General features: G+C 40.1%; 3 protein-coding genes, 5 non-coding genes and 1 pseudogene across 18 annotated transcripts; 3 read left to right on the top strand and 6 right to left on the bottom strand.

Annotated features, from left to right (window-relative positions):
* Positions 1–24581: 24581 nt before the first annotated feature.
* On the bottom strand, positions 24582–24688 carry LOC123797645 (U6 spliceosomal RNA). Its single transcript, XR_006781006.1, has one exon. It is a non-coding gene; the product is annotated as a U6 spliceosomal RNA (small nuclear RNA).
* Positions 24689–29533: 4845 nt separating this feature from the next.
* Positions 29534–32368, bottom strand: RPS12 (ribosomal protein S12). Of its 2 annotated transcripts, none has more exons than XM_045805523.2 (6): positions 32221–32368; positions 32048–32098; positions 31760–31876; positions 30606–30708; positions 30049–30150; positions 29534–29623 (listed from the first exon to the last, which is right to left on the bottom strand). In XM_045805523.2, the coding sequence occupies exons 2-6, from the start codon at positions 32059–32061 to the stop codon at positions 29561–29563; spliced, it is 399 nt and encodes a 132-aa protein (XP_045661479.1). In that variant the 5' UTR covers positions 32062–32098; positions 32221–32368; the 3' UTR covers positions 29534–29560. The 2 variants fall into 2 exon arrangements, with proteins under 2 accessions (XP_045661479.1, XP_045661480.1); XM_045805524.2 differs by having other exon boundaries at positions 32207–32292.
* LOC123797649 (small nucleolar RNA SNORA33) lies at positions 29749–29878 on the bottom strand. The gene has a single exon (XR_006781009.1). It is a non-coding gene; the product is annotated as a small nucleolar RNA SNORA33 (small nucleolar RNA).
* On the bottom strand, positions 30241–30317 carry LOC123797650 (small nucleolar RNA SNORD100). The gene has a single exon (XR_006781010.1). It is a non-coding gene; the product is annotated as a small nucleolar RNA SNORD100 (small nucleolar RNA).
* Positions 31462–31534, bottom strand: LOC123797648 (small nucleolar RNA SNORD101). Its single transcript, XR_006781008.1, has one exon. It is a non-coding gene; the product is annotated as a small nucleolar RNA SNORD101 (small nucleolar RNA).
* A 15017-nt stretch (positions 32369–47385) lies between the features above and the next one.
* SLC18B1 (solute carrier family 18 member B1) lies at positions 47386–71042 on the top strand. Of its 7 annotated transcripts, XM_045805529.2 has the most exons (16): positions 47386–47617; positions 47994–48089; positions 48799–48938; positions 51986–52057; positions 52671–52766; positions 53436–53509; positions 54830–54977; positions 57749–57905; positions 62068–62204; positions 64412–64513; positions 65793–65884; positions 67029–67124; positions 68797–68871; positions 69578–69671; positions 69765–69814; positions 70034–71042. In XM_045805529.2, the coding sequence occupies exons 5-16, from the start codon at positions 52707–52709 to the stop codon at positions 70098–70100; spliced, it is 1152 nt and encodes a 383-aa protein (XP_045661485.2). In that variant the 5' UTR covers positions 47386–47617; positions 47994–48089; positions 48799–48938; positions 51986–52057; positions 52671–52706; the 3' UTR covers positions 70101–71042. The 7 variants fall into 7 exon arrangements, with proteins under 7 accessions (XP_045661485.2, XP_045661482.2, XP_087721626.1 ...); XM_045805526.2 differs by lacking the exon at positions 51986–52057; XM_087865500.1 differs by lacking the exons at positions 47994–48089; positions 51986–52057 and adding an exon at positions 47803–47918.
* A 2906-nt stretch (positions 71043–73948) lies between these two features.
* Positions 73949–81221, bottom strand: LOC123797626 (splicing regulator RBM11 pseudogene; annotated as a pseudogene).
* Positions 81222–89860: 8639 nt separating this feature from the next.
* On the top strand, positions 89861–136170 carry VNN1 (vanin 1). Of its 4 annotated transcripts, XM_045805531.2 has the most exons (10): positions 89861–89949; positions 99133–99860; positions 105398–105536; positions 114478–114708; positions 115988–116118; positions 122999–123191; positions 123873–124164; positions 124613–124971; positions 132109–132279; positions 133237–136170. In XM_045805531.2, the coding sequence occupies exons 4-10, from the start codon at positions 114496–114498 to the stop codon at positions 133417–133419; spliced, it is 1542 nt and encodes a 513-aa protein (XP_045661487.1). In that variant the 5' UTR covers positions 89861–89949; positions 99133–99860; positions 105398–105536; positions 114478–114495; the 3' UTR covers positions 133420–136170. The 4 variants fall into 4 exon arrangements, with proteins under 4 accessions (XP_045661487.1, XP_045661488.1, XP_087721624.1 ...); XM_045805532.2 differs by lacking the exon at positions 105398–105536; XM_087865498.1 differs by lacking the exons at positions 89861–89949; positions 99133–99860; positions 105398–105536 and adding an exon at positions 89992–90015.
* Positions 119379–119483, top strand: LOC123797654 (U6 spliceosomal RNA). The gene has a single exon (XR_006781015.1). It is a non-coding gene; the product is annotated as a U6 spliceosomal RNA (small nuclear RNA).
* Positions 136171–144179: the final 8009 nt, after the last annotated feature.

Raw genomic sequence — 144179 nt, 5'->3', positions numbered from 1 at the left:
ACTGGCACTGTCCCAGGGTGGAGAAACAAGTAGGGAGAGGAGAGGTTTGCGGAAATAAAAGTTAGAGAATGCATGTTCCTGGCTTCACTGTGATCTACCAGCTTCTGGCTAGCCCCTGTCAGCACCTCCATCACCCAGCACCAGGTACCCATCTCCATTCCCACCATTTGCTTGCACCGAGCTTTGAGGTCTGTGCTGCCCAGAACTGAGGTCAAAGGCAGTGATGGGAAGGAGCACAGTTCATCTATATAGAGATCTAGAGACAAACCAAAAACCAGACTGGTAACTACAGAGAACAAACCGGTGGTTGCCACAGAGGAGGTGGGGCGGGGGTGGCGATGGGTGAAACAGGTGAAGGGGATTAAAAGCACACTTACCATCATGAGTACTGAGTAATGAATAGAATTGTTGAATCAATGTATTGTACACTTGAAATTAAAATAACACTGTATGCTAACTATACAGGAATTAAAATAAAATTTAAAAATGTTTTAATTTAAAAAGAAGAAATAAATAGAGATTCAGAATACTGGGAATAATAAAATTCGTGAATTAAACTGGCATAAGCAAATACCAAATTTATAGAAGTTTTTTTGTTTGTTTTGTGTTTGTTTTTAAGAAGGGGTTGTAGTGCTTTCAGAACTAAGAGAGAAAGTATAGAGTTCCATGAATGAAAAAACTAGGGAAGACTTTTAACTAGCTATCTGGAGAGGGCCACTTAGAGAGTTACCAGATTTTTAGCCTGATTCTAAAACACCCATTTCCATTATAATCCTGTTCACTGTTTTTAATCAGTTGGCTGTTCACAGAGAAAACAAAGATGAGCTGAAATGTAGCCATGTTTAAATTACCGCAGATTTTCTATCTCTGCTCTAAATCAAAAACTTTCACTGTTATCCAATGAGACAGAGAAGCTAAAAGCTGGTTGGAAGGACAGTCAATGCTAATCCCAAATGTCACTTTGGCTTTCTGGTGATTGGCCATTCCTGTAATGTCCTCTATTAACTGGAGTCGATGTCTCAAAATTTTCCCTGGCCCACACTTCAGTATTTGGTTATATCCCTTTTCAGAAGACAATTCTACTTCACATACATTTAATATGAATATGCCTTTTAAAAAGCAAATTATTATAATGAAAAACATATACATTCAAGGGGTGCTTACGTGACTTAAGTTTCATCCAGCCAGAGTGTTGTTGACGTTGACAAACCATTCAACTTCTGCCTTTCTAGTTTACAAGGTCATTAGGGAAGTTTGTCTGTCTGTGCAGGGGGGCCCAGTTGAAGACTTAACGATTTGTCAATAATTACACTCCTCCAATGAAATATTTTACATTTATTAATGAATTGACTCCCCAAAGACATTCCGATTATATTACCCACTATAAGAATAAAGTCTGGGCAGTTTATCGTTGTCAATAGTTTTTTTTTTTTCCCCTAAGAGAATAATTTTTATGGAAAATATTATCACACATTTATGCTAGTAACTTGGTTCTAGTAAGATAACAAATGAATCAGAATTTCTAATTTGTAAGTTATCCATGTTGGATAGAGGTGCAATTAAAATTTTTGTCAATGTGAAAACTCTAGAATGAGGAAAGACGTTGAAATAAAAGACAAAATGTAAGACCGCCTAAAATCTAAAATAAGTGCTTAGCTAATTCATGAAAATATATGCAATATTCATTTTTAAGTATCCAGTGTGAAAACTTAAATGGCAGTTTTTCAAGGCTATTATTTTCTATATTTTTGCTTGTGTGTTATTGTCTACTTCACTCCCTATAATCAGGAAATCAGTTATAACATTTAAAAGGATCCTACATAATACATTTAAAAGCTTACTATCTTGAAAATACAATTCCCTTTGGGAAGTTTAGTATGGTGCTCTTGGATTCTTGCCTTTATTTATATTTTACAAGGGTTACATCCATGAGTGAGGTCTTGGAAATCTGGTAACCAACCAATTTTTCATGACACAGTGTAACTCCCTTAGCAATACGATGCTAAAACCAGGAAAGTGAAATTTCCTCCATTGTCTTTGGCTATAGCTATGAGTTTCCTTTCAAAGAGACCACAAAGCAGGACTCCACCAGTTTAATAATCCTGATAGAACTGGAGCGAGTGAGAGTAATAAGCACAGACAGGGAAGCTGGGGAAAAGTAAAACAGTAAGGAAGTCGACTCATGGAGGCAAAGACAATCAGTCAACAGCATCAATTTTATGCTGGTTTATAAACCAGGATATTGGGGAGAGTGGGGGTTGGGAGTAGGAGTGGGAAGGAGGATTGTTTTTAATATAGTGATTTTCCTTTCGGTTTTCTCTTTTAATCCCGTGGTGTTGAAAGCACAGCTTTCTCAAAGACAATCTGACCTATAGTCAACATTATAAATCACTCCCCTAACCTCATAAGCTGAAGGTCTGCAATGAAGATCTGTAATCAACACTGTAACTCATTCTTGTAACCACGAAAGTAAAAAAAAAAAAAAGAAAGAAGAAAGAAAGAAAGAAAGAAAGAAAGAAAGAAAGAAAGAAAGAAAGAAAGAAAGAAGAAAGAAAAAATAAGAACCTCTAACATCCTTATGGTCAATTCTAGAATATAAATTCTAAGATAAAGTGCGTGTGTTTGTTTGTTTCTCCACAAACTTTATATTCACCAACACTACTCGAGGTATTACTTGTTACTTGAGGGTTCCATATCTTGAACATGAATCCCCCCCGATATTTTCTGAAATCAGTAAAGGTAAGGCACAAAGCCATGAGAATATGGTTAACAGTAGGATTAACAATTGGCTTATCCCTCAAAATTCAAACCAAAATGAAAGCTCTGCTTTTAAAACTCCAATTAGCGTAATCAGAGTTTTTCTAGTAATCCGAGACTATTCCCATGTGTAGCCTTCACCTTGACCTATCAATGTACTAGTAAATAGGCTGTTTCTGGGTATCACTTACACAACCAACCATGAGCAAAGGACCATCTGTAAAAATCTAAGATCCAGAGTCACCCTAGCAAAGTGCCAGAGACAACAGAAAAGTGACAGCAGCTCTGAGTTAGAAAAAAGACCAGAAAATATATGAGAGAATTGCAAAGTAACAGTATGGTTCCAGATTTAGGCAACTTTATTGTCGTTATATTCTCTATCGGTCAGAACACTGCTAGATCACTGTGACTCTATCTGGGTGTTACATTTTTAAATGGACGATACAAAATAAGACAGTGTCTGCTGGAGACCATTTCATTTAGAATCCATGAACTATGAAGGAATTTGCCAGAACTGACTGTTGTAACAACTTGGGAAAGAAAAGACACAAGGAGACTTGGATAGTATATGTCAAAGATCGGGAGAGGAGACGAGTCTCTATAATTTCACAGAACACAATCAGCGCTTGCTAATATTTTACTCCACATTGAGCAAAAACGAAGCCGTAAAAAGAAATAGAGGTGGCTGAGGATAACCGCGCCTGTGGACAGAGACCGTGTGATCGTCTGCCAACAGGGCTGATGGAATGACTCTTAACTTTTCACCCAACACTGATTTTGTAGATCTCAATGTATGATTCTTTGCCAAACATAACTTCTTATTGAAGAATTTTGGAGATCAAAAGGCCAGAATTCACTTAAAAATGTAAATCCAGCATATGTCAAGATGCATATCCAGTCTTTGATATTCATTAAGTTTATTCTGGGCTTATGACACAGTTCAGTGCACACTAAATATTGTTACAAATTATACACTTAAGAAAAAATAATAAGGCAATAAAGTCAGACAACAGAGTCAGACACCACTTATATTTTTCAAACATGTCGATAACAGCCTAGCAATAATATTCCTAGCAGGTGAAGACTATATTACATAACAGGAGAAAAAATGTAAACATCAACAGTGGCACAATTTGAAGTTGACAAGACTGACACTATCGCTAAGATTGCATAGAAAATTTCCATATGCCATTCCTGCATGTATGAAAAGGCCATAAATCTGCTTATGTTGAACCACACACACATACACACAGAGGAAATCATTCAAATTCCCTTGCTCTTCCATCTCTCTTTGCATGTCACCAACTAATCCATTTAGTCATTATTTTCTAAACATATATTTGTGTCCTTATTATAGAAGAGCATGATTTAAATCCAGCTCCTTGGACTCTTCACGCTTTAAGAGCATTAATGACCTCCTACATCAGGCCGTAATCTTAGTAAGATTTTATAATTGACTTAATGTTTAATAATTTAATATAGTTCAGGAATTGCTTGGTGAGAACTGATGAGAAGTTTATAAATTATGATTTTTGCGTGATTTATTTGCACTAGTACCTCTATCTTCTCCTGGTGATTATATTTCTTTATCCCCACATGTTAGTGACCGCTCGCAGAGTTGGACACATGCTGAGAAGAACCACGGCAATCATCAGGGTTTAGAATCGACGTAGCATTTTCCATTTTCTCTATCCTCTTACCTTGGAGAGCTTTTTTCTCATAGCATCTTAGCAATCCTTGTTACAAGTCTGCAACCCTATCCAAAACCCTTAGGACTAGCTGTGTTTTAGAATACAACTTATAAAAACATTTTTATAAAGCCTTTTTGTTTTCATGTTTACAAAGACATTATGGCTTACTCCCATTAGGGTCAGTGACAGCTCCCCGGAATCAAACATTAGTATTTCTTCAATGCCGTGCATGGGGATCCATGCGAGGAACCATAAACAAAGATACAAATAGCTTCACCTTTCTCCAGGTCAGGTTTTGCTGCCAGTTCAGTTCAAGTCAGGTCAGGTTTTTGCTGCCAGCTGAGTTAGAAAACACCTTTCAGTTCAAAGAGCTTTGTGAATTTCAGAACCACAGATAAGAGACTGTGGACCTATAAGTAAGTATTCCTCGTCTATTTTCTCTCCATCCTCCCAACTAGGATTTAAGAGCCATGGATATCTAAATATTTTACCTTGTTCACTGTGCCCCTAAAGCCTAGAATAATAAAAGACCTAAAGGCCCAATACATGGCTGTTGAGTGAATGAGATGGGGGGGTGGGGGGTGTTAGAGTCCTGCCTAGCAGCAGAACTCCATATTTTCTACCAGATCTTCCCTCTTGGGGACTTCATCTAGCAAGACACAGAGTGGGATACAAGCTGTGGATGGGTGCAGAGAGTGAAAAACAAGATAAAACAAAACTGCTAATGGAGAGGAAAGGCACTAAGTAAAAGCAAGGAGGCTATAAAAAGGTGTAAGCAAGCAGAAGCCATGACAGAGAAGGAGAGAAGAGAAGGTCATTTGTCAGAAGTATCGGAAATAAGAGAAATAGTGAAAGAGAGACGCCTGAGTCCACGTACTAATAGAGTCTAAGACCCAGTATCCATGATACCCTACAAATCCCTGTAATAACTTTCCACAAACTAAATGGTCATTGTTTGACTTTGCTCTTGCAGCCTGGAACAAACTAACACCCCAGTTGAATCGTGGAACTTCTCTGAGCCTCAAATCTTTGTGTTTTATGTGATGAGGTCAGAGAGACGATACCAAAATTTCCTTCCAACTAAAATAATTTTGTACAGCGGCGCTTCTCAAACATGAGTGCACAGAATCGTCTGGAGGGATTATTTAAACCCAGATTGCTGGACCCCACCCCCAGAGGTTTTGATTTAAGATCGGGGTGGGGATTGAGAATTTGCCTCCCTTAGATGAAGGTGACGCGGCCGCTCTGGGGAGCACAGTTTGAGAACCACTCGTCTACTACAGAAACAGTGTTTATTTTAAAAGGCACATGCAAGCCATTATCCACATGCCAGCGGCCTCTGCAAATTATTTGCGTTTGTCTAACTATAAAGGCATATCGAAGGTTCCCATCCACTCTTGATGTTCAATTTGATTTCCAATCCTGAAATACAGACCTTCTAGCAAAAACCAAGGAAAGACTCTCTTCTGATCAAGAAGCTGATTTCACCATAAAGCCAACTTTTTTTTTTTTTAAGATTTTATTTATTTATTCGACAGAGATAGAGACAGCCAGCGAGAGAGGGAACACAAGCAGGGGGAGTGGGAGAGGAAGAAGCAGGCTCCTAGCAGAGGAGCCTGATGTGGGGCTCGATCTCATAACGCCGGGATCACGCCCTGAGCCGAAGGCAAACGCTTAACCGCTGTGCCACCCAGGCGCCCCAAAGCCAACTTTTTTGAAGTGAAATGAAACTCACGTTTAATATTGTTTCACAGACACCAGAGACAGCCTCAGATCAGAGGAGTTTCAGTATGTGTCCTCTTTGGACCTAGTCCTGGGAGCTGCTTCTTTCCCGGCTGCCAGACAGCTTTCATTACAAACAACACCACACAGTCAATTGACGTCCCATTGAGTTGCAGGCTCTACCAAACTTGCTCACTTCCCTGGCAGCAAGTTTTTACAAACTGAAAGCTTCACAGAATAATTTTGATTGTTTTTACCATGGCAAAAGGGAAGCTACATGGATTGTTTTTGTTTTGTTTTGTTTCACATTCAGATCAAAATAATCATTACCAAAAACCAGTTCCACTGTGGCGGGTTCGAAAGTAAAACCTTGGAAAACCTAGAACCACTAAATAAATACAGTGACTTTTTTGGACATAATTATACTTCGAAGCAAGTAAATGCCATTATTCATGCGCAAAGACAAGAAAATAGGTGTAAATCTCTGTTAAGTGCTTCATAGCTCACTAGAAAACTTCTTGGAGAAATATTTTATGACCATGACACGTTGGCAAAGCGGCTTTCCTGATGGAAGAAGATTACGGTGGGGTCAGAGATAGCCTGGGGCACTATTTCAGGTGATTGATCCTTGGGTGATTAATTATCACATACAAATACGGGTGTGACAAAACATATAAAAGGCACTCGAAGTACACATCTGGGTCACTCAAGGCTCTTTTAGAAATGAACAAGGGATCCCTGAAGACTGAACTATGCATGATACCAGAGTCAGGAAAAAGAAGATGGAAAACGAAGGATTAAAAGGTTGACAGTGATTTTTTTTTTTTTTCTGAAGTCAATTTATTTTTCTTTGAGCTAAAAGGTCTTTGCCTCAAGGCTGGTGTAAAGCAGCCTTTTCAGGAAGCCGCATTCATCACACCAAGGAAAAGCGCCGCCACAGAGGAGACAGTATGATAAATACCTGGTTTCGGGATCCCGTGATAGCATGTCCAGAAATGCGCATCAGAATTTATTTATCTCCTTGAAGTCTGGGCTCTGGCTCAAATAATATTCTCAGCAAAGTTTGCTTCAAAACACCCACTGTAGTCATTGGCTGAAGACATTAGATATATTGATTACATGATGCTTTGTCCTACTCTAAAAAGGTTTATAGACTTGTCCTCTAATCTAGGACACACATGCAACTTATTTGTTATGGTGATTGCTTGCTTTGCAGAGTGTCTGCCCTTGACCCAGTCCCATAGATCAATGTCAGGCCAAGTGAGGTCTCCGGCAAGGGACAGCATGAACCCTCTCGTCAAGGTTCGGCTTTCGAAGCTAAAAGTTGGTTCCAGATTCTTCCATCAGACTGACTTCAGTTTGAGTTTTATCTCCAAACTTAACGTTGTGTGACCTCAACTGACTTCACCTCGGGAAGCTTCAAAGCCCTCACGCGTAAAATGAAGCTAATTATAAATCATGCCTCAAAGGATGCTTGTGAATCAGATGAGAGGTACCGTGCAGAGAGTGGCTTCGGCTGGCACATAGTCAGTGTTCAGTAAACATCGGTTACTATTACTACTGTTACATTATGTTTCATTGTAGAGCATCTCTTAATGACCTTCCATTAACTGATTTGCCAGATGAATTCACCATGCTGCCCATTCCTTCCGTTAAGCAGATAGACGGATGCCCGTGGCATTCTAAATGTTGTCAACAGCAGACGATGCCTGAGAAGGCCTGCTCCAGCCGGCTGAGGTTTATGCTTAACGTAAGTCCAATTGGTTTATTCCCAAACCCGTAAGAGCAAAAACACAGAGTTGTTATCTCTGTGGAAACTCAGTTAAATGCTTCAGGACAATAGATGGAAAAATAATGTCTGCCAAATGAAGTGACAACCCTGCAGGAGGTTATGAACAAAATCACAATAAGCTGGACAGCACTGCACAGAGTTTGCCTCATAGACGTATTTAAGATTGTTCTACATTTTATAGAAATGGAGTGAAAATTGTAACGGAGGCATTTTAGATCTTGTTTACGGGGAAAAAGATACTAGACCACTCTAATCCGCAGACCAGTATATCAAGAAAACACTCTGGTCCTACATCAAAAGATTGATATTGGAGTGTGTGCATATGTTTCTCCAGTCCAAATAAAATGTTTGATATATGAACAGATCATTCCCCCTCCTCTTTAAATGGTGTTTTAAGGGGCGCATGGGTGGTTCAGTCGTTAAGCATCTGCCTTCAGCTCAGGTCATGATCCCAGGGTCCTGGGATCGAGCCCTGCGTCGGGCTCCCTGGTGGGCGGGAAGCCTGTTTCTCCCTCTCCCACTCCCCCTGCTGGTGTTCCTTCTCTTTCTGTGTCTCTCTCTATCCAATAAATAAATAAAATCTTTAAAATAAATAAATAAATAAATAAATAAATAAATAAATAAATAAATAAATGGCGTTTTAAAAAGTAAACAATACAACACCAAAAGTTAACCCTAAAGTAAACTGTGCACCTGGATTATGATGTTGTGTGCAATGTGATCAGTAATCAGTTGTAACAAAGGTCCCACTCTAGGGAGGATGCTGATAGCAGGGAGGCTATGTGTGTGTGGAGGCACGTACGGGGAAATCTCTGTGCTTGCCTCTTAATTCTGTTGTGAACCTAAAACTACTCTTTAAAAAAAAAAAGTCTAAAAAGAAAAGTAAACGACCAGGGGCGCCTGGGTGGCTCAGTTGTTAAGCATCTGCCTTCGGCTCAGGGCGTGATCCCGGCGTTCTGGGATCAAGCCCCACATCAGGCTCCTCCACTAGGAGCCTGCTTCTTCCTCTCCCACTCTCCCTGCTTGTATTCCCTCTCTCGCTGGCTGTCTCTATCTCTGTCAAATAAATAAATAAAATCTTAAAAAAAAAAAAAAAAGAAAAGAAAAGTAAATGACCATTGCTGGTCCCATCTGAATCAGATGAAAGAGTTTCTATAGCATTATGCAAACACCCTTACTCATTAAGCCCCTTCATGGAGGGTTCTAAATAGACAGGTTAAGGGAAGCAGGTAGGGACTTGTTTGGTGACTTACCCACAACCATAGCCAGTCACATAAAAGCACACTCCTTGTAGTACAAGAGACCCAGGACCGAAAAGTGTGGCACATGGAATAGAAGTTCTCAAATGTTGCTTTACTAACCGGCAGCCTCAAAATTATCAGGAGAGTTGTCCAAGAGCACAGATTCCTGCGACCCATGTCCAGTATGCAGATTTAGTTAAGTCTGGGATAAGACCCAAGAAACTGTGGGGATCTTTAAGGTTTTCTAGATGCTTTGGATGGGCAACCACATTTGGGAAGGATTGATGATGATGCACTGTCTAATCTCTACATAACGCATGACACAAATGTGAGTCACATTTTCTGGTGGCCACATTTTATTTTCTTTTGAAGATTTTTATTCATTTGAGAAAAAGAGAGAAGGAGAGAGAGAGCATGAGCAAAGGGAAGGGCAGAGGCAGAGGGAGAGGCAGACCCCCTACTGAGCAGGGAGCCTGATCCCAGATCCAAGGCTCGATCCCAGGACTCTGGAATCATGACCTGAGCTGAAGGCAGATGCTTTAACCGACTGAGCCACCCAGGCGCCACGGTAGTCACATTTTAAAATGAATTTTCTAGTAACCTCATTCAAAAAAGAAAAAAAAAATCTTAACAATACTTTTAAATCTCTCAAAAGATTTAAACACTTAAAGCATTTTATTTAAATCAAAAAGCCCCAGATATTACCATTCCAACATGTAATCAATATAAAAATTATTAACAAGATGTCTTACGTCCTTTTTCTTTCTACGAAGTGAAGTCCAGTGTGTGTTCTATACTCAGAGCACAACTGCATTTGGACTGGCCCCAGTGCGAGTGCTCCACGGCCACACATGGCTCCCGGACGCCATGTCAGGAAAAGCAGATATAGAGCGCAAAGGGGGAAGCTGTCTTAGTGGTGTGGGCCATCTCGAAGATGGTACTCTACTTTGATGGCTCACAATTACAGAGTGCTTGAGGAAAAGAGGTGATTAGGAAGGTCAAAAAAAGAAAATGAAACAGCATGAAAAATATAGGATGGGGCACTTGGATCGGTTGGTTGAGCGTCTGACTTCGTCTCAGCTCAGGTCATGACTTCACCGTTGTGGGATCGAGCCCTGTGCGGGCTCCTGCTTATTGGGGAGTTGACTTGATATTCTCTCTCTCCTCTCCCTTTGCCGCTCCCCCGATCTCTCTCCCTCTCTCTGTCTCAAATAAGTAAATAAATAATCTTAAAAAAAGAAAGAAAGAAAGAAAGAAAGAAAGAAAGAAAGAAAGAAAGAGAGAAAGAAAGAAAATAAAACACGGGACGAATATGACACCTAATTCTGGTTCTTGGAAGCTTTATGTCCTGTAAATCAAGGGAGGGCACATAAATATTCAAAGGGAAATAAGTGAAACTGATGTCCATATACACAAGAAGGAAGAAAGGAGAAGGCGCTCAACAGACAAGAGTGAAAACTGTCTATCGTGCAACTCAGTATTTTTTTAAGTCCAAAAATAGAATTCCCACAGAATCCATGTTCACATTTCAGAAACCTGTGGGACCATAGAGTATGGAATAGAGATGCCTTTATAGAAAAAGTAAACTGCCCAGTATAAAACAACTTGTAGAAGCATTTCCAAATGTTTTAAGCTGTGCACACACTTTTTGCATTTATCATGCTATTATGTTAGTGAAAACACATTTTGGAGGCTGAAATAATAAGTCCGAACAAAGAGCTTAACATAGAACTGATGCACATTATCCTTTGGGAAGTCAACTAATAGTTTTTTGTTTAAGCACTTCAACAGTAAAGTACTCTAACCAGGAATATCACAGCCCCAAACGCTGTAAATCAAACAAAACTTTTGTGAAGGAAAGCTCCTTAATTCCTCACCGAACACTTGTATCAATGAAAACACAATCAGAATAGAACAAATTCAATGTCAGAGGTTAACGGAGATGTGTGAGGTGTCAGGTTACAGACTTTTATTATACAATATGTAAAAAAATTCTACAGGAGCCCAGTGTTTCAACTCAAGCCTAAAGCTGCACCAAAATTTAAATGTATTTAAATCTAACATATGAAATACACTTTCTCATTGTCCTCTTACCTAATGACTCAGATGGCACAAAATTAGCTTTTGAGGCAAGTATAGAGCATTGATAAAATTGTAATAATTCCATTTAAAAACTTGAATTCTTTAATATGCAGATTGATCAATACATGAAGCTGATGGGAGTGGTGCCCCATCCGAGGACTCATCTTTGATACATTCGTCCAGGACGCGCGCTGGGTTTTCGCTGCTCTGTCAGATTGACGATACTTTCGCTCAGGTTAAAAGTGCCGTTTTAAAAAGGCAACTCAGGATCGAAATTAGAAACAAGTAGCAATTTGACAACATGAATTTAGTTTCCATATTCACTCACACAAGTCACAATGGCCGTATGTTAATAATTTAAAAATTAATAGATTTTTCTGTAACTCCTTTAGGGAATGATCCAAAAGGTGTTCGAAATCACAGCAATTACCTTTTGGCCAAGTGAACAGATATTCCATGTATTTATTTCTTTGATAGGTTTCATAACTGGCTGTTAATTGGCAAGAGTCAATTAATGAGTTCCAATCAAAATAATAATCAATTCAATGAGCAAACAGCACTAAGAAGAAGAGTGTTAATGTATTAATACGCTGGTGGTTTGTGCTTTATTTCTCAGTAGATTAACGTTTATTTAGTCATTTAACGAATGATTGCATTTTCAATATACAAAGCCCTCTATTAGGTGCTGCACTGAGTTAAGATAATAATAAAAACAGTAATCTGTTCTTTATGTTCAATTTATGAGCACTGTGCATACTCACAAATAGAACTGCAGATCAGTGCACACACACAGGAAAAATTATGCCTAGTGATCCCCTGAGAGCCCAGCTGCTGCTGTCTCCGAGGCAGACGAACATCAGATTTTCTCCTGAAAGTCCCTCTACCACTGTAGCATTGGTATATAAATAGTTTCCCAAATTCTGCATCATCTCGGGTTTATTTTTTTCCTTCTGTTTATTTTGGGTTCCTCTGGCCGCCTAAGTGCCCTCTCACTTATCCCCCACAGATGTCTTTCCCTTTAGAGCTGTTTTGACACAGGTGAACTGGTAATGGCCTGTTTGTTAATCTTATTTTACAAATCAATATCATGCAAGAATTACAGGACATGTTAAATCAATGTAACAATGGAGGAGACATTAAGGCTAGAGGGTGTAGATGTCAAGGAAATAGAAAAAGTGCGCTATTATCGTCACCTCTCTGTGAACTTTTGCCTGGCTAGAGCTTAATATTGAGGAAAGGGCTTCATTAGTCTGTAAACTTCTTCAGAACGTATCCTAATTCATTTTCCTACCTTTGTGATGATGGGCATGGACCTTGACCATTTGACATCAGTCTACTTTATCGTCTGTTTGCAAATGTCTACGGTCAGTCAGTTTAAGTGTTCTCTCTGGGTGTTTTGCATAGAAACTCAGTCTCCTCAGCTGTTCTGTTCCACAGAACAGTCTGTAATCTCCCCAGTCCTCTTTGGCTCCCTAAAATTATTGTTAGAATATCCAGTGTCCTTATATCAGTCCAGGTCCCAGTGAGAAATAAATGGCATACTCAGATTGTTTGAGCAGAGTGTAATAAAGAGATTATTTATTTAAAAAGTAAGTACATTTGGAGAAACAGTAAGGAATGAGATAGCATCCTAGGACTCGGGAAAGCAGAAAGCTGTCACTACCCCTGGAGAGAGTAGGGACAAACCTATTGTCCTATAGGACGGGGGTGAACCAACATGGAGCTCCAATATGAACACTCCAGTCTCACCCCCTTCTCACCCTCCTGGCGCCTTTCCTGGGTGTGGCTAAAGCAAAGTGAATGAAAGAAAAAAAAGGGGAGAGGGGAGAGATCATAGAGATAGCAGAGTCAGACAATGTAGAGCCTTGTATGCTTTTAAGGACTGGCTTTTACTCTGAATGAGATGAAAATCCATGAGGGAATTCAAGCAGAGAAGGGAAATGATCTAATTTAAGTTTTCAAAAGCTCGCTTTGCCTGCTGTTAGGGAGAATAGACTGTTGGGGTCAAGGGTGGAAACAGGGACCCTGGTTAGAAGGCTTCTGCAGCTATCCAGGTGGGACATAATACTGACACGGACCAGAATGGACGCAATGAAGGTGGTAAGAGATCACCTCATGTTGACTATATCTTGAAGGTAAAAACAACAGGAGTGGCTGACAGAAGTGAATGTAGAGTATAAGAGAAAGAGAGAAGGCAAGGGTAACCTCCCCCGCAAGTTTTTGGCCTGAGCAATTAAGAGGGTAGAGTTGTGATTTACTACAATGGAGAGGAATCAGTGGAGTGAGTTTTTTGAGGAAAGCCGAGAAGCTTGGTTAGAGAAGCCTGATAGACATCCGAGCAGAGAGATCAAGTGAGCAGTCAGGCATATGCTATTTGGACTTCAGGGGAAAGGTCTGTTAAAAAGACATAAATGTGAAGCCCTCCACAAAAATATGGATGAGATCACCAAGAGAGTGAGTGTGGATAGAGAAGAGATCCACGGAATGAAACCTCTGTTCTCCAATATTTAAGTCAAAGACAGAATGAAGAATTGGTAATGTAGTCCAAGAGGGAGAAGTCAATGAAGCAACCAAAAACAGAAGACAAGTGAGAAGTGTTTCACAGAGGAGGGAGTGATCCACTCTCGGATGTTCCTGAAAAGTCAAGAAAAGTAAGGACTGAGAAGTGAACATTAAATTTAACAACATTTAATTCCCTGGTGACCCTGAGAAGAAAGGTTTCAGGAGAATTTTTAGTGGATACTGATTGGAGTGGTTTCGAGATGAACTGGAAAGATAACTGAAAACAGGGAGGATAGACAACTCCTTTGGATAGTTTGCTCTGCATGAGAATTGAGAAATGGGGACAGTAGCTAAAGGGGATGTGAGATCATATACTTTGCCCATTCATTCTGTCTCTCTCCTGGATGTCTCCTCTCACCTCAGATTTCCATCACCTCCTCCCTCACCTTGATTCTGGGTGGTGAACTTGCTTCTTTGTTTCACTGAGAGAAAACATAAATAATCAGAGAGGAACGTCAACTTGCCACCACAATTTCTCACCTCCAGCCTACAACATGAACCCAGTTTTGGTTGCGTGCTTTTCTGCGATGGTGTTCAGCTCTGTAGGTGTAGGAATGGACCAGGTTCACTTGTATTGTATTAACCAGTATTGAATGAACAGTATTGTAATAACCAGGGGTGGGGTTTTGCTATGTGAGGATGATGAAGAGTGTGGGGACAAGGACAAAATATGAGCACTGGGTGATACACGCAGCTAATGAATCATTGAACGCTAACTGAACTTAATAATAAAATAAAAAAGCAAAAAAGAAAATTAAAAAAAAATCATAATTATTATAAAATTATAACTGTGATACATTCCATTCTTTATGGCTCCTGAGAGCGTAAGAACTGTGCTACTGTCAAAGCCTGGACCCTGCTAGTTCAATAGAACTGCTTGGTCTTGGCAGAAATATACAAAGATGGCCGCAGCTCACCTTAGTTCTGAAGTTCAGAGATTTGCTCACAACATGCAGTCTCCTTTATTCATTTTACACTTGGCTCTACACTTCTTCAAATTTACTCTTTTCAGCCCACGTCACCCTTGAAGTAACATAGTATCTACTCAATATGTAAGGTGACTTTCTGTTTTATGCAACTCTTTCATAGATTAGCCTGAATTATAATGGCGAAAAGAGTGTGTTTGTTTAGGGGCGCCTGGGTGGCTCAGTCAGTTAAGCATCTGCCTTCGGCTCAGGTCATGATCCCAGAGTTCTGGGATCAAGTCCCACATGAGGGTCCTTGCTCAGTGGGGGGTCTGCTTCTTCTTCTCCTACCGCTGCTTCTCCCTTCTTGTGCTCTCTCTCTCTCTCTGACAAACAAATAAATACATTCCTTAGGAAAAAAAAAAAGTGTGTTTGTTCAGTCTGTACCACACATGACTCCTGTCATGTAATTCGATTGTCATCTTTCTAGAATGAAGAGCCTCCATTTTAGCCTAATCATGTTTGCCAGTGCTATAACCCCAATACACAAAAATATGACTGCAGTTCATATTCATGTCCTCATTTTTCAAGTACTTGTTAAACAAAACATCACATTAGGTATTAGGGAAAGGATGTGAGAAGAATGCTTCCTACTTTCAAGAAGCTTCCTACTTTTTAATCAAGTATGTGGTATATAAACTAGTGTGGGTTGTGTAAATGAGGGTTTAGAGAAGGTAAGAGAGGACAGGGGGAGAAGAAGGTAGGATAAGGGACAAGATTGTCTGACCTCATTGTTCAAAAACCTAAACTGTCATTGAAAGAAAACACAAAAGACCCAACGTCGAACACCTTTCAAGGCAGAAGACTTAGATTTTAGAAATATGTAAATTTGTTTTGTTCCCTAGGTAACAACAACCAAAAAATCTACACCAATGAAGAGTAACACATTGTGTTAAACATCCAGTACGTTAAGTAGTATGCAGGAATGGATGTCCTGTTTGACAAATGCTGTTCAGAGTAATGGCTCATCCATTAAGCCACAACCAATGTTCTTAACATGCATGCTATCTGCGGAGGCACAAAACTAGAGTGGAGAGCTGAAGTCAAGAGCAGGAACCTGAACAGACATAAACTCCCATTGGGCCAAACAGTTTTCTATAATCTTTCTAAATAATCTCTAGACCAGCCTCTATGAACCCCTTAGGACTGGGACCAAAATAAAGTCCATGGCCTTCGAAAGCTATTTATAAAACTTTTCTGAGAAGGTTACACAAATATATTGTCTCAAGCGCTGTGTAACTAAAAGTTATAAACCTATTCCTTAAGGGATATCCAAGTTTTTAACAGATTTTAAAATTATCTTTATATAGTCTAGGATTTTGCAAAGAAAAACGTAATCTAATTGTGTGTGTGTATATATATATATATATATATATATATATATATATATATATATATATATATAATTTGCTGTGACAATTCTGTATCATCATAAGACTAACCACCACCATTTATGGTCTGAACACTGGGCTAAGAACTTTACCCATATTATCTCAGTTAATTTTCATTTTAAAAAAGCTGTAAGACATTATTAGTATTCCTCATTTAGAGAAAAGGAATTGGGGTTTATATAAGCTAAAGGACTTCTCTAGGGTCTCACAATGACTAATAGGCAAAGCCAGGATTCACACCCAAGCCAGTGTGGGCTGAAATAACTAGTACGCAAACACACACACACACACACACACACACACACACACTTGAAGTCATTGTGTTCCCTTGAGTTCTCATTTTCAAATGAATTGGCTATGAATACTGTATCAACTTCTACTATTCAGTCTGATGCCCAGTGGTTGGTCCTATAAACACACCAAAAACCTCCGTCGAATCTCATTTTAAAGTCCTTAGTATGTCAAAAGAGATGAAAATTAGCAGTATCTCTGTTCACAGTTATTTAATGAGGAGACCCAAGACATTGCAGAAGAAAAGTGGCACAGGTTTTAAGGTTAGCTATTCCCTTCCCACTACATATGGAGGTAGGATAAACCTCTTACTGAGTCATGATTAAACATCTATGGTTTTCATTTATTCAAACTCACACTCAAGCCATTATTTCTGATATAGTAACCCTGTCAGTGAGATAAGCTGCCAAGTGGTAGACTCAATTTCAAGGTCACCTCTGAGTCTCTGGTCAACCTATAAAAGATATATTTATGTACTTGTTAACCTCCAATTTTAATGGAAAGATAGTTAGCATATTAATAAAATGTTCTGTTTAGTACACACAAGTCCAGTTTATGCCATTGTGGAAGGGTTGCTTTCTAGAAAAACAAACAAACAAACAAACAAAAACCAAGCATTGGCCAAAGCAGACTCTAGCAGACATGAGGAGATTAAAGCTTACTGGTTAGTGAAAATGAGCAATAGAAATCCATATTAAAGGCAGAGTTTTTGAAAATATCTCCTAAGACTCCTAAGTATATAGAATTTCATTTTCTATTTTTTTAGAGAGGGAGCACAGGAGAGCACTAGCAGGGGGAGGGGCAGAAGGAGAGGCAGAAAGAGAATCCCAAGCAGGCTCCCTGCTCAGCATGGACCCAGTGCGGGGCTGGATCTCAGGATCCTGAGATCATGACCAGAGCCAAAATTAAGGGTCAGGCGCTCAACTGATTGAGCCACCCAGGTGCCCTAAGTATATAGAATTTTAAAATGAAGGTTAATGGGGGCATGCAACTCTCCAATTTCAAATGATCAGTGATCCTTTGAATCTTTTCTTTCCTAACCAAAGACCTACCAAAGGCAGCAAAAACCCTTTTCTACTGAGGCCTTCATTTTCTTTTCTTTTTTCATAAAGCCAATAAATTTTGATTCTCCAAGTACTCTTCCAATAGCTGGTTAAAATTCCTGAAGGGAAGCGAAGAAAGAACATTCCAAATATTGTTACACAAAGAATGAATGTGAATATATTTACAAATACGTATCATTTTAAGTATGTCGGTAAAATATGTCCACGTTCCACATTACATGTTTGTATCCCTTGAAGTTGCCTCCTCCAAGAAAGGTACCAAACTTAACACTGAAAAGAAGCTGAGGTCTTGAGACCTGGAGGCCCCTGGGTTTACCAATCTAATTGCTTTTCTCCCACATTAACATTGTAACAAAACAGATAGTAGTAGTTCCAGTTCTAACGTATTTATGTGTTTTTATTGATGTGAGATCCAGGTTCCTTGTCCATTATTATTAAAGTCTGTTTAGAAATTTGAGAAGAAATAAGGAAGATAAGTGTTTAGTGTTCTTAGAAAATTACTTCTCCATTAAAAACAAAACAAAACAAAACAAAACAAAAAAAAAAAAAACAGAGATTAAAAAGCCCACAGCTGTAGAGTCAAGTTCTTTGTTAGGCTTGTACGGCTTTCTAAATCCCATAAAAATCTCAACATCTGACCCATTTCATTTTTACAAAGGAAGGGACTATTACCCTGGAAAATATGCGTAAAAATCTGCAGCATTCAGAGGCATTAAACAGTTTTATTTCACATTTGTTTGCTATGTATCCTGTTTGATAGACACACTGTAGCACCTGCTGCTATAAGTCTACTCTCCATGGCTCCCAACCTTCTTTTCAGAAGGGATTAGCAGAAGCCTCTTCTCTAACGTCTGAAGTCATGCTGCCATCTCCTGTTCACTGCGCAGAATGTAATGAACTCACCCTCTAAAGGAAAGGCACGCAAAAGGACAAAACTGCCCAACTAGAGAATGCTGGCTCCTTCACACATTTCCTCAACCAGTGGATGAAGACCACTTTTATTCCAAGTGGCAATGCCATAATAATCTTGTTTTAAATGTGGTATGTTTTAGATAGATGTTACTGTATAGAGAAGCTTGGGAGTTCTCATCTAAACATTAAATTGGTACTTCTGATTTTACTAACTCTCCCTTCCACATGACCTAAATTTCGATTATTTTTTCAATGTAAACATGAATACAGCATTTTAAAACATTAAAAATAAGTCATATATGTTGAATTTTAATATTAGCTAAAGTGGTCTCAAGAAATCGATTTCTCTTCAATGATTCCACATTTGGAAACAGTCACAGAGAAGAGAGTAGGTGGAAGACAAGTTAACATTAACAAAAATATGTTTTATCTTGGAATTTTACCAAACTACAGAGACAAGTAAGTAAACAAACTTGTCAAATTTTCTTTTCTTTTTTAAGTTTTTTAAAAAGATTTTATTTATTTATTTGTCAGAGAGAGAAAGAGAGCACAAGCAGGGGGAGTGGTAGGCAGAGGGAGAAGCAGACTCTCCGCTGAGCAGGGAGACCAGTACAGGACTCGATCCCATGACCCTAGGATCACGACCTGAGCCAAAGGCAGATGCTTAACCAACTGAGCCACCCAGGAGTCCTGCAAATTTTCTTTTCATCGCTAATTTTTAGAATCTGAAAACATACCCACCAGAGAGTTCCATATTTTCAAAAATCATTTTTTTCTTTTGCTCTTGTTATTACCAGAAACCATTGATGTGTTAATGCAATTGTCTCCCCAGATTTGTGGAGATAGGAACTGCGTTCTGGGCTAGGATAAGAATCCAAGTCTCATGATCATAACTGAAAGAGATAGTTAAGAGGTAGGCTCTTCTCTACAAACGTTAGCAACATTCCGCCAACAGTGTATCAGAAGAATGGACACCTAATCCAGGACCATTTTTAAAACGAGAAGTCCAATTCTCCCACCAATCAGTTAGAGACAGCAATGCTCCACCTTTCAAATGATTTATAACTGCTTCTGAAAATTAAGACTAATTTATTTACTTTATTTAATAGCAAGGCAAAGCCTCTGGCTGTAACCTTCTGTAAAATACATCGTCAGTATCCACTTTGAGACAGGTTTTCTTCAAATCGCTGCGTTCTGGAAAATAGCTCTCCTTTTCTCCTCTCTCTCTCTCTCTCTCTCTCTCTCTCTCTCTAAGGACACATCTTTGAACCTATTAGTTCAAGGGCCCCACAAAGGTCTTTGAGGGCCCCACAAAGGTCTCTGTTTAGATTTCTAGTTCGGGAGACATCACTACTCTGCATCCTGTTGCTGGCCTGGATAATATGGAAGTGCAGATCAAGAAAATACTGCACAGCCCAACTCCAAGTGCTGAGCCCTGCAGAAAGATGGCCTGTGGAAGCTTATGCAAGTACATTTTCGTTTGTATAAACACTCTTCCACATCTGTACATTCCTCTTGTGGGAGCCAACTAAATTGCCCTCGTTAACTTTTTTTTCAGGCTCTAAAAAGTGTTTATGGACTCATAGTATGCTTGTGGTTCTCATCACTGATAGTTTTCACTTACACACGTCAATTTACAAATATAATCCCTCTACACACATTAAGTACAGAATATTTTCATCTTCAATAAACAGACGAATCCTATAATCTCTCAGTTTATTCACATATCCGAAGGCTTCTTGGGGCATGTCCTGGGATTTGGGACTCTGTCTTCTCAGCTGGAAAATGAGGGATTCAAACAAGACCATTTCTCAGGTCCTTCCATCTTAAAAATGTGGATTCTAACTGCAAGTAGAGTCTGCAGTGGGAATGATCTCGTTACTTCAGGCCTGAGCTCCAGACCCAGTTCTTTCTGGGCAAGAGAGAACAACTACTCTAGAAATACAGGGAGAAAGTAGCAAGGTCACATTTTGGTCAGCCCATAGTTACTTCAAAAACATAACACAACCAGTAGTGGTAATAGAGGCAAGAGAGCTACTGATTGTCAGAAAATAATTTACCACAATTGCTATGATTACTTGAGATGACAGTATTAAAGAATATCACTTGTGTCATTGTGTAGAATACTAAAATTCCCTAGATCTTGTGTCATTTAGCCATGAGCTCACTTTGGGAGGTGATCATGATAGGTATAATAGAAAAAAAAATTTTTTTCACTAAATGATTAGTCTTAAATAGAGCTTAGAATTACATAAGAGCCCTTCCTGGTAGACCCTCTTCAAAGGACTGAAATCAGACATGAAGCAATTTGGGAATTGCCTACAATGACAGAACGATAGAATAAAAGAAAGGTCTGTTATTTCTTTGCACAGTTGTTTGACTCTCGTTGTCAAGGTATCAAGGCAATAATCAAAGAGGCAGAACTAGAAGGCTAAAAGGAGCAGTTGACATACCCATGCGCTCAACCCTACATGTTTCATGTTATTTTTATGTTGGGAGGATTTTGCTTGGTTATTTGTGTTCTAGTTTAGTTAAAGCGATATAAATGTTATTTAATGTACTTTTTCCTTAAATAAGAATTTGCATCTTTCATCCAAACTGGCTGTTAACCTCCAAATTTCAATGCCTTATGAGGAAGATAGAGTTAACCTGTGGAGGTGGGATATAATTTTTTGTTTTGCTGCTCAGAGAAAAATTTTGAGTTCACGAGCACTAGTCTGGGGACCGGCCATGATTACGAGCACTTTCATTTCAATAAAACACCATTGCAGCTGAGACTGTGATCACCAGGGAAAACAACTACCCAAGTTCTAGCCCATGCAAGGAAAGTGGAACCGGTCAGCTGATCTGCAACTCATTTATACTCAGTTTCAACTAATGATTTATAATGTTAAGTGATTGCTGACCTTCCAAAATCAAAGGCAAATGTTGACCTTCTCTCATTTTTTTAACTGAAGAAAATAACGTGTGGAGTAAATCAATAAAATAAATGCTTTCTACTACTTTATAATAACATAAACATACACTTCTCTCCCTCTCCCTCCCTTCTTCTCCAGCTTCCTTTCTCCCCTCCCCCTTCCTCCTCCTCCCCTTCCTCCTCCTTCCCCTCCCCCTTCTTCCTCTTCCTCTTCTTCTCCTTCATCTTCTCCTTCTTCCCCTTCTTCTCTTTCTTCTTCTCTCTCTCTCTCTCTCTCTCGTTCCCTCTGTCTAGGAGGAAGAATTTCATCTGCCCTTCAAGGTCCTTTTAGCTGGACTAAGAATCAAATTAAACAAAATCAGATTAACAAGAGAAAATAAAACTTCATTTCCTATGTGCAGGGAATCCACACAGACATAGAAATTCCAAAGGCAGGCAAAATGAGGTATATATGTCATTCTGAACTAAGGAGAAGGGGATAGGGGTCTGGGACTTCAAAATGAAGGAATGCAATCCACAGGAAGATGAAAAAAAGTGAAGGCTTGGTAAACGAATGTTTGTTGGGCCACTCAGAAACAGTGGGACACCAAGGACCCTGATCAAACAGGCCTTGCTAGGTTCCTCCCTGTCTACCACACCTAGTTCCCATTATAATGTAGTTATCTGTGATGATAGCTCTCTTTCTGGAGCAAGTCCTCCATCTAAATTCTTCTTAGGGACACCCAGGTGGCTCAGTAGGTTGCCTGTCAGACTCTTGATTTTGGCTCAGGTCACGCTCTAGGAGTCGTGGGATCAAACCCTGTATGGGACACGTGCTCAGTGCGGAGTCTGCTTCAGATTCTTTGTCCCTCTCCCTCCCACTCTGCCCATCCCTGCTCATGCTCTCTCTTTATCCCCACCCCCTCTCTAAAATGAATAAAATCTTTTTTTAAAAATGAGTAAATTATTTTTGGACAGTTGTGGAGGAAGTAGAGCTTTTCCTAAATCTCCTAGGTTTTGGTTGCCTTTAACTCAAAATAATCTTCATGCCAAAGTGTCCCATGTTCGGGCAGTCTGCCCTTGGCCCCTACAACTCCCTCTCCCATTTTCTGTATCTTTTCTCCCATCCCTCCCCTCCTTCCTCTTCTTTAACACCCAGCCCCCCAGAAATACAGCTTGCTTTTAAAACATCGCCTTCATTGGCCACAAATGAACTGAATACTTACTTTCAAATTGTCACGACTAGAAAGTCCTGGGACTCATTGTTCGGGCAGGTTTCTGCTTCATTAAAGGAACCGTGGCCCTTGTTCTCAAGCTATGATAGGAGAAATACACTCAGCGATTTTACTAGAAGACCAACTCATTTCTTACCTGTTTGATTTTTACTGCCACCCAACACGATAGTTTCAGGCTGTCACTGAATGTTAGCCACAACTACATCTGTCCTGCATTCTATTACCCAGGGCTGCAGATGGTAGCCATGCTCCCTGGAATGCTTTGAATGAGCCGGCTTCACAGGACAACAATGGCCACAATCAAGGTCATGACAAGGATGACCTTTATGCCTTGATCATAGTTACTTAAAAATCTGGAAGACTTAATATACGTTGATTCCTCTCCATAAAAGGCTCGTAATTCTGCTTCTGCACTTTAGCATGGCTCCCATTATGCGTGTTACCATTTCCATGTTTTAGAGTAAAGTTTCTAGATTCTTTACATGACAGAAATGTAGAATATAAAATTGTGAACTGGACGACATTAAAATGCAGCTGATGGCGTGGTGTTGGTGGTACAGTGAGCATAGCTGCCTTCCAAAATGTAGCTTGTGGGTGGGGTAGAAGAGGTTCTAATTTCTTCTTAAAAATTATACACGTGGTCCCTCCTGAAATAACGGGATAACTGTATCGCTTTATAAACCACGTGTGGATAAGTACCCCCCAGCAAGACACAGCATGCACCCACTTAGCAAAACATCTGCTGACCCCTGGAACTCACCAAGTAGAACTGAGCTTCAAATCCAAGAGCGAAGACGGGGCTTTTAATTTGTAGCCTTTTGTAGGTTAATATTTTATTTTCCCCTTATGAATCTCATATTTATTTTTCTTTACGTGAGTTTTGTTCCTTTTAATCTGGTGGCAGCACTGTGAAATATCACAGGCCTTTCCCTCAGTATTTCTCTAACAAGCCAACCAGGTACAAACAGGATTTTTATATCCATTTGTAAATTTTTAGTTGGGGGCAGTTGAGTTGAGAGGAGGAAAAATAAAAAGACAAACACTACATTTGTGTAAGGTTTAATTCACATCACTTGTACAATACTGTGCTGTTGGCATGTGTCTTAATAAATAGGCTTCAAAAAGAAATTATTGCAATGTAAAAATAGTTTCACTGAATTCACGTGCTTTTTACTGTTCCCAGGTTCCAAAGTGGCTTTTAAAATGATTTTTCAGACTCTTAGCGCTCTGTACCCCATATTGTGATAGGATACATTTCTCTGCCCTGCTCCCTGGAGTGGAGCTGGAGTGAAGGGTGGCTGAGACAGCTTGGCACCGTTCTAGTCTAAAAGGGGCCCAGCCTGAGAGATTCACTGTTGTTGCCAGAAAAAAAGGAACATGAGAAATTGAAGTGTCAAAAGAGGCTGGGGAGTTTAAGCCTGAGAAGAAAACCCACAAATTAACTAACTTACTAGATAGGTAGGCAGGCAGGTCAAACCTGTTTATCCAACAGAAAATCTCTGAGTGCCTACCACACCAAGCACTATTCAAGACCCCGGAAACACTGCACTGAACAAAGTCAATGCTTCTACCGAGTTACTGTGTGGACTGTAATCTACAAAATACATCGGTTGCCTTGATACTCTCCATATTGTGCCCATTCTCCAAAATCGGCCTGCTCAGAAACCTTCTGGCCTTCAGGGAGCTCTAGACAAATCTCAGTGTAATGGAAGAGGAGTCTAACAGCAGCAGACAATTACAGACCCAAACATTTTCCTCTAGGAATGTGTTGCAGAGTTTCAGTATCTTAGTTGTAATAAAATAACCACAATCGCCTCTACCGAGAGCCTCCGGCACATAATGAAACGACCTCACTAGCCTGGGATCCTGGATTTGGCAATATTAGGGCAAAAAGAAAATGCAATCAGAAGTCGTAAACTAGAGCCCAATACTATTACTTCGGGGGGTGGGGGTGAGCAGCTTTTCCTATGGGGAGCCTGCTGTAGTTAGTGCTGCTTCTCGAATTTGCGTGTCATCCCTACGCAGGGGCCACGCTAATCTCCTCTTCGTTGTTCCAATTTTAGTGTATGTGCTGTGGGAGGGAGAACTGTACTTGGGCTGGTCTGCCTTGTTTTCGGATAGATCCCTCACCAGGTACCAGCTTCTTGCTGCCCTCTGCTGGTTAAGTCTGAGACCAGCCTTTTTAAGCTTGTGTTTTACCTGACTGCTATTTTACTAGACAAGGAAATTAATGCACTTGTTCACAACGCATTATTTTTTTTGACTTTTATATTACTGGTACTTAATATTAACCCCAAGAGAGCCCTATACCATTATCTTGTTTCTTTAAATATGTTTTCTTACTACAAAAGCACATGTTGAAGAAAAAGTAAGCAAAAATACCCACCTTTTCAGAACCCACTAAAACCTTGATGTATATCCTTATATTCCTTTTTTTTCTTTTGCTTTTTGTTTGTTTACAAAATGTGGTCCTATTGTACATTTTGAATATTGCTTTAAAAGTATATTAACAAATGTCCTGGGGCGCCAGGGTGGCTCAGTCATTAAGCGCTGCCTTTGGCTCAGGTCCTGATAGGGCGGTCCTGGGATTGAGCCCCACGTCAGGCTCCAGCCCCACATCAGGCTCCAGCCCCACATCAGGCTCCAGCCCCACATCGGGCTCCCTGCTCAGTGGGAAGCCTGCTTTTCCCTCTCTGGCTTCCCCTGCTTGTGTTCCCTCTCTCGCTGCCTGTCAAATAAATAAGTAAAATCTTAAAAAAAAAAAAAAAAAGTTCAAACTGCCCATTTTTTAGGCACCATAATATCCCATTATGTAATTGTACATTTAACTTAATCCTTCTACTTAACCCCTCCACAAAAAGTATATTCTAATAGCCCTGTGATAAATATGCTAATAGCTATAATCATGCTTCCCTTTGTAATTGGTCAATAAATGCATGCTCTTAACTAAGGGCATTCTGAATCGATGCTGTACAATTTTTTTCATCATCAAAAACAGAAGTTAACAGAACCTCCTGGACTGGCAGTGCCATGGGATGATCCCGTGTCTCCACCTTTATGTATTTCACAACCCAGTTTAGTTCATAAAGGACTTGAAAGAGTTTGAGTTTCTACCTATAAAAGTACTTCTCTCTCCCCTCTCTGGCACTTTCCTTGTCCAAAGCCAATTTGCTGTGGAAATCAATTTAGGAATGCAGTGATGACGGTGACTATGGAGTCAAAGAAAAGCAGAGGAATACTCTTAAAGGATGCTTCATGCAAACCAGGAAAGAGCTGAGAAAATTGCCCCTTTTGTGTAGATAAAGAATCCTCAGGATCACCTTCCCCCCTCATTTCTAAGCCTTCCCAAGCAAAACCCAGATTGTAAGCAACTTCAATCAGCAGACTGTGGTTAGGTAGTGCAGGGCTTAGATAAAATTTGACCGAAACACCTTGCTGATGATAAAGCAGGTTGAATTTAGGTGTGCTTGTGCTATTTGAAGCATAAGCCATGTTGTGTGTGTGTGTGTGTGTGTGTGTGTGTGTGTGTGTGTGTGTGTGTTTTAAAAAGACTCAAAAATTCCCCCCCTGGGGGGCAAGCACCAGTCTGAATCCTTCTGAACACTGATGCATTAAGATGTAGCCCAAGTCCCAAATGCCTGACCACTCTCTGAAAGATTAATCTTCAACTTTGACCTCTAGGACCCCTCTGCCCCCAGCACCTGGCCACCAGCAATGAGTCACACTTCACCCAATACGTTCTCTGAGAGAGCCTGGTGGCCTCCATCTCAGACCCTCCTTAGCCAGGCCATGATGCCCCCATTGCTCTTGCTGGAACTTACTGCCTTGAAGTTCTGACTTGTGGATTGAGCTGAGGACCCACTGGGAAGACGATGCCTTACCCCCCTCAGCCTGTCCCATCATCCACCCGGAGTGATGAAAGCTGTGATCTTCTTTCCCTTCGTAGCTAAATATCCTCACCTTCCTTCTCTATGGGTCTCAGGAGGGCATCAAGAGGTATTAAAAGCTTGTTTGAGGGGCGCCTGGGTGGCTCAGCCAGTTAATCCTCTGCCTTTGGCTCAGGTTATGACCCCAGGCTCCTGGGATCAAGCCCTGCATGAAGCCCCACATCAGGCTCCTTGCTCAGTGGGAAGCCTGCTTCTCCTTCTGCCTGCTGCTCCCCGTGCTTGTGCTGTCTGTCTCTCTCAAATAAAATCTTTAAAAAAAAAAAAAAAGTTTGTTGGAACATATCCCTTGAACCATCTAAAACTCTGCCTACATAATGGTTCTGTTGCCTCTATAATCCAGTTGAAAATGAACAAATTCCTGTTTTTAACAGATACCAACTTCATACAGCCCTGTTATAATTCCACTATTGACACCCTGGGTTTGCTTTTTTTAAAGCATTAAAAGTGGCCAAAAACACATGTAATACCAATGTTAATAAAATCAGAACCAAGCAAAAATAAAAAAAAAAGTAAAAACTGAGTTAAGGACAAAGAAAATGGAGTATTTGGCTTGGAGGTTTCTTACAGCTGAAGTGAACAGGAATGCCCAAGTCTCACTGACCACAAAAGCAAGAAAACACTATAAAGCTCTTGGCTCACGTGTTTGGGTCCATGAGGCAAGTCCTCAAGATTCTGAGTGCACACAGCAACTGGTTTCCCCAGTTAAAAATGAAGACACCTGCTTCGGCCTTGGCACGTTAACATGGATGAGCTCTCTTGTGAATCCCATACAGCTGTACAGACAAATCACAACCCTAAGGTTGAAGTTACATTTGGACTGGGGTTTTGAAGGATGAGTAGACTGCCAGGTAGAGAAAATAGCACTTCAAGCAGAACGAGCTCATAGATGAACAACTCTGAGAGCAGCGTGAATGAGTCAATCGAAGTGAGCAGCTACCGCAATCGGTGAAGAGTCTGGGATGGCTACACTGAGGTAGAGGCAGGAACGGAGGAAGCCTGAGGCCTCTGCCTTGAAAACGGGTAGATGTAACTGCTTGGTGCAAAGCCCGACAATGCTAGATATTAACTACCTTCCTCTAACTGAAAACATTTTAAGATATCAAGTTCACTTTGAGATATACAAAACTTGAGGTACAGGTGGGTATTCACGGGGTGCTCCCTAGTGCACACCATTTGTCTAGAGCCGACCAAAACTAAAACAGGAACTCAGATCTCGAAATAAAAGGAATCTAGAGCAGAAGCTACAGGAATGTCCCTAGAAAGGCTGCATGGCAGTAAACAGGGCCATAGCCGAACTCTGGTTCTAACGGAAAGGGAGAAAGAGAAAGGACCAAAGAGGAAGAGTGTGGCAAAGTGCTAAGTATGGACAGAAGTTATACTAGAAAATGCTAGCTAGAGGTGAAGAGGAATACGCTGTGAAGCTATTGAATTTGACCATAAAGAGGTCTTGGTGACCACACTGACATTTTAGCAGAGGACAAAAGCCAAATAAGCAAATGAGGGGATGGAAACCATCTTGGGTAGTTATTTTGAGAAGCTACAGCAAGGTGGTAGAGATGTAATTAAGGGCACAGAGTATTCCTTGAAGAGACTGGAGTCGGCTTTCTACCTGAGGGGTCAGTGGATATGCAAACATCAAAAAAATACCCAATGCTGATTATCTGAGTCAGTGGTGGAAAGTTAACATTCAGCAGTTCAGCTTTTCACAACACACTGATCTCAAAAATAAGCCTAAGTGAAAAAAATGGAAATGCAGAATGCTGTACTCAGCCAGACTCCCTAGCGTAAGCTACAGAACTCCCACAAACCATCAAACGTAATACTGGAGACAGCTGTTGCTACTGCATCAACAGCTCAACAGTGCCAGAGAGAGTAAATAACAACTGTTTGCTTTAAAGGTTGATATATGCCAGAATTCAAAGCAAATAGCAAGCCCTTTCCTTAGAAATGCCAGATAGCTTGGATTGACATTTAATGGTAGATGGGCCCCAGGGTACAATATCTAAGAAAACAATCCATAAGGCTTTATGGTTAGTTCTAGAGCTTTTGAGGCCATTCACTCCACCACAGTAGATAGCATGCAGAGAAAAAGCACCCTTTAGAGACACTAGAGGTTGCCACGGTATCGAAGGATGGCTTTAACGAAGGGCTTAAGCCTGTAAATCCCTAACATGCGAAGAAAAATAGTCACCATACAAATGAGCATTCAAAACCAGATCTGGCTCCAGCTCGGCTTCTTGTGCTCCCATAACTACACAGCAGTACTAGAAACTTGAGTAGGTAAACTCAAAGCATCCTCCGGCAGCAATTTTGCAGGGATTTGGATTACATTTCCATGAATCCTACCTAATTCATGCTTGCACCGACTTGGTCCAGGCCTGAAATACATGGGTCATCACTGCCTCTCCCTGTGAAGATTGAGACTTGAGTATATATATATATATATATATATATATATATATAGAAGCATAACCTGCTTCCACGCTTAACACTTAAGTAACACCGGAGGTTAATAAATGCCATGGACACGCTGACCTTTTCTAATGGGCATGTCCATAAGCACTCCCGGACATCCTATACTTTGTACCCCACAGCCTAAATCCAATCCTGACCACCTTTGTACTTTTCTATCGACTTGTTCAGCTTTTTCAATCGGCTGTCAAGTTCCGAGACTGCAAAGTGACATTCACACTTAACTGACCTCGGGCCATTTCTTCAGGTCCCAAGCTGTCTAGTCTTGGTTGTGACGAACGGCACCTAAGAAACCCTGGCTGTCACAATCACTGTAAGGCTATCTTTACCTAGGTCATACTGTTTTCAGTTGCCAACACTGATTACTGAGTGGTTAGAGTAGGCTTTCATTTAGAAACCAGGAGGAGACAAACAGCATGTTTCCAGTTATTCTGCTAATTCTGTAACGATCATCTTTTGTCTACTGCTAACAGATCTTATTCTACTGCCCCCCTCCCCAAAAAAAACCAGAGGTGAGGAACAAGAACCAAGTTTATTTGTTCATTTCTTGCATTTGAAGTATTCCTCGATGACATCCTTCGCCTGAGACTCTTTGCCATAGTCCTAAAAAAACAATAAAAACCATTTTTTTAATTAACATTTAGAAACTCTACCAAGTTGTTAGCACTAGTTATGGTGAAGCTTTACAGAATTACTTGTCTTATGAAACTGCTTCCATCATTAAAATCTCTTATAGCCATTTTCAGGGACCTTAAGGACTTCAATGTCTTTAAGGCTCGTAACATGGCATTACTATTGCCAGCGTTTCTGAAATTTCTGCAGAAACACATTCAGGTAAGCAGATTAACTGGCTGGCTTCATTACAGCCTATCTTCCTTTTCTCAAAGACAGAAAAGGGGATTTTAAAATGTTGAAAATCACACATTTCTTCTTTAGGACATTCCTGACTTTCTTAACAATTAAAATCCTGCACAGAATTCTGCAGTTTCCCCGCACAACCTTCATCCCAGAGATAAACACTGACTTACCTTAACCACCACACAACTGCAACCAACCACTTTACGGGGCTTCCCCTCTCTGTCAATTTTACAGAGGCCTACCCATTCCCCTAGTTTCTTGTTGTCATCAACCTATTGAAAAGAATTAAAAAAAATAAAATAAACACAACACCATATTAGCAGACATTAATGCTACGGACAACATATCAGACTCGAAAGGTAGCTGTAGTCAGATAGGGTGACATGGCAGTTTCCTCATGGCAGTTCAGTAGAGGGAGCCAGTTGTCATCATGTACAGCACCAAGATAACCTGAAAGCACTCTACCTCATTTCTGTTCTGTACCAACACCAAAATTAACAATTAATTCTGCAGGAACAGAACATTTCCGCAACTAGCTTTAGCACAAACCAAGATACCAAATCTATGTGATGTTTTTCACAGCACCAGAAAGCAAGAACACTTTCTTTATAAAATCTACTAATAGGATACAACAGCATTATCCAGACATAACCCTAACTGGCTCAATTTTCATTAAGCTCAGGTATCTCTTAACAATTCAGATAATCAAATTAAATGGGTAACCTACCTTGATTAGGTTGATTTGGTGCTCAGCACAAAGGGCCTCCACCAACTTGACATACATAGGCTCATCACAGTTGGATGCAAGCACACAAAGATGGGCTTGGCGCCTGAAATGCAAAATGCAATATAAACCAAAACTCAGGTCTGAATCTACTACTCTTGTCACTTTACAAAGGAGTTATCTTTGCAACGACTACACTGGCAAAACACAAGCAACACCCCCCTGGGGAATACAACTACTTCAGTTTGAGGAACCTGTTAAGAGCATGGATTCGTTCATCTACAAAATCAAGCCTCCAGTTAACTCCCCAAAATACTAAGTTTATATAAAATTAGTTTACCAATTTGTGGCCAAAGCAGTACCATCCTTCCTTGCAAGCCACACACGTTCAAAAGCTGTTGTGTGAAACACAAACGACCACTATTAGAGTTGTTACCAGTTACTGGCCCAGAAAATTAGTTATGTGCAGCACTGCCATTGTACATAGTGCATTGTACAGTCACACCAGGACCTGAACGGCGTCCAACAAGAGTGCTATCTCCGATGGACTGAAGTGGCCAATCTACACCAAAGTTGAGTTGAACGAACTTAAATTTTCTGGTTATGAAATTCTTAAACAGTTAACGCACGTAGCTGTTTTGCCAATACAACCGGCCCAGAAACTAAATGAATGTATTTACGAATATTCCATATTTTTATTTCTACAGCTACCACTTTCTCAATTCATTTCAAAGTCCAGGTGTTTCTGCAGCATTAGCTTGCAATCCCCTAGGTTTAACTTGACAGTTCAATTTCTGCAAGCTGACAAAGGAGGATTCCTATCTGTCCTTTTCAGTAAAATTAGCCCCACAACCTACAGGTTTGTCAGACTGTTATGTTTCACTCATTAAAAGAGTGAAGGGGTATCCGACAATTTAAGTCATCATTCAAACACTGTAGTCTTTAAAAAAATCAAATACTCATCCCATTCCAAACAGAAACCCACAGAGTTTGTGGGCTATATAGATCTGAATCTGATACCTTTTCCTAGGTTTCCTGTAGGACGGATGCCATTCAGAACTTTTGAGCTAACACCATGAACTTCACGCTTTCTTCCCTCGGCTGTAGTTTTGTTCCGGTTCCAACAACCCACAGTATTGAGACTGATAAACACGTACTTGTCTAAGGCTTTGGCAGCTTCGCGAATTCCACGTGCTAGGCCATCGTGGATGAGGGCGGTCTTCAGCACCTCTTGCAAAGCAGTATTAACGTCCATTACACCTCCAGCAGCAATGCTAAAATAAAAGTCAAAACTATCGGTAAATCCCCCCACACAACACTTAACGACTTAGACTCAATAATCATTAAATTACATCAGATGCCCTTAGGGCGCCGCGGCCTACCCTGAGCCCGCACCGCCCGCTGCTCACGACCTCCCCGCACCATAACCCCGACCCTGAGCTCACCCTTCCTCGGCCATGGCGGTGGATTACAAGTGTAGTCGAATCTTGACTGCACTGTAATACAAAACCAAATAAAAAAAAAAAAAGAAATCAGTTGACTAAATAGCTCAGCCAAAGACCAAACCCCGCCAAACACGGCAAAAGCACAACTATCAGTCCCACCTTGCTCAACTCACCCCAAGCCTCCGCCTCCGCACGACTCGGCGGCGGCAGGGAAAGAGATCGTACGCGCCCGCATGACGGTATTTAAGGGCTTCCCAGGACCCCTATGCGCATGTGCACTCCCTTTCATGAAAGAGACGGCTCTGATAGTGCCGGGCCTCGAGAATTTCTGTTTCCGGATTGAGGCGGTTCTGAGACAAGAGTATTCCTAGTCTTCTAACTCTGAGAGGCCGTTCATTGACACGCGCAACAGGCACCAACGCGGGCAGCCTCATGCCGTCCTTCCCCGCCGGAGGCGTGGTCTACGGAGGCCCAGAGAGCTGGTTCTACGGAGCGCGAGGGGGGCCAAGCGCGCCTCTGTGCTGTGTTGTGAGCTCGCTGAAGCTTTCGCTTCTTCGCTAACTCCGTTTTAACCTTTGTCACACTGCCTTGTAATTTGTTGTCGATCCCACTAACTGGGTCTTCCTGAGCGGTACGCTTTCTCTTCACTTCTGAGTCACTCTAAATGTCTAAGAATGTGTCGTTTTGTCGGTGATCCTCATTTGTTGTGAAACGAAAGCCAGCACGTTTTCAATACCAAGCACGTGGTAAATTCACTTTACCGGCGGTGTGTTAGTAGAGTGGAACCTTAGGTGGTTGGTTACGGTTTCCAAATGTAGTTGGTTCTAAATGAAGTTGGTTTTTGTTTTTGTTCTGTTTGTTTGTTTGTAGCACTAGATTGTCTCCTAAATTTGTAATCCCGCACGGATCGGGATTCAGTAGGTGCGTTTATAACGCCAGCAATGTGCCAGGCACAGGAACTGGATCCGGAATGTAATGATGAGAACGTGGTCTTTGAGAAATCCGGCATTAATTTTGCTATGCAGGACTGGCGAAGTTAGAAGTGGAATCTGAGGACCCTAGAACTCTGACTTTTACTAGAAGCAACATTTTGAATTTTGTATTTATTGGCATTCTCCTACCCCCATTTCAAAACGCAAATATATGAAATACGGCAGCGTATTCTCGGTAAAGTCTATTCTTTCTTTCTCTCTTTCTCTCTCTTTCCCTTCCTTCCTTCCTTCCTTCCTTCCTTCCTTCCTTCCTTCCGTCCTTCCTTCCTTCCTTCCTTCCTTCCTTCCTTCCTTCCTTCCTTCCTTCCTTCCTTCCGTCCTTCCTTTTTAACTTCCTCTCCTGACAAGTCTCCAAGCCAGTCAGCAGCAATTAGGCATTTGATAAGTGCCGGTACCGTGGATACAGTGAGACGAGTGCTGTGAAGAAAACAAAAATGGATAACATGAGTGTGGAATTAACCAGAACAACAGAGATATACTGGAACTTAAATTTATATAGCCCATTTTTACCTTTTTGAATGCCCACAGATTTTCATTTAAAAGTGTTGAGCTGTTTCTTTCTATTCATAACTCATCCTAAAAGGCTGCTCACTTATTTGTTGATTTAATAACCTATTGAACTTTTGTTTAAAAAAAAAAGCTGCAGAGTTTATAAGAATAAGATTTATTTCTGCCGCTCTCACGGTTGTGGTAGGAGTAAGATTTGAACTAAATATTAGAATACCTAAATGCCACAGGGTAGATACAAAGTGGCAGGGGGGTTAGAGAGTGGGGATGATGTGGAAAGATAAAGATGGATTTGAGTCTGTGGCAACGTTTGAAATGGGAAAAGAACAACAACAAATGAAAGGGTTCCAAACAGGGAGCGTGAGAGAAAAGGAGAGGGTATTCTAAGGGGAGGAGAGAGTAGGGTAAAGGCACAGATGCCTCCTTGGCTTTTTTGAAAGTTATCATACCACACTTGTATTCTCAAAAAAGAATGTGGTAGTTTCAACAATTTCTAATTATCTAAAGTTAATTAAAGTTAATGTGCTAAGCATTACGTTTCATATTAGATTTCTCTCCACCCCCCCCAAGAAAAACCCCAAATCTTAGAGAGAAGGCAGAGAATTTGGTAAAAACTCAAGAAACCTTTTAAAAGGGGAAAATAATCATTTCCAAACAATGTATTTATACAGGGGGAAAACAATTAAGTACCTTTTTGCTTATGTTGCTGATTTCTGTTTTCTAGCAGTTGGTAGTCTTTTATGTAGACTCAAATATCATGGGCCTATACTTTAATATTTCACCTTATAAATACCTGTTCTATCAGTTATAAACCTCTTTCCTTAGAACCAGACTCTCTCTCTCTCTCTCTCTCTCTATATATATATATATATATATTTTTTTTTTTTTTGAAGTCTAGTATATAGCTGTTTCTAATCCTAGGAATGAACTTAAAGGACACAGTGGTGATTCAAGGATTCTTTAATATAAATTTTCTTAGTTCACTTGTTTAAGCTTACCTCCTCTCCATTTTAGAGATTGCTAAAGGTGGAAGACAATAGAGACTAACGGCCAGAGTCACTCTTGTACCAGCAGATTATAATACTTACAGAAAGTACACAAATGTGCCTCTGAAATACCCATGAAAGGTAAATTCTAAAGTTTGTTTTAGGAAAATTAAATAATAAGAAGTAATGTTGTTTAGCACTTTCTATGTGCCAACTAATATGCTAAACTATGATGTTTTCTCCCTTGATTGTCCTTGAGACCCTGTGTGGTAGTGGTGGTATTAGCCTCCCTTAACAAAGTAAGGAAATAAGCTTAGAGGGTTGCTCAAGAGCTAGTAAATGCAGAAACTGGTTATTTGAGCCCAGTGGACTTCAAAGCTCATGCTTCCAACCCTTCATCCATTGAATGATTGCCCAAATGTGGATGATCACAGAATTCAATGATAACTCTTCACATCTGAAATTGGGAACAGTGCAACTGGTTCCACCTCATTGTGCTATAAAAAGTTGGATAGATGGGACAGGGAATATTGCAGTGTTAGGCAGAAAAAGAGAGCAGTAGAAATTCCGGATCTACGTTTAGATATTTTAGTAGTTTGCTACAGCTGCCATAACAAAGTATCAAAACCTGGGTGACTTAAAACAACAGGAAGGTATTGTCGTGCGGTTCTGAAGGCAAGTAGTCTGAAATCATGGCGTCTGCAGGGTTGGTTCTTTCTAAGCTGTGAGGGGGAATCTGCTCATTCCTTCCTCCTAAATTCTGGAGGTTTGCCAGAAATCTTGGTGTTCCTTGGCTGTGGCAGCATAATTCCATCTTCACATTCCATGTTCTCCCTGTCTGTGTCCAAATTTTTCTTTTTTTATAGGGATACTAGCTAACTTTTTTAAAAAGATTTTATTTATTTGAGAGAGAGAGAGAGCACAAGCGGTGTGGGGGGGGGGCAGAGGAAGAGGGAGAAATAGACTCCTGGCTGAGCAGGGAGGCTGCCGACAGGATCTGAGATCATGGCCAGAGCAGAAGGCAGATGTTTAACTGACTGAGCGCCCCAGGCGCCCCAAGGATACTAGTTACCTTGTATTAAGGGCCCACCCTACTCTGGTATGACCTCATCTTAACTAATTACATCAGAACAACCCTCCAGATAGGGTTTTGATATGAGGTGCAGGGGGTTAGGACTCGAACATATGTATTTTGGGGGAACACAATTCAGCCTATGATAGATGTCAGAAGAAGAGATGTAGGACAGATTAAATGATAGAAAAGATCTTTGAGTTAAACCACCACAAGCTTACTTGGAAGACCAGAGCTGGGAAGAGAAGCTGGCCCAGGGCCCATTAAAGATTTTATGTCTTGAAGTGATGGGGACCAGCTGAGCTGAGTTCAAATTTCAGCTCACTTTGTGGCCTTGGACAAATTACTTACTTTTCTGAGCCAGCAAAATCATGATAATACTATAAAACTTTGTGAGGATTAAATAGGATGTTTATTTAAAGTGTTTACCACTGTGCCTGTGGATGTAGTTATTTATCTTATAGAGAACTTCATATGAAAATATATGGAGGGGCGCCTGGGTGGCTCAGTCAGTTAAGTGTCTGCCTTCGGCTCAGGTCATGATCCCAGGGTTCTGGGATCGAGCCCCAGGTCTGCTCCTTGCTCAGTGGGGAGGCTGCTACTCCCTCTCCATCTCCCTCTGCCTACTGCTCCTTGCTTGTGCACTCTCTCTCTCATCAAATAAATAAATAAAATCTTTAAAAAATATATATAGGTAGGTAGATAGATAGATAGATAGATAGATTCTTAAGTATTACTTTCTCTTGCCCTAAACCGCCCAGCATTTAGTACAGTAACTTGCGTATTGGAATCACTAAACTAATGTGTACTGAGTGAACACATTGAATAAATAAGTTTAAAGAAACAACTGGGTAGATAGCAAACCTAAGAGAAAGCCATGTTGAAAACTACAGTAACTACAGAACTAGAGCAAGATAAATTAACATCTCTTGGCAGTTAGTGGGAGGTTTGGGGCATCCTAGAAAACCGTGTTTAAAAGAAAACTGCATTTAATTTGAAAACTTTTTAAATGTCCCTACCTTTGGGGATAGAAAAGAAATCCAATGAATGGAAATGGGAGGTAAGAAATAGGAGAAAACTCAGGAAATCTGCTGCAGCTCAGGATCATATAGGTCTAGTCTTGGCTTATGTAACATTTGGTTTTAAACATACTGCAGAAAATTAGTTGTAGCTGAAGAGAGGTTTAGGCCAAAGAAGATAGAATCCTATTATATCAAGGGAAGAATCAAAGGAGAAAGAAAAGTTGGTAAGAGGGAAGAAAATGAAAAAGAAAATAAGAAACAAGATGAATAAGAATGCAATAATTAATAAAGACATCTGGTCATAGCTTGTAAAGTTAATATGTAAAGCCTTTCATTGGAAACCTAGTTTATTAAGGGGGGAGATGGTTATAGGAGAGAATGGGGCTAGATGATTGAAAAGCAGAGTATGAAGCCTACATTAATAGCTGACGTATTTTGAGGGTTTGGTGTGATTCTCATCTAACTTTTTAAAGTTTTTTTTAAAGATTTTATTTATTATTTATTGGACAGGAGAGAGAGCACAAGCAGGGGGAGCAGCAGGCAGAGGGAGAAGCAGGCTCCCCACTGAGCAAGGAGCCCAATGTGGGGCTCAATCGCAGGACTCTGGGATCATGACCTGAGCCGAAGGCAGCCACCTAACCGACTGAGCCACTCAGGTGCCCCAAAGTTTTCATAAGTCTTACTAAGAATGTTTTCTCGGTCCTTGTTATTGCTACCAGATGCTCCCCAGAGCTCTTTGGGTGCTGTAGCTGCTTGCTACAGTGCAAATTCAGAATTTGTGGGAACTAAACATACTGAGGAAGATAATTGGAGATAATACTTAAGATTTATGAATAAACTAATTATAAACTAGCAACACGGGTAATTTATAAATGAAAAAAAAAAAAAGTAGTGGCCAATAGAGCAAACCCTAAATTCACATCAAATGTATTCACTTGTGATACAAGGGGGACCTGAGTGTGTAGGACTCCAGACCCCAATGCTGCTTTCTCTAGACTACTTCTGCTGTTACCTGTGTAACATTTCTTTGAAAAATGGGTCCTGATGCTATAAAATGTGTTTGATAACTGCAGTTTTCTTAGAGACACCTTGGAGTAAAACTAGGACCACTCCTGTCCTTAGAATAGAACTACATTGAAGACAGAAAAAAGTCCTAGTCACCTAACCAGTTCTAACCCCGCCGATGAAGTTAGAGGGCAGACTGACGATTCAAGAAGTCTTTATGTCAACTCTCCTCTCTATCATTTTCTGACTCTATAGCCTTGGTCAAAATACTTCTAGTCTCTCATCCTCAAGTGCTTCATCTACAAAATGTAGTGGGGAATTGAATGAGATGCTTTTAAAGACTCTTTTGGTTTGGACATTCTATGCTATTATTTTGCAACAATAATTTTAACTTCTAGTAAATGCTGAACACTTGTGGGGTCTGCTGTATTCATTTTCTGATATCATATGACTTCAGCACATGACACTGAGTTATAGCTGATGCCAACTTTCCTCGTGTGTATCCAAGTTATAGATGATCTCTTTATTTGTAACTGACAGTTGTTGCTTTCTTATCCTTATATAAAATATTTAGGATAAGATATTAGATATATTAGGATAAGAAAGCATGTTCATTGTAGAAAATTTGGATAATACTGTATCAATTATAGTTCTTTGCATACAACTGAATGACCTATGGCCAACATTAAAAAAAAAAATGAATCTACTGATAAGCTATTGGATGGCTCAGAAAATTAAAGGGTTTGCTGAGCAATCAGGTTTGAGGAATGATAGAAACAGGATGGTTCTAGGGATCTTGGTTATAGGAGCTCATGAAAAGTCTCGTAAGGCAGTGCTTCTCAAACTGACTATATAGAGATTTTTCACCCAATCCAGCATATAATAAAATACAACACAACTACTGGGAGCTTCTGCAAGACTAACTATCTTGCAGATAACAAATGTAAACTTAAAAAATTTTAAAACAACTACCTAAAGACAAAAGTAGAACTGGGGGAGGGAGGGTTTGGATGCTGATCAATGCTTGAAAAAAAGAATGGCAGTGGCTAAACTCCAATTTTTATGGCTTCTACTATAAGGGCAGACCACTGTCAGTGCCACATGGGGCAACTGATTGTCAAAATTTTGTTTTATTTCTTGGAAAACCAGAGGGCAGACTTTAGAGCAACCACAGCTACAGGAAATGGAAGGTTGGGGAAAATCCCAGAAAGGAGAGACTCTGAAAAAGGAAGACGACTATTCTATATATTAACTCTATCTAAATCTCTGGCTGGCTTTTGAACTACACATGTATGGGGCAGATTCTTAGCAATGTAGTGAAGGCTAAACAAATACACAGCAATTTCAGCTGCTTCCTACTGGGGAAACAGATATAAAGTCTTAAGGCAGGTTAACCCTTGATGACATTTTTTTTAATCAATATTATTTGAAAGCTAACAACAGAATCCAGAAATCTGTGCAATGTATTACTCATGATCCTTGATATGATATAAAATTATTATATATACTAAGAAACAGGAAAACATGACTCTTGCGCAAGAGAAAAGGCAATGTGGAAATCAAAGTTAAAATTAGCAGAATTTCAAAGCAGCTATTAAAATGTGCTCAAGAATGTAAAAAAATTATCATAATGAATGAGCAAATAGAAAAAGCATAAACTATAAAAGAGGATCAAATAGAAATCTGAGAATTAAAAAATAAAATGTAAGAAATTTATTGGAAGGGCTAGCAGTAGACTGAAGATGACAAAAGAAGGACTCAGTGAATTTTAAGCTAGATCAGTCTGAAATTACCCAACATGAAGAACAGAGAGAAAAACTACTGAACTGAAAAGAGTGAATAGAGCTGCAATGATCTGTGGGACAAAATAAAAAATCTAACATACATATAATTAAATGCATATTCCTAACATACACAATTGGAATGCCAGAAGAAGACAAAGAATGAGATAGAAAAAATATTTGAAAAAATCATGTCCAAAAGCTTCCAAAATTTCATGAAACACATACATTTACAGATTCAAGAAGCTCAGTGAACCCCAAGAAGTATAAATACAAGTACAGAAGGAGGAGTTAAGATGGTGGAGGAGTAGAAGGACCTTATGCTTGCCTCTTCCCTTGAACACAACTAGATAATTATCAAATCATTCCAAACATCCAGGAAATCAATCTGAGGACTGAGAGAACTACCTGTACAACTAGAGGGAGAAAAGAGGCCACATCATGGAAGGTAGGAGGTGCAGGGATGTGATTTGGAGGAGAAAAGAACCATGGGTGCTATGGAAAGGAGGGAGCCCTGACCACAGAGAGAGGAGAGAGAGAGAGAGAGAAAGAAACAAAAAACAAAAAACAGCATGTGGGGGATTGCATAAGTAAAGCACTTCCCCAAAACCAATGGCTAGGAAAATGAGAGGGGCTGATTGTAGCAAGTTTTTACAAGCAGCAGAGATGAAAGTCTGAAGTTTTAGAAGTCCGCAGCATCACCAGGGTAAAGCCTGGTGGGCACAGCAGTGCTCCTCTGAAGGAGATGGAAGTCAGAGGTAAGGGACTGGAAGCATCCAAGGATCCCCTGGGTCATGCCTGGAGAGATAGTTCCCCTTCTTGGAGTACATTTGGGAGAGGTGGCATTGCCTCTCAGGGAACAAATGAGTGGGAGGGCTCCACTGAACTGTCCCATTCGTTAGCATACAAGAAGAGGCATCTGAGGGCAGCTAACCCAGATGCCAGCTTTTTGCTGTGCTTTAGCATAAACTCCAAGCCCTTGTGCAGTCCTGTGACTGCTATTCTGGGACAAACCACAGCAGGGCAAGATCCTCCCCCAGAGAATCTCAGGTTCACAGGATCACAGGATCATGGGTCCAAACCATGTTCAGTCCCTAAAATTTGGAGGTTTGAAACCCAGCCATATACCTGAGATAAAACAGAGGAGAACTGCGCTACCACCAGGGGTGGGGGACAGTGCAGACACAGACAAGGTCAAGGCAAGGATCTGACGGATGCTTGGGACACAGGAGGGAGATTGTTCACTTTTCTGTGGGGGTTTCCTACACAGTCACAGTTGTGAACTCCCCTCTCTGGGGAAGAGAATGGGCAAATGCCATTTTTCACCCCTCCCATTAACACACAAGGACTTCAGCGAGCAGCACAGTTCACAGAGCGGAGGCTTGAGCCACTTAGATCAAGCCCTGCATCCCTATGCTCTGCAAATGCCTTTTTTAATAGGGCAAGTGTGACTGAGAGCCAGAGCAGCAACAGGCCCCTCCCCCAGAAGACCAGCATAACCCCACTACACACACCAGGTCTACTGATCATAGAGTGTTGTAGAACTTCAGCTCTTGTGGAAATAGGACCAGGCACAGGCCTTCCTAACACACATAAGATAGACACCTACACAAAATGCCAAGATGGAGTAATTCATCCCAAAAGAAAGAATAAGAAGAGATCACAGTCAGGGAGCTAATCAAAATAGATATAAGTAATATTCCTGAACCAGAATTAAAACAACAATCACAAGGACACTAGCTGGGCTTGAGAAAAGTGTAGAAGAAACCAGAGAGACCCTTACTGCAGAGATAAAAGACCTAAAAACTGGACAGGCCACAACTAAAAACTGCTGTAACTGAAGTGCAGAACTGACTGGATGTAATGATGACAAGGATAGAAGAAGCCAAGGAACAAATAAGTGATACAGAAGATAAAATTATGGAAAATAATGAAGCCGAAAAGAACAGGGAAAGAAAAATATTGGATCACAGATGTAGATTAGGGAACTCAACAACTCCGTAAAGCATAATAACATTTGAATCATAGGAGTCCCAGAAGACGAAAAGAGGGAAAGAGGGGGCAGAAGGTTTATTTGAGCAAATTATAGTTGAAAATATACAACCTCACCTTACACCTAAAGGAGCTAGTAAAAGAACAGGAAATAAAGCCGAAAGCCAGCAGAAGAAGGGAAATAATAAAGATTAGAGCAAAAATAAATGATAGAAATTTTAAAAAAACCCAGTAGAACAGATCAATGAAACTAAGAGCTGGTTCTCTGAAAGAATTAATAAAATTGATAACCCCCTAGCCAGATTTAACAAAAAGAAAAGAAAAGAACCCAAATAAATAAAATCATGAATGAAAGAGGAGAGATCACAACCAACATCACAGAAATATGAACAATTATAATAAGAGTACATTATGAAAAATTATATGCCAACAAACTGGGCAATCTTGAAGAAACGGACAAATTCCTAGAAACCTACAAACTATCAAAACTGAAACAGGAAGAAATAGAAAATTTGAGCAGACCTAACCAGCAAAGAAATTGGATCAGTAACCAAATATCTCCCAAGGAACAAAAGTCCAGGGTCAGATGGCTTCCCAGAGGAATTCTACCAGACATTTAAAGAAGAGTTAATACCTACTCTTCTCAAACTGTTCCAAAAAATAGAAATGGAAGGAAAACTTCCAAACTCATTCTACAAGGCCAGCATTACCTTGATTCCAAAACCAGACAAAGATCCTACTAAAGAGAATTACAGGCCAATATCCCTGATAAACATGGATACAAAAAAATCCTCAACAAGATACTAGTAAGTCAAATCCAACAGTACATTAAAAGAATTATTTACCATGATCAAGTGGGATTTATTCCTGGGCTGCAGGGGTGGTTCAATATTTGCAAATGAATCAACATGACACACCACATTAATAAAAGAAAGGATAAGAACCTATGATCCTGGGGCGCCTGGGTAGCGCAGTCGTTAAGCGTCTGCCTTCGGCTCAGGGCGTGATCCCGGCGTTCCGGGATCGAGTCCCACATCGGGCTCCTCCACTGGGAGCCTGCTTCTTCCTCTCCCTCTCCCCTGCTGTGTTCCCTCTCTCACTGGCTGTCTCTCTATCACATAAATAAATAAAATCTTTAAAAAAAAAAAAAAAAAGAACCTATGATCCTCCCAATAGATGCAGGAAAAGCAATTGACAAAATACAGAATCTATTCTTGATAAAAACACTCAAAACAGTAAGTATAGAGGGAACACACCTCAACATCATAAAAGGGCATATATGAAAGACCCATAGCTAATATGATCCTCAATGAGGAAAAACTGAGAGCTTTTCCTCTACAGTCAAGAACAAGACAAGGATGTTCTCTCTCACCATTGTTATTTAACATGGTACTGGAAGTCCTAGCCTCAGCAATCAGACAACAAAAAGAAATAAAAAGCATCCATATCGGCAAGGAAGAAGTCAAACTTTCACTATTTGCAGATGACATGATACTCTATGTAGAAAACCCAAAGACTTCACCAAAAAATTACTAGAATTAATACAAGAATTCAGCAAAGTTGGGGCGCCTGGGTGGCACAGCGGTTAAGCGTCTGCCTTCGGCTCAGGGCGTGATCCCGGCGTTACGGGATCAAGCCCCACATCAGGCTCCTCCACTATGAGCCTGCTTCTTCCTCTCCCACTCCCCCTGCTTGTGTTCCCTCTCTCTTTGGCTGTCTCTATCTCTGTCAAATAAATAAATAAAATCTTAAAAAAAAAAAAGAATTCAGCAAAGTTGCAGGATATAAAATAAATGTACAGAAATTGGATGCATTTCTATACACCAATAATGAAGCAGCAGAAAGAGAAACCAAGGAATTGTTCCATTTACAATTGCCCCCAAATCCATAAGATACCTAGGAATAAGCCTAACCAAATTAGTAAAAGTTCCATACTCTGAAAACTATAGAACACTTATGAAAGAAATTTAAAAGGACACAAAGAAATGGAAAAATATTCCATGCTCATGGATTGGAAGAATAAATATTGTTAAAATGTCCATACTACCCAAAGCGATCTACACATTTAATGCAATCCCTATCAAAAGAGCATCAGCATTTTTCACACAGCCAGAATAAACAATCCTAAATCTGTATGGAACCACAAAAGACCCTGAATGGCCAAAGCAATCTTGAAAAAGAAAAAGCAAACATGGAGGCATCACAGTTCTGGGCTTCAAATTACATTACAAAGCTATAGTCATCAAGACAGTATAGTACTGACACAAAACAGAAACATAGATCAGTGGAACAGAATAGAAAACACAGAAATGGACTCACAACTATATGGTCAGTTAATCTTTGGCAAAGCAGGAAAGAATATCCAATGGAAAAAAGACAGTCCCTTCAACAAATGGTTTTGGAAAAACTGGACAGCTACATGCAGGAGAATGAAACTGGACCACATCCTTAAACCACACACAAAAATAAACTCAAAATGGATGAAAGACCTAAATATGAGACAGGAAACCACCAAAATCCCAAATGAAAACACAGCTAGCAACCTCTTTGAACTTGGCCACAGCAACTTCTTGCTAGACATGTCTCCAGAGGCAAGGGAAATAAAAGCAAAAGTGAACTATTTGGACTTCATGAAGATAAATAGCTTCTGCACAGTGAAGAAGACAATCAATAGAACTAAAAGACCACCTATGGAATGGGAGAAGATATTTGCAAATGATATATCTGATAAAGGGGTAGTATCCAAAATCTATGAAGAACTTACCAAACTCAACACCCAAAAAACAAAGAATCCAGTTAAGAAATGGGCAGAAGACATGAACAGACATTTTTCCAAAGAAGACATCCAGATGCTTAACAGACACGTGAAAAGATGCTCAACATCACTCATCATCAGGGAAATGCAAATCAAAACCACGAGGAGACTACCACGTCACACCTGTCAGGATGGCTAAAATTAATAACATAGGAAACAACAGATGTTGGCGAGGATGTGGAGAAAGGGGAACCCTCCTACATGGTTGGTGGGAATGCTAATTGGTACAGCCACTCTGGAAAACGGTATGGAGCTGCCTCAAAAAGCTAAAAATAGAACTACCCTACGATCCAGCAATTGCACTACTAGATATTTACCCAAAGGATACAAAACTACTGATTTGAAGGGGCACACACACCCTGATGTTTATAGCAGCATTATCAACAATAGCCAAACTATGGAAAGAGCCCAAATGTTCATTAACTGATGAATGGATAAAGAAGGTGTGAGATAGATATAGATATAGATATAGATATAGATATAGATATAGATATATTCACACACATACATACATATATACATGTACATATATACATATATACACACATATATAGAGAGAGATGATATATGATGGAATATTACTCAGCCATCAAGAGAATGAAATCTTACCATTTGCAATGATGTGGATGGAGCTAGAGGGTATTACGCTAAGAGAAATAAGTCAGTCAGAGAAAGACAAATAACATATGATTTCATTCATATGTGCAATTTAAGAAACAAAGTAGATAGATGAACATAGGGGAAGAAAAAAAAAAAGAGAGAAGCAAACCATAAAAGATTCTTCGCTAGAGAGAACAAATCAAGGGTTGATGGAGGGGAGGCAGGTAGGGGATGGGCTAAATGGATGATTAGTATTAAGGAGGGCACTTGTAATGAGCACTGGGTATTACATGCAAGTGATGAATCACCAAATTCTACTCCTGAAACCAAAATTATACTGTATGTTAACTAACTAGAATTTAAATAAAAACTTGAAAAAAAACTACACACATACCTAGACACATATAAGTGAACTATTGAAACTCAAAGATAAAGAGAAAATTCCAAAAAGCATCCAGGACAATAAAAAGATATGTAACATTCAAAATTATACTGATTTCTCTTGAGGAATTATAGCAACCAAAGACAGTAGAACCATGTTCTGAAGAGGCTGAAAGATAACACCTCTCTTCCCATATTTCTATATCCAATAAAAAGATCCTCCAAGGATGAGCTTCCCTGAGGAAGTAGAATTTAAACAAAATATTCCACTTTAGTTTGTAAAAAAAAAAAAAAAAAAAAAAAGTTTCCATAGTTTCCATATGTTTATGATGAGTATATAAAACTTCAAAGAATGGTTACTTGTGGTAGGCTAATAGTGACTCCCAAAGGTATATTAACATCCCAATCCCTGAAACTTGTTACCTTATTTGAAAGAAGAGTCCATGCAGATGTGATTAAGTTAAATATCTTGAGATGAGAAGATCATTTTGGACTTTGGCTCAGTGAAATTGATGTTGAACGTCTGGCCTTCAGGCTGTTGTTTTAAGGCACCCAGTTTGTGGTAATTTGTCACAGCAATCCCAGAAAACTAATATGATAATATTTTTGCCTGTCACATTGATCATGTGAGGTAGAGGATAGAAGTGGAGAGAAAGTTAGGAATATGAATATATACCACAATACACTTTATATAAATGAAAAATGGATGCAAAATAAGAGTATACATTTTATGAAGATATATACAAGCAAAAAGACTTGTATTAAATATGCAAGAATGGCATGTCCGGCAGGCTCACTGGGTAGAGCTTGCAACTCTTAATCTTGGGGTTGTAAGTTTGAGCTCCATGCTGGGTGTAGAGATTACTTAAAAATAAAATTAAAAAAAAAACATGCAGGGGTGCCTGGGTGGCTCAGTCGTTAAGCATCTGCCTTTGGCTCAGGGCGTGATCCTGGTGTTCTGGGATCGAGCCCCACATCAGGCTCCTCTCCTGGGAAGCCTGCTTCTTCCTCTCCCACTCCCCCTGCTTGTGTTCCCTCTCTCACTGGCTGTCTCTCTCTCTGTCAAATAAATAAAAAATCATTAAAAAAGAATGCAAGAATGATTGCTGATGCAGGGGATGGGAATGGGGATAGAGAGAAATAAATGACAATAGAAATTAAAAACTCAGCTGAAGGACTGGAAGATAAAGTTGGGGGAAATCCCTACAAGATGGACCAAGAACAGTAAGAGATAAAGAGTAGAAGAGAAAAAGAATAATAAGTAAGAGGGCCAGTCTAGATGACCCAATATCTGCATAAGGAGCAGTCCAGAAAGAAAGAACAAAAAAGGAAATGTAATCATCAAAGAAATAATTCAAAAAATTTTCTCCTTTATGGTTTGATGTTAGATTGGAGAGGGAACGTAGAGTAACATGAAATTGGAGAAGCTAGTGGGGGTTAGATAATAAAAATTCTGGAAAGCCACTTGAAGGAAGGTGGGCTAGAACTAATCCTTCTGTTTTGAACGGCTCTAAAGACTCTTCTTACCTACCTAAGGAATTTTTGCATAAACTTCAATACCCAAGATAACATCTCTTCCTCAGGGAGCCATCCTGGCGTCACTTAGCCAAAGTAAAGCGTTCTTACAATATGTTTCTATTACAGAACTCATTGCAGCATAATAAATTATTTACAGGTGTTTGTGTTACCCGCTAGATGGAGGTATGCTACTTGAGGCTGGATGGGGCTTATTCATCTTTAAATTCACTATGCCTGAAACAAGATGGTAACTCAGTAGTCTTTTAAATTTTATGTTGGTCTCAAATCAAGAATTTTGCAGGCCTTAAACGTTAACTGTTTCCGAATAGTAAATAAGGTGAAGATAAGGGAAGCCTCTGTGCGTGTGTGTGTGCGTGTGTGTGTGTGTGTGTGTGTGCAGGTGCCCGCAAGTTGTGATGGTGACGGTAAGGTGGCCGCCTATCTTTTCTGTGTCTATATAAGCTTCCTTTCTTACCTTAATGGAAATACATTTTACTCATTTTAGGCTAGGGGGTTCGCCTACCTAGAATAGGTAGTCCTCCCCCACCCCACCGCATACAGAATGAAAAGTACCCCCTATCCGAGGGCGTGGAGTACGATAGTAGCCTGTGTCTTTAAAACAAACAAAGCGCTGCTCCACCCCATGCCCGCCCCCGGCCCGCCTCCCGGAGCGCTTAGGTGTCCTCCCCCGCGGCGAGCAGCTCCCGGCCCAGCGCTACCCGCGAGGAATCGACAATGCCAGGGTCAGGCTGATCAGGCGCCGCCGGCTGGTCCGCTCTTGCGAGGTCAAGTCCGAGGGCGCGGGCTTGGACCCCTGAGCCCCGGCGCCGGAGTCCGCGCACCGCACATCGCGCGCATGGACGCGCCGGGGGACCCGGAGGGCCCACGCCTCCCTAGAGGTGACCGAGAGCGGCGCGGACAGACACCCCTCGGTGGCGTGGGCCCTGTCCCCTTTATCGACGATTGAACTCGTTTTAGCTTGGTTTGTTTCGAAGAGATTCAAAAAAGACTGGGGCCTGGCGGGGGGCTTGGGGTTAGTTAGAGCTCCTCTCTCTCTCTCTCTCTCTCTCTCTCTCTCTGGAAGGGGTTAAAGGTCAGGGCCCGGGCGAGGTCTCTCAAGACTTTTCTCCTCTGTGCCGCTGCTTCTATAAATATCGAGTGATTGGGAATGCATTCAAATAAGTATGCCATTAGACAAAGGTAAAGCTTTACATTTCGGGCACCTACTCTTGCTCCCCCTTTTTAACTTTCAGTTCGCTTCCTCATCTATTCCAGAAGTTTTACAAAGATTCTTGAGACTTCCTCATCTTGCACAGATTTTTTTTCCCCGCTGGACTGCATTGGCAACCTCTGAAAAGTAGATCAAACGAAGTAAAGTTTTCTTACTTAAATTTCTCTTTTTCTCCAAGCCATTGAATTTAAAAATGACTGATAGATTTGCTGAATATTTGAAACTGAGTAATTGACCTGTTGTCTTTAAATTAAATGAACACTTAGCCCTGGGAATAAGTATTAAAATAACCAGTGCACAAGGCCAGTTATTAGTGTAAAATATATATCGATTTATGGATTTGTGGGACTTGTCTTTCCAGCAGCATACCTTTGTTAAGTATTCATTCGCCAATTGAATACTTTAGCTTGTTTTCTTCTACTTACACTTCACTTACCTTCAGTACTACCCTAGACTGCTTAATGAGCAGCTAACATGACATGCTTAGAACATTTTGAGTCCATGTAGCATATGGAGCTAGGAACTTGAGAAATTACATAATACTTTAGAGAGCAGTACCCTGTGGAGATCTCCTTGTTGTCTCATCCTTCTTGAAGGAATTTATTAAAGGTGGAAGAAATAGTGAAGGTAAAATAGATCAGATGGTTTGATAAATTCTATCCTGAAAATGATACGTTTTCAAAGTGGGAGTGATGTATGAGTTTTGTGTTACATTGGATCAAATGTGCTAAATTCAAAATAGCCCTTACCCCTCAAATATTATCTTCAGCATGCACAGAAGTGACATTTGCGAACTTCGATCAGGCGTCCCAATTATATGCCTGTAATTGTAGCATGTTTGCATTTAAGGTGATGACCCTCCAGGAAGTGCAAGAGAGACACCCAGACAGCTTTCAAGAGAACAGCTCTTTGTACTGATATCAGCAGCTTCCATTAACTTGGGTTCTATGATGTGCTATTCTATCCTTGGACCCTTTTTCCCCAAGGAGGTGAGACATTTTTTTATATTTTTATGAATTTTATTTTTTTAAAAAGCAGTTTGAATTGTTTCATTTTATGGTGTATAAAATGTAAAAATCTGCATTTATTAAAGATGATGCATAGAACTTTAGTAAACAGAAAGACCTCTGATGGAATATTTGATACCAGAGGAAAAAAAAAATCCTGTCAAAAAGAAAATCCTCTTGGGAGATAACTCACCTAAATATAATTGACCTGAGGATTACTTTGCTTACCATGTAGTTTGATAAATCTTTGTTTGGTTTCTGGAGCTGAAACAAAGGGGTGCTCTAAGTAATTGAGGTTTTAGCATTATTGCAAAAGGTCTATGCTAAGACAGGAAGCTTGTCTTCTGGAGTTTTTAGCTTATTAATATTTTGGAATTAGGAAGACATGGTCCCACTAAGTCCCCTTTCTCTGACTTGAATTTCTTGTGGAATCTAGTAGCAATGGTTTGTGCCAAGGAGGAATTCTGATTATATTGGCTAGTTCCTTCCAATCATTGCCTTTTATGTGGGTTGATAGGTCATGGCACAGACTCAAAGGGAATTAACTCCTAGAGAATCCACCTGGAATCTGGAGGGGGGTGGGATGTAGCATGAAAGGAATGATACTGGCTTTGTACTCTTCGAGAAAGCCTCAGCTGTCATTGTGCTCTCAGTCCTCTCACTGCCTTGATAACTTGGAGTCCTTCATTCTGTGTGTTACCAAGGAGGATGGAAATGGCTTCTCTGCTAAAGGAACAATGTGACTCTGTACCCATACAGTGCTTTTTAGTTTTTCAATGTGCTTTCCCACACATTTATCCCATTTGGTCTCTGCAGCTACTCCGTAAGATAGGCAGAGTAGTGAGAATCCCATGATGTTGCCAGTGAAGACAAGACTCAGAAGTTCAGTGACTGGCCCAATTTAGTTCCCTTTACTGAATGCGAGTGGAGGGGTAATGGCCTCCCACTCTAGGGTATGCAGGCATTGGATGCGTTAGGGCAGAAAAGAGACCAGGAAAATGTCCCTCTCTTGTCTATCCATTGGGAGTGAGAAAAGATGAAAAAAACATAAGTTGTAGAGTATTTGGACACCCTTTACCAAAAGGCTGTTCAAATTGTTAGGAGACTCTAGAGGAAGGAGTGGTTAATTTTGTCCTGTGTGAGGGTGGTGAGGGAGGGAGGGAGACAAAGGGGTAGTACTGAAAGGGACCTCATGGGCTGGATCCAAGGTGAGTCTTGAGCAATGTAGTTCTTCAAGTGAACAACAGAGGCAAAGGTGTTGTAGGAAAGAAATAGCTTGAGATAGTCATGGGATTAGCAAAGTAGATAGCATGTTCTTGGGGAAAGCACACAACTTGAGGTGGCTTGGGCCTGGGCTGGAGGGATGTCCAGCAGGAGGCAGCAGATCTGTGGAGACAGGGGGAGCTACCAGGCAAGGGTCCTTCCATATATGCCAAAGATATCAGGGTTGTTTGACAAGACAGAGTAGCCTGATGAATTCTGGGTTTCGGAAAATATAATGATGGGTAGAGCCTCCGGAATGAGGACAGAGTAACTGGAAGAAAAGTTAGCAGAGCATTTCCTGGCTCAGTTGGAACTCAGAGCAACTAATGTTGGTTGGAATACAAAGGAAAACCAGACTGTAGATGTGTGGGGGTTTTTGTTAATAATTTTTCCAATCTTTTTAAAAAAGATTGACATATAGTTGATGTACATTGTTATATTAGTTTCATGTCTACAAACAACAATTAGATAATTCTATACATTATGCAGTGCTCACCACAAAAAATGTAGTTACCATCTGTCACCATACAAAGTTATTGAAATATTATTGACTATATTCCCTATGCTGTACTTTTAAGTTTTTGATTTAGTTTTTTTGCTTACAGGAGGGAAGGCTGAAGGAAAGAAGATGGAGGCAGGGAAAGAGCTTTCTAACTTTAAAAGATCTATATACAAAGAGTGGGCTCTTCCTTTTCATTTCTTATTAAAAATAAAGCTTTGTGATTGCCAAATGCACTGGCAAAACTTACCTTTCCTCCTGCATGTATCCTTCCTATTAGCTAGAGCTAATTAGACAAAGGAAAAACAGGGCCCTTCTTAAATTCTGGTGCAGGATTCCTATTTCTACTCATCCTTTTTCTGGCACCCTCTTTCTTTGTCACAGGATAACATGTGAACTAGAAATTGCTTTTAATAGCTATTCTTGCTTTTCTAATGTGAAGCAGCCTCCACATTCCAAAAGTGATATTTAGCTGCTGCCATGGAATGTGATTCTGGGATATCTGAAGTCACCATCCCATCTCCACAGCGAGTGTGGGAACCTGCAAAACATGGCAACTGTCATGGCTGCCATGACCGTGTAACTTTCGCACATCTGTGTCCTCATGTATAAAATGGGGCCGGCTAAAAACATACCCCTTATTTAATTGTTGTTAGAAAGCATGTCAAACAGCACTTCATAGAGATCTTGGCTCATAGTGAGGATCCAATAAATGTAAGTTGCAAAGCCATTATATAAATAATGCCAGACTCTAGGATTAAATACTTACCAGCTCGACTAAGCAAAGAACATGGATAATATGACTTGACCAGTGAATGTTCTTTCCATATCTTTATTGACTCCTTTGATGACATCTTCCTGTTGAGGAACCTGTGTTAGTTTGCTAGCACTGCCATAACACAGTACCACAACCTGAGGGGCTTAAACAGCAGAAATTCATTGTCTAACAGTTCTGGAGGCTGGAAATCTGGGGTCAAGGTGTTGACAAGGTTGGTTCCTTCTGAGGACTGTGAGGGAGGGGTCTGTTCAGGCCTCTCTCCTTGGCTTATCCATCGCTGAATTCTCTTCCCATCTGTCTACTTTTGGTTTTATTGCCTGAGCTTGTGGTGTCAAATCTAAGAAATCACTTCCAAGACCAATGTCAAGAAGCATCCCCCTTTGAGGACTTTGACAGTTTCAGGTCTTACATTTAAGTCATTTTGAGTTGATTTTGTGAGTGTGTGTAAGATGAAGGTCTGATTTCATTCTTTTGTTTGTGGATGTCTAGTTTCCCCAACGCCATTTGTTGAAGAGATGATCCTTTCTTCATCGTGTCCTTGACACCCTTGTGGAAGATCATGTGCGTGGGTTTATTTCTAGGTTCTCTAATCTGTTCCATATGTTTGTCTTTATGCCAGTGCCATGCTGTTTTAATTACTTCAGCTTTGTTAATTAAATTTGATTAATTAATTAATTAATTAAGAGAGTGCACTTGCATGCACACAAGTGGGGGTAGGGGTAGGGGCAGAGGGAGTGAATGTTAAGCAGACTCTACGTCCATCACAGACCCCCACTCTGGGGCCTGATCTCATGACCCTGAGATCATGACCTGAGCCGTAATCAAGAGTTGGATGCTTAATCCACTGAACCACCCAAGCACCCCTGTAATTTATTTTTGAAATCATGAAATGCATTGCCTCCAGCTTTGTTTTTCTTTCTCAAGATTATAAAGCTAACAATTCTTTTTGGGTGTGGTGAGTGAGCAGTTTTCATGTCAGAGACTAGGTTTTACTTACATGTGAGAGACTGGTTTCCCTTCCTTCCCCATCCTGCTTATTTTAAAATGATAATCTTTGAAATTGCTACGCAGATAAAGATTACAAGAAAACAATGGTCTGATCTAATAGCTCCCATCTTTCCACATGGATGAGAATTTGTCTTTCAAACTTTGTTTCTTTTCTGTTTCTTCAAAGGCTGAAAAGAAAGGAGTCAGCAATACAGTTACTGGTATGATCTTTGGATGTTACGCTTTGTTTGACTTGCTGGCATCTTTGGTATTTGGAAAATACGTAAGTATTGAAGTTCATATGAACATTTTAATTTTTATATGTTGTGTAATGAGTTATTCTAATTTAAGTCTAGAATTTCTGTTGGTACAGAAATAGCCATTATATTTTATGAATTATGCTACTGTTGATGGTTCCATTCTTAGGGTTGATTGATTTTTTTAAAGTTTTTATTTGAATTCCCGTTAGTTAACATCGGTATAATATTAGTTTCAGTTGTACAATATAATGATTCCACACTTCCATGAAACACCTGGTGCTCATCACAAGTTCCCTCCTTAATCCCCATGACCTATTTCATGCATCCCTCCCACTCACCTCCCTTCTGGTGACCATCAGTTTGTGCTCTAGAGTTAAGTGTCTTCTTCTTGGTTTGCGTCTTTGTTTCTTTCTTCCCCTTTGCTCGTTTGTTTTGTTTCTTAAATTCCACATATGAGTAAAATCATATGGTATTGGTCTTTCCCTGACTGACTTATTCAATTACCATTATGGGTTGATTGATTTTTCACTTCCTCCGTGTTTGCAAGCAATGTATGTTGTCATTCCACTAAAGAATTATTATAATCTTATATTAATTGTATATGTATTTCCCAAACCTTATATTTTCTATTTATGTGGATGTGGACTTGTAACAGTCATCAATTTACCACTCTTCTCTGACATTTATTATAGCTTGTACAAATTGGAGCAAAATTTATGTTTGTAGCAGGAATGTTTGTCTCAGGAGGAGTTACAATTCTCTTTGGGTAAGTCATGTTCTGATATGTTTGGGAGCTTGAACAGATTTCATAATTTATCTTCAGTTTAAAATGTTAATGGATTCTTTAAATCAGTCAGCACCATTGATTGCCTGTTGAGGGCCCGGCTTGTAGCTGTTGGTGAAGGGAACTGGATGTTTAAACGATAGGACAAATGAAGGAAAGAGTCTTCTAAGGACTTACCGTTAAGTGGCTTCTGAATCTGTTCCTCAGGACTCCTATGAGTGTGAGTGACGGAAACTTAACTCACTTTTCTGAGTCACGGCTATGTTTTGGTTCAAGTGCAAAGTGCATTAAAGAATCAGCTGAAGCATATCAGAAGACAGATGTTAAAATAATGTCATCGGAAATCTTTTTCAAGCTCCTGCTTTGCTTTCCTCTTTTTGTGCTTTGTTCTTGGACAAGCTGCCCCCTTGTGGTAGCAAGAAGTCCCCCTGGCAGCTCCCATAGGAAGAATTCCCCAGCGGCTTCCCACTTTTCCTGAGCTTCCAGTAGATCCACAGAATGGAGCCCTTGACCTGATCTCTGCTGGTGACCCATCCTTGCCTCAAGGGCAGCGTAGGGGAGGGGAATGCTCTGATTGGCCAGGCTTGAGTCACGTGCCCCCTTCATAATGGTTCCCTCCATTGCTGTTTCCGGAAAAGGGAAAGTAAGTGCCAGAGGCAAAAATAGCTGTAGAGATTCTTAAGCTTGAGTCCTTACACCAGCAGCATAGTGGCAAATCATATGGAAGAGTCTATACAACTTCTTGGGGAACATAGAGGCATGAAAAGAGTACAGTAAGATTATGATGAATTAAGGTCAGGAAGCCTTCATATCAAACTAAGAGTTGTTTTTTTTTTTTGTTTTTTTTTTTGTTTGTTTTGTTTTTTTTACTTTTTCTTTTTTTTTTGCAGGGGAGTGGGGGGATAGTCTTCTATTTTCTGCATTATTATTATTATTATTATTATTATTATTATTATTGTTTTAGATTTGAGTTCTACCACTGAGGGATACCTGAGGCCTAGAAATCTTTTGTATATGTTCTTGTGAGAGTGATTCTACATATCAAAAAGCCTATTTAGTATTATCATGAAGAGGGCCAGCTATGTTAGCACAAAAGGGCAATGAAACTGTCAGTCTGACTCAGATCGTTACCAAAAAAAGAGATAATTCCCTTCTACTGAAAGTATAACAACGCAACTTAAAAAAAATCATATTCTAAAGAGATTTATTGTAAGAACTATGGGTGAGGTACTACTCTTTTCAGTGAGTCGAGATACAATAAAAACCTGCCTGGCATTTGTGAATTGTCTTGTTCTTTTTTAGTGTATTGGATCAAGTTCCGGAAGGACCGATATTTATTGCTATGTGTTTTCTAGTGAGAGTGGCAGATGCGGTCAGCTTTGCGGCAGCAATAACTGCTTCTTTTTCCATTCTCGTAAAGGCTTTTCCAAATAATGTGGCTACGGTGTTGGTATGTATGTCATACATGTTTCCTATTTTCCTCTTAGTGTAGGCTAAAATATTTGCCCTTTCCAAGTTAACACTTTGAGATCTGCTTATTTCTATTTTCTGTGTTTTGGTTACCTTTTACTCCAATTACTGCGTCCAGCAGCAGGCTGTCAGTGAATGTACCATTCGTCTTATTTAGGTCTCTTTCCAGGCTTAGGATCCCCTGAATGAGCAATTTGACAGGTACATGTGGTTCAAACTAATATTCTTTTTACCATTAAAAACAAAAGCAAACCGAATGAGCTCCCCAGTAGTATTTTGTTGTCTTTCTGTAACCAGACTCAGACTGAGCAATAGTGAACAATTCCCTAGTGACCAGACACTTGATTTACACTCGAGTCCTTCCTCTACTTTCCCCAGATCCATGGAAGGAATCTCAGAAAGCTTGAAGTCCTCGTGTGCTCTCTTACTTTCCTCCAAATCCCGAACTTGATTGACATACATTCCCACATATTGGCAGGACCCCTAGTATTAGTGACATACCAGATTTCGGTCCCAGCTCTTGGCTACTGCCTCTGACCCCAAGCAGGCTCTCTTAGGGCTCTCTCCTCTGGACCCATGCACTCCTGAAGGACCTGTGGTTTGCTTAGCAGACCAAATGCAGCCCTCAGAAGGAATAATTGTCCTGTAGACTTTAGGGGCTCATCAGCTTAGTGCCAACCATGCCCTTATTTACCCATATTAATACTATAGTTTGGGCCATTAGTATTTTTGCCATGTGGGTAATTATATCTTCCCACTTTTTATTAAATATCTGTATCTGTAGCTAGCTAGCTGGCTGCTCAGGTTCATTTTAGGTTCTGTGGCCGTATGGCGTGCAGTGATGACCCCCGTGACATTTCCCAGAAATACATTTCTCAGAAATGGTTCAGAAGAACACAAGGCCATTGACATGCTCTGTAAAACATGGTTTTGTGGGTAAAATGTTTGGAGTGTGCCTATGCTGTCCTCCAACTTAGAGATGTCCAGTTCACATGAGTGTCTTAAGGCTCTGAGAAATCCTGTAGTGAAGATATTTAATTCTCCACAACTTCATTTGACAATGGAAACACTTTTTGACTTTTAAAGAACTGCTGCTCTGTGGAACACTCTAGAATGTGCTGCCCAAGAAATTTCTGTGATGACGACAATAGTCCCTTCAATTTTCTGATGAACAGGGAAAATTCATGTTGCCATACGCCGTTTCTATATAAAAATTGCAGCCAAAAGCTGACACACCTAACATGGTAGTTGATCTGGATGGCTTCCTTGTGTCTAATTTAGAATTCCTATATTCTTTATGAAATTGAAAGTTACCAATGGACTACTTTTGTGTCCTCTGTGAGGTCTGAGGATGTAGGCTTGCAAGCCACAGTCTCCGAGTAGCAATCTGAAGACTAGATTGGGTTAAAATGGCACAATTTCTGTAAGAGTTTTTTGATAGTAAAGTATTTTCCATAGTACTATTTTGTTTATTTTCATTTTAACAAAAAAGAATTTCATATGGTACAAAATTCAAAAGTTGCCAAAGGAAGTAAAGAATATAGTGACTGTATCCTATGTGTTACTTTCCTCACCTTCATGGACACACCTGTTGTCCAGGCACGCAATCCAACATCGTTCTCCCAGAAGGCAACAGGGATTATAGGTTCCTTCTAGAGTGATTCCATGTATGTTGGAAAATGTACACACACGCACGCACACACACAGGGCATGATCCCTTCCCCCTTTGTTTCCTTTACACCAGGGGTAACATACTCTACACTCCTTAGAACCTTGCTGATCTACTAACAGTGAAATCACCTTGGAGATCTTTCTGTGCCTGTATCTGAAGGGTTTCGTACTCTTTACTCCCCTTTCATGGCAGCATATGGTACTTCACTATATGGAGGTAACATACACCCATAGTTCACTCAAAGTGTTCATGCATGTTTAGGTCGTCTACATCTTTTGCTGATGCAAACAGCGCCACAACACATAAGCTTGTACATACACCATGTCACATCTTTATGGCTGTACCCATCAATTACATTCCCGGATGGCATTTGGGTCAGAGAGTATGTGCACTTGTAATGTTGATGGACTTGCCAAATTACCCTCCTGTGTCTACTCACCAGGAGTGTGTACGCATGGGCTGCTTTCCTCACTTTCTTGGCAGCCGAGCATTTGGTGGGGGATGGGTAAAAATTGGTATCTTGTGGTTTAACTGCTTGCTTCTTTTGAAAGTGAGGGTGAGCTTTCTTTTACATGCCTAAGAGCTTTTTGTATTTTGTTTTATGTGTCAACAGTCTACGTATAGCATTTGCTCCTTTTCTTATCGGGTTGTTTGTTTCCCCCCCCCCCACTAATTAGTATTAGCTCTCTTGATATATTTGGGGAAATTAGTCCTTTGTCAGTATTTTTTTCACTGTTTGTCATTTGTCTTTTGATGTACTTAACCATCCTTTGTTTTTCATATTTTCATGTAATCAGATTTATGAATTTTTTCATTTGTGTCTTGTGAGTTTTATGTTGCAATTAGAAAAACTTCCCCACCATACAGGTTAAAAATTTTTTAAAAAATGCTGCCATATTTTATTTTTCTAGTATTTCTGTGATTTCAATATGTATGTTTAAGTTTTTGGCTCATCTTGGTTTTGTGTGTGTAAATTGTGAAATGGATAGAATTTTTTTAAGATAGTGTCCATTAAATCTTTATTTGTTAATTCTTCAAACTATATTGACTCAATTTTCTTTTTCTTCCCCCATTTTTAGGGAAGTCTTGAGATTTTTTCTGGACTGGGATTAGTGTTAGGGCCTCCTTTAGGTGGCTTCTTGTATCAATCCTTTGGCTATGAAGTGCCTTTTATTTTTCTGGGATGCATAGTTCTGCTGATGGTACCACTCAACATGTACATTTTACCTAATTACGGTAAGATCACATTTATTACTCACTCTAAGAATCTGAAATTTAAGTATTTTTATGCCTTTGTAGGAGACCAATTTAATGAATGCTCACTTTTATTTTATATAATCAATGATAGATTTATGGAACACCCTGCAAGAACTGATTCTCTTTTCAGAAACGTTGCTGTAGGCAGTTCATATGAATTTCTATATACTGCAAATTCTTTCTGACCATTAGAACTAACAAACATTTAATTTCTCATCATAAAATATCACCCTGTGAGGTTTCCACCAGAGGTCTTCTTGGACTTAATTAAATATTTGGAATGAGAAGTTATCAAAGGCTGCACATGGCACTATCTTCTTGGAAGGCCCGTAGGCAGGAGGGTGGGGTCAGACCTGCTTCCCAGCTGCCAGTGCGAGAACACAGAGCCACATCAGGCAGTAATGGGGGTCATCCTGGCTTCAAACCTTCGTGCCCCGTAAGAGTCAACATATCCTGTAACAGCTCCATGGACACAGCTGCCAGGGTCACCATAAGGGACACGCCCGAGTCAGCACACTCAGGGAGGCACCAAGCATAGTGTTTCATTTCTAGTTCCTTCTCTACGGATGACATTTACCAGGCAAGGGTTATTTTTATTAGAATTGAGATTGCCTAGTAACATTGTTGGCATTTGACCCTTATCAGGTGATGAAGGGAGCAGACCGAGAGAGTTAACTTGAAGGCTGGAGAGAAGAGAGCTAGAGAGAGTTTCTGGAGAGTCACTACCACCCTGAAATTCAGGGTGATGCTTGTCGTCTTTCTACTTGTAAGAGTGGTTTCTGTGGTCCAGCTTCCTGGTTGCTTAGTTCACAGATGAACACCGGGCTGATGATCGAGAAACTGACACCAGGGCAGAGTCTCATGCAGTGGGGAAAAGAGTTCGGTCAACCCTTTGCCACACTGTATAGGGGAAAAAGGCTTTGCTTATTAATTCAGGGTGGGGCGGGGTATATAGAACTTCTGTAGTGGAAGCACTGGACTGCACCCCACATCTTTACTCCTAGAGTCCTGGCCTGTTCGCCTTACCTCCTCCCTCCCCCCAGCACGTGGTATCTTTTGCAGCCCCTTCTGACTGCCACCAGCCTGGCTACTTGGCTGTTATTTCTCTTCATTTCTGTTACTCCTCAATTAAAATCTCCCAGCGTTTTCAATGAACTTAACACAGTCCCAGTTAGCTATATTTTCATGAACGTAATGGTTTGGCAACGTTGCTGTTCATCTCTGGAAGGATCTTCTGTTTCGATTGAATGGAAAAGACTGGTATTAAACAACACTCTGAGACTGATCATGTTGAGACTGTAAATATCGATTTAGGTGTTCCTGTGAAGGAGCACTTATTTAAATTAATGTTTTTGAAGAACTTCTGGATAAAAGCTAGGAAATTAAATTTGCTCTTATTTTGATGATATTGGCAGATTTTTGTGTCCTCCAGGTTCTACCCCACTCCTTTACCTCCTTCTAGACTTATAGACAATGGGGCTCTAGCTCTGGGGGGTTAAGAGTCAGCTTTACTCTCTCCCTGTCATCCTTTGTATCTGCTCACCAAGTCCCCTCTTCTGTACGGCTCTAAAGAAATATTTCTAAAACAGTTACGGATGTGCCAATCCTCTTATTAAAAATCCCTAAATCCATGAAACGCGAGCTTTATCTTGAAAGCTATGAGGAACTGTTGTGAGATTTCAGGAGAGGAATCACGTGATCTGAAATCTTTCCCCTTCCCTTCCGCTCTGACCCTTCCTCATCTTTCAAAACTTACTCTATGTTCCCTCTTCTGGGAAGTCTTCCTGAACCTTCTCGATCAACCAACTAAATGCTGAGTAAGGAGTGCTGCAGTGATCAGCATTTTTCCTGTCCTCTCACACCTAAGGGGAACCCCACTTCCCTCCCTGCTTCCCCACCTCTGACAGTAGCTTCCTGTGGCAGCATCGTCAACCAGGGGTCACGTCCCTCTGAAAGAATAGGGCAGAGTTGTGAGGAGCAGAGAGGGTACCTGAGTAGCTTGGAAAGTTCCCCAGGTGATTCTGCCGTGTGTCTCTTAAAGCAGATATCACCCTAGGCTTTCATTACTTGGCCTTCTGCCACAGTTTAATTAAATTCATTATTCATTATGTGTTTGCTCCTTTGGATGTTCTTATGTATTCTCATTGTGATTTCTCATTTTTCCCACTTTGGAGAAGGTGACCACTTCTGCCATCATAGTTTATCTTATACCATAAATCTGTAATTCCTTTTATATGCAAATAAACGTAACCGATTACAGTTGACCTTCTATAATTTATATCTCAAAGGTGACTAATGAACATCTTTAGTAAACCATTCAAAATCCACACCAAAGGAAATCTGTCCCTGCTAGCCCCATCACAGCAAGCCGTGTGGCAGTGTTTGTCCTCTCTGTCTAGCTGCATATACCTTCTGTAGCTGAGCATCCTGAACTCTGCTCACATTTGGTTCACCGTTAACTGTTTGGCTGATACGTAAGAAACTAACATCATGGTTTAACTTTATCCCTTGGATCCTGACCAAGTCTAAATATCACACTTAAAATACTTGAACCGTTCTTTGTGCTTTTTTTATATTTTGCTCCATGCTGGATCATTATTCACGAAGAATTAAGTAATGAACCATGACTGGTGTTTTTGGCGAGATGGGATATACAAGTGCTGGTCCTCGCCCTCAGAGAGCTTCCCTGTCCACACCTGGTCACCGTCGTCTCTGGCTCTGTGTTGGCTCGGCACTGGAGCAGCATCCTGACTGGTCCCCTGTCTCCATTCTCCACAAGGCCAGAGAGAGGTCTCTAAGCCACAGATCTGATTCCTACCCCTTGTTTGGAATCCCTAGGGATTTCTCAGGCTTCTTAGCATGTTTTACAGAGTCTTGCATAAACATGCCTCTGCTGTGTGATCTCTCGCCACGCTGCTGGTGTCGCCTACTCCAGTCGCCGTCCCCCAGCTTTGCTTCTCTCCTTTCATTTCCTCAAACACAGAATAGTCTTCCTGACTTCTGAGTCTTGGAAGGTACCATTTCTGGAATAATGTACCTGCCTTATTCTTTCCTCCTTCTTTGCTTGCTCATCTTAAGCTCATGCTTTGGTCATCAACTTAGATATCACTACTTTAGGGAAGCCTTCTTACATGGCTTTCCCTGTTTTTGTTTGTTTGTTTGTTTCTTTAAGGCAGTCCTCTCATAGGCGCTGAAAGGTTCCCTCCTAGTTCCATCCTAGCTCTCTCCACTCCTTCCCGTAACTTCTCTGTGAGGACAGGGCCTGGGTCTGTCTTCTTTGCCTTTGTCTGCCCAGCTTTTTGCACAGTACTTGACCCAGCAAAGCTTTTGCTCAGTAAATTAATGGGACAATAGGGGAATCACCAACAATAGTCAACAATGTAAAACAAAAGGTAGTTTAGGTGCTAAAAGGTATGGTAGAGACTGGAAATGTGGTAGGAAACAGAGGAAGGTAAAATTTGTGGGCCAGAGCCAGACCTTACAGAGTGAATAGAATTGGAAAAATGAGCAAGAGAAAAAGAAAGGAGTCATAGCATGTGACTGGAGGCGTGGAAACAACCATTCCTGTTGCTGGGAGCAGTGAAGAAGCTGGGTTCCTGCAAGGGGAATGCTAGAGGTGAGGTCCTTGCAGTGGACCTTGAATGCCAGTGTAATTTATGTGTGATTCAGTAGCACCCCTCTCAATCTGGTATTTTCTTTGCCATCAGAAAAAAAAAAAAATTGTCTTGTGCTCTTTGATGAACTTAGATTCCCTCTCAGCATACATACATTGTTCCTTGGTAAAGCTTCTGGCCTTTCCCATGCACCTAACTAACTTTACGCATTCTCTGTCCCATCAGGGGAAGGCCTCACTTGCTTCTTGGCTGTAACCTATAACCTGAGACCCTCTCTTCTCCTCACACTCTGCTTCCAGTTGATTCTTTATGAATTTGACAAATTGTTTTTAAGAAAACTCATTGTGGCTTCTAGGTTTGAATAATTTATATGCAAATACAGATAATATGCAGTTTGAGGCAAACTCAGAGGTATAGTTATTTTGATTACCAAATAAAGATGGCCTTACCAATTTTACTTTTCAAAATAGGTCAAAATTTTAATTACTCTGATTTTTTTTTTTCTTTTTTAAATTTTTTACCGGAAGACTCTGATCCCGGTGAACACTCATTCTGGAAACTCGTCACTTTACCCAAGGTTGCTCTCATAGCCTTCGTCATCAACTCGCTCAGCGCATGCTTTGGCTTCCTTGATCCGACTCTGTCTCTCTTCGTTCTGGAGAAGGTAGGTAGCCTGACTGTCAAAGAGCTCTGCACTGTAGAAAGTGGGTATGATTGCTTGCTCTTGGGCCATGTTTTGTGGAAAGACCTCTGAGTGGCTGTGAGAAGGAGACAGGGTGAGAACTGCACCCCAGGGTAGCCTGTACCTTCCCTCTGTGACATCCCTTTGACTAGGGGTCTGATTGAGGGTGAATGAAAGAAGTTTTTCACCGAATCGCCCAAATATTGGTCTCCTTTTTAAGGTCTTGCTTGAGTCATCACAGGTCTGGCTGCTTGACAAGGACACTTTCCTCTATTTGTTTGAATTCCAGTGAGACAATTCCAGTAGCTCGTTTAATGTTCTTCTCTAACAGATCCCCTCTGGGTCCCCTTACTTTTTAGGCTATTACATACAATGAAATGACTATGGAATATATTACTCTGGGATGGTAGAAAGGAATCAAGAGTCTCTTTCAATTTTTTTTTTTTTTGATTGCTGGAAAATAAATGTTGAATTTAAAAGTTGGATATTATAGAAATTTGCTCTTAGATATTTCTGAAAAAAGATTATTAATAATGTGATAAAGTACATTATCAAGTCTGGTAGTTCATTATACCGAAGAATTAATATGTGTTTATAAAGCCAGAACTCTAATTGCAGCCCATACTGACTTTAGGTGAGGTATGGGAATTCAAAAACACAGTTACCAAAAACACAGCTCCTAGAAGTCACTAAAGACAGTTCTGGGTATGGGAGATACCCAAAAAGGTAAACGTGGAGACTGTGATTGTGCCTGGCCCAACATTTAGAAAATAATATAATATCTTGCTTGAGCAACTGTGAGGTAACAAGAAACTTATTTTGTGTTTATGATGACACGTGCCATTCCCATCATCAACAATGTGTCTCTTCAAGAGTCATTTTTCTATCCTCTGAAGAATTTCTGTGTAAACAAGGAAAAAATATCGTAACCAATCTCTGGTATATCCAAGTTGCTCATGTCTATTTTATCAGAAATCTTTACAAATATTGTTTTCTAAATATATTTTCTAAATACACTTAGAAATGCCTGTTTGTATTTGCCTATTTTTCTATAAAAAGATTTTTATCCTGTTGCCATTTTTCTGACTTCTCATCAGTTGTTTGAATTGGCAGCTTACTGTCCTGTCATTCGTCACCTAGCCTTTTCGGGTTGGGGAGTTCCACTGTATCTCCCTCAATTATAAAATCAGAAGAAGACACCTCTGACTTTTTTTCTTCATACTAGTATCTTTAAAGGACTAATTTGTCATAAAAATTGTTAAAACATGTAAGGACTCATATATAAATCTCATGGGCTTACTTAAAAAATTAGTTAAGGAAATTAAGGAAAATGAGAACAACTCAGTTAACCAAAGAAAGGTATTTCTGTCATGCTGGAAATAGTTACAGTATCAAAGCTTTGTGGTAGCTTACTGTTTTAAAAGCCTTTTGTAATGTATCATACCATCTAATTCTTTAATTAGATATTAACATCCCTTTGAAATGGATAGGATGGATATTATCCTCAATGTATTTTTACGTCAGTGCATTTCAGTCTATGGACAGTCAGTATCACCGGGTTGCTTGTTAGAAGTGCAGATTCTTAGGGCACCTGGGTGGCTCAGAAGGTTAGGTGTCCCACTCTTGATGTCAGCTCAGGTCTTGATCTCAGGGTCGTGAGTTCAAGCCCCATGGTGGGCTCCATGCTGGGCGTGGAGCCTATTTAAAAAAAAAAAAAAAGAATGCAGATTCTCTGGCCCCATCCCATACCTTTTGAATCAGAAATTCTAGGGCTGAAGTCTAAGATCCTCTTTTTTTTTTTCTCCCATCCCTTGAACCAAGGCATGTCAGCACTTGGTTCCAATTAAGAACATCTTTGAAGTTCTCCGGGTAATTTTAAAGCCCACTAAAGTTTATGAAGCAGTGGTTTACGGATAAAAAATGCTATGATTCGTAGAAGCAAAATTATATGTTCAAAATCAAATGCTACAAAGCAAGACATCTAGGACTTTTGACTTCTGGTTAGGTGTTTTTCCTCTCATAGAGAAAAAGGAATCCATTTACAAAAGTTAAGATCAAAACTAGGAAGGATGCTGAATGGTAGTAGTGGGCTCATGGTAGATAACAAGAACTGAAGTAGCTAGAAAAGATTTATGTTTATTTTAAAAATGACTTAATGACATAACTCTAATACAAAATTTCTTTTACAGTTTAATTTACCAGCTGGATATGTGGGACTGGTATTCCTGGGTTTGGCACTATCCTACGCCATTTCTTCACCATTGTTTGGTTTACTAAGTGATAAAATACCAGTACGTACACCGAATCTACATTTAAGAATCACTTTTGTGTATTTAGACCAGTGGCTTTCCAGCTGTATCTCTGGAACTCTAGCAGTCCATTAATTAGAATTGATACTCAATTTTTTTAAAAAAAAATTCAGCTCATTAATGCGTAATTGAGAAATAAAATTGTAAGATATTGTGAAAGGGTACCCTCCATTTAGTTAATTAACATATCCATCACCTCTATATTATCTTTTAATTTTTTTTTTGAGGGGGCGAGAAATTTAAATTCTACTCTATTCAATTTTTGGAGTCGATGGAGTGGTTCCAGTGTCTTCCAACCTGCCATCACTCTGAGAAAATTCACTATTAACTGCTTCTTCTAGGAAAAAAGGGGTCTGTACTGAAGCTGTTGACAAACTGTTGGATATGACTTTCTAAAGGAAAAAACTCCCTTGATGCAAAAGACATGGATTGGCCTTAAAAATCAGGGCAGAGTCCCAGAAGTAGTTAGGACTTAGGCAGATTGAGTAGAGATAATTTAGTTTTTCTGTGGGAATGAAAGGATTGGCTACATAAATAGACAATGGTTATCCTGTGGCCATCCTGATAGAAAATCACTTCTGTTCTCCTTTGCCTAGGTCTAAACCATTCAGTCCAGATGATTAGTATACGGTAGTAATAAGTACTGACAGCCAGATCTCAAGCTTCTGTGGCGTTAGTGCTTATTATTATTATTATTTTGCATTTCGCCTCTTCATTAAACTTACATAAATATTTATCAAGACCTAAATTGCATGAAGATTACTTAGTAATCTGGGTGACAAAACTCAAGTGTCTTAAAGAGTGTTTGGAACTTGGTTTTTAGACAGTCTTCTGTAACTAAGCAGATATTTTGCCCCTAGAATTTCCAGCCTGCATTCAAGTAGTTTAAAAGGAATACTTTTATTGGGTACTTTTTAAATAATGTCAGTGTTTCAGGTATTACATCTACCAGGTGGTTCCTTGTGGTGACTACTTTTTAAATTGTTACTTTTGGAATTGTTCATCCTGTGCAAAATCTGTAATCCACTTCCTTCCCAAGGAATCCTTGTCCTTAGAAACTCCCTAGCTTGGGGTGTATCGTCCTTGCCTTTCTGTTTGCCATTTACCTATTTTCTCTTAAATGTAAAGTTTTGTTTTCTTCAGTGTATTTGGATTTTTCCATGTCATGGCTTGTGTTCTTCTATGATTTTTTTGCATATGCTTTGTTTATGGAGGAGCCTTACCTCTCAGAGTTGTTCTGGACTCTCCTTCTCTTTACCAGCATCTAAGGAAATGGTTTCTGGTTTGGGGAAACATCATCACGGCAGGATGCTACATGCTCTTAGGACCTATCCCAATCTTGCACATTAAAAGGTAATGTTTTTCCTTTTTCTGTATTTTTGGCTGAATAGCATTAAGAATTATTAAAGAAACTTTTGGTGGGACACTGGCATGGCTTCCTATTTTGAACCTTATTACTTCAATAGTTATCTTGATTTAGGACCACAGTGAATTGTTTGTTAGACTGGCAGTATTTTACCTAATGAGGAGCTAGCGGTGGTACAAGCCAACAGAAATGCCTAAAATCTGTATCAAATGAGAACAATGCTTCTTCTCCCTTTGCGTTTCAATTGCACGCTTGTTTGTACTTCATTTTTAAAATAGCATTTGTCGCTACCTCCTTTTCGCTGATAGTTCTGACAGTATGTTTTTGTTTTTTCTATTCCTTCTTGATCCTTGAGACTGGGGTCAAATCTTTCTTTTGTTTCTGTCTCATTCTTAGCATGTAGTCGCTACTCGTTAGAGCTCGTTAAATGTAATTTGTTTGCTGAAATAAAGGGAGCTTAGAGCTTTTCAGGTAGTCCTGGGATAAAGCGGGACATGGAAGAGCAAGGATCTCAGGGTTCTTCAGATTTGGGTTTGCATCCTGCCTTTGCCACTTACTAGATGTGCGAACTCAGGCAAATCATTTCGCTTCCAAGAGCCTCAGTTTTCTTATCTGATCATAGTGCTTACTTGGCAGGATATTGCTGCCAGGATTCAATGGGGGAAATGGATATTAAGTAAATGGCTCAGTGCAGGAAGTGGGACAAAATTAGTTTCCCATCACTTCCTTTACCACTTCCCTTCGACGCCATTTTTTCCAGTCAATTGAATTTCAAAGCCAAGTGACTGAAGGAGCAACATTAACATTTAGCAAATTTTGGAAAGATTTTGTATGGTGATAACCTCTTATCACCTTGACTCCAGGCATGTGGTATGTGTGACCAAGGAAATTGAGATACCGTGGTGAATTGATTCCCTCCCCCGCTTCCCCGGCCCCACCAAAACTTAAGGAGCTCAAGGGTGCTGTCACTGAATGAAGTGGGATCAGATGGGAATGAGGCCGACTAGGCACGTCGTAATCTGTGAAAGAGGCCGCTCTGGGGTGCAGCCTGCCCTCCTTAGTATGAGGCTTTGTGTCTGTCAACATACTAATGTTGTTTTGTTTGTTTCTTCCTCCAAAACTCTTTTGCAGTCAGCTCTGGCTCCTGGTGCTAATATTAGTCCTGAACGGCATCTCTGCTGGCATGAGTATAATTCCAACTATCCCGGAGATCCTCAGTTGTGCATAGTAAGTTACCTCTGTGTCTCAGCAGCCGTGCTGCGAATAGCAGGGAGCATCACGCACTTTCTTGAATTTCTCAGTTTTGTAGGATGTTGGATTTTTTTTTTCACAAGACCAAATCTCCATGATTTTAGGTCACACAATATTGTGATATAAATAGTATATGCAATAATACTATAGATGACGATATATGGTAATATTAATACAGTGATAGGTAAAAGGAGTTGTGGATAGAGGCTTGGCTTGGTTTATGCCTAGAAACACATATGCTTTTGAAAAGCCAAAGCACAATGGAAAGGCCTCAGCATTGTTTCCTTCTCCTGGAGAAGGTCCATCCATACAAGGGCATACAATGACCAGGTAAAATGATTCCAGCGGGTTAGGAGGTTTGGGGGTGGGGCTGGTTCCCACATCATGAAGCAGCTCTCCAGAACCAGTTAGGTGTCCTACAGTGCAACTCAATTCTGACACTGTCTACCTGGGGAGAACATCACACCCCACAGGTGAAGGGCTCTGTCCCACAGACCGCCCTGTGCTGCAGGTGCTAATTGCAAGGCCAGGTTGTTACATGTGTTTCTGATTGACTGGCCTATAAATCAGAGGTTGCCATAACAACTTCCTTAAGTTCAATTAATTTGAATGATTCAATTAATTTGAAATTCAATTAATTAGAGTGATTCACAGAGCTCAGGAAACCAGTGTCCTCATTAGATTTACCGGTTTATTACAGAAGAGATGAAAGGATATGAACCAACAGCCAGATGAAAAGATAAACGGGGGGAAGTCCTGACCAAACGAGCTTCTGTCCTTGTGGAGTGTGGGGCCTCACATGCTGGCATGCAGAGGGGGTCTGATTCACCAACCTGGAAGCTCTCTCACCCCGTCCTTTTGGGTTTTTAGGGACACTTCATTACATACCCACGATTGATTAAATCAATGACCATTGGGCATGGATTCAACCTCCAGCACCTGTCCCTTCCTCCCAGGTGGGGGCTTCCAGGAGTGGGACTGAAAGTTCTAGCCCTCTAATCACATCTTGGCTCTCTTGGCAACCAGCCCCTAAGACTTACCTCATTAACATAACCAAAGGCGCTTGAAATTGCTTTCCTCTCTTAGGAAATTCTAAGGGTGTTGGGAGCTCTATGCCAGAAACAGGAGGAAGACCAAATATATATTTCTTATTATAAATCCCCATATCACACCAGGCATTTGTCACTGGGCCACCAGTCTTTTGCTTAGGAGGCATGATGACGAACACCAAGGGATCTGCAGCAGGGAGAATGGCGCGAGCTCTGCTGGCTCGTGTCAGCAATTCTCCGAGCAATAAGGAGCTGCCTCTGGGTTTTCTAAAAGTTTCCTGTTATTTTCTTTGCATGTTCATCTCATTTTAAAAAGTTCTTTGTGAATTATATATTTTTATGAGACTTCATGCAAATGGGTCATGACTCTTAATATCATGCTTTATATATGCAATAAAAGTATTTTTAGAAAACCACAGAGTCAACATAACTATGAAAATTCCTTCAAGTTAGATTAGCTTTTCGTCTTAGAAATGGAGTGTCCTGGGTGTTCGTTTTGTTCAGATCATTTCCGGTCTATTTTAACTTACCTCTCACACACTGTTTGCTTTCATGTAGGTTTCCCTTTTCATAACAGATCTACTCTTGTGTCTCTGCAGTGAAAATGGCTTTGAAGAGGGATTAAGTACCTTGGGACTCGTGTCCGGTCTCTTCAGTGCAACGTGGTCAGTTGGGTAAGTAGCCATTTCATTCACACCTGCCAGTTGGAAAGTACTATCTCTACTTCCATGAAGAAATCGACACAGAGAACTGATGAGTTGCCGAAAGGCGCCTAACTCACTGAGAGCAGAGCTGGAGGCCTCACCCACACCTTCTGGCTCCAAGACCAGTGGTGGTACCAGAAGTTTTAAAACCTCAGCAAAATGGTCCCCGATGTTTTGTGTTTTTTTGAGTGATCTTTCTAAGTTCCTTTAACAAGAGCATGTCTCAAGTTTTAAAAATGTATTCATTTCTTCATTCATTTGTTTATTTTTACTCTTTGCTATACCTGAGGGATAACCAGGTGCTGGTGCTGTAGTATATCTCAATAAATATGTACCGAATTAGGTTCTTTTAAATACAAATCCTGAGAAGAATAGAGAGAATAATATAAAGATTCTTTTGAGGGTATGTCACCTTTTTAAAGTTTTTGTATAAGGCACCAACTTTTCAGAAACAGTTACAATTTTAGAATTGTTTAAAAAATTTACGCGTCGTCATTATCAGGTGCGATTGTTTTCTCACCCCCAATGCTCTGTCCAGGAACTGGCTTTTGTCTTCAGTGCTTACGGTCCAATTTAATGAAGATCTACGATTGAGGGATCGAGCAGCCTTTAGAAAGTAATTCTTTTTTTTTTTTTTTTAACACTATTGAATACTCTCTCTTCTTTTCATTGTTAGTGCTTTTATAGGACCGACCCTGGGTGGATTTCTGTACGAGAAAATTGGTTTTGAATGGGCAGCTGCTGTACAAGGTCTTTGGTCTCTGACAAGTGTGAGTAATCAGTCTTTCATTTTCATCTTCTTTACATTTGTAAAGTGTGACTTACAGAATTGGCGTTAACCAGTCCCTTTAATTGTGTTCAAGGGACTAACGATGGGCTTGTTTTATCTGTGGGAGCACTCACGGAGAAGAAGGTATGGTCAACTCTTGAGCTTTTTTTCCCTTTGAAAGTCAGCCTGTGGGAGAGGGAAAGAAATAACCATTTTATATCCATTCTTCCAATCAGATTTCTGGGCGCTTGAAGCCTCATTACTTGGTAGATGCATTTAGGGGGAAAGGTAGAGAAGTAGGTACTGGGTTTTTTTTTAAGATAAGAAATATTGAAGTTCTCTTCTTTTTTTCTTTCAATGCAGATCTAAACTCCAAAACATCCCGGGCACAGAGGAGGAACGGACTGCTCTCTTACCTGATGATATCTAGCCTTAAGAATCCTGGATCGATACCCATGGGAAGATGGATGTTCCTGGCCTTGAACATCAAAGTTAAAAGGGTTTTCTTAATACTACACACGAAACTCCATGGACTCAATACCAGCATCCTCAAAGTCTCAATGTATTTTTGGATTATCATGTGTTGGGCTATCCTGAAAAGCTGGCCTGCTAAACCAACCATATTTGCAACATTATGTATGAGCAGAGCAGTTGAAAATCAGCAAAAGTTTGTGTTTTGAGGCTATCAGATTTGGCCTTGAAGAGGTTATTGACTCTAGGTCTCCTGTTTCCTCTGTTTACTTTTTAAGTGCACTAATTCTGTGACTATACCTTTTCTTTATTAACAGGGAAATAAATGATTAATTTGATATGCTTAAAAGTAATATAAAGATTACTCAAAATGTATAGAATAATTAATGTGAAATCAATTTTTAAAAGACATGCTTTCTCTGTGTCCTAAGATTTTTGTTCTTCTTCAGAAGGCAAAATTCCTGCCTCCCATGCAAAAACTCTATAAAATTCCCAGGCCCTCAGCTTTTCTAGAAGTTTTGTTTGTGTGAGAGGTATAAGAATAACATTACTTCAGACTTCCCTTTTTGTAACATGCTTTGAATTAGGATCTCGATTTATAAACAATGCTCGGTTAACGTTGTTCATTTTCCCTGATGTCCCTATTTCAGTTCTACCACCTGTTTGTTTGTTTTTTTAACATATTTCTGGTAGATGTATCCCATTCCCACAGCAAGCGGGCCCACAGAAATGCTTACTGTATTCTAGGGAACGAGTGCATCCGACTTTGTGTGAAATCCATGCTGGTGCTTGAAATGACTGAATCCCTCTTGTGTCATCCTCATACCTCCTGATGTGTCTTCATGCTGTAGTAGCCCCATTTACACTTTTTTTTTAAATAAAAGAAATGGTTTGATCTATATATTAATTCAAAAATATTTATTGAATGTCTTTGAACTGACACTCTGCGAGGTGCAAGCAATTTAGCTGTGATCAGAATAAACACAATCTGCTTTTATGGAACTTACATTTGCGTGGACTGGACAAACTGTAAGTAAATACCGGAATCCCATTATCCTACAGAGTTGCTATGAAGGGAAAAACATGGGAATACGAAAGAGTAAGTGACTGAGTAATTCAGTGTGGGGTCCTAATTTAGATAAGGCCTCTCCCTGGAGAGGAGACTTTTAAACTGAGACCTGAAGGTTGGGAATGAGACAGTCGTCCTGAGGGAGAGCCTTCCCTAGCACGTGCAAAAGGTCTTGACATGGTCAGAGATGACACCAAGGCCCACATGGCTGAAATCTAGTGAATGGAGGAGGTTGGGGAGGTGGGGAGGAGCCAGCTTGTCAACAGGGGATGCCAGAATTTGATTAATGTTTCAGGAAGGTCATTGTCTCTGCTCTGTACACCTGAGTGGGAAGGCAGATTGGCGGGGATGGAGGGAGTGCTATGGGAGCTTTGAGAGAGTGGCATTAGTAGTTCAGACCACGGAGGTGGTAGTGGAGATGGAGTGAAAAAGATGTGTTTGGAAGCGGAACCAACAGGACCTGCTCCTGTGAAGGCAGAGGAGAGAGGAATTTACGGTGACTGGAGGTTCTGGCTTGAGGGTGTGGGTGGTTGATGGTGACTCTTAGTGAGATGGGGAAGGATAGGAGTAAAACAAATCCTGAAGGGGCAAAATAACCCAAGATGGGATGCCCTTTCACACCACCAAAACGAAAAAAATCAAAAGGGTGATGGAGATGGGGATGATAGCAATGACAACCGTTTTGGGAAACTGGCATTAATTGCCAGAATTGAACCTTCACAAATCCCATGAACTTTTCATTGCCCTCCTCCCTCGAAGTCCCTTTGTTGTGAGCACTCCAGAGGGTGATCCAGGGCATACAAGCAGGAGTGGCTCCTGTTCACGCACTTCCCAGGGCAGAACCAGAACTGAGTGCGACCCTGACCCGCTGCACCTGGGCTCAGCGCAGGGGCCAAGTTTGCCGCCGAACACCTGCAGTTCCCGTCGCTGCCGCGCGGGGCCGCTACTACAGCACGAAGGCGGTCGATCCTGCCGCATCCAGCTGGGGCGCAGAGGCCGCGCTCCCACAGACACCACTGGGGGGCCCAGACGTGGCTCGGGACCACCAACGCTGTTGACTGTCGGAGTTCAACTCAACGCAGAGATTCCAGGCTCTCTAGTGAGAGGTTTCTGCCACCATTCCCAAAAACGTTGCTTTTAATATATGCCGACAGACACTTCTTAAGAAACCAACTTTACCCCTTCCTCATTTTATAAGTTTGCAAGTACTAAAATAGATGACAAAAAAGCTAAAAATATGAGTAAAGATAGAGGAACACTGAGCTGAAAAGGTAGGTCAAAATTATCAGGGGGAAATCACTGTGTTTTTATTTTTATATATTTGTATTCCTCTAAATATAACAAAGATGCCCAGCTTTAAAGGACACTTTCTTAAAAAAATGAGACCGAATGTAGAATATAATAATAAATAAAAGGTATCATATATATGATACACAAAATAATCCAAAAGGAGGGCAAATAAAAATTCACAAATTATTTTTCTGAAACTTTTTTTTTCCCTGGTAATTGCTGATTCACATGCAGTTGAGATAATACACAGAAATAATACAGAGACCGTGTTTACTGTATACCCAGGTTCCCCCAGTGGTCACATCTTGCAGTGCTCCAGTACAATATCAAAACCAGGATAGAGTGAAGATACAGAACAGTCCCATCCTTCCTCTTGCTCTTTTATGGCCATGCCCACTCCCCTCTCACCCTCACTCCCTCCTTAATTCTAAGCAAGCACTAATCTCTTCTCCCGTTATGTAATTTCATCATTTCAAGAATGCTGTATAAACGGAATCCTATAGTATGTTCCCTTTGGGGATTGTTTTTTCTCATTCGACCTAATGCTCTTTAGATCCATGTTGCATATATCGATAGTTAATTTCTATGTATTGATGAGTAGTATTCCATGGTATGGATATACAGCTTGTTTATTCTTCATTTAAGGACATCTGGATTTTTCCATTTGATGGTTATAACAGATAAAGCTGCTATGAGCATTCACGTGTTTTTTTTTTTTTTGCAAACATTAAGTCTTTCTCTGGGATAAATGCCAAGGAATACAACTGCTGGATTGTATGATACTTAGTTTCCCCCCAAATAACCCATTTATTTTACATAGGAAATTTGATTTAGACAATAAATATTAAATATCATACTTTAATGAAATATTCTATTTACTTTTTTATTAATGTATCAAGATTTAAATATGTTAAGCATATCCTCTCAAACCTACCTGGCAAAAGAGGTGGATAATAATACTCCATGGCCAACCAATTTTCACTAAATATAATTAATAAATGAGAAATAAAGCAGATATCTCTATTTACATAATCATATCAAAAGGGAATGATCCAAAGACCACTCCTATGAGAGTTATCTTTCCTCTGATATCACGGTTATATGTCCTCAAGGGTAAGGCTCGAAACAACATATTTAGACTGAAAAAATATTTTTCTAAGGTATTAAAGGAAACTAAAACCTGCCTATTTAGTCTTCATTGGGAAAAGTTGCAACTCTCAGGGCACCTGGGTGGCTCAGTTGGTTAAGCATCTGCCTTCAGCTCAGGTCGTGATCCCAGGGTCCTGGGATTGAGTCCCACACCAGGGTTCCTGCTCAGTGGGGAGCCTGCTTCTCCCGCTCCCTCTGTTGCTCCCCCTGCTTGTGCTCTCTCATTCTCTCTGTCAAATAAATAAATAAAATTTTATAAAAAACAACAGCGTAGATAAAGATTTCATCTGAACATAATACTAATACCTTTTCTTTGTACCCTTTTGGAATTTGGGGCCATATTCGCTTCCTCGATTGTTTTCTGTTCTATCGCCATTACTGGTTTGCTTTTGCCTCTTTTGTTTACTTCTCTGATAAAAATCAGAGTCACTTGGTTGTTGGGAAGTCTGTTCCTCAGAGGTGGGTCCCATCTCTGGATCTGGAACATGGTGGTGAGGGGCCAGGGGCGTCCGTTAGGAAGCGGCCCTGCCATCTGACAGTAAGGGACTGCAGCGTTGGGTTATATGCATGCCACTGCAAAGCTTCTGGAAGAAAACAAATTCTTGAGGTAAAGCAGCATTATTAACTGGAAAAAATAACCGCATGGGACTGTTAAGGTCTGTCCACAACTTCTTCGTTCCAGTAGCTAGTGAATTTATCTTAACACAGCTTTCAAGACTATGGTTAGTTGATTGAGAAGAGCGAGAACTCCCAAACAGATATTGCATGTTAATTGATCTTCCATATAAATGAATTCCATTTAGCAGAGCTATGGCATAAGACTGGGAATCTGCATGTTCAAAGCAGACAAGCACAATACCTCAGCTTTTCTTCTTTGTCTTGGCATGTAGTCACTTAGTTACTGGTGCAACCCACAAGAAATGGAGGAAATAGCTCATGAAGAGCTTCTTCCTACACTGGGGTCTCTAAATTCTCCACACGGTCCTATCTCCTCTTCCAGAGCAGGGAACAAGAGGATATAGGAGGCACAGTGACCCTGCCCCACCTCCCTGATTTACTGTGCCATCCTGGAGGGGGCCAGGCTGTGGATAGTTTTTTTTTTTTTTTTTTTTTTTTTTAAGAAACAGCCAAGCTGTTTTCCAGAGTGGCTGTACCATTTTCCATTCCCAACAGCAATGTATGAGTGATCCAGTTTGTTGGTAAGTTTTATTGTATGTGTGTGAGGTTTAAAAAGATAGAATGATGCAAGAAATAAGGATAGAGAGTTATTGATCAGAGGGAGAATCTACGTTGGAAGGAAGGCCATCAGGATTACCTAGTAGAAATGGACTTGAACAATTTCCGTAGAAACATAGAAGAGAGGAAACAAGAAAGACTTTGTGGAAAGAGACAGAACCATGAGAAAATAGAAAATGTGGATTAACTGATGTTCTTTTAACTAGTTGGTAGTTAGGAACAGGTGGGCCTCCGACTCAGTGCATTCAGAGATGCCCTGGGCATTGCCCTCATAATGGGGCCCCTGTCTTGTGGGCCTGAGGCAATAACAATAATGCAAAAATGACTTAGCACACATTATCACTGTGTTGCAGATGAGGAAAACCAGCACATAACCTGCTCACAGTCGCACAGCTAGAAAGTGGTTCAAACCTGGCATTCTGGCTTCAGGGTGTATGTCCTTAACCGTAACCTGAAACCATCATGACTCATAACCATAGTGAGAAAAAATTCATGTCACCCACATCAACAGTAATTAGATGCAAGGCCATACAGAATTTAGTTATCTCCGCTTTGAGGAAAGTTCTAGAGTAGATCTGTGTAATCATAAAAGAACAATGTGCTAAAGGGAAAGAATATGACATGAATTGAAGGGTCAGCTTAGGCCTTGAGAAATAAAAAATGCCCAGCCTCTATTGCTCCGTTATTTCTCCTGGCCATTTGGTCATCATTCAGTAGAAGTGATGCAATCCCACCCTGCCGGTGTCAACTTGGCTTCTATGACTGCTTGAAGGAAAATCCCAGAAATTAAAGCAAAGACTCCCTTTCCTGGAGCAGAATCCTCTGGCCCAGCTGCTGCTCACCCAGAAAATAAAATAAAACGGAAAGTCAGGGGTGACTGGAGGATCCTCAGGCTTTGGGGAAAAAAACAAGCAGATGAGATCCCAGGGGGATGGAGGGCTTCATTTAGACAGAACCTGGAAGTAGTTATCTTAGGCCTCAGACATGCTTTGCTATGTCCTTGCTCACTGAGAATGAACAAGGTGAATTATGGTGAATTCTTGTGGCACCGTCATATCGCTTAACGGAACAGTAAACGTACCATAGCTCGACACTTTTCTATTTTTATTGTCTTTTTCCTCTGTAAGTTTCTGAGATTTCAGTTTCATTTTTGTATCCTATCCTTTCACATGCCTGTTTCTGCAACAGCTTCATAAATGAGACAAGTAATTTGGATCCATTTCTTTCGGATTTGTTTTCGTTGTGGCAGTCATCCTCACTTTGAATCCAGCTGTGTTGGTCAGTTCAGGCTGCTGTCACAGGAGGCTGTGGACTGGTTGGCTTCATTTCTCACAGTTCTGGAGGCTGCGAAGTCCAAGAACCCGGCCCCTGCAGATTCCGCGTCTGGTGAGGACCTGCTTCCTGGCTGCAGACTGCCAAGTTCTCACTGTGTCCTTGCTGGGTAGAAGGGGCAGGGGAGCTCTCTGGAGTCTTCTGTAAGAGTAGGCATCCTATTGGCAAGGACCTCTCCCTCATGTCTTGATCACCTCCCAAAGGCTCCACCCCCAAATATCATCACACTAGGGATCAAGATTCAACATATTAATTTGGGGGGTGGGAGGATACAGACGTTCAGTCTATAGCACTAACCAAAAGAATTTTTTAAAGTTCCTGTTGGTGAATGCAATGAACTTTTGGCAGAGTTGGGTCAGAAGGAAAGTTAACGATCTGGGGGCACCTGGGTGGCTCAGTCAGTTAAGCATCTGCCTTCGGCTCAGGTCATGATCCCAGGGTCCTGGGATTGAGTTTTGTATCAGGTTTCTTGTTGGTTGGGGAGTCTGCTTTTCCCTCTGCCTGCCACTCCCCCTGCCTGTGCTGTCTCTCTCTCTCTTTCTCCGATAAATAAATAAATAACATCTTTTTTGTTTTAAGAAAGTTAACAATCTGCAAATGAAATCACTAAGGGAGCCTGTTACAGCTTTTCTTTTGAGGAAGCGGGGCAGGGCGGGGGGCGCGGAGAGGGCTCAGCATGGGAGCGCGCACCTGCTCTCTGTAGCGCAGCATTCACAGCTCTAAACTTCTGAGGGCAGGAAACAGCAGGACAGATTGAACCACATGAAACTGCCGCTGCTATAGGTCAAAAACAGTTAGCTAGTGGCAACTTCCTGTGGCATAGCTCTGTCCATCCAGCAGGCATTCAGGGAGCCCTGGGCTATCGCGCATCATTGTTATCTGCTCCTCTCGTGGCTTCAGTTGCATTAACGGTCCGAGAGATGAATGCCCACTCAAGTGCAGAAAGTTCAGACTGGCTCTGCACAAGTTCAGGCTGGTTCTGCTCAAGCTGACGTTTCCTTTCACAGAGGCTGATTCAAACAGTCTTGCAAAGGACACATGCAAGAATCCAGTGTGGGGGCAGGACCGTAACATTGCTCTTTATCATCATGTTCTTTTTTGGGGTACAGTATCTTCTTCTTCTCCTTTTTTTTTTTTTTCTGGATACAGCATCAAGAGAAAATCGTTTATAAAAGAAGGGCCTGTGTGTTTTTCTGTTTCTTGCTTTCTATTTTGATGGGTCATCCCTGCTGCCTTTGAGGAAATGCTCTCAATAATTGTACGTGCTTTTTCCAACACTTTATTTCTTAACTCACTTATTATCATTTCGTATCCAGGAGAGAGACCAGACCCGGAGGTCCTGTCGCTTGTATCAGAGCCTGGAGTTGCTCCTTGCCTTCCTGTGGCTGAGTTCTGTGGCGCCTTTGCTGTGCCAGGATGTGCACCTGCTGTGCGGGGCGGGGCATGCTCTGGGGTCCGTTCCTTCCCCAGCAGTTCCCCCGGCACAGCACCTCATGTAGACTAGATTTGTCTAACTGAACAACAGTAGTTTTGCAAACGTAACATATAATAGTAAGCAGTCAGGATCATTACATGACTCAATTGTCGCTCCTTTTTGTTAATTATTGTGATCCCATCATAATCTTATAGAGGACTTTGATGTATCTTTGCCTCTCCGAATAACCTTGTAAATGGTGATGGAGCAGGCATGATTACCTCAACTCCTAGGTGAGTAATAGAGGTTCAAAGAAGGAGAGTGCAAAGCAGAAATCACTTCTGTTTTCCTTATTACCGATGTAAAACCTAACCCAGTTGAACACTGTTCTAAGAGACAATCAGATGCACAATTAGAAACAAATATTTGAGCTATGACTTTTTTTTATAGTGACTCTTTGACCAAATAATTTTGAATCGGTTGTAACTTTTCACCCTTGAAACCACATCCATTAATCACAAAGTGGTAAATTAGAAAGTAAGCACTTTGAAGTAAATTATGATTAATCAATGTTCCCTGTGACTAGGTAACATTTTATAACTAAGCTAAACTAAAGAAGTTAAGCCTTACTTAATTGATCACTTTTATGAACATGAAAATGTAAACTCTGGAAGTTCTAAGTTGTTTGTTTGTTTGTTTTCGTGCAAAAAGATGTTTTTATTAAAGCACTGGGATAGGACCCATGGCAGGAAGAGCTTCTTGGAAGTTCTATGTCTTGAATTGAATCTTTCACTTCTAAAGACTTAAAATAGTATCAACGACCTCTATAGCAAATGTTTTAAAAGATGCGATCCCCTTTTTCTTTATATCTCAAAGATCTTTCTATATTTAAATTGCTGTTTTCCATGCTTTTACTTGTGTTACTCCCATCTCAATTTTGATGAGACAATTTTGAAATGCCGCGGAGAAAAAAGGGAACTTGGTCACTATCTTGACTTCACATCAGAAGCCGTTGACCCTTTCTCCCTCCAGCCAAAACCCCTATTTAACACCATTTCTCTCTTTTATAGCCACGAAGAGAAGAAAATCATCCAGGAAATCTGGGGACACTAAGACATGCAAGGCTGATATGGCTCTTTCTGTTCCTACCCTCAAAAAGAAGACTGTAGCTCATCTTCACTAACTTGTCTGTCTGCTTCCAAGCAAAAGAGATAATGAAATAGTATTAATTGGTGAGTTAAGTCGCATGAAAGTAGGTCATGATCTAAATAATTCTTGGAGATATGGAAGAGCTTGAGAGTCCTTAAGGTGGTCATTTTACTTTATTTTTTTTTAAAGATTTATTTATTTATTTTAGTGGGGGAGGAGGAGGAGGGACAGATGGAGAGGGAAAGAGAGAATCTCAAGCAGGCTCCCCGCTAAGCGTGGAGTCCGATGTGGGGCTCGATCTTACGACCCAGAGATCATGACCTGGCCGAAATCAAGAGTTCAGAGTTTAACCGATTGAGCCACCCAGGTAATCGCAAGCAGGTCACTTTAAATTGGGTTCTTTAAAAGGCTCCAATGTTCAGACACTTGGATGCAAGCATTAAATCAAAGCACAGACACATGCATGATATCTTGGATAAGGGGAAGATTCTGGAATCAGGAGTGAGAAGTTGCATACCCTTCTCTAAGTTACTCTGCTTCTCTATGCCTCAGATTCCTGTCTTATAAAGTCTGAGCATTTTGTTTCTATGCTCTCTAAAGGCACTCATAATCTACTACATAGGAATAGATTATATTATACCAATGACCTATATTAATAAAATAACTATATACAAACTTATATGTATAGTATAATCGCATACTAATAATCTATTGTACAATCTACTAAAAATTCTAAAAATATCTATCCCCTCACATTTTCCACAAAAGGGCTTGATCATTTTCTCAAAATTATTTTTATTGTTCTATGTTATAGAGGTAAGAAGTTTATTCTTAAATAGAAAATTCTATCCAAAGCAGAAAATATGAGCAGACCTGTTTATAGCCCTTAGAACTTTCCTTCACCAAGAACTTTATCTCAGTATGAGGGAAAGCACAGAATAATTGTATTTACTTGTTGCTACTCTACTATGCTGTCTCAAAGTATTTGAATGACTTTTGCTGAAAAGCCCAAATTAAAAAAAAAAAAACTAAACAAAAAACAACTAGAAAAATCTCTTGCATGGTAGGACTGGAATCAGGGAAGGGAGAATATGGATGTCCTAGGAAAGCATCAGAGGTCACATAATGCATGTGTATTCTTAAAACTCTTTTATGTGATTAATTTGTCTTTAACAAAATGAAAGTTATATCTTTTCTGGGTTATAAGAGAGATGATCTTTACGATCACCAGCCTGAGAGTCTTCTTCCTACTATCTACTTCAGAAGGAAGGAGGGAAGGAAGGAAAGAAGGAAGGAAGGAAGGAAGGAAGGAAGGAAGGAAGGAAGGGAGGAAGGGAGGGAGGGAGGGAGGGAGGAAGGAAGGAAAGAAGGAAGGGAGGGAGGGAGGGAGGGAGGAAGGAGTAAGCTTAGTTACCGAGGGTTGGGGCTGGCTAAGCAATGGCCTTGATTTCTTCTCCGGCCTGACACCAGAGAGCAGCAGCTCACAATCCGTGCTTTGGGCACTAAGGATTCAGCAGTGAATAAACGAGGCACAAAATCATGCTTTTATAGAGCATGCGTTCTTAGTCTTTAATAGGGAAGTCAGAATGTCAGTTTGGGTGAATTTTTTCCCTGATATTATACAGTAGTGCATTTTCCTAGCAGCAAATATTTTAAAATTGTTCTCCTCTTCTAAAAATAAACGTGATGTAAATCATGTAAAATTGTTAGCTAGTTTTTGTAATTTAATAAATGAAATGTGTATTGTATTATGATGTTTCTCATGAGAGTTAATTTAGTTATTTTCCTACAACAAAAGGGTACAATTGTATTATATTTGAATTTTGGTTTTTTTGGAATTTAATATCCGATTTTATCAATGGTACATGTTGTACAATCCTTATAATCCTTTCTGATTGTATTCATTGAACTGCAATATTTTTTTTCACAAAAGTGGTCAGGCATAATATTCATAAGATTATTAAATAAGAGCCTCCTAGCTGGCAGTTAGTTTTATGTTTTGTAAATACTTCCCTCTTTATAAATATAAATTAATGGTACTTTCACTTTCATGATCCCAGGGTCCTGGCTCTCACGTTGGGCTCTCTGTTTAATGGGGAGCCTGCTTCTCCCTCTCCCTCTGCCTGCCGCCCCCCTGCTTGTGCTCTCTCTTTCTGTCAAATAAATACATAAAATCTTTTTTTTAAAAAAAGAGTATCTTTGTCAATCAATTCTTAAAATACTAGTAAATTTCAATTTTTAAAAGAATCTTAGCTCCAAACCCACCCTTCTATATTCTTTGTGATGGTGCTAGGACTAGCAAACCTGTTTCTCCTTTGCCACCTGGGTCCCTATAAGACTCTGCCAATAGGGGGCACTAGAGGAATACAGAAGGATGGAAGAGGTGAGCCAGGACTCTGCTCACCTGTCCCAATCACCTGGCGGCTGTAGTTTGTTCGCATAGCAGATGCGTCTAATTTTCAGTTGGTTCTCATTGTGACAGAACCAGTGTCATTGCCTTTCTTCAAAACTACCAGCACCAGCCATTGCCTCCTCCAGAGATTAGAGTCCTAGCTCCCTAGGGTTCTTCTTCTTTGGATCTGGCTCTCAGCTCCAGCTGGAGAGCACACCCACGTCGGGGCTGGAGCCTCAGCTCCACGGGCTCCTCCAGAAAGCTTCTAGCCCCTAACACCTCTCTTTCCTCTGGTCACCCACACTAGGAGTGGTAGCTGCTTTCTGCAGTTGCTCTCTTTGCTACCCAAGGGTTCCTTTCATGTCCTGCATTCATCAAATACCGCTTTAACCAAATCCCTATGCTAAATTCTCTTAAAATGATTGATGTGGATTCCGTTTTCCTGGTTGCATCTTGTCTGGTGCATTGGTGAAAACAATATCCATGTGTCCTTTCTCCTGTTGATGAATATGGTGAGCATGGCCAGGCTGGCTGCCCTGAAATCTTGGGTAAACTCTACGATGTAATAACAAACAGTGTGGAGAGGTGGAGTGGTGGTTCCAGGTATGCTGTCAGGGCCTCTCCCCCAGCCAACAGTAAAAAAGCAAAGGGCCCATCGTCTGACTTCCTCTGACCTGCCATATTCTTCACTTCACAAGGACTGTGGGAATCATGAACTTCGGATGCACATCTGTGAGGACACAGGCTTTGTGGCCACATGGAAGCAGGTGTTTATATGATTTAGTAACGAGCTGAACCAAGAGGGAACATTAGCTGACTCTGAGTCATCATTTTCAACGGTCTTTGTCTCTGGACCTTTTTCTGTGGTTTAGTCTGTTCAACAGATGCTTAGGTTTTCTCATTTTTGGTTATTTATTTATTACAATTATTATTACTATTAATTCCTATTATAAATAAAGTTTCTCTGAACATCCTTGTATGTGTCTCTTTGATCTTAAGTCAAAGAACTTTTTGGATGCCTACTCAGGCAGACCTTGAGCTGGATGGTGATAATGAATAGCACGAATGTTCTGTTTCTCAAGGATCACCGTCTAGAAGAGGAGACAGAGTATCACTAGCATCACCGTCATTCATTACCGAGGTCACCAAATTGGAACCCTCAGAAAATGCCTTACACTGCGCTAAGCATTTTCAAGCATCTCATTTAACACTATAATAAAAGTCATAGAATGATAAAGCTGTGATCAATATTAAGGCCCAAGAATGTGTCCATTTTACCCTGGAAGACAGCAAAGATCTCAGGGGCCAGCTGGGTAAATCGGTCAGAGCGTTCTAGATAGACTTAGTCATGTGTACAAAGACATTCAAGAACAGCAGGGGGAGGAGTGGAAGGAGAGGGAAAAGCAGACTCCATGCTGAGAGCGAGCCCAACGCGGGGTTCCATCTCCTGATGCAGAGATCAAGACCTGAGTCAAAATCAGGTGGATGCTTAACTGACTGAGCCATCCAGGTGCCCCGATTTGTAACTATTACAAGTATTTATCTGAATATCTTGTAAACTCAACTTGCTTACCCCTCATGAAGCATGGACCACATTTGTAGAATTAGTGTTTTAAACATAGAAAATCACTGACTTTTTTGGAGTCTAAGTGACATAACAGGAGCTGGACTTCAGAGAAAATTCATGTGATGGCTCTGGGTGGAATGAGCAACTTTGGCCATTGTGGCAGGTAGGGAGATAAATTTAAAGCAGAATGTGGCTCAGCATAATACATCAGAACAGGAAGAGATGTCTTAAAGAAACTTTATGAGGAATTTAGATGTGGGAGCAAAGGGAGAAGAAAATGTCAGAGACTCGGGTTAAATAAATGACAACTATAATATCTTAAACATGTTTAGCTTTTTAGAGGCACAAGGAAACCATCTCCTGAAAATGAGATTTTGGGTGACATAGTAGTACAAGTATTTAGGGAAGAGGACTTCACTTAAAAAATGGGCAGGTTCTATAGAGATGAACAAATTGTATGGCCCGAAGCCTAGCATCTTTGGTTTTCAGCACATGAATGCTACGGCACTAGCCACGTTCTGGAGAGGCCCAGAGACTCAACTCAGTGGACACTCATCATTATTGACCATGTTATAATCTGTGTTTTACAAGGTGGCCAGATAAAGTTCCTACACTTCAGACTATTTGACAGTCTTTCCACGAAAAACCAGCAACGGTGGTTCCTGCTGAAATTCTTTTATAATATAAAAGTTGAGGGCCACTGGTCAAAAACAAGTGAACACAGTCATAAGCACATGTATCTATTCTCCCTTTGCATCTTGCGAAACTGGAGCTTGCCTTACAGTCTGTTCCATGTCTGTTACAGCTGCATACGGAAGTTCTCAACAAGTTGTTGTTACGACGACTGCCTTCTAGAAGAGTTGGGTATTGGCTCTACCAGTGGAAACCACCAGGAAAACGTATTTTATTTAAAAAAAAAAAAAAAGAGAGAGAGAGTCCAAGAGTTTTTTGGATTGGGGCGGACCATCTGATCAGCTCGTTAATTTCACTTTGAGAGTTGAATGAACCTCTGAACCAGTGGCAACAACAGCATTGCATACCCGAGTCTCTAAATATGTACTTCCATAGGGAGTGGAATCTACACACCGGAAGCAGTGCAAGTGTATCACTACGACATGGAAACAGAGAGTGGCCAGCTGATGCTCTCAGAATTGAAGTCCCGGCCTCGAAGTGAGCCCACCTACTCTGCAGCTGTGGATTGGAGTGCTTATGCCAGAAGTGTCAGGCCATTCTTGTCTGAGCAGTCAAATTTTCCTGGAATGATTTATTTTGATGAGCTCACTTTCCCTGAGCTTAAGAGAAACACAGGAAATGACAGTTTGCCAGCAAGTGTTGTTACTTAACTGACAAGATGTTCGAGAAGCGAACAGATGAAGTGTATGCACTAGGTGCTTTTGATGGACTGCACACAGTAGGAGGTCAATATTACTTACAGGTAAAAAATGCTTCAAAGTGTTAGAATGGATTTTTTTATTCGTTTTTTGTGTTTTTTTTGTTGTTGTTGTTTTTGTTTTTTGGTTTTTTTTGCTAGATCAGCGCTGCATTTCTTTAAAAATTATGCTGGATTTAATTAATTTCTATAATGCTAACATTCATCACTGAAGTTCCCCCCTCCCCCCAGAATGCTTTGTTAGTTTTAGCAAGAACAGAGTTAGTTCTCTTGGCTGCAAAGTAAAACATAAAGCAGATTGATTCGTTCTCGGCCAGGCAGACTCAAGTTTAAAAGGCTGCAACTTCCATGCATTCTCGTTTAGTGTCAGGTATCTTTAGAGCAGTATTTTCCAAACTGTCTTCAACTAGAGTGCTGAGTAAGAACTTCATTTCCCATCATGATGCAGGGCAGTCAAGATGTGTGACTGAAGTATAATAGATTTGCTTTAAACAAATATTTTATTAATAAATTCAAATTAGAATTAGAAATGTTAACAGGATTTTTTTTCGGTTGGGGACTGGGGTTCTTGGTCACGCCGCTTCAAAGAATGAAGAGGTAGACCAGACAGAGTGGTGGGCAGCGAAGTAAGGGTTATTGAGCGCTAGCAAGGTGATAGTACAAAGCTCCAGAGGAGGGAGGGGACCAGAGGGGTTGCCACCAGAGTTTCTAAGTCCAGGGGTTTTTAATGGGCTTGTTGGCCGGCTGGGGCTGGTTTAATCTGATTAACTCTCCCTGCACCTGTCATCCAATCAGGTTTTTGTCACATGGGAAAGGGTGGAGAGCTCCTTCCAGGGTGGTTTAAAACCCTTTTAAGGGTGGTTTCCTCTTAGGGCATTTGGGGGGGGGGGGGCTTTCCCTGCCTGCCTGCCTTTCAACAATCCATCAGAAATAACTCTAATTATGAGCAATGGAACTCTGACTTTTAAAATCCAGTTTATTGGGTCCCCTGGGTGGCTCAGTTGTTAAGCATCTGCCTTCGGCTCGGGGCGTGATCCCAGAATCCTGGGATGGAGCCCCACATCAGGCTCCTCCGCTGGGGGCCTGCTTCTTCCTCTCCCCCTGCTTGTGTTCCCTCTCTCGCTGGCTATCTCTCTCTGTGTCAAATAAATAAATAAAATCTTCAAAAAAAAAAATAAAAATAAAAATCTAGTTTATTGCATTTCACTTTTTATTAAAAAAAAAAGTTAATCTTGACTCATTGATTTTAGGATTCACTAATGGCTCTGACCTGTAGTTTGAAAAGACTGCTTCAGAGCCTTAGGGAACAAAGGCAGGCATGGAGATTACTGTGAGATAAAAAGCAGTCAAAAGCCAGCAGATTCAGAAAAAGCTCTTTACCTCCGCCACAACTGCCTAAGAAGAATTGAGAGAGAGGATCTGCGCCAGGAGACCTATCACCGTAGAGAACTATGTCATGACACGGACTAGGAGTGGCTGACAGGGAGGAACCCCTCACAAGGCCTGTTGGAGCTAAGTGGTCTACGTCTGTTTGTTTCTGAGTGACACAGCAAACATTTGTTTACCAAATGTTTATTCTTTTTCATCTTCCTGTGAATTGCATTCCAACTCTTTGAAGTCCCAGGCCCCTAGCCTTTCTCCTTACTTCAGAATGACATACGTACCTCATTTGGCCTGACCGCCTTTCGAATTTCCATGTCTGTATGGATTCCCCATAAGTCAAACTAAATTTGGCTTTCTCCTGTTAATCTGTCTCATGTCTACTTGGTTCTTAGTCTGACTGGAAGGACCACGAAGGGCACAGGAAATTCTTCCTCCCTGACAGATGCAACTTAATAAATTTTCCTCTATTCCTTGACGTTGTGTCTCTTGTGAAGAAAATATTTCCAAGATTTCTGACCACCTCTGTCTCTCCTTTGCTACGTAGATATGCACATTACTGAAGAGTCAAACCACTGACTGAGAACTTGTGGGGAGTCTGTGGAGTCAGCTTTCACAAAGTTTGAAGAATTCTCCCTTGGTGCCACATTGGCAGTGCGTTATGTTTTCCCACAGGTCACTCTCCGTGGAAGTCAGCTTGCTCCTGAGAGACCTTCTGAGGTAGGAGGAATCCGAGACAATCAATGTCATAAATTTTATGACACAGTATTGCAATACTCTGGCTCACATTATATGGCAAAACTTTAAAGATAAGTGGAAGCTATAATATGGAAGCGAAGTTGTGTTTCTAGATATCTTTAAGCTGTGATGGAAAATTTGGGGTTCATTTTTCTACATAAATATGATGTTGAGACCCAAGGCAACAGTAGGGTTATGGAGAATTAAAAAAAGAAATATCGACTGTGGGTGATGGCAACCAATGTTCTCTTTATTCGCATGGTGTAGAAGGCCCAAGTTAAATACATTAAAGAATGCACCTGCGGCCTGTTTCATGGGTATGTTATTTTAAGAAGTTGTTTTAACGAGAGCAATAATGATACTATTTCATGAGTTAAAAGAATTTTTTTATACATCATCTTTTTTAACCACCTCTGCCACAGATTACCTGATGCACTTTCACCCAAATCTCTCTCCTATTGACCTTTAGATCTGACACATCGGTTTCTGACACCAAATCCTGCGTGCGAGTTACTATTTAGAGGGAGGTTGTCAGAGAAGGGCGTCTGGGCTGGAAACCCAAGCTCGCGTTGGAGTGAATCTTTTGCTTTCTTTGATCAGATTTCAAGCTCTCTGCCTGTCTTAGTTATGACCCTGTACAGAGCAGTGTTTGAGAAGGACCCTCCGCGCTTAGGGCAAGGACCTGGGAGACGATCACAATGTCCTCCCACTGGCACACTTTCAGGATTGCGCTGGCAAAGAAAGGGAGAAAGAAAAAATGCTTCACGTCTGTTTGGAAGAGATATCACAAACTGGCTGAAACAACAAACTTAAAATGTAAAAAGTGGATGTGTCTTGCCTGTTTTACATTTTACATATTTGATTTAGCACCAACTCATTTGTGGGAGCTGCCTTTATCCTCCAAGTAGGTGCGACGGAAGTGTGTGTGAGTGTGGGTATGTATAGCCAGACCTGTATTTAAATGGAGGGGAGCCTTAGAAAACTTTAGTCTTAACTACTCTAATGTATGCACATGTTTTTCTATCACTTGTAAATACACAGGGTGAAGGCTGAATATGCGGAGCCTAGTCGATCCTAGTCGATTAAGATACAGGAAGTTACAAAACAAGGTCATCTTGTAAAGTAATTAAGAATAACTTTTTAAAAAATTAGGAACAACTTTTTAACTAATTAAAATTGTTCCATGATCTCTTTATTCTACTCTTAAGTTCCATTTGTATGGGAATTAGATACTTACAACGAAATAAAAAAGAAAACAATTATCTCTTTCAGACCATACCCTGTTCCCTTCTGAAATTACTCCACTGTAAAAGCAAGCCCCCTGGATACTTAGATTTGTGGCAGTCTGTGCTAGACAGGGAGCTTCCTTGGAAAGGGCCACCCTGTCACCTTTCCCCTGGTCACCGTTGGTCCCTCAGCCCGGGGCCCCAAGCTCTTTTTTCCTCTCCATTGGTCACTCATTAACTCTGGGAAGAGAGACACTTGAGAGCCGGGGAGCTCTCGGGTTCCTGCGGGAGTGGTTGAGGCTTGCTCTGAGTTGGAGACACTTTTTCCTCACAAAGGATATGACAATTGCTCTCCCAGACTTTTCCCAGATGTTTATTTCCATTCCATTTAATGCAACACAGTTCCCGGAGGCTAGAGATATTCTGGGCAGCAGATAATGCCTTTATCTCTGCTCCCATCATGTTTGGATTCTCTCTCCAAAGGCTCTGATACTCAGATCCTAAGGGCCTTGTGCTGGTTCTTTCCAGGCTTTTCTCCTCTCTCTCCTAGACAGTCGGCTGGTGTACCAAGTTGGCTTGGCGTACAAGGACCTGGTGGCCCCAGCCTCCTCACTACCCCTCATCACCCATGCATCTTACAGAAGAGACTTCTGCTCCCTCTCTCTAGCCCTGGGAACGGCAGGATCAGCGGCCGCTCTGGAAGTTGCTGTGATCCGTATCTTTTAATACCACAAGCTTTTTTATTTCGTTGACCCAATCTTATCTTATCTCCTGCCCCTCTTGCCCGCCCTTCTCATTTTATTTACAGTGACTTATGAATGAGAAGCTCTGACCGACCGCAGTCCTCAGAGCAGTGTCTTCCTACATTCTTTCATTGGAGAGGGAAGTCATTCTGGCTTCAACTAGTATATCTGAGGCTGCAGAGTATAATTTACAGGTGAGCAAAAATAATTTTTTTTCTTTTTATGGAAGCCAGTTCAAGCCACAGGATAATGGTTAGGGGTAGTATTAAAAAAGTAAAAGTTTTATTAAGTCCTAGGACTTATTTATAAAACTTTTATTTATAAAACTTTTATTTATAAAATTTATATATATATATATTCTTAACCTGTAAATGACTACCAATTGGATTAATGTCCATAAGGAAGTCAAAAGTGTTCTAGTCACTAAATATTACTAAGTAACAAGAATTCAACGGAGTAAATTGAAACGTTATGTGGGCTTCATTCGATGATTCTTGAATCTGGCAACATTTCATCTATTAAAAAAAAAAGTTTGTTGAGTTTTAGAAAAGGGAACCTTTTTAAAGGCAGAAAGTGAAAAAAGAAATGATCAAACAGTGCTATATTTCAGGCAAGGTGGCTCTCCTAAGGGGAGCTTGAGGATTAATTCCTAGTGCGGGCCCTGGGAAAATTCCAGGTTGCCTGGTTGAAGTTCACATTTCTGGGAGAAGCTGAAGCTGTAGTTAGGTTAGGTATTAAGTGTTGGTGGGATTTAGAATAAGTGACTCCATTTTGGGCCTGTTGTCTTCTTTTTAACAATATTAACATCTAGGCATATATATTTAGTAACAGCACAGAGACAGACTTCTCATCTTTTATCATACAGAACACCCTATAACTCTGACCCGGTCCCACAGTTCTGACACACGATCCCGATCTGTGTTTCCCACACCATTAAGCAATTATCTGACACCAGCTGGGGGTCCTATAATTCAACTCCATTCTGACACTGCATCCCTGGAGAGAGGTCCCACAGGTGAAGGGCTCAGTCCCACAGAACTGCCCTCTCCCACTTGAGATGCCAGTTGTAAGCCCAGGTTGTCACCTGGTGCTTCTGACTACCTGGCTATGGAAAGGAGGGTCCAAGGACCCCCTCCCTCAGTTTGGTTAATGTACTATAGGGACTCACAGAACTCAGAAACTTTATTTACTGGATTACCAGTGTTAAAAAACAAAATTCGACCGGGTGAATTTGGAGATCTAATTGGCTTTATTAAATGATTCATGAATCAGGCAGGTAGCACCCCCATTCAGCAAGCAGAGGGGAGCTCCCAGGAGCTTGACAAGAGACAGGTTTTTAAAGGCAGAGAAAGGGCATAAAAGTGAGGAAGAAAGGAATTTATTAGCAAGGAATGCGTTGTTCAGGCAAGGTTGCCCTCTTAAGGGGAGTAGTAGGGCTTATCAGTGAATGTTTTAGAAGGGACCAGGAAATTCATTGTTGACTGGTGAAAGGTTATATCCGTGGGGTGTTGCAACTGCAGGTAGGTTAGGTATTAAGTCTTGGTTTACTGACTTGGGGCCTTAACCCACGTGATGCCATTTTGGGCCTGTGGTTTTCCTGCTAACAGTCCCCTCCTTTTGTTAAGACTTGCAGCCTAACTGAGATGGGGTCAAAATTTAAGGCATGAACGCCCGCCTCAGCCGCTGCTCTGAAGCGCTGAAACTTTTGCTGATGCCTTGTGTGGCGTTCACAGGTCATGACTTTTTCCCTTTTTCTCTGGGATATTTACAGGTTACGAATTCAGGTTTCCATTCTTTAGGTCAGTCATCTTCGGTTCCTTTTCTGATGTTCTGATGCCCTGAAAGCTTTTGAAAGAATAAAATGCAGCAGCGAGGTTATTCTGATGACTATAAGCGGGATAATTCCCAATGTTTGGAGGGCACTTTGTCGCGGTTCCGTATGCAGGCTCGTTGAGCTCGACAGTCAAGAAAGAATTCTTGAGACATTTTTGCTACAAAAAGGTGCTTTTATTAAAACATGGCAACAGGATCCGTGGGCAGAAAGAGATGCAGTTGTGATTGTGACATGTGACTTTGATTATATATTTTGGAGTTGAGGGGGCAGTAGAGATAACAGAAGTCTCTAAAGGGATTTCTATATGGTAAAGAAGACTTAAAGGATCCTGGAGGTCTGGCTGCTGTCAAGCTAAGGATGGTTTTAGTCTCTAGCAAAGCAGTAACATTAAGGCATCTGTGGGCTCCTTGAGGAATGTCACTCTCTGCGCGTCTCAGATATTTATCAAGGGGCTGTGCTGTAAGGAAATTTAATTTAATCTACATTTCTCTTGCCTTTGTTCTCATCATTTCCCCCCTGAACAGTTTTGACCCTTAAATCTTTAAGATTGCTGAGGGTAGAAGGTCTTATGTTCTGTAACTTCTTACTGCTGAATAGGGGTGTAGAGATGTCTCTACCTATGGGCCAGCACTGGTCAGTTGGGGAATTTCTATAGAGAGTTACAAAAGGCAGAGGCAGTCAAATCCAAGGTAGAGGACATATACGAATCTCCTTGTGCAGAAAGGATTAGCTGTCGGCTTGAAGTTACGGCCGTGAAGGAGTCTAGGCACCAGGCAGGAAGAGACAACAAATTGAGGTTAATATTATTATGAAACAAAGGAGCCCAACAAAAAGACCTTTGATAGTTGACCAAAATTTTCCTCCAGTCCAGGAGTTTAACCAATCATTAAAGGAGAGGGAGAGAGTATTCATCTTTGAGCAATCTTGTTACATTTCTCTGATAATGTGGAGTTATACACAGCATTCGGTGTTGCTAATGACACATGTATCTGCTTGTGCAGCTGTTAAAACATCCAGGGCCATTCGATTTTGTAGAACTGCTTTACGCATCTGTGTGAAGTCAGCATTAAGTAGGAAATGCTGCTTTCTGAGTCATGTAGTGCTTTTACGGTCTATTTATTAAGGGCTCCAAATGCCCAATGACATTCTGTAGTCCCATTGATGGAGCGAAGATAAATGTTAAGTGATCATACCGGTGAAATGTTGATGCTGCCCATCGTTGTTTTAAATTTGGAAGATTAGCTGGGTAGTGATGGTTTTGATAATATGTCCGTGAATTTAAGCAAAACCCAAAGTGCAACAACCTATCCACCCTGGAGGAAGCCAGGGTCATAGGTTAGATCCACATAACCATTGGGTTCCATTTGGAGGTAGCCATCTAATTCTGGGTCACCTTGTCCAATCAGTAGCAAACCAATCGGTAGCCTGGTATAAACCTTGTATTAACTTTTCACTGGTTATTTTTGGGTATGAAGATTTTTTCTCTGATTAACAAGTCAGTCCTGTGTATTTTTTCACTGTCCTCACTCCTGGGCTATATAGAATCTCTTGGTCTGAGTAGACTGGAGTTATGGATTTTATGGGGGTTAAGATGGGATAAGACTTAATGTTTGTTTACTTTGTGCTGCCTGCTTGGCTGCATGGTCTGCCAAATCGTTTTCTTTAGACTCTAAGTTCCTATCTTTTTTTTTTTTTTAAAGATTTTATTTATTTATTTGACAGTGATAGAGACAGCCAGTGAGAGAGGGAACACAAGCAGGGGGAGTGGGAGAGGAAGAAGTAGGCTCCTAGCGGAGGAGCCTGACGTGGGGCTCGATCCCACAACGCCGGGATCACACCCTGAGCCGAAGGCAGACACTTAACCGCTGTGCCACCCAGGCGCCCCTAAGTTCCTATCTTTTTGATGTCCTCAGAGGTGAATTATAGCCTCCTCCTCAGGTAGGTGTATAGCCTTGAGAAGGGTGATTATTTCAGGTCCATATTTGATTGGGGAATTATGACTTGATAATAATGCTCTTTCCTTCCAAATTGCCCCATGGGTGTGTAGCACCAGAAAAACATTTGGAATCAGAATAAATATTAATTTTTAGGCCTTTTGCCAGTTGAAGAGCATGGGTAAGTACTCTTAATTCAGCCTTTTGGGCAGAAGTATTCACTGGAAGGGCTTTTGCCTCCTTGGTCTTAATTAAGCTAACTATAGCATATCTGACTTTTCTTTCTCCCTTATCCATGAAGCTACTGCCATCAGTAAACCAAACATCATCTGCATTTTCAATAGGGGAATCTTTCAAGTCTGCTCTGCTTGAATAAACAAGATCAGTAATTTCCGAGCAGTCGTGTTCTAGCACAGAAGCATGGTGGTCAGGAGCAGCTGTAAGGATGGTTTAAAGTTTGCCAGGTTTTAAGTATTATTTCAGGTGTATCTAAAAGCATAGCCTGGAGTTTAGTAAGTCGGCCTCCTGTCATCCATTGGTGTCCTTTGGTCTCTAGGACAATTTGGACCTCTTGTGGGGTCATTACTATCAAGGACTGTCCTATAGTAAGTTTTGAAGCTTCTTCCACCAGGAGGGCTGTCGCAGCCACCGCTCGAAGACAAGCCAGCCACCCTTGTGCTACATCATCAAAGGTCTTTGAAAAATAGTCCACTGGTCTTATTTTGTTTCCTAATTTCTGGCTGAGGACTCCCAAAGCTTGCTACATATAAAGTAAATGGTTTTTCTAAATTTGGTAAAGCCAAAGCTGGGGTTGTTGAAAGCTTAATTTTTAATGTTTGAAAGACCATCTGCTGGACTTTAGTCCAGAGTAAAGATTCTTCATTAGGGCTTTAATTGAATCATGGAATGGTTTGGCTAAGAGCCCAAATCTAGGAACCTACAGGTGGCAAAAACCTGTCATGCCTAGGAAAGTATCAAGTTGCTTCTGTGTGGTTGGGGACCCAAGGTCTAATATAGCCTTTTTCCTGTCAGTAGACAGGGTCTGGTGACCTGGTGTTAACTCATATCCCAGATATTTTACCTTTAGTTTGGATATTTGTCCCTTTTTAGGAAAGACAGGATACCCCCTGTCTGCCAGTAAATTAAGTAAGATTATAGAATTACTATCAGATATTTCTTTTGTGGGAGTACAGATTAGAATATCACTCACATACTGTAATCTGAGTTTTAACTTCCCCAGGAGTGTTAATCCAGGGATAGCAGTTGGGGCCAACAGATAATTGAGGGCTATTTTATTATCAAGAACAACTTTGGCCAGAGTGTCTGAGGATCTTGGTTGGGCAGCTATTGCTTTTGCAATGGATTCTGCAACAATTTCAAGAATTAAGGAGAAGTTCCTGATCAGAGCCTCATTTATATTTATCCCTTGCCCAGGAAGTAGGAACCTGCCAAAAGGAGTGAGTCCTGAATCATGAAAGCCTCCTGGTAGACCTTTTCTAACTTGACTATGTAAATTCAGGGGAGTTGACCAATGAGATGTAGGGGCTCAGATTTCAGGTTCCTAGTCTGAAATAAAAAGGTTGCCCTAAATTCCAGAGATTACCCATATTAGCAGTGGCCTGGGAGATAAAGATGAGGGTGTTATCTTTCCAGGCCAATGCCAGAGTGAAGGAAGGGAAAAGGAGAAGGGGTTTCAGTTGAAGTAGGAAGTCTTGATCTGGTCTCTTGGTGGAAGCAGTCTACCTCAATGGCAGCTACTTGTCTTCCTTGTCAGTTTGATTCAGAGGTCTCTGGTGTCTTCACAGCACCAGGTATCAGGTGGAGTCTTCTTTACCTGTGTGATGTGTACTCAACGCTGAATACATTCTAATTTTGTACCAGTGTTAGTGGGCAGGAACACTTGGTACGCTTCTTTCCAGTGGGGCTCGAGGTCTTCCTCTGATGATGTTTTCAGAATACTTGGTCACCAGGCCCTAAACTGTGATGAACAAGATCCTTTGGAATTGGGGCCCAGGAAGGCTTCTTTAACCTGTTGATAACAGGCTTGAGCATAAGGCATTAGAGACTTACAGTAGTGGTCATACTAGCATGACACAAGGCATCAGCAGGAGGTTATCTATTGATAGAATTCCAAGTCTGCAAGGTTTTCATTAAGGCTCCTATGATTCACCCAGTGAAGTGGGTGCCTCAATCACTGGAGATTATAGAAGGCATACTTCAAGTGGGAATCACATTTTTTAACAGGTCCCCTCCCATTGTGAGAGCATCAGTCTTGTGGCAGGGAAAGGCTTCAACCCATCTGGAAAGCATGCATACAATAGCAAGGACATATTGATAACCCACACTAAGTGGCAACTAAATGAAGTTTAGCTACAGGTGTTCGAAGGGTCTACAGGGAGAGGGTCTGAGGACACTGGAGACAAAATCGGTTTTTCAGGATTCTGGGTCTGATGAGTTAAATATTATTGGCAGACTGTTTTTTGCAATTTCACAGAGTTTCTCCACTAATGTCTGTAACTCGAGTTATCTTAAATGCATTGCAGTGGGTGAAGGAATGCAAAAATCAGAAAATGGGGTTTGTCAAGGAGCTGGGAAAAACCAAGCAGCCATCTTGGGTTTCCCATAGCCCTATTCATTTAATTTACAGCCCTTGTTTACCCATCTCAGTTTCTCTGATTCAGGAGCAGACTGTTGCCATGTTATAGGGACGTCAGGATGGCAAAACCCTGGGAATGAGGAGCCATTTTTGCAGAAGCAGAATGGACCTCATCCGAGTGTGTTACAATCATTATAGATTCTGTTGTTGCTGCCTTTCCATGGAAGCCAGCTGGATCACATACTCAAAGTTCTTTCCAAAGATTTCTGTTTCAAAAAGCTTCTACAACTTTCTTCTTTACACTCAGATTTTGTCCTAAGTTTTCCCTCTTGGAATAAACAGTCTTGCTTTAGGACAAAATTACTTTGTTTTTCCTCAGCAAAAATGTATCTCTATTCCTCATAATTTTTTCTTACCAAAAACATGCATCTTACTTTCTTTGCATATAAAGTTATTTTCCCTTTTTATTTCTAGTGGTCTAATAAATTATTACATTTATTAGAATTTTTAAGTCTTAGAAATCTCAATTTCTAGTGATAATTAAGTAGTAAGTGAACGGTCTCTTTTACCACACTTCTTTAGATTTGCAAATTTATGAATATATATCATAATATTTATAAGCATATGCCTTTTTAAATTTTCAGGTGTAGCATGAACAGCTCCAGATATCTTTTAGTTTCTCTGTAATTAGAAGCCAAAAATAGATAAACCTGTGTTTAGTAATCAATGTTTTAGTATTTTGTTTTGTTACAGGATTTTTTTCTGTCAGTGCCTGTGGTTCACACCGCTTCAGTGAATGAAGGGGTAGACCAGACAGAGGGGTGGGCAGCAAAGCAAGGTTTATTGAGCGATGGTGAAGTGATAGCACAAAGGTCCTGAGGAGGGAGGGGATGTGAGAGGGTTGCTACAGGAGTTTCTAAGTCTAGGAGTTTTTATGGGCTTGTTGGCTGGCTGTTTTAATCTGATTAACCATCCCTGCACCTGTCATCCAATCAGGTTTTTGTCACATGGGAAAGGCTGGAGGGCTCCTTCCAGGATGGTGTAAAACCCTTTGAAGGGTTGTTTCCTCTTGGGGTGGGGGTGGGGGAGCTTTTCCCTGCCTGCCTGCCTTCCAACTATCCATCAGTTTTACTTGGAAGTGATCTAGATATTTAAAAAATCTAACTTAACTCATTTAACCTAACTCAGCAAGACTTTAAGGTTTTAGGTTGCCAATAAGATTTGGTAAAACAATTTAAAAGCTTACCTAAAATTTTTTTTTTTTTTTAAAGATTTTATTTATTTATGTGACAGAGAGACAGCCAGCGAGAGAGGGAACACAGCAGGGGGAGTGGGAGAGGAAGAAGCAGGCTCATAGCAGAGGAGCCCGATGTGGGACTCGATCCCGGTACGCCGGGATCACGCCCTGAGCCGAAGGCAGACGCTTTAACGACTGCGCTACCCAGGCGCCCCTTACCTAAAATTTTTTATTTATGTCTATTTAATTTACTTGTTATTAACAATTATGCTTAGATTACTCAAAAACTTTGTGAGACATCAGTCATTCTTCAAAGCTGTTTTTCTTTTAAATAGTCCGTAACAAGAGATAACATTGACTTACGACTTTAAGTAAACACAGGTAGAATAAAAATTTCCATTTTATTGCTGATAACTCTAAAGACATGTCCATTTTAATTAAACCAACAATCTTAAACAAGCTTTCATGTTGAATATTTTCCCAGATCACATGAACTTAAAAAAAACATTTGGGTTAGTGTCTATCTTTTTGATAGGTTTAGAATGGTCAATCCTTATTGGCACTTGTCTTCAACTAAATAGAGCTCTTTTGAAAATTAATTTTAGCAATACCATCCAGAGGTAGAATAATATCTCACCTTTATAACATGCTCACGAACACATGCATGCAAGGACTTTGGGAAGATTTTTAAGATTTGTACTTGTCCCTGGAATCAATCTTAAGAAAGCTGTGCTAGAGTCTGGGCACAAGAGCCCTTTAGCAGTTTATTTTATTTTATTTTTTATTTTATTATTTTTTTAAAAAGATCTTTTAATTGTTTATTTGTCAGGGAGAGAGAGCACAAGCAGGGGGAGGAGCAGGCTCCCCACCGAGCAGGGAGCCCGATGTGGGACTTGATCCAAGGACCTGAGCTGAAGGCACCCGCTTAACCGACTGAGCCACCCAGGCGTCCCTAGCAGTTTATTTTATTTTATTTTTTTTTTATTTTTATTTATTTATTTATTTATTTATTTTATTAATAATGATTTTTTATTATATTATGTTAGTCACCATACAGTACATCCCCGGTTTTCGATGTAAGGCTCGATGATTCATTAGTTGTGTATAACACCCAGTGCACCATGCAATATGTGCCCTCCTTACTACCCATCACCGGTCTATCCCATTCCCCCACCCCCCTCCCCTCTGTAGCCCTCAGTTTGTTTCTCATAGTCCATAGTCTCTCATGTTTCATTCCCCCTTCTGATTACCCCCCCTTTCTTTATCCCTTTCTTCCCCTACTGATCATTCTAGTTCTTATGTTCCATAGATGAGAGAAATCATATGATAGTTGTCTTTCTCTGCTTGACTTATTTCACTAAGCATTATCTCCTCCAGTGCCGTCCATGTTGTAGCAAATGTTGAGAACTCATTCTTTCTGATTGCTGAGTAATATTCCATTGTATATATGGACCACAACTTCTTAATCCAGTCATCTGTTGCAGGGCATCTCGGCTCCTTCCACGATTTAGCTATTGTGGACATTGCTGCTATGAACATTGGGGTGCATATGGCCCTTCTCTTCACTACGTCTGTATCTTTGGGGTAAACACCCAGTAGTGCAATGGCTGGATCATAGGGTAGCTCAATTTTTAACTTTTTAAGGGACCTCCACACGGTTTTCCAGAGTGGCTGTACCAACTTGCATTCCCACCAACAATGTAGGAGGGATCCCCTTTCTCCACATCCTCTCCAACAATTGTTGTTTCTTGCCTTGTCTATTTTTGCCATTCTAACTGGCGTAAGGTGGTATCTCAGTGTGGTTTTGATTTGAATTTCCTTGATGGCTAATGATTTTGAACATTTTTTCATGTGTCTGTTAGCCATTTGTATGTCTTCATTGGAAAAGTGTCTGTTCGTATCTTCTGCCCATTTTTTGATTTGTTTATTTGTTTCTCGTGTATTGAGTTTGAGAAGTTCTTTGTAGATCTTGGATACCAGTCCTTTATCTGTAGTGTCATTTGCAAATATATTCTCCCATTCCGTGGGCTGCCTCTTAGTTTTTCTGACTGTTTCCTTGGATGTGCAGAAACTTTTAATCTTGATGAAGTCCCATAAATTCATTTTATCTTTTGTTTCTCTTGCCTTTGGGGATGTGTCATGAAAAAGGTTGCTTTGGCTGATGTCGTAGAGGTTGCTGCCTATGTTCTCCTCTAGAATTTTGATGGATTCCTGTCTCACATCGAGGTCTTTCATCCATTTGGAGTTTATTTTTGTGTATGGTGTGAGATAGTGGTCAAGTTTCATTCTTTTGCATGTAGCTGTCCAATTTTCCCAGCACCATTTATTGAAGAGACTGTCTTTTTCCCACCGGATGTTTTTTCCTGCTTTATCAAATATTAGTTGCCCAAAGAGCTGAGGGTCCATTTCTGGGCTCTCTATTCTGTTCCATTGGTCTATGTGTCTGTTTTTGTGCCAGTACCATGCTGTCTTTGTGATCACAGCTTTGTAGTACAGCTCGAAATCCGGCATTGTGATGCCCCCAGCTTTGTTTTTCCTTTTCAACAGTTCCTTGGAGATTCGGGGTCTTTTCTGGTTCCATACAAATTTAAGGACTATTTGTTCCAGTTCTTTGAAAAACGTTCTTGGTATTTTGATCGGGATAGCATTGAAAGTGTAGATTGCTCTGGGTACCTAGCAGTTTATTTTAAAAAGATATTTCTTCCTTTATTTTTTCCCCCTTCAGTCTCAGGTAATTGTGCACTGTGTTTACCTTGCAAAGGCATGATAAGATGTGTAACTTTAAAGGGAAGAGAAAAAAAGTAAGTTCTTCTAAGAAGGACTTTGGTTTTCTAAGTCCAATAATTTACAGGGCATTTCAGATAAACAAGGGAAGTTTTGGGATTCGTAAAAGAATAGGTGAATTTTGAATTGCCTGTACACTGATTTTTCTTTTGTAAAATAAGGATGGTGTTTTCAATTCCTCAAAAAATTGGGTTATAACTTAAAGGCCATCTTATGTTCATTCACCTATCCTACTATATTATCTTCAATTGGTTGCTTTCCCTCTGGGTACATAGTTTTGTTTTTTTAATTCCAGTATAATTAGCATACAGTGTTATTAGTTTCAGGTGTGCAATATGATGAGTCAACAATTCTGTACATTGCTCTGCCCTCATCGTGATAAATGTGCTCTTAATCCCTATCACCTACTTCACCCATCCCCCCACCATCATTTTGTTTTCTGTATTTAAGAGTGGTTTTTTTTTTTTTTTTGGTCTTTTGTGTTTGTTTGTTTTTTTAAAAAAATCATTTATTTATTTATTTATTTGACAGAGATAGAGGCAGCCAGCGAGAGAGGGAACACAAGCAGGGGGAGTGGAAGAGGAAGAAGCAGGCTTCCCAGGAGAGGAGCCTGATGTGGGGCTCGATCCCAGAACGCCAGGATCACGCCCTGAGCCGAAGGCAGACGCTTAACGACTGAGCCACCCAGGCGCCCCTGTTTGTTTGTTTTGTTAAATTCCACATGAATGAAATCACATAGTATTTGTTTTTCTCTGACTTATTTCACTTAGTGTTATACCCTCTAGAGTCATCCATGTTGTTGCAGATGTCAAGATTTCATTCTTTTTTTATGGCTGAACATACCACTTCTTTAATCAATTCATCTGTCAACAGACTCTGGCTGCTTCCATAATTCGGCTATCATAAATAATGCTGCATGAGTACATAGTTCTACTTTTAAATATTTCTGGGAGCATTGAGTAACACCCCGTGGGTGTCTGACAGATCCCCAAAGAGGGTGCAAAGGATACTATGTTCCACAAATCCAGAGTCACTCCCAAAGGCAGCCAAAAGAAAGAAACAACTTGCCTGTACCAGGCAGGCAGAAAGCCAAGCCTAGTTACGCAAAAGGAGACAAGCAAGAAGGCGGTTGCTCTCTCTGGGAGAGAAAAGAACAATCCACAATGGGTTTGAAGCTGGAAATGAAGGGACAACAGTGAGATTTTATTTTCCTCTCCAGACTGGGCACCACAGACATTGATTCAGAAGAACTGATTCTGGTAAGAGTTTTCATCTTTCATAGGCTTTAGACAGTTTATCCAGGATCCTGTCTGTAAGCTCTGGTATCCACCAGAGTTTTCCCTTAGCTGTTTAAGGGAACAATGTAGCAGTTTACCAGAAAGGTCCTCAGTGTCTTCAAATCTGGGAGGGGACCTCTATGGGAGCCCTTCTTTGAAAGTAGATATGGGAGTGTCTGTAAAACCATTAACTTGGCAGACTTTTACTTACAATTATGTAGTCTTTCCTGAGTGGAAAAACAATTCAGACGGGCGATTAGTAGAATGAGTACTTGGAGGATAGAGGCGAACCGTGGGAGTTACATCAATCTAATAAATAGTCTTCTGTTGTCAGTATGTCAGGGAGCAAGACTTTCCTGTCCCTTTCAAGGCCCATCTAGGCAGATTGGGAATCAAACTGATATGAGAAATTAACAGGAGAAAATCAAATTTCTTTTCATATGTATGGGGAATCCACATGCACATGGAAATTCCAAAGAGAGGAAAAGTGAGTATGTATGTCTTTCTACAGTAAGGAGAAGGGGGTGGGGGTCTGGGTCTCTAAGGGAAAGGAATGTAATTGACAGGAAAATGAGAAAGAGTAAATGGTTGGTAAACATGTTTGCTGGACTATCAGAAAAAAGGAGACCTGGGGGACTTTGATCGGGCAGGTCTTGTGAGGTTCCTCCCTGTCTGCCACACCTAGTTCATGTTGTGATGGAGTCAGAGTTATCTATGGTGACAGCTCTCTTCCTGGAGCAGATCCTCTATCCAAATTCTCTTTGGGAAGTGGCGGAGGAGGTGAAGAGCTGTCCCTGAATCTGCTGGCTTTTGATTACTTTAACTCAAACTAACCGTCATGCCAAAGTGGCCCATCTTGGGGCAGCTGGCCTTTTGCCCCTACAGTTCCCTTCCTCTGAAACTTCCTGAAGTTTCACGCATTAAAAGTTGAGTTGGTGGATTGTTTCATCTTGTTGAACCTATCCCTTTGTCTTGACAATAGGTCAGTTTAGCTAAACTCATTTCAAGAGGCAGTGTTGAAGGTATGTTCTGTTAGGCCTATGGTTCAAGCAATCAGGTATTAAATAAGAGGCATTGTTATGGAAACAAAAGAAAAACAATGGCTAATGGTTAGATCAAATCATAAACCAATTTCTGAGTTTTAAGCGTAGCCAATCAAGATTTCTAGATGTCAGGCTATATTTTTGAGTGACCCACAGAGCAAGAGGCATGAAGATGATTTATAAATGAGCTGTTGTGGTGATTTCTCTGAAATTTATATCAAGTTGTTTATAATCAATTTGTAGAGCTTCAGGAAGAAGGGCAGATTTAGTTTTTAAATGATTCCAAGTCAGAAAGATGAAAGAAAAATTAAAAAATGCTAGTTTGGAGAGTTGGAGCTAGGCATTGGAGGACTCTACAAGAAATCAGGATCTAGTCCAGCTTATAATAAGCAGTATTAAAATCTAATATTTACAAAGGTGTGTTGAGGAGGAAGAATTTCTTCTGCTATTCAAGGTCCTTCTAGCTGGACTAAGAATCAAATTGACATGAGACAGATGAACAGGCGAAAATCAAATTTAATTTCATATATACAGGGACCTACACAGGCATGAAATTCCAGACTTATGTGATGCTTATATGAGTTAAGAAGAGGGGTAGGGTCCTGAAGATACAAAGGTGAGAAAGATCAGCAGCAGGAAGGTGAGGAGATGTTTGGAAAACATAACTTGCCCTTTTATGCAGATAGATTTATTAGGTAAAGAGAAATCTCTGTTAACACCTGTTTTCCTAGTATAGGGAGGCAATTGAGGGGGGAGGTAATGGGTTTTGATGGCTTTTAACTCAAAATAGTGTTTATGCCAAAGTGGCCTGTCTTGGGGCAACCTGCTCTTGGCCCCAACAGGTACCTCTTATACATTAAATTTTTCATTAGACTTTTGCAATGGATCTTTCAATGAAACTGTTGGAATTTTGAAACTTTTTGGAGGCTTCTCCTTGCCACTTAAAACAGATATCCCATTCTGTTTACCTTGGGAACCCTTGCTTTCAAGTGCATTCCTTAGATGACCTTATCTAACTGAAATGTTCTCCATCATGGCCCTGATAATTCTGTGTTGTTTTTAGTAAAATTTTACCATTTCTGTAGATAATCACAGCTCCTTGCATCATAGTTTTGTTTTTAGACATAAAATAAGCAAGTGTGCCAAAAGGTGGCCTATCTTGACTCTTCTGATTTTAAGGATCCCATTAGCTAAGGCTTTGTTTACACAAAACAAGACAGACATGGGTACCTCAATGCAATGGCAATAACCAAAAGTTGTCACTGTGGACTGGCCAAGAGAAGGCTATGCCCACCACCAGCAATTCCCAGCATGGACTAAACCAGCAGAATCCATTATTGAGACTGCAGACTGGAACTGGGGAAAGGACTAAACCAGCAAACCACAGTAAATGGGGACTGCAGGCTGGAAATGAAGAAGGAATTCCAGCGTGGAATTGTGGACCAAGCCAAGGGCTAAGGACTGGCACTCCGTTAGAATCTCCTGTCAGTCTAGACTGACCTGTTAACCCTGGATGAGAAAGCCAATTAGGTCAGGACTTGGAATGCAAAAAGAGAAGAGCCTAACTGAGAGGGACTTGCCAATGGCCCTCAGAAATAGCGAGAAAGACCGTGAACTCAAAAGTGTTCACAGAGCACCATACCTGTGTTTCCCGTTTTTCTCAAACCCAGTCAGAATTTTGCTTCAGCTCCTGACGCTGCCACAAAATTTGGTAAGAAAAAATAATGCCACCAAGTGAATTTGAAGATCTGACTGGCTTTATTAAATGACTCATCATGAATCAGGCAGCATCCCATCTAGCAAATAGGGCGGAGATCCCCTGAGCTAAACAATGGACAGATTTTGTAACCGAACCAATGCGAGTTTGAGCCTGGGTGAGTCAGAAACTACACCAGGTTAAGTTTTCACACAAAGAGAGGTTTACTTGCAGCAAATAAGGAGATCAAGGGGGATGGTTCCCAAAGCCGTGACTCTCTGAGCAAAGGTGAGTGGATTCTCTTTATTTAGGGTTAAGATGAATATTTAGATTAGGAGGCCTCGTCCTCTTGTGTAAAGGTGGGCACAAAGTCACACGTGGGCCTTCAGGAAACATGAGTGTACATACATTTACATGTTATGGAAAGGAGGCTTTGCTCCTCCTCGGGCAGAGATTTTAGTACCACACCGAAGTCAAGGTAGTTGTTGGTCCGTCCATGCAGCTGTGAGTCAGGGGTTAAGCTCAGGCTGGTCTTATTGGTCTGGGCTGGCTGGAGGTCTTGCCAGGGCACTCACTATTGCGTAAGGGGTGGTTTTGGTTTCCATTTACCTATGTTAAGAGAGAAGCTGGAAAGAAGAGCTTAAGGAAAAATGTGGGACAAGGGTTGGTGAGTATAAGCAAGTGAGCAGTAAAGGTCAGGTCTTGGGGTGTAGCTGGTGACAGTTTTTAAAAGCAGAGAGAAGGCATTAAGAAAAAGAAAAAAGGGGGCACCTGGGTGGCTTGGTCAGTTAAGCGTCTGCCTTCAGCTCAGGTCATGATCTCAGGGTCCTGGGATCGAGTCCCACGACGGGCTGTCTGCTCAACAGGGAGTCATCTTCTCCCTCTCCCTCTCTCTCTTTACTCTCTCTCTCAAATAAATAAAATAAAATAAAAAAGGAATTTATTAGCAAGGGACGCATTGTTTAGGCAAGGTTGCATTCCTAAGGGTAGCGATAGGAGCCTTAGTAAATTTTCTAGAATTGACCAGGAAATTCTGTGTTGATTGGTGAAAGGTTACATTCTCATGGTGTTTCAATGACAGATAGGTTAGGTTATTAGGTCTTGGTTTACTGATGTGGGGCCCTAAATGATGCCATTTTGGGCCTGTGGTTTTCTTTTTAACATCAGTTTAATTAAAAAGGATATAACTCAGGAATAGCCAGACGGAAGGGACAAGGGAAGGGGCCCAGAGCCCCAAGCCCTCTTCAAGCATGCCACTCTTCCAACATCTCCACCTGTTCACCCACCTGGAAGCTCTCCAAACCTCTTCATTATATAGGCACACTTGAGTCAATCATTGGCCATTGGCTATTGATTCAACTTCCAGGCCCTGTCCCCTCCCCTGAAGGCAGGGGTGGGACTGAAAATTCCAATCCTCTAATCCCATGACTGGTTGTCCTGCACTGACGCCCCTCAATTCAGTAGGATCAACTGGATCACCTGGGTTAGCTGGAACTGCTGAGGAGATAGGGGAAATAAATTATCTCCAGTCCTATGGCAAGCTAGGGGCAGTCCTGGGGCAATTCCTTAAATGACAGGTTAGGTCTTTTGTGTACCAGGCACTGTGCTAGGTGCTGAGGACATAGAGAAGTGTGAGAGGCAGTGCTCACCCCCATTCAGTCTTTGTTCTCCCTTCCTTTCCCCTGTTTCTGGTTCTTTCCACTTGGGCAGGGCACAATTTCCTGCTGAGTTCATTCTGAGGCCTGCTTCCTGGGGTGCTGTCAGTGAGGGGTCTCCTTCCGACTCCAGGCAGTGGGATGTCATGTTGTCCCTCTAAAGAGGAAATGCTCTCCATCCTTGCGGAGTCTGGTGGTATTAATCAAGGCTTCTCTCCACATAAAAGATTTGTTGGTGCCAAGGGCAGGCCACCAAAATGTGCTGCTTTGGTATGTTGATTATTTTAAATTAAAGTTACTTAAGAAACAGCCAATGCAAAAGGAACACTGACTTCTGGGCACCTTGGTGGCTCAGTCTGTTAAGTGTCTGCTTTCGGCTCAGGGCATGATCTCAGGGTCCTGCGATCGAGTCCCACATCGGGCTCCCTGCTCAGTGGGGAGTCTGCTTCTTTTTCTCTCTCTGCCCCTCTTCTCTGCATTCTCTCTCTCTCTCTCAAATAAATAAATAAAAATCTCAAGGGGTGCCTGAGTGGCTCAGTCGGTTAAGCGTCTGCCTTCAGCTCAGGTCCTGATCCCAGGGTCCTAGGATGGAGCCCCGGCATTGGGCTCGCTGCTCAGCGAGGAGTCTGCATCTCCCTCTGCCTGTCACTTCCCCTGCTTGTGCTCTCTCTCTCTCTCTGTATCTCAAATAAATAAATAAAATCTTTTTAAAAAATCTTTAAAAAAAAAAGAACATTGACTTCTTATCTTCAGAAAACAAAGAAATCTCTTATGTAAAAAGTGGTCCATCTGTACCAGGAGGTAAAGAGATTCTTATCACCAGACATAGGAAATTTAGAGTCAAAAAGTCTGTATAAACAACCCTTGTTACCTTTTATTAATTTTCTACCCCAGCCCAAATTCTGTTTAGAATTCCTTACTAATTGAAGCTTCCCAAGTTAAGTTTTCTTTGTCCTGTCAATTCCTCACAGATTTATTGCCTCTTTGTCTAAAGAGTATAACAAATGCCTGCCTCGGTCATCTCTTTAGGTCTCAGTGTCATTCCGGGGCCTCTGTGTGCATGTAATAAAACTTTTTTTCTTCCTCCTGTTAATCTGTCTCGTGTCCATGTAATTCTTGGGGCAGCTGGAAATCCTTGAAAGCAGAGGAGGCTGTCCCTCCCCTGCAGTCCGCGTGGCCAGCTGGATCAACTTCCGCTGGATATTTGCTCTGAAGATTCTGCAGCTTTGAGATCTTGGGAGATCTGACGTACAGCCGGCAGAAGGTAAGATTTCTTACCATGTCGGCCTCCAGGAATCTCTCTCTGTCTGTGAGGTCTGGTGGAGTGAGAGGGATGCCAATGTTTTTCTCTTTCTCTCAAGTTAAAATTAGCCAGAGAAAATATCTGTGGGACTAGTTCCTTTGGCTTAGCGACTCTTGGTAAAAATTTGGTGGAGTACTGTTTGGCTAGTGATCCATTTCCTTCCAGAGATGGTCTTTGTTTTCCTTTGTCTGTATTGTTTGTCGTAAAGGGGATTCCATAACCCGAAGGTGGGCATAGCCCCTATCAGCCTGCTGATCAAGCGGGCCCACAGAGTGGAGAGTTCTCGGTTCTCCTCAGACAGTGTCTGTGTGGACAAACGTTGCTGTGGGTCCCCGGTGTAAAAAGAGTTGAGGTTTTTCCCTAAGAGTTTGGCTTTGTGACCAGTGAGAACATTCTCTCTGGTCTCTGCCATCCGGAGGGTGCATTTACTGGGGTGCACTTTGGTGGCCAGTTGAATAGACTGGGGATCAGAGACACCCATTTATAAGCAAATATTCTCTTTGTCCAGTTGGGCTAGCTCTCAGGGGACTTTGTCATAAGAGGTCCTAAACTATAAAAGGCCTTGGTGGTCTCAATCTTCATTGCCTGTTAGTGCTAGAAAAATCCCACTCCCAGTAGCACCTGCCTGATGTCTCCCATTGGCGACTCTGTGACTGGAAGCTTCGCACTTTGTGGAAGGACTGGAGACGCCTGATAGACCACATCATTCTTATATCCTGTCCCTGCAGGTCTTTGCTTTCGTAGCCTATTCTTGGGAGTAGACTTTTGGATCATGGGGGCTTCATCGACTATCTCTAGGGACATCTCTTGTATCTTTGGTCAAACCATAAAAAGGCTTATTGGTTTGAGTTGCTATTAATTGATATTAATAACAAGATCAATGGCCAGGAGATGGATCCTTTAAATTGGCTAAATTAAGGAGTGTCTGGGTGGCTCAGCTGGTGAAGTGTCTACCTTTGGCTCAGGTCATGATCCCAGGGTCCTGGGATGGAGTCCTGCATCGGGCTCCTTGCTCCCCAGGGAGCCTGCTTCTCCCTCTGCCTGCCACTCCCCCTGTTTGTACTCTCTCTCTCTCTCTGACAAAGTCTTAAAAAAAAATTAAAATTGGTAAATTAAAAAAAAACTCTTTATGGTGAGTTCTCAATTGTCTTATTAGTATAAGGCTATGTTTAAGGACTCCTCTGACAAGATAAAGAACAGAAATTGGACTTAAGACAAAAATTAATGTCTACATCCATTGTAAATTTCCCTTCCTGAAATCTGGCCCCATCTATCATTTTTAGCTTCCCTTTGCCTATGAGATTTTTTAGACAGTACTCCAGCTTACTCTCAAGTTCAAAGTACACAGACTGCTCTTACAAAGGCTGGAAGCCAAAAAGTAAATTTAGCAGTACCTGGGACAGGCAGTAGGGCTGGCTTTGCTGTAATCAGGCTCTGCCAACTTTAGACATTTCTATGCAATGACCTTGGCAGATATATCTTAGAACTGCGCACCCCCCCACCCCCAGCACACACAGAGAATTCATGTCCCTTGAACAGCAGCAGATCTTTTAAATTATAAAGCCCCTTTTCTTCCGCTTTCAAAAGATCTTACCGAATTTAGAGGAATTAGAAAGGTTGATGGCTATTCACAACTTCACTCAAAAAGAAGTTGACTGGCTGCTAAGGGAAGTTTCTTTCAGCTCCTGATTATACTATGGTTATTAGGCAAGCCAGAAGGCCCCCTGGAACACAGCCCCCCTTCACAGAGGAAGCAGATGACCAAAATTTCTCCTAGGCCCTCCTGCAATTAATCAGTGGAAGGCCGATCTCAGGGCCTAATATAATAAAAGCCCAAGGTTAAATTATGTACTTAGGAAAAATGCTTTTCTTAATACACTTCATACGGAGTTTACAAAGGCATAAAGGTTTCATTCCCAGTTTGGTTAACCATCTCCCTGGTGTATATATGTATATATATGTATCAAGTTTAGTTAAAAAGGCAGGTCCATCTCTTGATATTCAGGCTGCAGGCCACATCTTTGGGGGGAATTAAAGACAGCTGTCTTTGTCTAAAAATCTCTACAAAACTATAAATGACAATTCTGAAAACAAGTCAAAGCCCACCTGTTTTTACCAATCTCAAAACCTTGCCTATTCCTCTCAAAATGCTTTGTAGGTATTATAAAAGATCAGGATATTGGAACAAAATTGTCCTGTACCTAAGAAAAGAAATAGTTTTTTAAATAGCAATTATATCTCAAATTTCTTTAAAACAAACAACTTGCATTCTTTCTCTGTCCCTTAGAGTTATCAATTTTGTCATATCTTTGAAATGAAAATACAATCCACCATTGAGCCTGAGACTGAAGAAAAAGGGCAGGGAGGGGAAGAGGGCTTTTAAAAATATAAATTGCTAAGGCAGCAACTGGATGGCTCAGTGTCTTTGGACTCGTGATCTCAGCTCAGGGCTGGATCTCACGGTCATGAGTTCAAGCCCCCAGTGGGCTTCATGCTGGGGGTGGCGCTTACTTAAAAGTAAAAATACAAATTGCTAAAAGGGCTCTTGTGCCCACGCTCTAGCATCTCTGCTAAGTGGACAATATGTCCCGAAAAGTCCACCTTAGAGAAAACTTGGGTACTTCCTTGGTGCCTCTGTGGTCTAAATTTTCTACCCCCTCTTCTCTAGGACCTAAGAGCCATTCTTTGAAATATAAACTTAAAAAAAAAAAAAAATTCTCACCAGAAGGAAAAAAAAAAGAGAGGGAGGAAATGTATATAAAAATCAGGCCTGTAATGTTCTCCCCACACAACAAAAACCATAAGATCTTTGTTGACATCGTGTGTTTGTATGTATGTCTCTATTGTTAAATAAGAACAATCCATCGAAGGAGATTTTAAAGCTCTAACTGGCCTTTTTTATCAATTCATGAATTGAGCAGCATCCCATTCTAACAATCAGAAAGGAACTCCAAAGTGCTACCAAGAGGAACTGCTTTTAAAGGTAGAGATGGAGCAGAAAAGGACAAGTTATAGCAAAGAAGGCGTTTTGTAGGCAATTTGCCCTCCTGAGGGAGATGGAAAGGGTCTATCAATAAACTTCTTGTGTTGACCAGGAAATTCCATGTTGCCTGGTTAAAGGTTACATTCCTGGGGAGTTGAAACTGCAGTTAGTTTAGGTATTAAGTCTTGGTTTACTGACTTGGAGCCTTAACAGAAGTAATGCCATATTGGGCCTGTGGTTTTCTTTGTAACAATATATATGTTGTAAGTGTGAGATCGTTTTCTACATCTGGATGGTATTACTAAAATTAGTTCGTAAAAGAGCCCTGTTTAGTTGGTTTCAAAGCAAGCGCTTATTTTCAAGTTTATATGATTTGGGAGCAAATTCAGTGTTAAAAATAATTTAAGGTTGTTGGTTTAATGAAAAGAGACATGCCTTTAAAATTATCAACACTTAAACTAAAACTTTTACTCTGCCTCGGTTTACTTAGAGTCAAATAGGCTGATACTATCTCTGTTTTTAAAAAATAATTAGCTTGGAAGAATAACTGACTTTGATGTCTCCTACAGTTTTTATGGGTAATCTAAGTATAATTGTTAAGAACGAGTAAATTAAATAAAGTTTAAAAGGTTTTTAGGTAAACTTTAAAAATAGTTTCCCCAAATCTTTTTGGCAACTTGAAACCTTGAAGTTTTGGTAAGTGATGAGTTAGGTTGAATTCATTGAATATTTAGGTCATTTCTAAATAAGATAAAATAATAAACATTAAATACTGAACATAGGTTTATCTACTTGTGGTTTCCTTATTACTCTAAAGAAACTAAAAATTTTGGGTCTGCTAGTAAACATGTTCTGTTCTTTATTAAAAGATTGTACTATGAAGAAGCACATTTTTCTAGAAATTATGAAATATATTCATAAATTTGCTGATCTAAAAAATGCAGGAAAAACAGACAATTTACAGTTGTTCACTACTACACTAGAAATTAAAGTTTCTAAGGATTCAGAGTTGTGATTAACATGTGACTAAAGCTGCTAAAAATTATAAGGGAAACAACTCTGTAAGATATATGTTTTGGGTAAAAAAAAGTATGAGGAATGACAATACATTTTTGTTGAGGGCAAAAATAATTTTTCCTAAAGTGAAGCTAGTTATTTAAAAAGGGAAAACTTAAAATCTGAGTGTATAAATAAATAAATAACTTGTAGAGTTATGAAAAAAACCCTTTGAAAGAGAATTTTATATATAGCTAAGATTAGAATAAGTATATTTAAGAGTGAGTTTTAATATCAAAAGAACACTGATGGAAAATTAGAATTTGGTTTTTCTCTCTGTTAAAAACTTTCTTAGATGATTGGTTTGCTTTTTATGAGAAATTTCAAACAAAATTTTCTTTACCTTTTATGTGTTCTGCCTAGAAAAAGATTTTATGTTTTGTTTTGTTTTCATCAAACCTTTGATCATTCGAGAAGACAGTCTTCTTTTTTTTTTTTTTAAGATTTTATTTATTTATTTGACAGAGATAGAGACAGCCAGCGAGAGAGGGAACACAAGCAGGGGGAGTGGGAGAGGAAGAAGCAGGCTCATAGCCAAGGAGCCTGATGTGGGGCTCGATCCCATAACGCCGGGATCACGCCCTGAGCTGAAGGCAGACACTTAACCGCTGTGCCACCCAGGCGCCCCAGAGAAAACAGTCTTCTTAATATTAAAAGAGCTAAGACTTGCTTACAACTATGTAACCTTCTGTATTTGCCTTTAAAATCTTTTATTGTCACTTTGGTTAAGTCATTTAATAGTTTTATAATGATCTGTGATCCTTCTTTAATTAAATGCTTGAAACTTTTGATATTTTTTGAGAAACTTCCAAAATAAAAAAATTTTTTTAAAGGTTTTAAATTTATGTGAAATGTTCCAGAAGGCCCTTGGAACATTTCAATGATTTTGTTTCTCATCATTAAAGAGAGAAAGTAGGGTTGTTTGATATGTTAAATTACATAGGAAGTATTGTCAAACAAGTAATACTCAACTGTCTTATATTTGTGTAGATATATGGTACTAAAGTAACTATTCTGGAAGTTGTATGAAACTTCTAGAAATCTGATATGTCCTGGTATGTTGTTATCTTAAATTGTTACGTGTCACAAAAATAACCAAATTTCCATGTCAATGACACTGTAATTAATTCTAGTCAGATCTTTAATCATGGACTTTTTTAAAAGTCCTTTGTCATTTGTAGACAGTTATACTTTTACTCAGATGCTTGTACAAAAGCTTCCTGAAACTGTGTTTCATCTTCAATGAGACTCACGGAAAGACCCCTGAGTATAGGTTTCTGATAACCTCAAGATCATAAAACTAAACTTGGTAAGAATTTTTGGAATTAGTAGAAAAACTGGATTCAAGCAGAACAAAAATTAATAACATGAGACTAAATGAACGGAGGATGATTATAATTTTTTAAAGTATTTTTTATTTATTTGAGAGCGTGAAAGAGGGAGGGAAGGCAAGGGAGAGAGAGCAGGGGGATAGGAGCAGAAGGGGAGGGAGAAGCAGTGAGCCCAGTGTGGGGCTCAATCCCAGGACCCTGAGATCATGACCCGAGCCCAAGGCAGACGCTTAACTGACTGAGCCACCCAGGCGCCCTAGGACCATTATAATTTTTATGACTTGTTGATTTTTTAAGGTTTTATTTTTCCAGATTTAAGGAAACTTTCTCTTAAGCTAACTATGACCATCAGCTGATAAAATAAAACTTTTCAATAAATTAAACATTTAACCTTTTTCTTTCTATCTGATCACTCCAGAATTTTCAGTAAATATTCTTATATGTTCATGGCAATGTATTCATTTGCATGAATTCAATATGAATCTGCCCTCCTTGTATCAGAACATAATTGAAAACATTGATTATATTATTGAGGCTTTGACTGGAATGTCATATTTGATGGAGACCTGCAAAAACTTAGGTATGGCCAGACTGCTTTAAGGAAATAACGTTGATTATATGGAGCCAATAAGGCCCCTTGGATAAACAGCCCAATACTTACAGGGTTGCTAGCAATCTTACAGGTAAAGAGCATCACTTTTTCGCAGGTGCAGGAACCTCAGGATATTTTGCAGACCTCAACAGAGAGGAATTAACCCAAATCTATAAGTATTACAGGAAAAGTCTGATGGCAAGTATATGGGTTGGCTTCTGGCATCGAGAGGCTATTAAAACTTCAATCTAGAGATTCCCTATAAAAAGTTCCAGCAAAGCAGATTTAAGAAAGTCTATATGAACAATTACTATTCTTGCTGAACTTACATATACAATCAGGCCAAGGTAGGTATTTTCCCCTAGGTTTATTTTATAAACAAATCAGTCTTAATTCGGCTATCTTTGATAAAATGAGAGTGATTATAAAGAGAAAAATTATGTTTAAGTAACACACCTTTATGGATATTAGATTCTAAAACAGTTCTTTATAAATGAAACTAGATCCTAATTTTTTCTAGTTTCCTTCAATGTCAGGCCACAACTCCTAATTAACATCTCCAATTTTTTCCCGTAATTTTGACTTGGAATCATTTCATAAATAAAACTTCCCCTTTTCTTGAAGCCCTGAAAACTAAATATAAACAACTTCATGTAAACTTGAGTGAAATCACAACAGCTCATGTATAGACCATCTTCATGCCTGTTGTTCTCTGGGTCACTCAGAAAGGTCACCAGAGACACTTCATGTACAAACTGAAAGAGGCTGCCAGATTGCCACTAACTGTCCTCACCCTATTTGAGATGCTTTTAGTCTGACATCTCAAATCTTCTCACTGGCTGCTCTCAGAACTCAGAAACCAGTTTTATAATTAATCTAATCTTAACCATTGTTTTTCTTTTGTTCTCATAAAAATGCCTCTTATTTATTACATGATTAATTGAACCATAGGCTTAACTTTGAAAATACGTAAGCATCACAGCCTTCTGAAGTGAGTTTAATTAAACTAACCTGTTGACAGAACTAACACTGTTCAGTGAGAGAAAAAAATCTGCCAGCTCAACTTCTATAGAAGTTTCAAAGGAGGGAACTAGAGGGACCAAGAGCAGACTACCCCAAAATGTGACACTTTGGCATATTAATTATTTTAAATAAAAGTTACTTAAGAAACAACCGATGCAAAAAGAATATTCTGACACCCCTCATCTTTGTCTCCACAAAACAAGAAATAAATCTCCCATGTGCAAGGTAGCTTGTCTATACCAGGAGGTAAAGAGATCCTTATCACCAGAGATAAACAGTTTAGAGCCAAAAAGCCTTATATAAACAACCCCTGTTACTTTTACTAATTTACTACTCCAGCCAAAATTTTGTTTAGAATTCCTTACTAATTGAAGCTCCCCAAGTTAAATTTTCTTTGTCTTGTCAATGCCTCACAGATTTATTGTCTCTTTGTCTAAAAAGTATGAAAACTGCCTGCCTTGGTTATTTCTTTAGGTCTCAGTTTCATTTTGGGGCCTCCATGCACACTCAATAAAATTTCATTTTTTTCTCCTTTTAATACACCTTATGTCAATTTAATCTCTAGACCAGCTAGAAGGTCTTGAAGGGTAGAAGGAAATTGTTTCTGCCCCACAGAGACAATTTCCCCACACTCTCTCCTCTGTATGAGCAGAAAGGCTACATTTGGGGAGCTTGGCACTTAGTAGGCGGCTTAGCAAAGCTGATGCAGTGACAGTAGTGATCAGGGGACACAGCTCAGGTGCCATAGTAGAGGCTCTTGGTCCCCAACCAGTTACAGTTTCAGCCAATAGCAGTCTACTCCATGAACTGCTGTTATTCATCTGAAGACTTTCTCTTGACTAGTACATGCTAAGTAGGCGGTAACATGTGAGGACAAGGGAAGGGCTATTTAGTCCAATGATGAAGTTTCTATCTTGTCTTGAGCCTGTGCCCTTGGGCTGTGACCTTCACTAGTGCTTCTCAACTTTTTTTTTTCCCCCTTGGTTGAGACAGGAAGGCTGGGAGGGCTACAGTCACAGTTTTCCCTTTCCCCAGTTAGGTTAGGCTCTGGTAAACAGTTTCCCTTGAGGGCAGCCTTCTGTTAAGGAGAACGAAATGCTCTGGGCTTCTTTTAAAGTTGGGCATATTTTCCCCCTCCTCCTGTAGGAAGCATGAGGCAGAGGGATTTTTGTCTCCACAGTTCTCCCAGGAGATCTGGTAGGGTTCCTAGAGATAAAGCTCACAAAAGTGTGAGGGCTTCTCTGATCCTGGGACCTCCCTAAGTTTTTAACTCTTAAAGCTTGTCCACACAGAATGTCTGGCAATTCGTCAATGACAGTTAATGTGATCATACCAGTTCTGGCTCTAACCCCCCATACCTTAGAATGTGACCTCATTCGGAAATAAGATTGTTTCAGAAAAAAGTCAAGATGAGGTCATTCTGGAGTAGGGTGAGCACTAAGTCCAGTGACTGTTGTCCTTGTCGGAAGGGGAAATTTGGACTCAGACATGCACACAGTGAGAATACCATGTGCAGACACAGGGAAAAGACAGTCGTTTATGCAGAGAGAGAGCGCGTGAACAGATCCTTCCCTTACAGTCCTCAGGAAGAACCAACTCCACTGACACTTTCATCTGAAACTTCTTGATTCTAGAACTGTGAGATAATAAATTCTGTTGTTTAAACTGCCTGGTTTGGGGTGCCTTGTGATGACAACCCTAGAAAACTAAAGCATGCATTTCCTTATTAGATCCTGCAAATCCCTGCAGTAAGAGTCCTTTGTCATATAAGATGTGTTTACATCTGTGTGAACGATGCAATTCCATAAGGCTTGTTTAGAGTAGATTTTGTAATTTATGTATAAGGACTAAGTCCTGGGAATCACACGATCAACTGTGTTTTCTCTATCTACATGTCGGGACTGGGCTGTTCATCAGCAATCATCGGACTTCAGCATGATCCCCTCTCCGTTGCTGGCCTATGTGGCAGTTTCAGTTTTCTGTGTCTTCAAAGTCAGCTCCCGGGATACATTTATTGCAGCTGTTTATGAGCACGCAGTGATATTGCCTAATGCCACCCTGATACCAGTGTCCCGAGAAGAGGCGTTGGCGTTAATGAACCGAAATCTGGATCTTTTGGAGGCAGCGATCACTTCAGCGGCAAACCAGGTACCATCTCTCAAGTGTGCTGGATTCCACCAGGAGAAGGGGTGGGGTCTTAGGAGACAGGGTCCCTGCCAGGTGCACTTACACTTTTGGAAGACATAGGTGTCGGGGTAGCCAACAACTTCGCTGTACAACCAGACTCCTACCTCCTTCTCGAAATTATTACAGTAGGGGCTCTATTACACTTCCCTCATACTGAGACAAAGTTAAGAAAAGGATGGCTTCGTCATTAAGGAGCAGCAGAACTTTGTGGAACTTTCTATACATTCAACAACTTTGCTGCTCTCTCTTGCTACACATGGACGGTGGAGGATAAATGAGTCAGGACAAGGTGCTGTGCTCAGAGTATCAGCAGCCTCGCGATACTTTTGTGCTCTTAAGCTTGTGAAGGTTTTTGGATTAGTTCAAAACTTTAAAATAAAGTTAAGTTGCAAATTACTCAATAAGATGTATTATGTACTTCAAATTTCATTCTAATTACAAGATAAGCTATATATATTAATTGCATAGTAAGTCCTTGAGTTGAATGAAGGGTTGAGTATAAGTGTGGTTTGAATGGATATGATTCAAACAAGATTTTGCACATCAGGTGTGGAGGAGGCCTATGTGAAGTGTGACGAATCATGAATACATACATATAACTTATATCTACCAATACACATTCTTAGACAATACAAACATTTTAAAGATTATTAAGAATTCTGAGGTTCTTTTTTATCCTTAGTCCCACTATTTTCTTAGGCCACAGCAGCTTTGAGGGTGACTCTTCCATCTGAAGGTGCCCAGGTGAGCTCGGGGTGTACCTCTGGGCTTGGCACCTTCCCAGCCTTCTGAGAAGCCAGAATCAATTTTGCAGGATACATAGCAGGGAAGGCTTGAGTGGAGCAGGAAGTAAAATGGAGAATTTGAGTATAAATCAATCCGTGACATTCTGGGCACAATGTCTACTGAAGTCCAGGGAGGGGGCAATTTTGAGAAGAGTTGGGTTTAGGCTTAATAAGTGCAGTGGGTAGCAAACCTGCGAATAACCTGGAAAGCTATTCATGTTTATGGAAGAAGGAAAACATGTACAAATGGTGATGGTGGGATTAGACAATGCAATTGTGTAAAGAAAATAAGTTATAAAAATACAGAAAACAAAGGATTAAGATCGAAAAGAAAAAAAAAAAAAAGGCCTGGATGGAGTTTGCTCATCCACTCAGTTCCTCAGGTCCCCTTACCGACGTGTCTTGGATTGTTTGCTTAACTGAGAGATATTTTAATTAAGCTACATTTTTAACAGGGTGCACATATTATTGTGACTCCAGAAGATGGTATTTATGGCTGGAACTTTACCAGGGAAACTATCTACCCATACCTGGAGGATATCCCAGACCCTGGAGTGAACTGGATCCCTTGTAATAATCCCAAAAGGTAATAATCCCAAACAGATGGTAGACAATCCAGTCATGAAAGTGAATGCACTTTACCTGGGAGGACTTTGTAGTAGATCACTGCATAAGATCCACTGTCAACTCTAAGTTCAAGATCGTTTTATTATTTGTCATCTTCTGTGGATACATTTATTAGATAAGTGACTATGAATTGTGAAATCACAGAAATTAGTTCTGGAAGGTAACATAGAAATCATCAAATTCAATACGAATATATTTCCTTTGAAGGAAGGAATCTGGAGAGACAATAGCATAACTTGCTTAGGGTTACAGGGGTGGTTGGTTAGCGGGAGAACCAGAATCAAACTCTAATCTTCTGACTTCTTACTAGTGAAGGGAAAATTGTTGCCCCACATGGGTCTGTAATTTGAAAACTGCGTGAGAAAATGACAAAATAGAGTCACATGTTAGTTTAGGATTAAAATTTTTCCTTTTACATCAATAAGGTGGCTAGATGAGTTTAATGTGTATGAAATCCCAAGAGCTTAAGGTGATCGTCAATGTAGCAGAACTGTGTAAATGGTTTAAGTCAGGTCCAGACTAAAGGAATATGATGTGTGATGAAAAATAGCACTATTATTTTTAATGTATACCTCACTTCTTTCTAAAGACACTATTGCTAACATTATAGGCACTGCTCTCCAAACCACACGAACTAACTACGGTAACTGCTTATAGAGACACCTTGATTTTGACAAGTTCAGTATTTATCTTAATCATCTGCTTTCTTCATGTTTCATTGTATCATAATTACTTTTTATTTGACCACCTCTCACGCCAGATTTTTCTAAAGGGCAAGCACTCTGTTCACCTCCATCATGTGTTGACTTCACTTGTATCTTTTTTTTTTTTTTAGATTTTATTTATTTATTTGACAGAGATAGAGACAGCCAGCGAGAGAGGGAACACAAGCAGGGGGAGTGGGAGAGGAAGAAGCAGGCTCATAGCGGAGGAGCCTGATGTGGGGCTTGATCCCATAACGCCAGGATCACGCCCTGAGCCAAAGGCAGACGCTTAACCGCTGTGCCATCCAGGCGCCCCAGACTTCACTTGTATCTTAATGATCTTTTCCTAGAACCAAATTTCCAAGGGGCTCCTGAAAATCTCCGCCAGGCTGTTCCATGCATTCCATTTCAAGGAGTCTGGTTGCCCTTCCTATTTTCTTTTTTTTTTTTTTTTAAAGATTTTATTTATTTGACAGAGATAGAGACAGCCAGCGAGAGAGGGAACACAAGCAGGGGGAGTGGGAGAGGAAGAAGCAGGCTCATAGCAGAAGAGCCTGATGTGGGGCTCGATCCCAGATCGCCGGGATCACGCCCTGAGCCGAAGGCAGACGCTTAACCGCTGTGCCACCCAGGCGCCCCTGCCCTTCCTATTTTCTATCAGCTAGTGGCATCTCCATTCCTTGCCTTCATTCATTTATTTTAACAGGTTTTTGTGTGTGTGCCTGTTATGGACAGGAACTATTCTGGACAGTAGAGTAGACAAAATGGATTAAAAATCTGTCTTCCTGGAGCTTATATTCTAGTGTGGGGAGATAGTCAATGAAAAAAACATAATATCTACCTATTTAGTTATCTGTTATCTATCTGCTTATCTATGCTATGTAGTAAAGGTAAAGGTTATAGAGAAAACCAAAGCAGGACAGGTGAATATGGCAGCAAGCATGGGGCTTAAATTTTTGGTTATCAGTTGGCTTCGTGGTGACATCTAAGCAAAGACTTGGAGGAAGTGAGGGAGTAGGTCATATGGGTGTATGTTTTAGCAAAGCATTTTGTAATCTTTCCTGGGTATAGCAAACAATCTGAAAAATATAGTTTAAATGTAAATATATTTGAATATATGATACACTTTCAAGATTAATAGAGACAGGAGGGAAATATGTAATCTGGACTGTTTAAGAAATCCCAAACACCAGATTTCTATTTCATGTACCAATATATTCTGCCAGTTGTGGTGATCTGAAAAGACTTGGGCTAAATATGTTTCAAGTGGTTCGATGTGTTGTTTACCTCTGTCTTTCAGACTTTAATTGAAGCAAACGAGGGAGAAAAACTATCAAATAGTCATTCTTTATACATAATGCGTTAGAATATTTTTTTAGATGTGGTTTCTCATCCTTCTTGGTCTTTTTCAAGGATACGTTTTTGTAGATAATTGCTATGGTTTTGCTTATATTAATTGTACCAATTTGTAGATCTAATGGTCTCAATTTGATACTCAAAGAAAGCTTTCACTACTATTGCCAGCAGATGGCAATAAATTTCCATTCAGTCAACAGTTATTTTACTCTTCTCAGCTATTCGTCAATAACCTACCTATTGTTTACCATTTATTATTTAAAGGTTGTGCCAATAGAGAATAAATATGGCTATATGTTACATATGGTGGGTCTCACTTTTGAAGATTGCATTTTAATTGTGTTATTGGGACAACTACTGGTAACATGATAAAGGATAAAGAACTCCTTGGCACCTGGGTGGCTCAGATTGGTTAAACATCTGCCTTTGGCTTAGGTCATGATCTCTGGGTCAGGTCCTGGGATTGAGCCTCATGTTGGGCTCCCTGCTGAGCTGGGAGTCTGCTTCTCCTTCTCCCTCTGCCTGTCCCTCCTGCTCATGTGCGTCCTCTCTCTCCATCTCTTTCTCTCTCTCTCAAATGAATAAATAAAATCTTTTAAAAAAGAATTTAAAAAAATCAAGCATTAACAAGTGTTCCAGTATTTCCATTTTTCCATACTATCTGGTCTGCCCTAGCCCAATCCTTGTTGCCTTTAATCTGAGCTATGGGTGCAACAACTTCCTAATGATTCTGTACATTTAGTCTCTTATTCTAGTACATTCTATACCCTAATGGCCTATTATCTTAAAGAAAATTCAGATCATGTTACTTCTGTCCTCAAAATCTTTTTGTCTATTAAATTTGGAATAAGTGTTTTAGCTTTTTGTGCTGGGCTCTTTTATGAACCCAAATGCATCTTTTTAAATTCCCTTTTCCCTTTTCTTCCCTAACAATGCCTCTGCTCCAGCCAGATTGATTAGTTCCCTGAACAAGATTTCCCTTTTCTTAACCTCCAAGGGTCCTTTTTTTTCTGATTTTTTTTTTATTGTGGTGAAATACATGTACAGTGGTATTAAGTATATTCATATTAATAACTCAACCATCACCATCACTCACCTCCAGAACACTTTTTATTTAGCAAAACTCAAACTCTACACCCATTAAACAATAATTCTGCTTCTGCTCATTTTGTCAGCACATATACTAAAATTGGAGCAATACAGAAGATTAGCATGGCTCTTGCACAAGGATGACATGGAAATTCCCAAAGAATTCCATATTTTTAGAAATGAAAAGAGGAGACATTACAAGTGATACCACAGGGACGCTTGGGTGGTTCAGTTGGTTAAGTGTCTGCCTTCAGCTCAGGTCATGATCCCAGGGTCCTGGGATCGAGTTCCGCATCAGGCTCCTTGCTCAGCGGGGAGCCTGCTTCTCCCTTTGCCTGATGCTCCCCCTGCTTGTGCTCTCTTTGACAAATAAATAAAATCTTAAAAAAAAAGTGATATCACAGAAATACAAAAAATCATGAGACTACTTTGAATAATTATATGACAACAAATTGGACAACTTAAAATAAATCCATGGATTTCTAGAAGTAGGCAAACTACCAAGACCAAATCATGAAGAAATAGAAAATCTGAACATACCATACTATCTCAAAAAGATATCTGCACCCCTATGTTTATTGCAGCATTATTTACAATAGTCAAGACATGGAAGTAACCTAAGTGACCATCAACAGATGAATGGATAAAGAAGGTGGTATATACATACATTCAATGGAACATTATTCAGCCAGGAGAAAGAAATACTGCCATTTGCAACAACATAGACGAACATTGAGAACATTATGTGAAGTGAAATAAGCCAGGCAGAGAAAGACAAAAACTGTATGATCTCACTTATATGTAGAATCTAAAAATGCTGAACTTAAAGAAGCAGAGAGAACAGTAGTTGCCAGGGGGAAAGGAGGCAAAATTGGGCAAAGGTTACAAACTTCTAGTTACAAGAGGAATAAATTCCACAGATCTAATGTAGAGCATGATGAGTTAACAGTATTGTATTGTTTACTTGAAAGTTGCAATGGGAGTACATTTTAAATGCTCTCACAATAATAACAATAAATTGACAATTATACTAATTAAAAAATGTGGTAACCTAATTGTGGTAAACATTTATTGATATATACATGTATCAAATCATCACATTTTACATTTTGAACTCACACAATGTTATATATCAGCTATATTACAGTAAAGCTGGGGAAAGAACACAGTAACTCCCTATTTGCCCATCTCTGCAGCCCCAGGCAGCCATCATATTAATTTCTATATCTATGAATTTGGCTACTCTACTCTAGCTACCTTATATAAGTGAAATTGTATGGTTTTTACCTTTTTGTGATTGATTTATTTCACTTAGCATAATGTCTTCAAAGTTCATTCATGTTGTAGCATGTGTCAAAAATTCCTTCCTTTTTAAGCTGAATAATATTCTAATATATATATTGCCATCTTTCATCCATTGATGGACACGTGAGTTGCTTCCACCTTTTAGCTATTCTTCTATGAACATGAGTGTACAAACATATCTTCAAGATGCTGCTTTCAATTTTTTGAAATATATCCAGAAGTGTATTTGCTGAATCATGTGGTGGTTCTATTTTTAATTTTTTGAGGAACTGCCAGACTGGTTTCCTGGCAGTCCTTTTCCTGACCACATCATTTTTATATTTACAACAGTGCCTTTTGTTCCAATTTCTCCACATCCTCGTCAACACTTCTTATTTTTGTTGTTGTTGTTGTTGTTGTTTGTTTTTATAGTAGACATTCTAATGGATATGAGGTGATATTTCATTGTGGTTTTGATTTGCATTTCCCTAGTGATTAGTGAGGGTGAGCGTGTTTTCATATGCTTATTGGCCCTTTGTATGGCTATTTTTTGGAGAAAAGTCTATTCAAGTCTTTTGCCCATTTTTAAATCAGGTTTTTGTTATTGTTGAATTTTAAGAGTTCTTTTATATTTTGAATATTAATATATAATGTCCTTCCTTGTCTCTTGTAATCTTTTTTTAATTTAAAGTCTATTTTGTCAGATATTAGCATAGAGTGTCTTAATTTCTCCCTCACATTTGAACAGTGTTGCTGGATACCAGATTCTTAGTTGACAGTTTTTTTCTTTTAGTGCTTTAAATATATTGGCCCCCTGCTTTCTGGTCTCTAGTGTCTGATTAAAAACTGCTCATAATCTTATTGGGGATTACTAAATTTACTGATTCTTTCTTTCAGCTCAAATCCATCTTTGAATCCCACTAGTAAATTTTTCGTTTTAGTCATTGTAATTTTCAGCTCCAGAATTTCTTTTTGATTTCTCTTAGGTTTTCCATCTCCTTGTTGATATTTCCATTTTGTTCATATATTATTTTCTTGACTTTTTCCACATTTGCCTTTAGTTCTTTGAGCATCTTTAAGACAGCTGTTTTAGTCTTTGTCTAGTAGGTTTGCCATCTGGTCTTTCTCCAGGATGGTTTCTGTAGGCTTATTCTTTTTTATCCCTTTGAACGGGCTATACTTTCCTGTTTGTTTGTATGTCTTATGATTTTTTTTGTTGATAAATTGATATTTGAATCTTAAAATGTGATCATTCTGAAAATCAAATTCTTCCCTTTCCTCAGGGTTTAGTGCCTTTTGCTTGTTTGTTTTGATTCCTGTAAGCTGTTTCTGTGCTAGACATAAGCTTGATGTGTAAATTTAAGATCTTTTGAGGCATTGTCTTAGCCTGTGTCTTTCCCTGAGCATGTATGATGACTTTCTGAATTCTCCTATATATATGATTGCTTTTGCATATCCTAGTCCTTAAATGTCTGATTTCCAAAAGAGAAAAAAGGAAAACTTAAGGAAAAGAGAGAGAAGATAACTCTAGTTCTTTAAGTCCTCTAGAAATTACTTCAGCCAGTAGGGGAAGGACTTGCAACAATATAGTGGCGGTGGTGGTGGTGGGGTACAACAATGGCTGCCTTCCCCAGTGTTTGCACCTCCATGATCAGAAGCAGTTATCAGTGATCAGAACACAGATCCCTGATATTTGGAGGACAGGGTTTTTACTGTCAACCTGATTCCGTAAGCTGCCTGCATGGTGCTCTGGCATGGCTGGCTGTCAGGGGCCTGGGTGTGGGTAAAGCATGGGTAGCCAGTGCTGAGCTAAGAGCGGAAATTGACTGAAATTGACCGCAGTTTGCCTTCCAAGCTTTCCTTTGGAACTTAACAAGCCTTGAAATAAACTCCTGAATTTCAAAATAGTTATACCAGTCAGATCCCGCCAGAACAAATATTATGTAGGTGGATGGATGTGTTCCTGCTGCTTTCCACTCTGCCATCTTCCCAGAATTCTGATTTCAAGTTGTTGTTCTTTCACTTGAAATATTTTTTTTAATTCCTCTTTTCTGCCAGGGTTAGTGAACAGAAGATCTGTATCATGGTCCCAAAATATCTATGAGATGTGACACACATGATAAGATAAACACATAGTGAACACATGATTGTAAAATGATGAGAAATGCTATGATGAAAAAAAAATACATGGCCTAGAATGTTTTCCTAGAATAGTTTCCTACAACCAAATTCCCACAAGCATGTACTTCCTTGGAAATCTATTCCTGTTTTAAACCTTCCTTTCGATGATGCTGTTTAGAATTTATTTTCATGTATATCACATAACAGGTTCAGGCCATATAATTCTGAACTTTATTAAACAATAAGCTTCATTTTTGTTTTCCTTTTTTAATGAATACATATCAGGTTTGGCTACACCCCAGTGCAAGAAAGACTCAGCTGCCTGGCCAAGGACAACTCTATCTACGTTGTGGCAAATATTGGAGACAAGAAGCCATGCAATGCCAGTGACGCTCAGTGTCCCCCCGATGGTCGTTACCAATACAACACTGATGTGGTGTTTGATTCTCAGGGAAAACTGGTGGCACGCTACCATAAGGTAAAATTAATCTGCAAACAGTTCAGTTACTGAATGTTACAAAATAAAGTGGACAAGAAGGAAAAATCATTAGTGTTGATAATAAGCATACTTTAGAAGCAGAATAGAGACAAAGCATAGAAAGTAATGATTAGGTATGGTAAGCTCCCCTAAAGAGGCTCAAGAGGTTTTCTGTGCATTAGAAACCTAGGAATGTGGCTGTGGAAGTGGATGAGAATCAGCAGGAGGTGCCTGTAGTGAAATATAACGTTGTCTTTTAGACTTGGTCCTTTTGAAGACATACCCTGGCAATGGGTCAAGACTAGAAGGAGAAACTACCTACCAGATAGACTTGATTTTGAAGAGAAAAGTGCAAAGGAAGTCCTTTGTCCACAGAAAATAGTTAAGTGTTCTTGGCAAATAGAAGTTATCTATTTCACTTCTATGTCTTGTAAGATTCAAGAGGGTCTCAGCAAATAAGGATTCCTGCCTACATATCTATCAAATGTGGAGGTTGAACCAAAGGCTCCTATCAGCTATAGTAATCTCTGATTCTTTTACACTTTTTCCCATGAAGACAGTGGTCATGGATTAAATTGGCACTGTCTAAGAGATGTTGGCTTGTACTTTTTCAGACACAGTAACACTCAGGCCAACTTCTGAAAAGAGACTTTTACCCCCTTCATCTTCTGTTTATTACAGCACAACCTTTTCATGGGTGAAAATCAATTCAATGTACCCAAGAAGCCCGAGGTTGTGACTTTTGACACCATCTTTGGAAGATTTGGCATTTTCACGTGCTTCGATATACTCTTCTATGATCCTGCTATTACTCTGGTGAAAGATTTCCATGTGGATACCATAGTCTTCCCAACAGCATGGATGAATGTTTTGCCACATTTGTCAGCTATTCAATTCCACTCAGCTTGGGCAGTGGGCATGGGGGTCAACTTCCTTGCATCCAATATACATCACCCCTCGAAGAGAATGACAGGTAATGTGTAAGTTCTGAGATTTATAAACTTTATGTAATCAAAAAAGTAAAAGAAAAAATAATTTTTTCTAGCTAACATACACTCCTTAGTATAATGTTTTCCAACTCTTAATTTTTGGCCTATCTGGCTGGTGACATACTGTAGAATCCATCTCAATCTAAATTATTTTGTAGATTTATTTATTTTTATTCAACTTATATGCACATTTCTTCTTTTCCCCCTCAAAAGTTCACCACTTCTTACGTGAAAGTTTCTCTTATTGGCTTTTTGGCATCACACTGTTGGATTTCCTCTCACTTGTTGTCCTTCTCAGTATATTTTACTGAAATTAATGACATATCCAGCTTAGAGAGAGTAAATGGTAATGTGAGTTTAAAATAACAACAACGACTGTGCAGTCTCTTTTCACTTTTCTAATTCAAATGCCATTTCCAACATCACTTTCAGGAAGTGGCATCTATGCGCCTGATTCTCCAAAAGCATTTCATTATGATATGAAGACAAAGGAAGGAAAACTCCTCCTCTCACAACTGGATTCTTACACACACCGCCCTGTAGTGAATTGGACTTCTTATGCCAGTAGCATAAAAGCATTCTCAACAGGAAATCAGGAATTTATAGGTACTGCCTTTTTTGATGAATTCACCTTCTTGGAGCTCACAAGAGTCGCAGGAAATTACACAGTTTGTCAGAAAAAACTCTGCTGTCATCTAAGCTACAAGATGTCTGAGAAGAGAACAGATGAAGTTTATGCCCTAGGGGCATTTGATGGACTACATATTGTCGAAGGGACATATTATTTACAGGTAATGATTATTTTGGTGGGAGGGAGTTGACCAGGAAAAATGCAGGACACCTAGTTGAATTCGAATTTCAGATAAACAATGGATTATTTTTATTATAACTATGTCTCACTTTCGAGGATACCTGTACACTAAAAATGTTGTTGTTTATTTGAAATTCGAATTTAGTTGGGCATCCTGAATTTTTGTTTGCTAAACTTGAAATCTGAGATGGCAGTCCAATTTTAAACTGGCTGGATAAAAGGCAGAAGGTTTATTTACAGTACCCGTATTTAAAATGATACAATCGAATTACAAATGATTTTAATGGGTGATTAACCTCCGGTATTTCCTGCCTAAAGAAATGTTTCCGTTTTCTTTATGTTCACTAAAGCTTGTTTCATTAAGAGCTTGACAGTAGGTTTGTCCTGGAGAGGTAGAGGGTCGACTTCTGAGATATATAGTAGAGTAGTTTACTACTGCAAAGGTTTGCGTATCTCACACCCCAACAATAAAGGAGGAACTATTATAGCCTGGTGAGGTGTGACCCCTAAGGACAAACAACTTCCATGTTCCTCTCGTTCTGCTCTGCTCTTCCCTGATCTGTTTCCCATCCTATTTCGGGGCTTCCTGTTGACAGTTTCAGCTCCATCCCATCTATGTCTTACACTCTAACTATAAACATTACTAAAAGTCAATTCTGATTATCTCACTCTCTTGCTTAAAATTCCTCACTGTCTTCTAGTTCGCAAATCAAATTCCTTAACAAAACATACTCATAAATTCTTGACCTGTGCCTTTTCCTACTATCTCTTCTTTTCTCTCACTTCTACCCACGTGTGTCCTGGGCTTCTCTCATATTGAGACATTTCCTCATCCGCAGGGTGCAGGCTTCTGCAGACGCTCTGGTGTGTGCACAGATGGTTTCCGTTATCTGTAATGGCCCCACCTACTCACCATTCACAGTGCTTTTCAGCTGTTGTCTTCAACCAGAAGGCTGTCCTGAACTTTCTGTAGCACCATTCCCACCTCCCCACCTGGGCTAGGTACTTCAGGCATCCTCTGCTCAGTTTTATCAAGGACATATTATGTGAAATTATGTGCATAGTACTTTGAGACTGAAAACCCTTTGAGTGCTAGAACTATGCCCACTGTACAACATTCTGTTTGCTGCATGATAAGCACTTTACCAATGCTTGCTCATTTGGACAACTTACTGAGTGCCTACTATGTATTCAGTGCTAATGATATGAAGAGGAATAGGTAAAGGCCCTCCTCTTGAAGAATTTAGTAGCAGGAAAAGACATGTGAACAGATAATGTCAGTACAGATTGGCGTGCGATAGAACATAGAATGCACATTTTGTTGTAGGAATACTAACAAGCTGTACTAAGCCTAATTGGGGGATTCAGGGAAGTTTCTGGAGACATGATGTATGAGCTTATGCTATTATCCAGATGAAAAGAGTGGGAGGAAATTCCGGGTGGAGTGGAGTGTAAGCGAGGGTGTGGATGTGTCAAGAAGGAAGATATGTAGGGCAGTGTTACTAAGGTATAATGTAGAAGCAAGGATTGGTGGAAGATGAGGCAGGATCACATTTGACAGCATCTGAACTATCATTCCTAAAGTTTGGACTTTATTTTCTGGGTAATAGTCTTCTGTTGGAAGGTGTTCAGCAAGGGCATGATGTGATCAGATATGCCATTGAGTAGATCACTGCGGCAGCACTCTAGATGATGAACCTAGGTCAAAAAGACTAGTTAGATTATTAAAACAGTCCTACTAGGACCTGTACCAAGATTATGTTAGTAGGAATAAGAGCAGGGTATGGAGTCAAGCAATATGTAGAAAACATAACTTATAGCTAATTTGATCGAGAACAGGAAAGCAGAATGAGGGGACTAGAATGTGCCAGGTTTCTGGCAAGAGTAACGGGGTGAATGTAATGCTCTGACAGATCAGGATGCTAGACGGGGAGCAGATTCAGTGGCAGTGGGGAGATGTTCAGTTCACTTTGGATGTTCTGGTTTTGAAGTATTTATGGGGCATTCAGCTGGAGCCATGGTACCTGATATCAGCAGCAGACTCTGGGGCAGCACCCCAAATCAAACATGTTAGTATGTCTGCTGGAAAACATGGGACTATTCATCCTAAATAGCTTAAATAAAAACATAGCCTTATGTTAGTTCAAGTTAGATCTCAATGCCAAATATGCTACAAAAACCTTTATTTTTAGAGAAGTTTGGTCTTGGAATAAAGGATGAGAGAATCTGGTATTGTATTATATTCATAATCTTTCATAGTCTAACTGATGATAATTAGTGCTAGAAAAATCTCTGTAACACTAAAATCTATTTCTTTAAAAAAAAATTTTTTTTTTATTATGTTAGTCATCGTACAGTACATCCCTGGTTTCTGATGTAAAGTTCAATGATTCATTAGTTGCGTATAACACCCAGGGCACCATGCAATACGTGCCCTCCTTACTACCCATCGCCTGTCTATTCCATTCCCCCACCCCCTCCCCTCTGAAGCCCTCAGTTTGTTTCTCAGAGTCCATAGTCTCTCATGCTTCATTCCCCCTTCTGATTACCCCCCCTTTCTTTATCCCTTTCTTCCCCTACTGATCTTCCTAGTTTTTATGTTCCATAACTAACGAGAGAAGAAAAAGAAAAGGAGATAAGGGTACAATAACTCTGCATCTTGCCACAGAGATTTTCCGAGTGTTCTAGAATGAATTTTAAGGACATGGGGAAAGAAGGTGCTTGTAGCATTTTCTAGAGTAGAAGATGGTAAAAGATTGGGTAGAGATTGACAGCAGTTGTTAGAGGAGAGTGGGAGAAGAGGCAGTCTACATATTTTAAAGAATCATTGAGTAAATCAATGAATAAAGAAGGAATAAATTAAATGAAAGAAGTTCATTCCCTTTACCCAATAGACTTAGGAGACTTTCCTCTTTAGATTATTTTCTGTACCTTTTGTCCTCTCCATTTCCTCCCACGAATGTCAGAGTCACTGGCCTATTAGTCTTCTAGAATGTACAGCTATTTCCCAACAGGATAAGAAATTAGAGATAACAACTCTGCTAAAAACCAAAGATTAAATTCAGGGGCTTAACACAACATGATGAGAACATAGATTCTGGAGTCAGAAATCCTGGGTAAATTCCTTTTTTGCTGGGTAACGGCCACCTGGCCTTGAGCCAGCCTTTTAACCTCTTTAAACCTCTGGTTCGTCATCTATAACATATGGACTCATTTTTATTCCCAGGTATTTATGTAATGCTTTCTGTGTGCAAGCACTTGATAGACCTGAGGATATTAAGATGAGCAAGACAGATATAGTCATTGTCTTCACAGAACGTAATACTAGTGGGAAAATGGCATTGAACAGAAAACTAAGAGAATCACTAGTTAATTTTAGTTGTGACAAATGTCGTAGAAAGAAAAGTACCATGGACAATTAAAGAATACAACTGGAAGACTTAAACCTAGTCCTAAGTGGGGAGTAAGGATATTAATAATAATAGTAATAATAATAATAATAATAATTTCTTCATAGGGTTTTTGGGAAGGTTGATTTATAAATATGAAGAGTTTGCACTATGCCTCGCACATAGAAAGCCTTCAATAAATGTTAACTTTTATTATTATTATTATTGTTAATATAAGTTACATAACTTTTTATTTTAATTATCAGACCTCTCCCACCAGGTTTTACTCACATAAACACTGGCTCCATTGCAAGCAGCACCTGATTCAACTCCTTTATTTCTTTAGTCCTTCTCATAGGCCAGATGTCCTGTCCCTTCCTTCCACCTGGACTGGTTCTATCACTTTCTTCATTCTAATCAAAGTGATGCATGGACATAACTACGAGGACAAATAACACTGAAAGCTTGTAAAACACTAGTTCCTTCCATAATCCACCCAATCCCTCTTTCTGAAGGCAAAACCTTTTGAATCTTTTAGCTGTTTCTTCTGAAATTTACTCATCTGACACCATTTACCTGGAGCTAATGCAGAGTCCACAGATTAAGGGCTCAGTCCCGCAAGACTGGTCCCCTACTCACTTGAGACTCCAATCGCAAGTCTAGGTTGTCACCTGTGCTTGTGACTTGATTGACTGTAAATCAGGGATTCCCATCACCCCTCGGATTTTGCTAGTTTTCAGGAATGGCTCATCGAACCCAGGAAAGTGCCTTATATACTGCTAAAAATTTATTGCAGAGTATATTTTAAAAGAATATAAATGAACAACCAGAGGAAGAGATACAGAGGGCAAGATCCGGAAGTATTTCAAGCACAGGAGTTTCTGTCCTCATGGAGTTTGGCGTGTGCCACCTTCCTGGCTTGTAGATATGGTATTCTTGTTTGCCAACCTGAAATCTCTCTGAACCCCATACTTTCGGGATTTTTATGGAGGCTTAATTTCATGGACACGATTGATTAAATCATTGACCATTGGTGATTGATTTAACCTCCAATTCCTCTCCCCTCCAGAGATAAGGGTGGGGATGGTGAGGCTTAAAGTTCCAACTCTAACCAGATGGTAACCAGTTCCACCCTGTGGTTATTTAAGGATTTCCAAAAATCTCATCATCAACACGTACTCAGGTGTGGTTGAAAGAGGCTCGTTGTAAGTAACAAGAGCCCCTCCTTTCACGTTTCGCCTCTTATCACTAAGGAAATTCCAAGGATTTTAGGGCCTTCTATGTCAGGAACTAAAAAAAGACCAAATATATATTTCTTCCTATAAGTCACAACACCACACACCTCCTTTGTTGTTGTAAGTTCCGGAAAGAGAGTGAGTGGGTGATAAAATATTCTCAACTTACAGGATTGAAAATACCTTTCCTTTCAAATTTGATGGAGTATTTCCCTAGGTATGGAATTCAAGGTCATTGCATTGCTACTGAGAATTCTTGGGTTATTTTGGTTCCTGATCCTTTGTAGGTGTATCCCTCTTCCTTCCCTTTTCTTAGAAACCTTTTAGAATCTCCTCCCCTCCACTTCTTCTCCTTCTGGAACTCCTATTATTGGCGTCATGTGTCTTTTGAATTGGTCTTCTAATTTTTAAATATTTTCTTTGCTATTTCTTTTCATTTTTTCCATTGACTTTCTGAGAGTTTTTCTTCTTGATCTTCCAAGGCTTGCCTTGCATTGAGTCTTTTATTTTTGCTGACATGTTCTTACTTTTCAAGAACTGTTTTTTTGCTTTGAGTCTTTTTCCCCTTACCGATGTTGTTTTGTGGATACAGTATTTTATCTCTCTGAAGCTATTAAGGAAACTTTTTTCCTTGGAGCTTCTTGTTCTTAAATGGTCTCTTTTTTACTCAAGTTTCCTTTATATCTACTAGTTTTGCTCTCTCTCATGTTAGAAGCTTTCCTCATATATATGGGAACCCTTTAACATTACCAAAAACTGACTGAACACCTGAGCATAAGAGTGACACTTGACAATTTTAAGCTTCACAGTAGGGTAATCTAGCCGGGCCTTTTGTTAGTGGAATCCCTGAGTTAAGTATATTTGGAGACTTCCTCTTGGGATGGGTCAGGTTTCCCAGGTTTTAAAATTCTTCTAATTCCCTTCCTGAATAAGTTGCCTTATTTAGCGAATTAAAATACAAAATGTTCTAATAAATTCAAAGTTTGGATAAACAACAAATATTTTTTAAAATAAAAGTATGTCCCATGCAATGTTTGAGACATACTTATGCTTAGAAACTATTTTTGATATTTCTAGTTTATCTAAACTTCAGATAACAGGACTCCTTTCCTGTGTTTATCTGGCAATCTTATTTCTGCAAGATAAATTATTTGCTGGCAGCATTTAGAGAGCCAGGTGGGAGCAATGACCTTGTTGGATGTGACCTTGGTGGAAGGAGATGGTCATAACATTTAGTAGGTTTCATTCATGTAATCCCTTTCAACTAAGTTTTTCAAAACCTCCACTAAACATCATCTGCTTTACTCTCTCTGGAAATAAATGCCCCATCTTTTATGGGAATAAGAGAAGGACAGTTGCCCGTCCATGGTGGGGGACTCAGTATCTGAGGCATCCTTAACGACTTCCCAACAATTTTCTTTAAATTGAGCCACTACTTTACCAGCTCCTGAGGTACCTAGCACTCCAGTGATGGAATCTTCCGAGTATTCTGCAGTGTAGATAGGGTTGATTCTTGGCTCTGCCATTGCCGGTTTAGGACTTGGCTTTCTTTAGGTCTGCTACGTCATTTGCCACTTTTGCATCAACCACCCCAGCTTCCAACATTATACCATGGTCTCTCCTCCCATTCTATCTGTGTGGGTTTATGTCTTAAAAAAACTAATGTTGGTTTCAGTAAGATGTCAAGGTAATAAAATAGAAACATGTATTCATTCTACCTTTACCTAAAAACTAATTATATCCCATCTTAACACACTTGCTCTAAAGCACTTACTCTCTAACTTCAAAAGTAGAAGCAGAGAGACCAGTTAGAGGCTATTACTTTAGTCAGGTAAAGGTGGCTTGAAATAAGGCTTGGAAGAGGCAGTACAGGTAGAATTAAATAAATATGGGTCTTCCTTGGGGGACTTTGCATCTGCATAGTGAGATGACTCATATACTTAGATTTTACATTCAAATAATTACGTAGTAGTATAGTGTAGTAGAGCTTACCTGTGCAGTATAGTGAGAACTATTTCAGTTCTTGCTCAGATGTAAAGTATGTGACTTTTCCAATTCACAAGGATTGCCTCTAGGTCAACTCTAGGGTTCGTTACAACTTTAAAGTTCTTTTGTTGTGTGAAATAGGCAAAAATGTAGAGATTAAACTCGTGTCTAAATTTAACCTATTTTAAAAAATAGAACACGTGATGATTAAAAGCTAGCTTGAGAACAATGAGGGTATAGTTCATGGCTGTTGACCAAGGGTCTGATTGTTTCTTTCAGAGATTTAATCTGTTTGACTGCGAACTGCAGAAAGCACTGGGGCCTGAAGTCCCTTATTTTTATGACTAGTTGAATTAGCGATCTATCAATGAACTGGATTCGTCTGATGAAAAAAATAATATTTTATCAAACCAAGGGGCATAGGCATTGCATGGGCACTATTTCTAGGTCAGGAGGGTGTACCAGTTGGCTTTCTGAGGACTTACTGGCTTGCATCTGCTTTCCTAGATTTGTACCCTGCTGAGGTGTAAAACCGCAAACTTAAACACTTGTGGTGATGCAGTTGAAACGGCTTCTACCAGGTTTGAAATGTTTTCCCTCAGCGGCACTTTTGGAACCCAGTATGTCTTCCCTGAGGTGTTGCTAAGTGAAAGTCAGCTTGCACCTGGAGAATTTCAGGTAAGGACCTTTGCTTAATATTGACAATTCATTTCATGTAAGAGAAAGTGCTTTTTGAGTACAAAACCTATGCAAGTGCTTAAAAATATCACAAAAATCTCCATGTGGAAAGAATAAAATTGGTCTTGGGGAATCACGAAGGACACTGAGCAGGTTGAATTTCTTGTCTGGAAATTCTTAGTATAATAATTAGTGTATCCTTGAATAAATAAATATAGTGGAGACTTTTGGGAGGAGGCTGGACTATTTTGACTCTGTTGAGTAGGAAGACTGGAGAAGGGTTTCAGGACTGGTCCCACCAGAGGGAACCCCTTCACATCATGGGCAGTGATAACTTAGCGAAGTTAGACGGAATTCCTCTCATTGTGTGGGTGAAGAGCCAGTGGCTGAAATAGGTAAGAAAGCAAACACTTTTTATTTTTTTTAAGTCCAGAAATATTTCCTTCCTGCCTAAACTCTCTGCCCAGCCATATTCTTCCCCTGACTTACCTGTGGGTTTTGCTCTTAGTCCCCCTTTCCTGTAGGAACAGCTGCTGTGGGGCACTAGGGACAGTGAGCAGGTTGGGAGGCTATAGTGAGTGAGTGACAGGGCTGCCAGAGGCCCAGCTCGAAACCCCTCAGTCAATCCTTTCTGTCCACTTGGAGGAGCCTGTTACGTCTGAGAGGACTAGATTTCTCCTAGGTACTCCCAAACCCATTGCTTTATGCTTATTGACTCATGGAATACTTACTCAGATAAGTAAACTCTTAAGATATTGATTATAGCCATTTCAATAATAAATGAGTCAGTGCCAATTTTTCTTATACTCTGTACCATTTCAAAATTTCTTTTAGAAGAGAAGTTAGCCATTATTTTTATTTATTTATTTTTCATCCCGTTGTACTGCATTTTAGAAGCTGTTGTGGGGTTGTCTAACTTACAGGGAGACCCAATCAACTTCTCTGTGTTTTAATTAGGTGTCAAGTGATGGACGCTTGTTCAACGTGAAGCCGCCATCTGGACCTCTCTTGACCGTGACTCTCTTTGGGAGAATGTATGAGAAGGACCAGATATTAAAGGCTTCATCAGACCCCCGGGCACAAACACTAGGAGTAATGCTCTTAGTCATAATACCAATTATGTGCTCATTAAGTTGGTAGAATATTTCCATTTGCTCTCTTATTTTGTGTGGTTAAGAAAATGATGGATGAGAAAAGAAGGATACAGATCCTAACAGTGGTCATGGTCTCTTGTACAAGTGAATACAAGTATATATACATATATAGTTCACTGTTTTTACACTTACACTTACACACACACACACACACACACACCCCAGATAATAGAAGCCAGATAAACAGTGACACAATTTTGAAGGGTAAAATCTATAAAATGAGGGTAACAGTTTTACCCACATTTTAGGGGTTTTTTTGGTGAGAATTAAATAATTGAATGCATTTAAAGTCCTTAGACAAGTTTCTGGATCATGGAAAGTACTGTATATGTGTTAGCTATTAACAACTGTGTATGACTATCACAGTACAACCATGTGTGATATATTTCTTGCTAAAATTACATCACCTCTGATTGTCTAAAGTGTAAACGTCTTCTACCGGCTCAGCCACCCTGCGTATTTCAGTTAGAGGGCACGTATTGCGTGGTGCACTGGGTGTTACACGCAACTAATGAATCATCAAACTTTACATCAAAAACCAGGGATATACTGTATGGTGACTAACATAATATAATAAAAAAAATTATTAAGAAAAAAAAAGAAAATCAGTGAACTCAACATTAGCTAATTGGTTTGGGTTTGACACCTAGAAGTGACATATTCTAGAAGGCAGCAGGGCTTACACCTAGGAACCTATTAGATGGCCTCCACTTTTTTGAGTGTTTTTCAGTGCCTCCTTAGTGTTTTACCTATCTTGTCAGCCTGTAAGCATATTAATAGGGTGGTTCTACACCAAACATTTCACCACATCTGGACTGTCATCTGTTTTTGCGTGGCCTAAGCCACGTGAGCTAAGAAAGGTTTTTATGTTTCTAAGTGTTTGAAAAACAAAGAAGAATCAAAAGAAGAATATTATGTGACATGTGAAAATGTTCTGAAATTGAAATTTCAGTCTCCATGCCTAAAGTTTTACTGAACACAGCCACATTGGTTTAAATATTGTCGGTGGCTGTTTTTATGCTATGGTGGCAAAGTTGAGTAGTTATGACACAGACCCTATGGCCAGAAAAGCTGCAAATATTTACTGCCTGGCCCTTTACAGAAAGTTTGACTCCTGCCCTGAAGTATTAAATAACAATGCATTTTAGTATTGAAAACATTCAAAACAACTCAGTGGGCAAATTGCCTGTAAGTGTCTTTCTTGTAATTCTTTCATAAAAAGAGAAATATAATGTCTTTATTTTGTACGATATACCATCACACACACACAAGATTACCCTGATTAACTTACAACCAAATGTGTTATGTAAACTAATATCCTAAATAAGTGAAGCTAATTTTTATGAACATTGTTGATATTTATTCACTATAAGACACACACCACAAAGTCTTTTTTTTTTTTTTTTTTGCATTTGGGATGTACTAAAATTCCTGAGATAAAGCATATTCGTTTTTATTTTCAAATTTCTCCTGGAAATCAACTAAGAACTACTCATCTGAACATACTATCTGATATTTCCCCCTGTGACAAACTCAATAGCTTGTCGTAGAATGATTTTTTCTTAATGTCAAACATTACAAGTAGTGAATTTTTAAAAAAATGATATTTACTACATCTATAGCCAGCTCTGATTACTTTTTCACTATGGATTTCTTTAACACATATGTATTTCATGGTAGCTTTGATATGCTTTTAACTGTGATTTTTATTTCCTCTGCATAAAACATCTGTGGTGCTCTTCTAATACAAACAAACTAATTCCAAAAAAGATCAATGCTCAAATATGTTTTCCGTAATCTTTTTATACCTTGATGAATTTGAGTGGTCCAGAGTAAAATTTTTGACACCCCCTCATTTAAAGATATGATTTGTTATCAACCTCATGATGACGTAAAACACACAGACATACACTGTCTCTTACTGTGGTAACCCTCTTCCAAGATGGTGCCCAATGATCCCCACCTCCAGGCTCCATGGAGAAATTCTCCATGATTGCTTTGTTGCTATCGATTCTTGTATTCTTTCTTTCCTTTTTTATTTATTTATTTTTTAGAAAGAGAGACAGAGACAGAGTCAGTACATGAGTTGAGGGGAGGGGCAGAGGGGGAAGGAGAGAGAGAGAGAGAATCTTAAGGAGGCTCCATGCCCAGCACAGAACCCAACACAGGCTCAGTCTACGACCCTGAGATCATGACCTGAGCTGAAATCAAGAGTTGGATGCTTAACTGCCTGAGCCACCCAGGCGCCCGTGATTCTTATATTATTTCTTACATAGTTTCTGAGCCTCGACACTTACAATAAATCTGAATCCATTGTCACTTTTACTGTAACATATATCTCTTCTGCTTAAGTGTTCTAATGATTTTACTTATTTGTTCTTTTAGTTTTTTATCTAAACAATGTATTTCAGGTCTCATAGACTGAATTGTTTCTCCTCTCAAATTCATATATTAAAGTCTGAACTTCATACCTCAGAATGTGACTGTATTTAAAAACAGGGTCTAAAGAGGTAAAATGATGGCATTAGGATGGACCCTGAACCAATATGACTGGTATTCTTGTAAGAAGAAGGGATTAGGACATAGACATGCACAGAGTGGAGACTGTGAAGACACAAAGGAAGATGGCCATCTGTAAGCCAAGGAGAGAGGCCCTCAGAAGAAATCAACCCTGCCGATACTTTGTATTTCTAGCCTCCAGAATCTTGAGAAAATAAATTTTTGTTGTTTAAGCTAATCCATGGTACGTTATTATGGCAGCCCTAGCAAACTAATTCAGATTCCAATCCCCTCTCTTCTCCATTTCCACCATAAGTTGAAGTGTTCTGAATATCGAGAGGAGTATGGAAAAAATAACTAGAAAGTCATTACCAATATCAAAAGCTGGTTCTGAAACCTATCACTTGGCTCTTGTATTGAAAATGAATCCCACATTCCACACATTCCTCTGATTCTCTATTCTAGATGTCTCAGGCATAGTCAGAATACATTACCTTAATTTTAGTTTTTGAAAACACAGAGTCCTAGATGGGGAAAATATTTTATATTCACTAGTAATACATAGGTAGCATGCTTTCATGTATAATAGGTTTAGCATTTTAAGTACAGACAGTGCAAAAACAAATTTCTTTCACCGTGCTATATTTCTTCCCGTACCTATGAGACAGGATAGGCTAGCTTATGGTGCAGTAGCAAATGAAACCAAAAAATCTCCTGACTTCATAAGACAAAGTTGTTTATTCAAAGTTGCTCTTGCTTATTCAAAGTCTACTCTAGGGCAGCCTCCATGTCAAAGCTCAGAACCTTAGGCCTTTTCATTGTGTTGTTTCCTTATCAACCAGTTCTCCCATCGTTTCTGGAGCATGAATAAAAGAATATGGAGAAATTGCACACTGCCTTTTAGATGCTTTCTTCCTTAGTGATACCTGTCATCTCCACTCATATTTTACTGGCCGAAGCAAGTCATATGCTATGCCAAATTTAGATGCATAGGGAATATAATTTCCCTGTGTGTCCAGGAAAGGGAAGAGATTCATAAATATTTGTTAGCACCAGTAACGTCTATCACTGAATGTAAGTTCCTCAAAGGCGTGCATCTTGCATTCTTTTTCTACTTTGACATACAGAAATCACTCAATAAATGATTAATGTCTGCCATGAGTCACCAGGGCTGCTAGTTACCATTCCTTTATTCTCCAACCTATAGTGATTATACCCCTTGCCTCCTACCCCATTTCTTTGTTGTCAGCCCCTTGTACCTGCCAACTGCAAGCCAATACCACCAGTTTCTTCAAACTTTTCTTGACCTTTCCATTAAAGAAGGAAACTTTACCTTTATCTTCTTACCCAGAGTATGTAAAGGCATCATTAATGTCTTATGTGTAGTGTTTTTATAGTTTACAAAACATTTAACATACTTTTTCTTTTATTTCACAAAGTAGGTATATTTTCCCCCATTTTTACCTTAGAGAACAAAATATTATTTTCTAATCTCCTAATTTATGTGTATCAGATCCTCAAACCAGAATCTTTTAATTTCTGTCCAGTGCTTTCACTAGTATTTTAGGTTACAAGTGGTTTCTCACACAACCACACTAGACTGTGGCTTTCTGAGAGACTCAGTGTTAACCTTATTGGCTGAAATGCTGGACGCTGATTATTTACTCTGATTTTTAAAGCCAGATTTTAATTGCATCCTTACCTTTATGGGAAAGATATGCCACATTCCTCATACTCTTATAGTTTTAATAGTCACAGACTTTGATAGAATGCAGGATGAGGGCTAAGGTGAAAGTACACGATTAATATTAAAGGATATATACATCCTGGATCAAAGATTGAACTTAGTTGGTCATACCTGTTGACGTGGCATGGAGAATAGAAATTTGCCTTGAGAAACTGGGAGAAGATTGTCAACATTAAGAGTGGGAATTTTTCAGTCTTGGGAGGTAAGTTTAGAAGTATCAATGAATATGTTAACAGAAGGGTGAGCTCTCTTACTCTTTTTATTTTGAAATCAGTTCCATATGGTGGTCTAGCCACAGAAATACAAGAGCTCTTATCAGTGTTAATAGTTATTTAGCTATCAATACCTTCTAGAAACTTTGAACTCCTGCCAAGGCAAATAAGGCCCACCTGTCAGCATGGTGGTAGATTACCTAATAAAAAGTTAATGTTTGGGCAATGTGCTTTGTAGACATGTTGACTGGATAAACTTTGAATTGAGTTATGAAAATATTAGTATCCCAAAATACTCTTTTAACAGATTATGATGTTGATTTAACTGAAATTCATTATGAACCAGCTGATCTTTTTTCTTTCCGTCTGTGATAAAATATCATCTTGCTCTATCAAAGACAATTACTGAGAGCTTATTTGCTGTCACAATCTGAGTAAAAATTGATTAAAAAGCCTGCCATTGTGTGTACCTAGTTCTAGGAAAGTTGTTGTTGTAGAGATGGATTATAAAAGCATTATAGCAAGAAAATAAAATCAGATAACCTGACATTATTCCTTAAGTGCATATATAGTTTAATTTTAATTGAAATAAAGATGTGAAAGTTATCTTCAGAGATTGTTGATAAAAATATACTTTAATGATGATACTGATTAAGACAATTACAAATACTATTTTGAAAATGTTCTTTTTAAGAAAGATTTTATTTATTTATTTATTTGAAAAGAGAGAGAGAGAGTGAACACTGAGCAGTGGGGATGGGCAGAGGGAGAGGGAAAAGCAGACTCCCTGCTAAGCAGGGAGCCTGATGAGGGACTCGATCCCAGGACCCTGGGATCATGACCTGAGCCAAAGGCAGACTCTTAGGTAACTGAGCCACCCAGGCGCCACCTCCCTTTTTTTGAAAATATTCTGAAATTACTATTTAGTATGTTATAATGTCATCTTGCTTAGCTTATAATTAAGAAGATTCTCCTGTCCACCTATCCATAGATGAATGTTAGGTGAAATTTTCATTAATTTGGTAATTACCTCAGTTTTCCCTCTCCACCTATTTGGAGGGTATTGGGAATAAACTGGAGATTTTATGTGATGCCTTTCACCCACGGATGGGTCCAAGTTCAATAAGTTATTCCTCCTCCCCTTTCTCTCTTCTCTCCTTCTTTCTTTTCTCCTCCCCCTCTTCTTCCTCTTTCACCACTGCTCTTTCTCCCCCTCTTCCTCCTTATTATTTCTCTTTATTACTACTGACATTAACCAAGCTTCGGCAGCCCACATGAGCAATATGTTCAGGTTCTGTCTTCAAGAGTTCCTAAAATGTGAGAGATGGTTCTCAGCAGCACACTGTGGGAAATTCACTATTGTAAACTGTTGCCCTACTTTATCCCTCTTCTCCCCTCCCATGGGGAAACCATACAAACAAAAAGGATAAGAGAGTTGAAGTTACTTCATACTGGGTCACACTTCATTCTGCGGCCCTGGGGAGTAGAGATCCAGTATAAAAATCCAAAGGCTGCCCTCTATAGGTCCAAGTGGATATAATATCTGGGTCAGAGATTCAAGTTCAATGAGAAATTAACATTCAAGGTGAATGTTTTAGGATAGGTTCAAAAAAGAGAGAATATCCTTCCTGAAATGTATAAGCTGAATTCCCCTATATTTCATTCTTCTGTTTGTGGTAGCAAAAGAGTAGATATACAGACAATCCTCTAAATCTCCTCCCTGTAATAGTCATGAAAATATTCAGGGTTGGTGGCATCAGGATGATTTTATTTATCAGTCAACCTATTTTCTGAAAGAAGTTTTAAGAGATTTATGAGACCTGCTAGCATTTGGTCTGTTCTCAGGGCTTTGAACTGAACATAATTTTTGAAGTATCACTTTGGTTTTTAGCTTCCATACTATTATTAGTTTCCATAACTATTATTCACTAGGTTTCTAAATTCCAGGGGCTGTGCTAGGCTCCGAAGATATAAGTGCTTCAGATATGCTGAGATACTTAGCTATAACTGGCCCCAGACACAATATTCAGCACTAATGTAGAGATCTGCATGAAGATTTCTATACTCCCTTGACCCGCTTCTAGATTCCATGCCTGAGGATGGCTGCATGTCTTTTTCTAGGCTAGTGAAAGGCATCGTTGTCATATCCTGTACTTATACACCGTCTGCTAATACAGTCAAGAAATTAACAAATTATACAAAGTTACCTTGTTTGGAGGAGAGAGGGTTCTATTCCCTGTCTGGTTCTCTGTAAGCTCTACAACTCTGTTGTCTCAATGCCACCGGAAGTGATCAGGCTCTGGGAAATTGAACCACTTTAACTAAACTCACCAAAGACAATTTATTTATTTATTTATTTATTTATTTTTAAAAGATTTTATTTATTTGTTAGAGAGAGAGACAGCCAGCGAGAGAGGGAACACAAGCAGGGGGAGTGGGAGAGGAAGAAGCAGGCTCCCAGGGGAGGAGCCTGATGTGGGGTTGGATCCCAGAACGCCGGGATCACGCCCTGAGCTGAAGGCAGACGCTTAATGACTGAGCCACCCAGGAGCCCCACCAAAGACAATTTATAAATCAGAGTGTTTCTAGTTGTCTGCATAATGAGAGAAATAAAATGGTAGCAGAGAGAAATGGAACTTCAGAGTTAGACCTGCCCTTGATTCCCAGCTTTGCCACTTGCTGTTGTGAGACCAAATTCCTTAGCCACCTTGAGAATCAGTCTTTTTAAGGTGACAGGATAGCACACAGTCTGGCATACAGGAGGCACTCCATAAGTGATTGATTGCTTATTCCTAAGCCAGTTGGATACTCATATCAGAACAGCAGCATCTTTCACAATACAAAGCCTTCTTGGGAAACCTGAATACAGTTGACCTCTGAAAAACACGGGTTTGAACTGTGTGAGTCCATTTACACTCGTATTTTTTTTGGATAAATACACTGCAGAACTATAAATGTATTTCCTTTATGATTTTCATAATAACATTTTCTTTTCTCTTGTTTACTTTACTGTAAGAACACAATATATAATACATGTAATATGCAAAATATGTGTTAACTGTTATCGATAAGACTTCCAGTCAAACAGTAGGCTATTAGTGGTTAAGTTTCTGAAGAGTCAAAAGTTATACACAGATTTTCAACCATATGGGGGGTCAGCAGTTGACATTACAGTAGAATCTTGTAATACATATAGATCTGCTTGCTAAAAATCATTTAAAAATGGTAGTACAGGCGCTTGAATGGCTCAGTTGGTTGAGTGGCTGAATCCTGGTTTTCTGCTAAGGTCATGATCTCATGGGTTGTGGAATGGAGACTGCATTGGGCTCCGCACTCAGCGGGAAGTCCACTTGGGGATTCTCTCCCTCTGCCCCTCCCCCCACATGCGTGCACACACACACACTCTCTGTCTCTCTCTCTAAAATGAATAAAATAAGTCTTTAAAAAAAAATGGTAGTAGGGGCGCCTGGGTGGCTCAGTTGCTAAGTGTCTGCCTTTGGCTCAGGTCATGATCCCAGGGTCCTAGGATCGAGCCCTGCATGGGGCTCCCTGCTCAGCAGGAAGCCTGGTTCTCCCTCTCCCACTGCCCCTGCTAATGTTTCGTCTCTTGCTGTGTCTCCCTCTGTCAAATAAATGAAAATCTTAAAAAAAAAAAAGATAGTAAAGGCCATTTATCTTCTTGTGGAATACTTCTCAGGAGGCCATGATAGTTTGCTGAATCAGTTTTCTTCACAATAGAATGGTGCTGCCCAACTGACCATATGCATCGCCCATGTCATGAAAGGCTTAGTCCTAGACAATGCCAGGGCTATACTGTGATTTCAGGGGCTTGAAACCACATAGTTTAAACCAAGACCTTTGTCCCATCTGCTCAAAATTCCTTAAGTTGAGACGTTCGTTTATGCGTTGAAGACCTGGTTTGCCTAAGTCCTTTCAATGGCAAGTATTTCTGGGCATGGTCATATTTGCTTTGCTGTTGAAAACTTGGCTCATGGATGACCACTCACTGAAAAGATGAGCTCTACGATGGAAAGAAGTGGGAGGGCATCTGAAAATAACGAAAGGTGGAAAGACCTCAGATAAAATCTGCTACATTTACTATAAAAAATTGAGGGATGGTTAGGAAATGAGAAGCCCCCCCACCTCCCCATCCAAGATTTCTCCTTAAGTTGAAGACATTTCTGGAATCTGGAATAGTTTCCAAGTAATAACCAGTTATGCCTATGGTAACCTTACAAAGAGATTTACATATACGATTTCCTGCTGTGACAACATTGCTTTCTCTTTATATCAGTAGGCAAAAACCCCAAATGTAAAATTCAAATGGAATTGTAAGGACTGTCCCTTTCCTTATTTTTGTCTCAATCAACTGATTTTTTCCCCCGCTGCAAGTGATATTTCTATCCTAATTATCTTCTGTATGTGTAGTAGAATGGAAAGAAGGATCTTACCAGTAAAATGGTTTTGAATCCCCATCATTTTGCTTTGATCGGTGATATGAAACCCCATAGTTATCTCTTCTATAATCTATATCAGGGGTAAGTAAACTCTTTCTTGCAGATAGAGTTTTATTGGACATAGCCACACCCCTTCATTTATGTATCTTCTATGACTACTTTCATGTTACAATGGCAGAACTGAATAGTTGCCACAGCCCTGTGGCCCTCAAAGCTTAATTAAGGTATTTACTACCTAGCTCTTTACAGAAACAATTTGTTGACTCCTCACTTGTATGGTAAGGAAAACCTCTATGAATCTAAAAGTAGATACTTTACTCCTTGCTTATGCATTTCATGACTCACCACCTTTTCTAAGAATTTGATTCATTTATGGTGCTAGCTGATTATAGTATTCATCTTTTTCCATTATATTCGAGAAGAGTATTTGTGCCAAATACATTCTGCCTCAATAGATCTGCTTTCAGTACATTTTTAATAGTTCAGAGCATTTAGATTTATCTGCTTTGATACCCTGATTCCCTCTATGAGCACTGTCCCCAAATCTATCCTGAACCCTTCTTTCCACCTTAATATACTAGGTTACCCAGCAGCTCTGTTTCCATAAGCTAACTTGTATTAAATGTCTATTAATGTTAGCGGGTATAATCTTTTGAGAACTTTACTTCATTCACTGTTTACATTAAAAGCACTGTGGGAAATGTAATATAAAGGATACAGTCCCAATCAATTATTATAATAAAGTACAACAGAAGATATAATATTTGCATTTCAAAAGAAAGCTTCCAGAGAGAACACTTCAATCCAAAGAAGCTACTGTAAAGAGGTGATTTCAGGTACACCTGCTCATTACTCGAAAGATGGCTTAGGGCAGATCTATTAGGTTTATGGGGCATTCAAATCGTATCTCATCATTCTATCTAATTGCTTAGTATTCATGTGATGTGTATTCATGTGATGTGTAGAGACCAGAGAACTGTAGAATATCTAGCCTGAAAACTAAAGAGTATTGACCACACTTGCAATAGGAGAAAGATAGTCTGAAAAGACTCACTGAAGCATGATTTTTGCAAAGTGAGCCATAGATGGAGAAGCTGATGAACAAGAGTAGCAAGACAAACCAACGGGTTTGATGGCAGTTCAGGATTAGAATGTAAACTCTTTTACCTGGAGGATAGGAACTCAGTCTTATTCATTATATTATAAACACTGAGTTCTGTATCTGCCATGTAGGCAGGTGTAGTGTCTCCCGTGGCCTGTCTCCATGGCTTACAGTAGACTGCCTTCTTGCTGTGTCCTCACAAAGTCTCGCACATTGCTGGTGTCTGTGGGTCCAAATTCCTCTTCTTACAAAGACACTAGTTAGATCGCATTGGGGCCCACCCTATCAGCCTCACTGTAATCTTGGACTTCCAGCTCCAAAATGATGAGGACACAAATGTCTGTTGTTAGAACTCAGAACTCAGCCTGTGGCATGTGTTACGGCAGCCCTCGCAAACTAATCCCACTGAAAAGAGGAGAAAGAACGAGGTGCGAGAGTTCCTCTTATTTTTAATGCTCATCACCTCCCATATTTCTGACCCCATCACCACCTGAGCCTGTGTCCCGTCAAATTCCTCCCTCTTGATGTTTACTCTTTCTTTTTCTCTGTTCTGTCCTGGTGGCTGACAAATCCTTTCACACTTATTCTAGTCAAACGAAACCAATGCTGCTGCCGGGGAAATATAGCTAAAAACTTCTCTTAACCCAGAAAATCATACTACAAAAATAGAAGAGAAAGAAAACAATTTTGTTACTGAATAAGCATTGAACCAGAATGTGATGCACCCAT

Source organism: Ursus americanus, chromosome 11 (genome assembly GCF_024610735.1).
Source record: "Ursus americanus isolate L20-20 chromosome 11, mUrsAme1.1.p, whole genome shotgun sequence".
Lineage (NCBI taxonomy): Eukaryota > Metazoa > Chordata > Mammalia > Carnivora > Ursidae > Ursus > Ursus americanus.
This window is presented reverse-complemented; position numbering and strand designations above follow the sequence as displayed.

Bases quoted from the DNA above. Each gene is read 5' to 3' on its own strand.
- RPS12 (XM_045805523.2), bottom strand. The intron at 30,709-31,759 runs GTACGTGTTTAT...TTTGCATTTCAG, and splicing joins GCTGCCAAAGCCTTAGACAA to GCGCCAAGCCCATCTTTGTG. The intron at 30,151-30,605 runs GTAGGTTACCCA...TCTTTTCAATAG, and splicing joins ACCAAATCAACCTAATCAAG to GTTGATGACAACAAGAAACT.
- SLC18B1 (XM_045805525.2), top strand. From the start codon at position 47,575: ATGGACGCGCCGGGGGACCCGGAGGGCCCACGCCTCCCTAGAG. The intron at 47,618-48,798 runs GTGACCGAGAGC...TTTGCATTTAAG, and splicing joins GGGCCCACGCCTCCCTAGAG to GTGATGACCCTCCAGGAAGT. The intron at 69,672-69,764 runs GTGAGTAATCAG...ATTGTGTTCAAG, and splicing joins GTCTTTGGTCTCTGACAAGT to GGACTAACGATGGGCTTGTT.
- VNN1 (XM_045805532.2), top strand. From the start codon at position 114,496: ATGATCCCCTCTCCGTTGCTGGCCTATGTGGCAGTTTCAGTTTTCTGT. The intron at 116,119-122,998 runs GTAATAATCCCA...AATACATATCAG, and splicing joins CCTTGTAATAATCCCAAAAG to GTTTGGCTACACCCCAGTGC. The intron at 124,972-132,108 runs GTAATGATTATT...CTGCTTTCCTAG, and splicing joins AAGGGACATATTATTTACAG to ATTTGTACCCTGCTGAGGTG.